The 128,050-nt window shown below is 52.1% G+C and overlaps 14 protein-coding genes across 14 annotated transcripts; 4 read left to right on the top strand and 10 right to left on the bottom strand.

Annotated features, from left to right (window-relative positions):
• Positions 1 to 26,295: 26,295 nt before the first annotated feature.
• MIND_00982500 (uncharacterized protein) lies at positions 26,296 to 27,244 on the bottom strand (the record flags this gene model as incomplete). Its single annotated transcript, XM_037366434.1, has 4 exons — positions 26,296 to 26,329; positions 26,375 to 26,985; positions 27,034 to 27,138; positions 27,197 to 27,244. The coding sequence occupies 4 exons, from the start codon at positions 27,242 to 27,244 to the stop codon at positions 26,296 to 26,298; spliced, it is 798 nt and encodes a 265-aa protein (XP_037217846.1).
• A 4,325-nt stretch (positions 27,245 to 31,569) lies between these two features.
• Positions 31,570 to 35,046, bottom strand: MIND_00982400 (CxC2 domain-containing protein; the record flags this gene model as incomplete). The annotated part of the gene is made up of 6 exons (XM_037366433.1): positions 31,570 to 31,901; positions 31,947 to 31,988; positions 32,403 to 32,774; positions 33,853 to 34,189; positions 34,239 to 34,471; positions 34,518 to 35,046. 6 exons carry the CDS (start codon positions 35,044 to 35,046, stop codon positions 31,570 to 31,572), a joined length of 1,845 nt encoding a protein of 614 aa, XP_037217845.1.
• A 9,097-nt stretch (positions 35,047 to 44,143) lies between these two features.
• MIND_00982300 (uncharacterized protein) lies at positions 44,144 to 45,202 on the bottom strand (the record flags this gene model as incomplete). The annotated part of the gene is made up of 1 exon (XM_037366432.1): positions 44,144 to 45,202. One exon carries the CDS (start codon positions 45,200 to 45,202, stop codon positions 44,144 to 44,146), a length of 1,059 nt encoding a protein of 352 aa, XP_037217844.1.
• Positions 45,203 to 48,818: 3,616 nt separating this feature from the next.
• MIND_00982200 (uncharacterized protein) lies at positions 48,819 to 50,510 on the bottom strand (the record flags this gene model as incomplete). Its single annotated transcript, XM_037366431.1, has 7 exons — positions 49,941 to 50,510; positions 49,733 to 49,888; positions 49,611 to 49,686; positions 49,470 to 49,560; positions 49,396 to 49,415; positions 49,231 to 49,342; positions 48,819 to 49,170 (listed from the first exon to the last, which is right to left on the bottom strand). Exons 1-7 carry the CDS (start codon positions 50,163 to 50,165, stop codon positions 48,819 to 48,821), a joined length of 1,032 nt encoding a protein of 343 aa, XP_037217843.1. The 5' UTR covers positions 50,166 to 50,510.
• Positions 50,511 to 56,073: 5,563 nt separating this feature from the next.
• MIND_00982100 (MFS domain-containing protein) lies at positions 56,074 to 59,216 on the bottom strand (the record flags this gene model as incomplete). The annotated part of the gene is made up of 8 exons (XM_037366430.1): positions 56,074 to 56,209; positions 56,270 to 56,680; positions 56,724 to 56,829; positions 56,879 to 57,147; positions 57,623 to 58,440; positions 58,490 to 58,810; positions 58,858 to 58,998; positions 59,043 to 59,216. The coding sequence occupies 8 exons, from the start codon at positions 59,214 to 59,216 to the stop codon at positions 56,074 to 56,076; spliced, it is 2,376 nt and encodes a 791-aa protein (XP_037217842.1).
• A 10,839-nt stretch (positions 59,217 to 70,055) lies between these two features.
• MIND_00982000 (uncharacterized protein) lies at positions 70,056 to 71,786 on the bottom strand (the record flags this gene model as incomplete). The annotated part of the gene is made up of 4 exons (XM_037366429.1): positions 70,056 to 70,409; positions 70,469 to 70,713; positions 70,764 to 71,077; positions 71,125 to 71,786. 4 exons carry the CDS (start codon positions 71,784 to 71,786, stop codon positions 70,056 to 70,058), a joined length of 1,575 nt encoding a protein of 524 aa, XP_037217841.1.
• Positions 71,787 to 73,505: 1,719 nt separating this feature from the next.
• Positions 73,506 to 74,683, top strand: MIND_00981900 (uncharacterized protein; the record flags this gene model as incomplete). Its single annotated transcript, XM_037366428.1, has 7 exons — positions 73,506 to 73,516; positions 73,580 to 73,617; positions 73,675 to 73,697; positions 73,744 to 73,831; positions 73,881 to 74,089; positions 74,136 to 74,231; positions 74,276 to 74,683. The coding sequence occupies 7 exons, from the start codon at positions 73,506 to 73,508 to the stop codon at positions 74,681 to 74,683; spliced, it is 873 nt and encodes a 290-aa protein (XP_037217840.1).
• Positions 74,684 to 75,125: 442 nt separating this feature from the next.
• On the top strand, positions 75,126 to 75,525 carry MIND_00981800 (Profilin; the record flags this gene model as incomplete). Its single annotated transcript, XM_037366427.1, has 3 exons — positions 75,126 to 75,156; positions 75,210 to 75,307; positions 75,355 to 75,525. 3 exons carry the CDS (start codon positions 75,126 to 75,128, stop codon positions 75,523 to 75,525), a joined length of 300 nt encoding a protein of 99 aa, XP_037217839.1.
• A 241-nt stretch (positions 75,526 to 75,766) lies between these two features.
• MIND_00981700 (FAD-binding domain-containing protein) lies at positions 75,767 to 77,681 on the bottom strand (the record flags this gene model as incomplete). Its single annotated transcript, XM_037366426.1, has 8 exons — positions 75,767 to 75,806; positions 75,857 to 75,950; positions 76,001 to 76,029; positions 76,081 to 76,606; positions 76,663 to 76,738; positions 76,789 to 77,053; positions 77,116 to 77,271; positions 77,326 to 77,681. 8 exons carry the CDS (start codon positions 77,679 to 77,681, stop codon positions 75,767 to 75,769), a joined length of 1,542 nt encoding a protein of 513 aa, XP_037217838.1.
• Positions 77,682 to 82,897: 5,216 nt separating this feature from the next.
• On the bottom strand, positions 82,898 to 84,879 carry MIND_00981600 (C2H2-type domain-containing protein; the record flags this gene model as incomplete). The annotated part of the gene is made up of 11 exons (XM_037366425.1): positions 84,734 to 84,879; positions 84,519 to 84,684; positions 84,425 to 84,473; positions 84,267 to 84,375; positions 84,064 to 84,223; positions 83,958 to 84,009; positions 83,697 to 83,910; positions 83,489 to 83,645; positions 83,382 to 83,433; positions 83,116 to 83,327; positions 82,898 to 83,068 (listed from the first exon to the last, which is right to left on the bottom strand). The coding sequence occupies exons 1-11, from the start codon at positions 84,868 to 84,870 to the stop codon at positions 82,898 to 82,900; spliced, it is 1,479 nt and encodes a 492-aa protein (XP_037217837.1). The 5' UTR covers positions 84,871 to 84,879.
• A 12,098-nt stretch (positions 84,880 to 96,977) lies between these two features.
• On the top strand, positions 96,978 to 99,139 carry MIND_00981500 (uncharacterized protein; the record flags this gene model as incomplete). Its single annotated transcript, XM_037366424.1, has 2 exons — positions 96,978 to 99,047; positions 99,125 to 99,139. The coding sequence occupies 2 exons, from the start codon at positions 96,978 to 96,980 to the stop codon at positions 99,137 to 99,139; spliced, it is 2,085 nt and encodes a 694-aa protein (XP_037217836.1).
• An 8,001-nt stretch (positions 99,140 to 107,140) lies between these two features.
• Positions 107,141 to 107,433, bottom strand: MIND_00981400 (SH3 domain-containing protein; the record flags this gene model as incomplete). The annotated part of the gene is made up of 2 exons (XM_037366423.1): positions 107,141 to 107,319; positions 107,370 to 107,433. 2 exons carry the CDS (start codon positions 107,431 to 107,433, stop codon positions 107,141 to 107,143), a joined length of 243 nt encoding a protein of 80 aa, XP_037217835.1.
• A 115-nt stretch (positions 107,434 to 107,548) lies between these two features.
• MIND_00981300 (SH3-domain-containing protein) lies at positions 107,549 to 108,938 on the bottom strand (the record flags this gene model as incomplete). The annotated part of the gene is made up of 3 exons (XM_037366422.1): positions 107,549 to 107,947; positions 107,991 to 108,510; positions 108,562 to 108,938. 3 exons carry the CDS (start codon positions 108,936 to 108,938, stop codon positions 107,549 to 107,551), a joined length of 1,296 nt encoding a protein of 431 aa, XP_037217834.1.
• Positions 108,939 to 118,522: 9,584 nt separating this feature from the next.
• MIND_00981100 (Zn(2)-C6 fungal-type domain-containing protein) lies at positions 118,523 to 121,321 on the top strand (the record flags this gene model as incomplete). Its single annotated transcript, XM_037366421.1, has 10 exons — positions 118,523 to 118,587; positions 118,634 to 118,700; positions 118,746 to 119,006; positions 119,055 to 119,284; positions 119,338 to 119,684; positions 119,731 to 120,085; positions 120,135 to 120,188; positions 120,235 to 120,424; positions 120,481 to 120,567; positions 120,617 to 121,321. 10 exons carry the CDS (start codon positions 118,523 to 118,525, stop codon positions 121,319 to 121,321), a joined length of 2,361 nt encoding a protein of 786 aa, XP_037217833.1.
• Between the last annotated feature and the right edge of the window lie 6,729 nt (positions 121,322 to 128,050).

Genomic DNA, 128,050 nt, shown 5'->3' with positions numbered 1-128,050 from the left:
ATCTCTTGCCATTGCTCCAGATGATGAGGGTGGATGACGGGTGGGGAGACCGGAGATGAGACCGACACTACACAACTAAAACCCAACAACAAAACAACAAATAGTCGTTCTGTCTGAGCGATAACCGTATAACACCGTTCCAAACATCCAACGACCACCAATAACCGTCTCCTAATACGAGTGCAGAACCCTGGGAACAGAGCCTGTACACGGGTGTGCAAGGTTGTAGGGTAGATCAAATGAAATCTTGTTAAAGATTTGTTTTGTGGTTGTCCTTAAGCGTACTATCGACGAAATCCAGCAATAGGAAAGCGCCAATACAATGCCCAGAACCGTTTATACTCGTTTGGATCAGGAACTAACTGCCTTAAACCCAAGGAGTCGTCTCAAGTCAGGAACTAACTGCCTTAAACTCTCGACCGCCAACCGAAAGCAACCGGAACCCTCAACTCTTCGATCACAACACCTTTTTACTTGAATGAAAGAGCTAGCAGGATGATATTGACAAGCTAGATCCCCAGATGCACCTAGTAACGCGGGGCAATCCGTGAATCGCTCAAATACAGGACAGAGATATAAATACTAAAACAGAAAATGATAAGATCAGGTAAATCGCCACAACAGAATGATGGTCTATGTGCATAATTTGTAAGGTATCGTTTCGCCATAAGGCCCAGAGTCGAAAATCCAGGTCTAGATGACCGGTAGCGGTGTTTGGTGTCAATGACCTTTGTAAATCCTCCTTTATTGCGACCGTCTATGCGTTTTTGTGAACGGTCCGCTAACCGTTGTTGTTATCGTTGTGTTGCTCCACTTCCTAGCTTTCCATCGATACCCATAACCTGAGGCTAACCGCCAGACACCGTTAGGCAGTTCTCTTAACGAGATAATCGCAATCTATTGTCGAGTTGTTCAGTTGGACGGTTGCGGGTTAAGGTCGCCGCGATTTGCAGCCAAGCCCTCGTTTCCACTGAGTCATGCTTCCCGTTTAACCGCACCTCCACATGTCCTTGTCCTTGCGTAAGTTCCGAAACCGCGTTCCAATGCTGTCAGGGACTGATCCGTTCGAAGCCTGCTTGAACCTTCGTCGGAGCGTTCTGAGTTCGAGTCCCAGCGCGTGCCAGACCGAATATGCCTTTTAGTTTACACTCCCTTTTGGTATATATATGGATCCTCTATGTTGGTTGGGCTCTGCTGTTGTTTTGGTTGTTGTAAGAGTCGTTCTGAACGGCCAGTTGCTATCAACAACGGTCGAGTCGAAACGCCTCCTTGCAGATATCTCCCTAACTGGCCATTCGGGACTCATGCCAGTTCCTAGACGTGCGCTGTACCCATGAAACGAACAAAAACAGTGGTTTTCTATGTGTGTTCCAAAATGCGGCTTATTATCTCCCCCATTTTTAAATCCTGACTGTCCCCAGTCGCTTTGGCCATACTCGTGTTCGGCTACATCGCTTGTTCCCTCTAGCCCATCACTCTCCTCTGTTCTGTTGTTCGGAACGGGAACTGTTTCGTTCTCGTAACGGAACCAAATTTCGCTTCTCACGTCACAACCTCATGCCTGCCAAGCAAAGGCGTTTCCGCAGATCCTTGATCCTCGCTCGAACAATGAATTGCTTCCGTTTAGTCTCACAGTAGCTCAACCCTGCGTGTCCGGGCAACCATCATTTTCCAATCGTCTTTTCCAAACAACGTCGACACGACTGAATAGAGCTCGTGTTTTTCCGCGGCAGTGTCCTTGAGCTAATTTTCCCCAGGTCCGGTTCGGCATTCAAAATTCTGGTCCCTCCAAGTGAGGTTCCACTCTGGTCTGAAGTCCACATTCCCTTCAAAACTCGTCTTCCGGTGGCTTGCGCGGGGTGTCCACAGTCTACGGACTTTAAAAACTTTTGTATATCGAACAGTGCGCGGGTCGGCGTAGTAGTATTTTGCTTGTACTACTGCGTCGACAAAAATACAACAATAATAAATGTTTACCTTTCTTTTCTTGTGTGATTAAGTCCGAATTAACAGATCTAAACAATCGAGAAAAGTCCAGAAAACGCAGACGTTATCGTTCGTTTGTCCGTTTCTTCGTTCTTTGTTCTGTTAACGCGACATCCCGTCAATCTGTGATGAGGATTCCCTGATCCCACCTCGATTCTCTCAGTCCTTCATCTGTTCATTTCATCATCTTGACCATATTCGTGATCGGTCGCCCACACACTCGTTCTGATGTATCCACAACGAATTTGCAACTCTCGAAAACGCATATAAGCCGTTCCATCCTTCGTTATCCAACGTTCCCTAGTCGTTCGACATGGCTGACAACGGCATCCCCAAGTATGTCAACGAGCCTATGGTTCCAATCCTCTACGCTGGTCTCTTCTCAAACGATCCCTATCATGCAATCTTCAAAATGTGTGCAAGCCTCGATGTCCGTCTTATCGTTTTACTCCGTTTTTCGTGCGTTCTGCTGATGTAAACACCACAGATTCTCAACCCTTGCAACTCTTGCAAAGTTCTCAACCGTGATTGCGTTCATATCATGGCCGGACTTTCATGCATCCCTTGCGGTATGTCGCGTGATGACACCTGCGACTATTCTACCCTCGAAGGCTTTTCTGTCCTCTACACTTTCAACCGTGATTCGCATTTGGCATTCCTCGGTTCGTTTTAATCCTCGTTTTTCTGCTCCAATTGACCGTTCTCCAGATCATAGCAAAACCAAAAACGAAGAGGAAGAGATTGCCAAGACCGTCGCTCTACTCCGAAAATGGGAAGAGCTTCGTTCCAACGGTCATCTCAAAACTTTCCTGGATTCTATGCGTGTCAAGGTCCAGAAGACGCTCGAATCCGGCATCCAAAGCGTTTTCAGCACTCTTGATAGCGATTCTCTTCAAGCACTCGAATCCTGTTTCGAGGGAAGCCCCAGCACTCAACGGTTTTCCAAGCTTGCCCACTATTCTCGCATTCTTCTTGAAGACAAGGCCGAGATCCATCGTGAACAAATCCGCAAGAAGGTCGAATCCCTGAAAACAGAGTACAAGGCGGCGTGCGAGCTGCTCGCTCGGCTTGATTCCGCTCATTCCCGGGTTATTCCTCCTCGTTCGCTCGTTCCTATCGTTTCTCATCTCGTTTTTCCAGGCCTCCCTTTTCGGTTTCGTACAAGATAATGACTTCGATACTGAATACGGACACACAACGATCATGAATGTCGCTGATATCGCGTCTTCCAGCAGCTCGTCGCTTACTAGTCTGCCTGATCTCGAGGAGGTTTCCCCTGTTGTTCACCAGACCGTTACCCATAAGATTCCAATGGGTTACACCGATGCTCCCTGCGTTTCCTGCACTCCTGGTAGCTCACACTCCTTTGATTCGTGCCCCACCGAACGTCTCCCTTGATCATCCTCAGCTAAGATTCCCCTAGTCCAACTCGTAGTCTGTCGTTACCGTCGAAAAACCAGTATTCCTGTCGTTACAGTAGCGTTTTGAAATGCCAAGGACCTGTTGTGCCTTGATTTCCTTTGTTCTGGCCCAACAAATCTCGTTGATAAGGTACTTTTTGAAGATCTTGGTTTCCAGATATTACGATCGAACTCCTTTCAGCGATAGAGCATACGGTCGAGCTCCGGATATATCGTTCTCCACGTTATTTCACACAATAGTTGGTCCCTTCACCGGTAGTAAGACGTTTTGAGGGTGGAAACATGATGTTAGTCGTTTTAAGAGCATCGCCGTTGGTGCGATTAATTCAATTGCGACCCACAACCATGCTTTCCTCGTCAAACGGCCACGCTGCGCTCCATCCGGACCACGTTGTGCCCATCTCCCCCATTTTTAACATCTTGCTGTCCCAGCAATCTAGCCCACCTATTTAGGATGCCGTGGTTAGACAACCCATTCCAGTTCCTCTCCGCTCTCTACCCCAGAACATTTGCTCCATATCTCTCCCGAAAAGTACGGTTCATCGATCTAGCGAACAGAATCCTTATGTTAACGAGCTTCCAGTCGTCCTCTAGCAACGAATCCATGGCTGACTCCGAACACACGCCTCGAGAACCCTCTGAGGGTGTCTCAGAAGAGCTCGAAACCGACGTTCACGAGTTCATTACAACCATCCAGGACCTGCGTATTCGGACCAACAATGAAAACGTTCGTAAGATCCACCAGCTGTACCGTTATCTGGTACGTGCCTGCGGCCATCGACCGTTTCACAACCATCTGAGACTTTCACAACCATCTGAGACTTTCACAACCATCTGAGACCGTTTACAGTTGCCCCAACTCAAAGACGAAGCTGTTCGCGAACGCCTCGCGGCCAGCCCGCTCATTTACAAGGACATTCCTCACTGCCTCCAAAAGCTCCACGCTATCCAGAACAACATTCGCAACGAATCAACCTGGGCTGCTAAACAGGACCAGCATCTCCGCGACACAAACGCCTGTATTGCCCACTTCAACCATATCGATGCATCCGCTCGTGCGTACGCAGCACAATGCAAGGCCGCTGAAGAAGCGAAGAAAAAGGCCCCTGAGACCAAAAAGGCAAGAACAATTCCTGATTCGGAATACTGCTTATCTTATCGGTGACAGGCCACTTCCACCAAGTCTACTCCGCTTCCTCTCGTTACCATTGACAGTTTCCTTCGCAACTCAAGTTCGTTACAGAACACCCGTTCGACCAGCGCAGCGCAATCCAACAAGGTAAGTGTCCGTTGTGTCCCATCGTCGAACGTTTATCAACTGTAGCGCCAGCGTTCCACTGAACCGGAGGACGAAGAAGAGGAGGTCCGTCATCTGTTTTTCGACTCTGAAGTCCCCATCCCCATCGTTAACCTTCCCAATTCGCGCCGTCCACAGGCGACATCGGGCGATAGCCACAAAAGCCCTTCCAAAAAGAAGCGCACCAAAGCGACTTCTCCCGAGTTGATCGATGAATCTCGTGCCAAATCCGCAGCGTATCCTTCGTTTTCCAAGAAGAAGGATTCCAAAGAAGTTCCTGTGGTACGTTCCTCTATCGTTATCCAGAGACCCATTGTTGATATGTTGTTCATCAGATTCCTGCTTCTACAGTAGCTGGAATTGTAGGGCTTGCTACGCGTACTATCCTTCGATCCTCATATTTTCCTCCAGATTTTGACCAATCCCTACACCGTTGATGATTCTGCACCCGCCGATCTCGAGTTTAAGACCGTTCAAGAGCTCCTTGACCAATTCGCGCAGGGAGGGGAAGTCCGCGTTACGAACAAGCAGATATTTGCTTGCCTCGAACTCGCTCAGCAACAAGTTCTTCTCGCAGTCCAGCAAATGGCTTATTCCCGCGACACCTATGAGGTTGTTGCTCGTCGTTACCAAACACTCTTCGACCTTGCAAAGGACCGTGGAATGAAAGTCGAAAGTAAACTTCCGTTCGTATCCAGTGATCCATCGCAGTATCTGGCCGTTATTCGAGGAAACGCTCGACTCGCAACTCCCAATGGTCCGTCCCACAACCGCAAGTAAACACTTTCTAGCGTTTTCCCCTTCTCCCACAATACTATATACCCCCACACTCGTTTACCAGGCTACTCTCCTCAGCCGTTCCCATCATTACTCAGACTGTATTGTGTACTCGCGCCTCGAGGCGTTTGTATCTTGATGCCGCGATTCTCCTCTAACTTAGTTCGTTTCCTAAGAACCTTTCAGTCCTCGTCGGACGATCCCTCATTATCGGTCGTTTCTTCGTCATCCAGATCCAAATTCCCAAACTGCAAGTCTGTCCCTTCATCATCCTCTCGACTCAAGGCCAACGAATCCAGTTCCTCTTTTGACATATCAATGAGTTTCTCAATGTCTTTCGAGAACGAGACGCGTTTCCTTGCTTCGTAAGGGATAACTCTGAAAGCGCCAACTTTTCCTGGAACCATTGCTCCGTTCAGTTCGCAAACGAGGTATGATCCGCCAGTCGTTCATCTAACGACGACCATTGGGCCCAGATACCTCAGTTTCGCTTTCTTATTGAGACTCTTCTCAATCCTTGTGTTTCGAACGAGGACTATATCCCCCGGCTTGAAATCGTAATCCTTTATCGTTGCCGCGTGTATCCGCTCGTATCTCCTAACAGCCTCCAATTTCTCCTTAGTTACCCGTTCTCGCATCTCCTTTATGTGGTTCCTATGTTTCACCAAGGTGCGTGCTCGATAACCGATCAGTTCCGTGGTACTAATGATCTGCCCCGGGTATTCCACTAGCCAAGTCGCTTCCACGATGTCAAACGGCAACATCGGATGACAGCCTGTCGCCGCATAATATGGAGAACAGCCTAATCCCCGTCGGATCGTTATCCTATCTGACCAAACGACTTGTGGTAAGAAGTAAAACCACTTGTTAGGGTTCCCTGCACAGGCTTTAACTATAGACTGCCTCACATCCCGATGTCCACTCTCTACTGGTCCGTTCGCTTTCGAGTTATAGGGCGATATCCAAATGCCTTTGATTCCATACTTGTTTTCCAACCAATCCAACGCTGCGATGAACTGAGGAGCGTTATCTGTAACTATTTCCGCAGGACATCCCCAACGACAGATAATGTTTTCCAACAAAAACATGCCAATCGCGGCTGCCGTATCAGACCTAAGTCCCTTCGCTTCCAACCATCTGCTCAACGAATCCCTTGCTGCGATAACGAGCTTGTGTCCGTTCGAAGCAGCTCCCATCACCATAACGTCCGTGTGGATCTTCTGGAACAGACTTGATGTTTTCGTCGGTACTGGAGGTATACGCAACAGTGTACTCTGCCGAACCTGACACATGTGGCACGTTTTAACGTACCAAGACACGTCTCGGTCCATTTGGGGCCACCACAGCCTGACTTCTATCAAGGATTTCGTAGCATAAGCGCCGCGATGTCCCAGACTGTCATGTGCTGAACGCATTGCATACATCCGGTGCTCCTTCTTAACCACCACTTTGTGCATTCCATCGTTATCTCGTCTGAAGAGTCGACCCTTCTTACTCAGAAAGAACTTCCGAGCATATTGCATTAATGCGTCGAACGCTCCATCCGTAAAACCACTCGGTCTCTCCTTTGGATTCCTCAACCATTTCTCCACCAACTCCAGTTTTTCATCAGCCCGGATCGCTTCCACGTTCCGATCGTCTTCAGGGTATAGCTCGCGCTTGCGTGCGTCCCCATTTGAAAGCCGAATTAGGCAGTAACTTCTCAGGTTCTCAAACGAAACTCGAAATGTACTGAGGTAACTCCGTTCCTTCGCGTTGATAAGCGTTTCGAATGACTTCCGCTTCGTCGATAGACTCCAGATAAGTGTCGAGACACAGCTGGCCATGTTTTCTCCACGTTTCGCTTTCCATCTCGTCATCATTGTCAAGATCTAGCGCTCCGAAGTAATATCCACCCCGAGTATCGATTTCGGATTTGAAATCTTCAAACTCCCTCGGTTGAGGGATCGAATAATCCCAGTCCTCATGAACCCCAGGCTTGTTTATCTCCGGTCCGTCGTCAACATAGTCGTATTCTTCATCTCCTGGAACCTTGTCTCGTCGAGACAGTCCGTCTGGCGTGAAGGTCTTGCCCACAACATGCTTCAATTCGAAATGGAACATCAAGATCTGTTCTATCCAACGGTTAATCGTAGCATTCGGGCCCATGCCAGGGTTATCCAGCATTCCCTTTATATACGACGCATCCGTTTCCAGAACTAGATTTTGACATCCCAATATCCAATATTGCATATGCTCAAGTCCCCTTTTTATTCCAAACAACTCTCTATTTGCTTGCGAAAATCTTGCTTGCCGCTCATCCAACGGAATGGACGAAAACCGCGAATAGTATCGTTTCTTCGAATTCCCCTCTTGATATTGATAGATCACAATGCCGATCCCTTTGTAGGAGCTGTCGATCTGAATGACCGTTGTCCAGTCCTCCGAATAATTCAAAGGACGGATCGCAGGACACTCAGCAACTGCCTTCTTTATGATCGCCATGGATGCCTCTTGCAGCTCGCCCCATTCGAATTCCATCCCCTTCTTCAACAGATCCGTGAGCGGTTTGCTCATTATGTGGAAGTCTTGAATGAAATGCTTGATATAGGTGAGGACTCCTAGGAACTGTCGAATTTCTGACACGTTTTTGAGGGGAGGCCATCTGGTAATGACCCCTACTCGATCCGTCGACGGCCTTCTGCCTTCATACGAACAAGTATGTCCAACCACTACGAACTCATCGGCACACAACACGGCCTTCATCCCAGAAACCGTTAGACCAGAGTATTTCAATCTTTGAACGACTCGGTTTACGTTCTGCATGTGTTCCCAGAAGAATCTCCTGATTCCCTTGTTCTCTGGAATCGTTTCCGCCACCCCATTCTCATCTTCATATCGAGTCGCAGGTCCGCGAATAGGTACGTCGTCGATATATGGCATCGAAACGTGCGGTACTTCTTCCCTCAGAACGTAATTCACATCGTCATGAAAGATTGGAACCGAGTTCGTCCATCCCTGAGGTAATTTTACCAGTCTCAACGCACCGAAAGGCGATTGGAACATAGTATAATCCCTCGAAGTCTCCGCTAAATCCCTATGGTCGTACCCAGAATAGAGATCCAACACTCCTCCACAGGCTCTTCCCGAGAAATGGTCCGCAAGTTCTTCCGTTGCTGGGGGTATGCCCGAATGTGCGATCGTTACCACGTTTAACGGTTCCAAAGCGTGTACCAATCGAATACTCTTCCCATCTTTCTTGAGGACTCCAAAGAATTTGGAGCGATATGAGGCGTTCGACGGTTCGTATACACCCGCGTCCAGCTTTTTCTTGATCACTTTACAGAACTCTTCCAGTTGTCCCCTCGGAATCGGGATACTCTTCTCAATCCACACCTTATGCTCCACAGTCGGTATCTCAACAGGCGGGAAGAAATCATGTCTCAAGGTCCCTCGTTCCTCGTCGTTCCAGGCGAACGCAGGCCATTGAAGCATCATGAAATTATGAATAACTTTCAACTCCTCGTCCCACAGGAATCCAGTATTATGAACCTTATCAATGAATTCCATCCTCTCTTGCGTGTACCGTCCCGTAGGAACGAAATCCACCGGTTTAACTGATAACGAGGGCAGTTCCGCGAGTGGGTTCCCGATTATCTCACGCTTGATACGATAACGCTCTGGCAATTCGCCATAAACCGGCCTGGTTTTCAGAGCTACTGGTTTATACTTCTTGCCCGCGAACGTCTCAACAATTTCGACTCCTGGTTCCACTGCAGTCCCGTTCTTTTCCCTGTCGAAAGCTAAATCCGCACATCTAAGACACGGTATCAACGGATCGTGTCTATGGACATGTCCCAGATAAGCTGCTTCTAATCCCGCTCTACGTTCTTCGTCTTGGCCCTTGTTCTCCCTATACTCCTCTGTCTCCACTCTGGTTTCCAACACATGTCTCTCCGTTTTTGAATCTGAAGACCGCTCTCGAACGAATTCTTGCAACAGCTCCTTTACGTTCTGGTCTCTCCGTATCGCTTTGGAGTCCATACTTGCAGTTAAGTACGCCATCCGTAATTCATCGTTTGAGAAACAACGTCCATCCTCAGGTTCTATATATCCTTCCACTCTCAACTCTCCAGACTCTTCCACTCCAACCCTAATACACAGTTCCTTGCCTCCCCAGTCCTCCACTAGTTCCTGGACGAGCTCTGAAAATCCGACTCCACTTCGACTTTAGCTCGATGGTCTCGGTTCTCCTTTTGCCCTGGCGATTCCTTCCGTGCATTCTCAATCCTCTTCGAATTGGTTGTTAATGAAAACATTCCCCGCGCTTGGGTTGGAATGACACATCGTTATTCCTTGTTAGGATCACGAATGGTGAGCATTTGGTTCCCATTTCCAAAGTTTTCCAATTTTGACTCGGTAACGATGTCGAATGGTCTTCCCAACAATACCTCATACGCTACTTGGTCGATAACGTGGACTTGCAGATATACAGGTATGTCTCCAAACAAGAAACAAACGTTTCGTGCTAATCCAACTGACTTCTTCAGTTGTCCTCCGTTCGCGCTCTGCATGTAGATTTGCAGATCTGGATCCCAAGGAATTCCCAACCGCTCAGCTACCGATAACGCCATCAAGACTATCTGAGAGCCACTATCTATAACGCATTCCACGTGTTCCCTTGCTGCGATTAACGGCCATACAACTCGTAACGATGCAGAGTCCTTTCCCGAAAACACTTGCTTAGGCGGTTCTCCCGGGGATAATGAAGCGACATACTGCAGATAAGGGTCGGTGCTAACATAACACCCTTCCTTTATCCCGTATTGACGATCTTCCTCAGTCGAGATATAGAACGAATCAACCATTGGTAGTTCGTCTATATCCACAGCATCATTTTGGAGTCGAGCTTCGACGCCCTCGTCTTCCATGAATGGATATTCCGACCCCTCGTCAAGTTTCCCGTTAAGTAACACTGGCTTTATTGGTTGTCTAGTTCGATTCGTTGATTTCCTCATAGCTTTAGCGTATTCTGGTGAAAGGGAGATCAAATCGCCCACGGTAATATCGTGTACGACTGTACTCTCCGTTTTCTCCACGATACGCTTAATGATATTCAGGTCATCGAACTTGGTGGCCAATTTATACGCCCGTTCCTCGCTGTTCTTGCGTTTTCCCGTTTCTCGCCCTGGGGATTCCGAATGAGGCGCCATTCTTGCTGCATACTCCACTTGTTCGTCTTCCGAATCCTCTCCTCTGAAACGCGCCTTCCGTTTCTTTTTCGGCACATCTTCTTTTTCCAACACTTCGGGTTCTGTTTCTCCTCCACTATCCGAATTCGACTCTTCCTCAAGTTCTCTTCGGTCCTGCCTCCGTTTCGACGTTTCCTTTGCAACTTTAGATCGGTTCTCAAGAGACTTTGTTGCCTCGGAAGCCTTCTTTCGTTTGCTTCCGGTCTCCATCCTCGAACTATCTAAAAATTTTGGTTTCCCCCAGCCGAATTGTCCTTCTGTAAACGTGTATTCGCATATTGCGACTCCATCGACTGTCCACCTGATTGCAAACTCGACCCAGACGAATTCTGCATTGTCTGGACCATATTATACATTGTCAAGAACTGTTGAAAGTTCGGGTCCACTACCGGCAAACCCGGTTGAACGGGCGCTTGAAGGAAGGAAGGATAGGCTTCGTTCCCAACTCCATTCTCCCCCATTCGCTGCTGCGTTCTTCCACCACTCCCGTTCTGTACCATGGTTTCCCGTTGAAGGATCTGTGGATAGGTTTGCACTGGCGCCTGAGGACTTGAAAAACGCTGCTGTTGGCTACCAGTCGACATGCTATTGGCTTGCATCTGTTTTGCCATAACCGCCATCTGTGCCCGCAACGAACGAATTTCGTCTTCGCTTGTGTCATACAAGAGATTGTATTGCTCGTTTGGAGTATACTCGTTGAAGAACGATGATTGATAGTTCGCTTGCGCATTCCCATTCGTTCCAGCTCCTCCTCCCTTGCTATACCAATCCAACACTCGCTGATAACGCGACACGTTCTCAGGATACTTGGGGATATAGTATCCACCAGGTAATCGCAAACCCCCATTCTCCATAACGATCTTTCCTTGGTCCAATAACACCCTCTTTTTCGGACAATCCTGCACCATATGCCCATTCTCTTCACAGAAATGACACTGTTCATTTCCCTGCATTCCACCATAGTTTCGCTCTCCACCCTGGCGATATTCCCGTTGAGGCTGTCCTTGGTGCTGGTGAGTTACGGTTTCTTTCGATCTAGATTCAGTTGCTACATGCATCTGCTTCATAGTCTCAATTAACTGTTTATCCCGCACGGCCATGACGTCCTTTAACGGTTTATTTCCAGCGCAAAACTCTCCATTTGGTCTCTGAACTCCGACTTGACCCTCGCATCCGAGGATAATGATCCTCCACTGAGATTCGACACCGAAATCGATGGTTTAGCATCGTCCCTCGATACCGCATCCGCTTCTCTGCCCGACCAGTTGTTCGCAAGCCATTCCACCACCTTGAGAACTTCCTTGTAGCTCCAACGATCTCCTCTACGAGTGTTCGCTGCGTTCTGATTTGCATTTGCGTTTGGGCCCAGAATATTCGCGATATTTGGCTGGTTCAGCGCCGCTTCGACTGCTGACGCAAAATCGCCACGCAACGTATTCAGGATCGAGGACACTAACTCTTTGTTCGTGACCAACGAAGGAGGCAGGAGTAGTTTTTCTGCTTCTGGTACGAAGAACGCACAAAAACGAATAACCAACCCCAAATCCTCTCGACTCGCCCCTTTGGCTTCTGCGCAAATCTCTCTCAAACGCCTCCTCGAACCTTCGTTCACCTCATCCAACTCTGGATACATCGACTTTATCGCCGTTTTCCACTCTTCGTACGTTCCCCCTCCATATGGCGTCAAGTTCTTCCACGCTTCCTTCACATGCCGCGTATCCAAATACCTTAACACCGTCTCCTTCCTTTCCGCCGCTTCAGTAATACCCGCCTGATTGATAATGCGATCGCACTCGTCTAAGAATTTCTCTAAATTGCCAGGAGTCTTCCCATCGAAGCTCGGACGACCCGAATCCCAGGTTTCCGGTATTTTAAAACGCGCAGCTGCACCCCCAAGTCCTCCGTTATTCACGTTTCCGTTATCCCCCATGTTGTTATTTTGTTCAATCGGTTGTTCGTTAATCCGATTTGTGTTGAATTCACCTTCAGATAGATCTGTTAAAGGCGAAGATGGCGTCGATAATTGTTGTTCTTCTTCGACTGTAGTGTTCCTTTCGTTTGTTTTGCGCTTTGTGGCTGGTTTTGTTGGTAAGCGCTTTTTGTTCGATGCTTGAATCGGTTTCCGCGATGAAGATGCTTGAGGTTTCGTCGATTTTTGTGGTGCTTCTCTGTTTCGAGCTCCTTGTGAGTTGAGCGTGGTTCTCGGTGTTGGTTTCTTCGTTAATTTGGGAACGAAAAGTGGTGTTGGTCGTAGTTCTCCAACGCCTCTTAACAATCCAGGGAAGTCGTTTGGTTGGGAATCAGTGAGATCTTTCTGTTTCCCTTTTGGTGGAATTTTGTACTTTGATCCAAGCGTGTGGGCGCTTACTTGTCTTCTTTCTTGTCACAGCTGTTTTGCACGAAACAGAGTTCTTTGCAATATAACACTCGATCACCCCTCGGGTGGGCTCCAGATGATGAGGGTGGATGACGGGTGGGGAGACCGGAGATGAGACCGACACTACACAACTAAAACCCAACAACAAAACAACAAATAGTCGTTCTGTCTGAGCGATAACCGTATAACACCGTTCCAAACATCCAACGACCACCAATAACCGTCTCCTAATACGAGTGCAGAACCCTGGGAACAGAGCCTGTACACGGGTGTGCAAGGTTGTAGGGTAGATCGAATGAAATCTTGTTAAAGATTTGTTTTGTGGTTGTCCTTAAGCGTACTATCGATGAAATCCAGCAATAGGAAAGCGCCAATACGATGCCCAGAACCGTTTATACTCGTTTGGATCAGGAACTAACTGCCTTAAACCCAAGGAGTCGTCTCAAGTCAGGAACTAACTGCCTTAAACTCTCGACCGCCAACCGAAAGCAACCGGAACCCTCAACTCTTCGATCACAACACCTTTTTACTTGAATGAAAGAGCTAGCAGGATGATATTGACAAGCTAGATCCCCAGATGCACCTAGTAACGCAGGGCAATCCGTGAATCGCTCAAATACAGGACAGAGATATAAATACTAAAACAGAAAATGATAAGATCAGGTAAATCGCCACAACAGAATGATGGTCCATGTGCATAATTTGTAAGGTATCGTTTCGCCATAAGGCCCAGAGTCGAAAATCCAGGTCTAGATGACCGGTAGCGCGTGTTTGGTGTCAATGACCTTTGTAAATCCTCCTTTATTGCGACCGTCTATGCGTTTTTGTGAACGGTCCGCTAACCGTTGTTGTTATCGTTGTGTTGCTCCACTTCCTAGCTTTCCATCGATACCCATAACCTGAGGCTAACCGCCAGACACCGTTAGGCAGTTCTCTTAACGAGATAATCGCAATCTATTGTCGAGTTGTTCAGTTGGACGGTTGCGGGTTAAGGTCGCCGCGATTTGCAGCCAAGCCCTCGTTTCCACTGAGTCATGCTTCCCGTTTAACTGCACCTCCACATGTCCTTGTCCTTGCGTAAGTTCCGAAACCGCGTTCCAATGCTGTCAGGGACTGATCCGTTCAAGCCTGCTTGAACCTTCGTCGGAGCGTTCTGAGTTCGAGTCCCAGCGCGTGCCAGACCGAATATGCCTTTTAGTTTACACTCCCTTTTGGTATATATATGGATCCTCTATGTTGGTTGGGCTCTGCTGTTGTTTTGGTTGTTGTAAGAGTCGTTCTGAACTGCAGATAAGGGTCGGTGCTAACATAACACCCTTCCTTTATCCCGTATTGACGATCTTCCTCAGTCGAGATATAGAACGAATCAACCATTGGTAGTTCGTCTATATCCACAGCATCATTTTGGAGTCGAGCTTCGACGCCCTCGTCTTCCATGAATGGATATTCCGACCCCTCGTCAAGTTTCCCGTTAAGTAACACTGGCTTTATTGGTTGTCTAGTTCGATTCGTTGATTTCCTCATAGCTTTAGCGTATTCTGGTGAAAGGGAGATCAAATCGCCCACGGTAATATCGTGTACGACTGTACTCTCCGTTTTCTCCACGATACGCTTAATGATATTCAGGTCATCGAACTTGGTGGCCAATTTATACGCCCGTTCCTCGCTGTTCTTGCGTTTTCCCGTTTCTCGCCCTGGGGATTCCGAATGAGGCGCCATTCTTGCTGCATACTCCACTTGTTCGTCTTCCGAATCCTCTCCTCTGAAACGCGCCTTCCGTTTCTTTTTCGGCACATCTTCTTTTTCCAACACTTCGGGTTCTGTTTCTCCTCCACTATCCGAATTCGACTCTTCCTCAAGTTCTCTTCGGTCCTGCCTCCGTTTCGACGTTTCCTTTGCAACTTTAGATCGGTTCTCAAGAGACTTCGTTGCCTCGGAAGCCTTCTTTCGTTTGCTTCCGGTCTCCATCCTCGAACTATCTAAAAATTTTGGTTTCCCCCCAGCCGAATTGTCCTTCTGTAAACGTGTATTCGCATATTGCGACTCCATCGACTGTCCACCTGATTGCAAACTCGACCCAGACGAATTCTGCATTGTCTGGACCATATTATACATTGTCAAGAACTGTTGAAAGTTCGGGTCCACTACCGGCAAACCCGGTTGAACGGGCGCTTGAAGGAAGGAAGGATAGGCTTCGTTCCCAACTCCATTCTCCCCCATTCGCTGCTGCGTTCTTCCACCACTCCCGTTCTGTACCATGGTTTCCCGTTGAAGGATCTGTGGATAGGTTTGCACTGGCGCCTGAGGACTTGAAAAACGCTGCTGTTGGCTACCAGTCGACATGCTATTGGCTTGCATCTGTTTTGCCATAACCGCCATCTGTGCCCGCAACGAACGAATTTCGTCTTCGCTTGTGTCATACAAGAGATTGTATTGCTCGTTTGGAGTATACTCGTTGAAGAACGATGATTGATAGTTCGCTTGCGCATTCCCATTCGTTCCAGCTCCTCCTCCCTTGCTATACCAATCCAACACTCGCTGATAACGCGACACGTTCTCAGGATACTTGGGGATATAGTATCCACCAGGTAATCGCAAACCCCCATTCTCCATAACGATCTTTCCTTGGTCCAATAACACCCTCTTTTTCGGACAATCCTGCACCATATGCCCATTCTCTTCACAGAAATGACACTGTTCATTTCCCTGCATTCCACCATAGTTTCGCTCTCCACCCTGGCGATATTCCCGTTGAGGCTGTCCTTGGTGCTGGTGAGTTACGGTTTCTTTCGATCTAGATTCAGTTGCTACATGCATCTGCTTCATAGTCTCAATTAACTGTTTATCCCGCACGGCCATGACGTCCTTTAACGCGTTTATTTCCAGCGCAAAACTCTCCATTTGGTCTCTGAACTCCGACTTGACCCTCGCATCCGAGGATAATGATCCTCCACTGAGATTCGACACCGAAATCGATGGTTTAGCATCGTCCCTCGATACCGCATCCGCTTCTCTGCCCGACCAGTTGTTCGCAAGCCATTCCACCACCTTGAGAACTTCCTTGTAGCTCCAACGATCTCCTCTACGAGTGTTCGCTGCGTTCTGATTTGCATTTGCGTTTGGGCCCAGAATATTCGCGATATTTGGCTGGTTCAGCGCCGCTTCGACTGCTGACGCAAAATCGCCACGCAACGTATTCAGGATCGAGGACACTAACTCTTTGTTCGTGACCAACGAAGGAGGCAGGAGTAGTTTTTCTGCTTCTGGTACGAAGAACGCACAAAAACGAATAACCAACCCCAAATCCTCTCGACTCGCCCCTTTGGCTTCTGCGCAAATCTCTCTCAAACGCCTCCTCGAACCTTCGTTCACCTCATCCAACTCTGGATACATCGACTTTATCGCCGTTTTCCACTCTTCGTACGTTCCCCCTCCATATGGCGTCAAGTTCTTCCACGCTTCCTTCACATGCCGCGTATCCAAATACCTTAACACCGTCTCCTTCCTTTCCGCCGCTTCAGTAATACCCGCCTGATTGATAATGCGATCGCACTCGTCTAAGAATTTCTCTAAATTGCCAGGAGTCTTCCCATCGAAGCTCGGACGACCCGAATCCCAGGTTTCCGGTATTTTAAAACGGCAGCTGCACCCCCAAGTCCTCCGTTATTCACGTTTCCGTTATCCCCCATGTTGTTATTTTGTTCAATCGGTTGTTCGTTAATCCGATTTGTGTTGAATTCACCTTCAGATAGATCTGTTAAAGGCGAAGATGGCGTCGATAATTGTTGTTCTTCTTCGACTGTAGTGTTCCTTTCGTTTGTTTTGCGCTTTGTGGCTGGTTTTGTTGGTAAGCGCTTTTTGTTCGATGCTTGAATCGGTTTCCGCTGATGAAGATGCTTGAGGTTTCGTCGATTTTTGTGGTGCTTCTCTGTTTCGAGCTCCTTGTGAGTTGAGCGTGGTTCTCGGTGTTGGTTTCTTCGTTAATTTGGGAACGAAAAGTGGTGTTGGTCGTAGTTCTCCAACGCCTCTTAACAATCCAGGGAAGTCGTTTGGTTGGGAATCAGTGAGATCTTTCTGTTTCCCTTTTGGTGGAATTTTGTACTTTGATCCAAGCGTGTGGGCGCTTACTTGTCTTCTTTCTTGTCACAGCTGTTTTGCACGAAACAGAGTTCTTTGCAATATAACACTCGATCACCCCTCGCGGTGGGCTCCAGATGATGAGGGTGGATGACGGGTGGGGAGACCGGAGATGAGACCGACACTACACAACTAAAACCCAACAACAAAACAACAAATAGTCGTTCTGTCTGAGCGATAACCGTATAACACCGTTCCAAACATCCAACGACCACCAATAACCGTCTCCTAATACGAGTGCAGAACCCTGGGAACAGAGCCTGTACACGGGTGTGCAAGGTTGTAGGGTAGATCGAATGAAATCTTGTTAAAGATTTGTTTTGTGGTTGTCCTTAAGCGTACTATCGATGAAATCCAGCAATAGGAAAGCGCCAATACGATGCCCAGAACCGTTTATACTCGTTTGGATCAGGAACTAACTGCCTTAAACCCAAGGAGTCGTCTCAAGTCAGGAACTAACTGCCTTAAACTCTCGACCGCCAACCGAAAGCAACCGGAACCCTCAACTCTTCGATCACAACACCTTTTTACTTGAATGAAAGAGCTAGCAGGATGATATTGACAAGCTAGATCCCCAGATGCACCTAGTAACGCAGGGCAATCCGTGAATCGCTCAAATACAGGACAGAGATATAAATACTAAAACAGAAAATGATAAGATCAGGTAAATCGCCACAACAGAATGATGGTCCATGTGCATAATTTGTAAGGTATCGTTTCGCCATAAGGCCCAGAGTCGAAAATCCAGGTCTAGATGACCGGTAGCGGTGTTTGGTGTCAATGACCTTTGTAAATCCTCCTTTATTGCGACCGTCTATGCGTTTTTGTGAACGGTCCGCTAACCGTTGTTGTTATCGTTGTGTTGCTCCACTTCCTAGCTTTCCATCGATACCCATAACCTGAGGCTAACCGCCAGACACCGTTAGGCAGTTCTCTTAACGAGATAATCGCAATCTATTGTCGAGTTGTTCAGTTGGACGGTTGCGGGTTAAGGTCGCCGCGATTTGCAGCCAAGCCCTCGTTTCCACTGAGTCATGCTTCCCGTTTAACCGCACCTCCACATGTCCTTGTCCTTGCGTAAGTTCCGAAACCGCGTTCCAATGCTGTCAGGGACTGATCCGTTCGAAGCCTGCTTGAACCTTCGTCGGAGCGTTCTGAGTTCGAGTCCCAGCGCGTGCCAGACCGAATATGCCTTTTAGTTTACACTCCCTTTTGGTATATATATGGATCCTCTATGTTGGTTGGGCTCTGCTGTTGTTTTGGTTGTTGTAAGAGTCGTTCTGAACGGCCAGTTGCTATCAACAACGGTCGAGTTGAAACGCCTCCTTGCAGATATCTCCCTAACTGGCCATTCGGGACTCATGCCAGTTCCTAGACGTGCGCTGTATCCATGAAACGAACAAAAACAGTGGTTTTCTATGTGTGTGTTCCAAAATGTGGCTTATCACCGGTTCAAAGATTGATGTGGAGGGTGTCGTAGAGGGCGGGGATACAGACAACGAGGTAGAGACTGCAGAAGAAGCTCTTGCCCGTCAGACAGAGGCTCGGATTCGTATGGTGTGTGCAGATATCTTCCTCTCTATTCGTTGGTCTCATTGCTGGTTCAGAAACAGGTAGTATGCCTCAGTATCATTGTCAACAACCGCAATGCGTGCTGCAACAAGCTTCAGTCTCTCATTAGCATATTCTTGCATGCGTGCAATGCGCCAGAGAGCGTTGTCAAGTTCCTATCACACATTGGTGTCTCGAATTCACCCAGCACAACAAACACCTCCATCTCCAGCCTCTCCATTAACTCTGGTGTTGTAGCTCGCCGAGTAACAGCAACGCTTGACTATGGATATGCATTCGATAATGTAGACATCTCATTTGACCATTCCTCGTCCACCCCGGACCAAGCTGTGTCGAATCTTGTACATATGGCATCCCGAATGGCATTTCGTTTGAAGCATCTTGATCCTGGAGCACTCGACTGCACTGATGAGCTATGGCGGACATCTCCAATGAATCCACAAAATCGCGCTCAAGATCGACATGTCTTTCATGAATCAGACTTTGCGAACTTGCACCCTGATGCATTTGACGAACATGGCCTTCCTCGCCGAGGCCAATTCAATGCCTGGATTTTTGTTCGAGATCTCATTCAACATAGCCCAGTGTATTTCTGTCGCTTTGAACGTCATCTTCAGTCTCTGAAACCAGTCGACCTAATTCCTGTTGATCATGATAATATAAAACAGAGATTGTCATAATTGATAGACAGAATGACATTGGATACCATTTGCAAATCTATCAATACTAATCAATACACATTGATTGAAAATAGATTATATTGACAAGCTTTCTCACTGGTGTGAGAAAGAACAAGAAAAGCAAGAGCCCTTCAAACTGCTCTAACTGCAACCAAAGGCTACAGCACAACCAGAGAGGGAGAAGAAGAAGAGGAAGACTTTGGACTCTGAGGGAAACTCTGCTGGGGGAAACTATGATATGATGAACTAACTAGAGACAGGCTTATATACCCTAATAACTAGGAGCTAGGAGAAAGGAACAGGAACTACAGAAGGAACCATATAGGAACTAAGGAACACATAAAGGGAGAGATCAGGAACAACTACCAAATATGAGCAAACAAGCACAAACAAGCAACAACAAGCTGAAGGCTTGTCATCCCCTCCCAACTGAAAATGTGACTGTCCCCAGTCACTGACAAGGAGGTGGAGAAGAGAGGAAGGCTTGGTGAAGGTTTATGAAGGATATGTGAATTGTTGAAGGCATTAAGTCAATGAGAGATGCTGGTCAGGTGATCTGCCTGTCACACGCAGCACGAGACAAGTGTCGGAAGTGAGGTTCGAAACGTTGAAGCGCTGAGCGCGGCCAGTTGATCAGCATCAAACACACAAGCATCTTGTTGATTTGATTGGGGAGTGACCGGAAGCACCAGCAAGCGAAGGGGAAAGGTCGTTGAAGAGGCGGCAGCGGTAGTTAGGGCCAACGTTGCTCGTCGATCAACTGTGATCGTGTCAGCATTCGGAGATGTTGAACGGCCCAGGTCCGTTTGCACGTAAGCGGCATCACACGCCGCGGCTAAAAGAAGCACGGGGGGGGGCGAAAAGGAGGCTGGGGGAGACCGGCTGGTGTTGTGAACCGGTTCCGGGTTTGTGGTCGCTAGGGACAGCTTGTCGCTCGCCGTTGGCGCGAAATCTTGGAGCAGGAAGGTAACCGGACGCTCGGAGGAGTTGTCCGAGGATGTCGAGGCGAAATTAGCAGGAAGATCGGCCTTCGGGCGGTGATCGCTGATCGCCGGCGGGGCTGTGCACTCTTTTGCTTCCGCCCTCATCTCCTCTCCTGCTCGTTTCGCCGCCATACGGGCCTGCAGCACGCGCTGCTCGATGGCAATCGCTTCCAGACGCTGTTCGTCGCTCAATACGAAAGGCTGGGAGCCAGAAAGTATTGGGAGAAGATGTCGCCAACGAGTTGTGGGGCGGTTGTGGCTTCCGCGTGCCATTTCCGGACGCGTTGGCGCAGGTAGGGGAGTCGTGGGTCGCGAGGAGGGTACCGTCCGTTTGGCAAGGTTACTTTGCCTTCAGCATTGTGACTGACAAGTCCATTTTTCAGATCTTCGAGGATCTGGGGGCAGGCACAAATGAAATGCGCCGCGTTGCTGCAATACGAGCAGCCGGGCGGGCGCTGGGCGAGTTTGGGGGTGGGGAGAACGTGGAGGAATGTTGGGACGGGAGGCAGGGCCGCAGACTCGCGTGTCTGGCGGTCGAGGAGGGCGACGAGTTGGTTGACTGAGGTGAGCAGCAATTTCATGTCAGTTTCGAGTTGGCTGGCGGATTGCAGCTGCTCAGAGCTTGGCGGGCACTCTGTAGCAAGCCGTGGAGGCAGCGGGGGCTCCGAACGTGAAGACGAACCCGCGAGCACGAATCTTGCCGCGTCGTAGACGTCCTTCAAGTCGTATGGGTCGTCTGGGTGGATATTGGGACGCCAGATTTGAAGCCGTTGCTTCACGAAGGCCTGGAACGTAGCCGGTTGGAGTGCGCGAAGGAAAGCATGACTCCGTTCGGTCTCGGAGAGGCGGTTTTTCGCTATCAAGAACTGGGCGATGCGCATGAACGTTCGATAGAACGTGGCGAGGTCGTTTTCGCAGGAGATTCCGGCTTGGGCAGTCGAACGCAGGTGAGTCTCCCAGTCTTTCAATGTGTAAAGACTGTTCTCATCGTTGCCCGCGTAGAGTGTTCGGACCGCGTTCTTGAAGTCGTCGTAAGTGGCTGCCGTGTCGGCAAACTCGTCGATTCCTTCGACAAGCTCTTGGTCGTCGACTGACAGGTACCGTGCGCAAGCTCTCTTCCGCTGTTGTTCATCACTAATTTGCGCCAGATCGAGCAAGTATTCGACATCAGCGAAGTAACGTCGTAGCTCCGAAGGCTTCGACGGGTCGAATGTCGGCGCAGTCAAAGCGCCTCGGGCAGGCATTGGGACGACAGCAGGAGCGGAGGTTGTTGGCATGCTGGGAAGTGGAGCGAGGCGATGAGCGAGGGGCGAAACACGAGGCGGGGTTGGAGAGGAGGTCGGAGGGGTGTGCTGAAGGAGGGATGTCGGAGCGGAGAGAGAGAGTCGGTTGCGTGAGGGAGCGTAGATCAGAACGGCTGTAGTAGAGGGAGCAATAGATCGATTTTGGGAGACTGTTACGTAGCTGTGCTGTGAACCAAGAGGTGCGTTGGATGCAATTTTGAAGTACCCTCGCGGTGGGCTCCAAAATGACAAGCTTTCTCACTGGTGTGAGAAAGAACAAGAAAAGCAAGAGCCCTTCAAACTGCTCTAACTGCAACCAAAGGCTACAGCACAACCAGAGAGGGAGAAGAAGAAGAGGAAGACTTTGGACTCTGAGGGAAACTCTGCTGGGGGAAACTATGATATGATGAACTAACTAGAGACAGGCTTATATACCCTAATAACTAGGAGCTAGGAGAAAGGAACAGGAACTACAGAAGGAACCATATAGGAACTAAGGAACACATAAAGGGAGAGATCAGGAACAACTACCAAATATGAGCAAACAAGCACAAACAAGCAACAACAAGCTGAAGGCTTGTCAATATTTGATTCAAACTATGACCCTAATCTAGGGGTTCAGTTAGCAGATTTGTTATTCTTTTAACCTCTTTGAACTGGGATGATCTGGCAAATAGCTCTGCTGCCTCCTTCAGAAGCAATTTTCTGTCCCTAGAGCCTGTTAGACTAGATATCCTGATTAGGCATTCTGCATGCCACTGATGAACACCCATTCTGGCAAACTCATCCCGAGTCATATCATAGATAAGCATTGCACTCTGTGGGTCTTGTTGATCATAAATATATATATCACCAAAGGCACGAAGGGCTTTCATAATAGCAAGCCGGTTATTGGTTTTGACTGAAGATGCCAAGAATATCCCGCTCCAATGCAGCAATTCAGTAGAAGAGAGGAACATGTTGTGGTCCCTATTTGTCAGGCGTTCTAAACAGTATGTTGCACCTTCATTCAACTTTGAGTGCAGCTCTTGGAAACACTGTTCAAATAGTAATCTGGCTTTCAATGGATTCTTCTCTAGTAGACAAGCCTCTGCTTCAATCATCAAAGAAAGAGAAATGCCAAATGGAAATTTAAGCATTTCAAAGGCTTGTCTAGCACTAGACAGACTTTGCCTGACTATGGTAGGATCTGCATGCATACTGGCATCACACATCCCAATGTTGACATATGCATAGGCTGTCATGAATGTTGGAGTATGTCCTGCTGGTATAAATTCTTCTTTGACTATCTCATTATTTCTCTTGGCCTCAGCATACTCTGTTCTTAGAAGATGGACTTCTCCTTGAAGATTGTGGGCCACCCTGTCCATTGTGCCCCCTGTCAGATCATAGAGAGCATATAACTTCCGGGCTTGGGGAAGGAGTTCTGTGGCTTTGTGAAGATTGCCAGTATTACTGTGGATAAGTGCAAGATGGCAAAGCTCAAAGGCTTCTCCATATAAGTCTCCTAGTGCTTGGGCAGTGGTGAGTGCAGACTCTGAGTTTTTTAAAGCAGCAGAGAAATCTCCTCTACAGATCAAGACTTGAGCAAGACCATGAAATGCATGCCTAGCTGGCATTGATGGTCCCCTATTTGAAGTTGCATACTCAAGTGCCAGCTTTCTATGTTTAAATGCATCATCAAGATTGCTTCTTGTAATGTAAAATTGTCCCAGGGAATTATGCCACCGTGCTGAATAATTTTATCAGGGATATGTTGTGGAACCCTACATATACTTACCTAACTCCAACATATTTTCACATTTTTGAAAATATTCATGCCCAATTCCAAGATAGAATGTTGGATCCATGTTCTTATTGAACTCTGCAGAGTGCAGTATCTCAATCAAAAACATACCAAAACCCATAGTGTACTTCAAAGCTGTCCAATCTAATGTTGAGAAATGGGCAATGAGCATGGGAAACACAGGTGTGACTGTGCGGTATGTCTGGCGGTAGAAAGCATTTAAGATAGCTGCACTCTGAGCCACCCTGTCAAGCTCATAGTAGTCCTGCTCTTGCAAGGAGTCTATGAACACACTGTTGAGATTGGCCAAATTTGTAGATATGGGGGTAACTGTATTCATTGTGCTGGGAAGTGGGTTCTTGGAAGTGTCCCATATGCTGACAATGTTATGAAAGTATGTCCTGACCACTTTCTTGAGCTGTACAGAGGGAGGATGGGACACTGCAATGTATTCTCTGATAGGAGCAAGTGTTTTCAAATGAGACTGCTCCACATATGCCAGGGCAGTCTGGATTAGTGTAACTTTTGCACTGAGGATGCTCCTGATTGGCAGTTGACTTTGGAGCATATCTGTGTCTGTGAGGCCATCAGGGATGATAGATAAGACACTGAGCAGTTCCAAAGCTTCAGCAGTCATTCGTGGGCTGTTTAAAGAGACCAAGATTGACAGTTCAAGGCTGGATGTCTTGTCATAGCCATCAGAGAGAAGCTGGATACCCTGTTGGTTATCTTTCCATCTTGACAGTGTCCTCTCATAGCCTTCAAATGCTGCGACATGGGCAACTAGAGTGATTGCCAGTGGCAGGTTCCCAGTGAATGAGAGCAATTCAGTTATCATATGGTCTGCATTGTTTTCTATAACTGGATTAGGCTCTTCATCTGCAATATCAAGGAAGGTGGCCCAAGCAGCATCATTGGAGATGGGCATGAGGGGAGTCAGATGGGGTCTTGTCCAATGCACTTTGCCTGGCCGCTCTGCACCACGGAGTGTAATCTGATCATCAGATTAGTATAAAAATCAAAATAACATATTGTGCACACTAGTAATGCAACTTTATCAATGTCTGCTATCTGAGCCAGGAACTCCTCCACCTCTGGCTGCTCCCCTACAGATTCCCAGCAGGTCTCAAGGTTGTCCAGCACTATGAGGACAGATGTGCCCTGGGCAGCCAATCTGAGCTGTTTAAGGACCCGGGTCACTAGATTTGGCCCTTGGGTCACATGGAGGCTGTATGCCACCAGTGTGACCAGCTCTGTGCATGTTGGTGCTGCATGACAGGCAATGAAGTGACGCTGTGCAAAGGCAGAGATAATTTCAGGGTGGTGGAGCACTGAGAGGGCCAGAGCGGTCTTGCCAATGCCCCCAGTGCCAAGGATGGCAACATGTGCAGAGTCCACTGTAGTGATCATGTGAACAATAGTGTGGAGCTCAGAGGTACGGCCATGGAAGATCTTAGGAATAGGCGGAATGAGAGTGGTCAGTGAGTCTGTGCTCTGAAATTGAGACCTGAGCCCAGTCTAGAGTTGTTGAATTCAATCCTGATGTTTTTATGAAGACGTCGACAACATACTGATGTGGCATCTGAAGTTGTGCTATAGGAATGTGCTGTGATGGCCTCAAGCAGCTCTTTATGCTGGGCTTCTATTTCAGAGACATCATTGGATAGGGCCAGCAGGTTCTGCCCAGAGAGATGGACCTATCCAAATTAAATATGAATATGTATCAGCAATTACTTTTACTTGGAAAATGTTGACTGATTTTTGCATTGCATTCTGGCACTCCTCCAGCTGGCTTGCCAAGTTGACTTGCTTGAACAGTCTCTTGAGCTTGCTGCCATGCTGCTGCTCCTGAAGATGTGTGTAGACCTTCTGCAGGGCACTGGGGAAATTGTGTCAGTGGTAGCAGGATTGGGAGGGCGGCAGTAATACTCTGCGAATATGCCCAGATCTTGGACAATTGAGGGCGGGAGGAACCCGTCGATGGACTGTGTGGTGTAGAGTGTGATTATGGCAGAGGAGATGTGGTGCATCTGCTCCAGCAACACTTGCATGTGGGTTTGTGTTGTCTTGGAGGTCTGTTGTGTGGTTGAAACTTGAGAGAACTGGGATAACGTGGCATTACCTGGACGAATTGAACAATCATGTCGCTAACAGCCGAGATAGAGACAAGGAAGGGGACATGGCCCTGCGCAAGGCTGGTCACCTCCTTCAGGGCGGAGATGGTGAGTGTGAGGCATGAGAGGATGTGCGGGAGGGTAGAATTTGGGGTCATCAGCAACTTGAACAGGGCGGACTTTCAAACCAGCACTGTTTCTTATATTGGGAGCTCGCAGTGTATTGTATCAGCGGGTATGAATCACAGCGGTTATCATGGCAGGGAAGCTAGAAGAAAGATTGAAGTGGACTCTGTTGTGATGGAATGATGTCTGTCAGACGGACTCCTCGGCGCTGTGGGAGCGCGGCGAATCCTAGGACGCCTGCGTGCCGGGGCACGACGATTGGCTCTGGCTCCGGCTGGCGTTGGGAGGGTGAGGTGCGTCGATGGGATGTAGAACAGGTTGCGACGATCAGATGTGCAGGAGTTCTTAGGCCAGAGCATTGCTGCACCACAAAAGCTCTATCTACATCATGGATCCATCTTCTCTGTATTCGAAATATGTTTTATCCCGTGTCCACTCATCCGGAAATAGCAACAATAAATATCAGCTCCAGTAACAGGATTAGTTACATGGATATAAGTAAAAGAGCCAGTCATTGATACAGTCTCAATAGGTGGCCGATTGGGTCCCGTTCCCCTGCCTGCATCCATTAGTCCAAGTCAACGAGTCGATAGCCAACACGTACCACACCAAGCGCAGCCGCCGTAGCATCGCCTTCACCCGTCGCTTTATCTCGCGGCGCCATTTCTTTGCAAGTCCGATCCTACCACTCCCCCGCTCGCCGGGCCCGAAATCGAGCACAACCGCGTTCCTCTTCGCGCCGTCCCGTGTCGGCGGTCTCCGGGAAGGCCGCAGCGGGCTTGCCGCGCCGCTCTTGAGATATATGGGTACCGGCGCGGGGGCCACGGCGCCGAGCTTCGGCGTGCCCGAGATGACCGAGTCCTCGTCGAACCAGAGGTCCGCTTCCGTCACCGTGTCGTCCGGCTCCTCGTGCTTGCGCTGTTTGGCGGGCGCGTCTACTTCAGACGGGTGGCCATGGCCATATGGGTGGGCGAAGACCGTTGCGAGCGTCGGCGGCGTAGGTAGCAGGCGCCGCTGTGACTCCGTTCTTATACGGGAGCTGTTGGTGGTCGTGAGCCCGAACGGCGCGGTGCGGAAGCGTGGGTGCGAGTAGGACGGGCCGGCGGAGGAAACGGTTGACTCCGGGTCGTCTTCAGAGAGGGACGTCAGGTGCGTGTCGCTGCCGATCATGGACGGCGCGGACCATATTGTGGCGGCAGGGCTGAAGGAGTGGATCTAAGTCACCATTAGGACGGCAGATGCAGAGAAAAAACGGCCACGCACGGGCTGATAGTACCGCTCGACGCCGTAGGGGTCTATTTCGCTCTCCACGTCAGCTGTAACGTGGTTGTCGATGCTGTGGTGCGTTGTTACCGGCGTGTATGGATACTGCCCAGGAATAGAACAGGTCAGCGAGCATGGCTGGCTGGGGAACCTGATAACACACCTCGTTCGCATGGATGTAGCCAGCAGCGCCGCTATACGGATGCGCCATTGCCCTTGCCCTGTCTGTTTCGGCCCTCGGTATAAGAGGCTTCGGCCTCTGCCCTACGTGGCGGGGAGAAGCAAGATAGCGGGGGCGGCATCACGCGATGCACCTTCGCTCGTCTAACGGGTGCCACGCCATCTGCACTTGTCTATCCGCCATCGCGGCCTTCCATCGCCCCATCCTATCTCGCTTCGAATTCCCAGCCCTGTCCCCGAGTCTAGGGGCCAAGTGCGTGGGGCTGGTACGTAGCTTGAGAACCAGGCGGCCCAGGCCGCTTCACGCGTGTGCTGGGTCGCATGGCCTGTGCGGACTGGGAGAGCGCGTGGTCCCCGTCGCCGTGGCGGGCTTTGCTAAGGGTCCCGAGGTAGGCATCGTATCACGTATGCATTTGATTGATGGCGGGAATTTCGTCTCGTTGATCCGAACAAGATTGGGACCAGCCATCAGCAATGTGATGCCACTCACGATACGGCTTGTGCAGTAGGGTACGATTTTACTGGACCATATTGGGCAAATTTTCCAATTTTTGTTCTTTTGTACTATGCAATAGCTTGCAGATGGTGTCAGGACCTTTGATATGAGGTGTTTGATTGATTCAAACTGCTATTACTTCCTTTACACAAAAGGAGCTGATTTTGATGCCTGTCATATCCCTTGTAGTACTCAGTAATATCATAGGTTCTGAGTACTAGTAATATCATAGTTTGCATTTAGCAGAAAATGGGACTGGTGCATATAAGTAAGTGGGAGTCCTGTAGAATAAACAAAGCTTCTCATTGGTGAGAATGGTGACCTTGATAATTACATTCAGAAGGGCACATCAGGAAAAAAACTAACCACTACATCTTACTACATGTGCAATGTAGCTAATATATCCCTGTTGTAAGGTCCCCTATATATTGTAGCCTGACCAACTCTGTAGCACTTTGTAGTCAATAGGCCAGAAGTTGTAGCACAATATAGCAGTCTGTACCTTGTCCTGACTACACTATAGCTACACATATCCAGGTCTAGATTGCTATATTCCCTCATATACAATACTGAACACAACATGGGGTTAAACAGAAAGCATAATATATTTGGTCTAAACAAACAAAAACTATCTAAGAAGTATTCGGCTGGTCGAGCTGCATGGCTTGCAGGTCCCGAAGCGCTTGAGCACGACGCGCCTCAGAGAGGCCTGGGGTAACCATAGGTTCAACGACAGGTGCCCCAGCTTTCTTTCTGTTAAGTATATCAGAGACAAGATGCGGACAGATTAGATATTACTTACCGACAGTTGTCGTGAAGCCGTTGCCTGAAAGCAGTCGTGAGCTCAGGAGCGAGCTTGGCCCATTCAGTGACTGTCGCGAGATGGGTCTGGTAGCGAGCCTTGTTGTGAATCTCATCGAAAGTGTCCTCGGTGTCGAACTCGCCGCTAGAATATCGGTCAATACAATATTCAATCTGAAGAGGCATTAGCATTGAGTCAAAGGGAGAACAGAACATACCGCAGTCAACACCAGTGCAAGAGTCGCCACGGGAATTGGATTAAATGCGCTCGAATGCTTGATGCCGCGGGCACGCTTGTTTGCGAACCAAATTTTTTGGATGGCCAATTTGATGACCGGGTGTTGGAGGTAACCCTCGAGCTTGACGGTGTCCTGAGAACAATATTGGATATAGAATCCCTGATATTTTAGTGATGGACACTGTATTTGTTGGGAGCAGAAGAAAGGGCAATACTAGTATCTATGTCCAGAGTCCCCTCATGTCAGGCTTCGGGTCGGGCCTAGTGCTCTGCCGGGCCGGGCTGCCCGAGCCCAGCCCGATTTCGGGCCTGGCTTTGTCGGGCCTGGGCTGTGGAATTCCCAAGCCCGACCCGAGCCCTCGGGCTTTAAGCCCGGGCCCGGCATGGGTACAACAGAAGCCCAGGGTCGGGCCTTGGGATTTCCCAGGCCCGCCTAAGCCCGAGCCCTGATCCGGGCCGGGCTTCGGGCTCCAAGCCCGGCCCGGCAGAGCACTAGTCGGGCTGTGCAAGGCACGCACTGGGAACAGAACAGATGGATGGTCGGACCCGCAAGCATAGCAAGTGGGGTAGAATCAAACCGAAAGGGCCCATTAAGAGCCTGCCCAGGACGACCTCTTTAATGGATGACCAGCTGTCATAGCTACTTCTATGCAAAAGATATACGCAACTGCCCATGAGTATAATGCAAAAGATGTGGGCAATAGCTCTAAAATCACAAATGTCACAAGTGTTAAAAGAATAATCAATTACTTTAGGGCTCTATTGCAGCATCTAGGAGATGAGATCAATGCCTCTTACATAACTTTCCTGCTCCTCCTTGCCCCCGGTCCTGGACGCAGAGGGGACGATCGTACATCCCTTGCAAGCCAGGTGCTACTCCTAACCTCCTAGCAATCCTCCCTAGTCCCCTTATATCGATTTGGGCTCGGCAATGGCCCATAAGCTTCAGCCGCATGTTTTAATCTTCTGTGGCTTCTGATGCCTTGTGGCATCTACAGATCCGGTCTTGCTGTCCATCAAACGTTTCACTGTGATCATGTGCATGGGCTTGCGTCCATGTCCAATACATTTCCACATCCTTTGTCTCTGTTTTGCTTTTTGGGCGCCCTTGGCACCTCAGTCTACCCTGAACCTAGACCTCTTAGGGTTATCAACCCCCCTCAAACCCTCCACCTAAGAGGCCCCAGAAAGTGGAGCCCTTCCACTGGTTGGGATTTTGCCACTGGGGGTGGAGGGTTCCCCACCTGTCACGTCACAATACTGTGGAGGTTACCACCCTAGCTGCCCCTTTCAGGCCTTTGGTTTTGCCTGCTTTATAGCCTCTATAGTGGTAATGAGCCAGTCTAGCTAAGTGATAGACCTTATATGATCTAGTAGCTACCTAGGGCAATGAACCTGACCCTGTGCACTGCCAGTAAGAGAGCCTGATGATAGCCCCAGTATCAGCTGGTATGAGCTGATTGAATGAATAGCTTCTTCAGAAAATTAAATGCTACTATTAATAAACTTAACTGAAGCCTTACTTATAAGTAAGCAGTCTCATTACATGTGGACCTGACTCTATTCACTACCCTAGCCAGCAACAGAGCCTAATGATAGTCCTAGTATCAGCTTATTAAATACATTCGTTATTTGAAAAAAAAATTAAATTCTGTATAAAAGAAAAGACTACTAATAGTCTCATTACATAATCATATACCATTATACACATGTGATTAATAACTTATATTTTATAGCATTAATATTGGATGGTCTTGCTTGTGAACTCTGTATTGTGGCTTTCATTTAGATTATTGATTGCTGACCATCAGACTGGTGTTGTTTAGAATGAACAGAAAAGAAACCAGTAGCAAAAGGAAAAAAAGTGCACCAAGTAAGAATTGAACCTAAAGCTATCAAATTGATGCCTAAAGCTTCCATGAGCTACAGCCTGACACAGCAAGATGCTTTGACAAACCGGGTTCCTATCATCATCTGCCCTCCTGCCATAACAGGAAATTGAACACCTCACATGATCATTGTTGATCAGTGGAGGGTTCCATTATGCTGGCAGGAGGGCTGGTGGACAGTTCCATCACCAGGGGTGGAGGGCTGGTGGAGGTTTCCATGGTGGAGCCAGCAGGGCTGGTGGAGGCATCTCCAGAGGCATGATGGATAGTCCCACTTAGCTGAGGGAAGGGTAATGGATAGTACCACAGGGAGGAAGGCCAAGCTATGGTTTGTGCCTCCCTTCCCTTGACTTCATCCACACCCCATGGCATTCTCCACAGGTGCCCTCCCCCAGACATGGCATTCTCCACCCTGGACAGGCACACCCTGGGGTTCTATCCACCCAGCTTCCCTCAGGCCTGTGGAACAATCCTCTCCCTCCTGGCTGGGACAGTGGCTCCCTCCATGTCGCATCGCGTCGCGTCACGGTCACAAGCTGTTTAGGTAAGACAATACATCTATGAACAGATAAGACTGTCTACTTATGGTTGGCTTAATTCCTTTTTCCAACATAATCTGCAGGCATAAACTAATCATACACAGGACAGCCATCCAGGTGGCCCAGAATCGTGTTGCGGTCACGGGACATGTCGCGTCGCGTCGCAGTCATGGGTCCCAGCAAGCAAACTTCTTCTTATCTAGACAACCCACGATCCTGTCGCGGTCACGGGATATGTCGCGTCGCGTCGCGGTCATGGGCGCAAACTTCTTTTCCTCCAGGGGGCCCACGATCATCGTATCGCGGTCACGGGACGTGTCGCGTCGCGTCGCGGTCATGGGACCTCAGTCACTCTGAACGAACACGCTTTTAGCATAGCTTATGGGAATACATTCAGGTAATAAAAAAGTCATTGTCATCTTCTTCTCCTCCAGCTTCCCCATCTTCTTCTACAACTCCCCGATCCAACAGGCTCAGAACTGGAATGAGTGCTGGATCATCTTCCGCATCTTCCTCCAAGACTCCTTCACTCCCTGAATCTGAACCTCCATCCTCGGTTTCTGCTGGAGGGAGCCTTGCTAATCGCGCTCTCAAGATCGCATCACTTGATGGACCCCAGTCTGGGACACCAGGTGGCACGACCAACGAGTCGAGTGAGCGCTTCCACTTCAATAATAGATCGAGGAGGAATTCACGCCGACAGAGAAGCTGATAACCCAAGGGCTCTAAGGATAATAAGGACTTGATAAAAACAAAGTTAAGTAACATACCTTCGTTACAATTAGCCAAAGCCTCTCCAAGAGCTGCCCACTCTGTAGAAAACCACACCCTCAGGTGTCCATGCTCGCGTCTCAACCGCTCTGACTCTTCTATCGCCCGTTGCTTGCGATGGAGCGCGAATCCACCCCCTCAGCTCAGCGTTAATTAACGCCTCAGGAAGTTCGCCGTCCTCTGGTAAGCCACCAAGTCCAACCTCCAGCCACAATGCATCGCTGGCGTCGAGGGAGAACACGTCCGATTCGTCTAACTCAAGTGGAGCAAGGGCTTTGGGCGGTGCCTTGCCACTTTTGATGAGTCTTTCTATCTTCTTGACCGAAGTGTTGTAAGTTTTCACTAGTTTTTTCAAACCAGGCTCGCGTTTCTTAATCGCAGCAGCAGCATGCTCGTTCTTCTTTTTCTCTAATTATTGTCAACTTTTGAAGATCATCCAGGAAGAAACCTCGTACCGCTGCTGGAGCGTCGCACTGAACGCTCAATGGGGTCGAACTCCATCTTGCGAGCGCGAAACTTCTGGAGAATCCGCTCATGCCCAGTAGAGGCATTCACGACCTCGGAGAAGTACTCCTTGTAGCGAAGCAGCTTCAGTGTTGCCGTGTCGCCAGTCCCTAGCTTGTTCTCGTTCTTCCGCTTGTTCTTCTTGACCTTGCGGAGGGCGCTCTCGAGCTCGGCAAGACGCTCCTGCTGTGCTAGAGCTTGGTCCCCCGTCAATTCGGCCAGAGAGAGCTCCAGCTTTCTAATCTTGCTGCTCAGCGTTTCGATACTGCGTTCTGCGGCAAAGACAGCATTGATTGTTTGCTGCCCTTGGTTTTTGGACCGACCTGGGGATCAATGAGTACGATTGAAGCTTCATGAGCTCGGAAGACAAATGTGAAATGGGCTGGGTTTGAAATGCCACCTGTTCCTGCCATTTGGCCAGAAGCTCTGCCTCCGATAGCGGGCAGGCCTCCAGCGCCTTCTCCGCCTCTCGAAGGCTTGCCTCGCAATGAAGGGTTCGGCGTTGAAGCCAGGAGCCCAGAGATTGCAATGTTCTCTGGGTATTGTGTGCAAGTTGGAGATCCAGCACGAAGACACGTTGATTTTCCTGTAAACAGTTAGTTGATGTAATCGACCCAACAAACAAGACAGACTTACCCCACAAACGCGGAGATGAGCGATTAGGTGGCAGATCGAATTCCAGACTCGCTCGGCACATTCTCCGTTTTCCTCCCCAAACCCCACACACTTTTGGGGATGGTATATGAGCTGACATGCCCAGATGTGGGTAAACGCGTGGAAAACCGAGACGGCCCAGGCGATTCGGTCCTTGTAGCGATCCAGGAAGCCCCATTTCTCGCAAGACCGCTCGGTTAGGCAGGAGATATCGTACAGCAATCCCAGTTTGATGCTCAGCGGCAGATGTTGCATTAGCTGTTCGATGAGGAGGAAGACGTAGTATTGCTTCTCCCCAGCGCTATGCATATTGACGAGAAATAAAGGGACATCGTGGCGGCAGACGAGAGCCATAAGGCCCGTTTCAGTGAAGAAACGAGTGCTCGCCTTCTCGCGACTCATCAGCGGCTTTGAATGACTTTTCGCAGGCGTTGAGTGCTGACCGCGGCACCTTTAAGTTGCCTTCGTAACCATCTTCTTCATCCTCCATGCGATCGTCCATTGGTTTAGCCCGTTTCCTTTGGCTTCGGCCAGACGGCGCTCTCACTCCTTCGACATACGCTTCCATTGCATTAGCTGTTGCCCTGTCAATAAAGACACTATCTGGATGCCTTCTCGGGGGATCGGGACCGCTTCCGCGGGCTTGTTTGCGCCGTTTCTGGGTGAAGTTTCCGTCTATGCAGACAGCCACATCATACACTTGAGTGGCATCGCGTTTAAGTCCAGCGAAACACGCTGGACATTTACTGATTAGGTAGTCGCTAGGTCTGGAGCGTGGAGGAGGGTCGGGGAATGGATTGGATGGTGGCTTTCGAGCTTCGTCCTCAGAGTCTTCTGCGTCGCGATCAAGTTCATGCCGACTACGCTTTTGGCCACAAGACGAGAATGCTACTTGTGGGTGGGGCATCTCTGGGGCCATTTCCTCTCGCTCGTCACTTGTTTGGACCAGCGCCTCCGTGTCTGCATCGTGTGCATCTCGGGCGAGTGTACGAGCAGCAACAAGAGCATTGTCGATGTGTTTCTGCGCCATTACTACGACCTGAGTATACCATTGTAGGGCGTTGTTGAATCGAAGGCGAAGTTCCTGTGCCAGTATTAGCGTGCTCAAATCGCCAACCGAGAAGGAAACATACACCGCTAAAGAGCCTTAGCCCTCGTTCAGCCAGTGTCCCTTCAAGCGCACGGCAAAAGGCTGTGTTGTTGGGAGAAATGTGCAGAAACAGGTTTCGCACAAAGTCAAGCAGAGTGATGTCGACGGCGAGTGTTGGATTACACGGACTGCAAGCAAAGAATCCAGCTCGAAGTAGTTGCCTCGGGGCAGCCGCGTTGCTGCAGGTGCAGAGCTGGAGCGTGGTTTCGCTGATGACTACATTGGAATTAACAATGGGTAAGGAATGTCGCAAAAGTCTCACCGTTAAATTGTATCAGAGTCACCTTCAACACTCTCTTATTGCAGGGGCAGTGACGAACGGGAGCGGAAAGCCGTTCAATATAGCGTAGGGATTCAGTCTTGTGTTGAATCTCCAGCAAATCTTGCACCAACTTGGGCATCATTTGCGACCAATTATAGAATTGAGCAGCACGTTTTTGAGACGCAACTCCAGGTATATCGGGTTCGGGTTCATAGGTTAGAAAATCTGGCTGTGGCAGGGCTTCAGGTGTTGCTGGTCGTGGCAGTCTTGGTCGGCGAGCGTAGAGGTTTGTGAGCACGGTGCAAGACCGCAGTCCGGTCGCGGCTGCCGATGGCCATGATGCCAGATTTCTTAGGGGACTGGTTGTTGCGATGGCGAAGTGGCGAGAGCTGCTCGTGCCCGCCACCTCCGAGTTCTTCTCCTCGTTGAAGCTTTTGAACGTGGCTAGTGGGTAATCGCATGATGAGAGGAGGTGTTGCGACCGTTCGGTGGCATTCGGTCCGAGCTGGCCATCACGTGTGATCAACATCGGCCTTGAGGCCCAGCCGTGGCAATCAACCGCATCAATGCGCCCACCGCATTGTCCTCCTACTGTGGTGAGGGTATATAAGTGCAGCAGGGCTAGCCTGTTCACGACTTACCCATCGACCAACTCCTCACCATGTCGCACGCGTTCCCTCGCCATGATATTCGCCACTATTTCATCCCCGCTCACCAGCCGCGTCGGGCACGTCGCTATGGAGGCTTCCGACGCCCAAGTGATGGCAGCTATTGCGCATCTCGACCTCGGCCCGACTGCCGCTGCTTGGTGTCTGTCCTCTGCGTTTCCTCGTTGTTCTGCGCTTACCTTCTCCACAGTAATCAATGCCAGTCGTAACGGCGAGCTGCGATATGTTTGCGACAACGATAACACTATCACAAGCAGTGTGTTATTATCATTATCGTTGTTTCAATATTCCTAACCAATTGCTTACCAGTTCTTCCTAAACCCAATTATGAAGCGTCTTACTACGCATTCGAGCTCGCCCAAGACTTCGACGCTGTCCAAGCCGCGCAAACCGAAGCACAGACCCGCCTCGACTCCGCCTCCAATGAGAATCCATATTCGGACGAGCACTTGGATGCCTTGCTCCTTTGGTTCCATGCTTCCCCGACGAAGTTTCGAGTAGCGTTTCTTGCCCAACGCCATGACGCCCTTTGCCAACGCATCGAAGCCGATTTGGGTTATCTGGAGATTTAGTGGAATATAATGTACATTTTGTAGTCGTCTGTACAAGTGTTTATAACTTCTAATGTATCGGTTACATGATGCTAGTTAAAGTTGGTTGCTAAGATATCGCCAATGTCTTCATTCTCAGCTCGGCACAAACACACAAGATGAAAGAGTTCTTGTGGCCGATTCATGGCACCAAATGGGCCCGTCGGCTCTACGGGAAACTGCACCTTAACCACCCGCTCCCAATGTAGTGTTTCCCTCGGTAAGACAAGCGCATACTGGCCAAGACGTTGCGTGGATCCCGAAATATCCGGGCCGATAATAATGACCCGTCCCGGGCTAGCGCTAATAGATGCGCCTGATTCGGTCGTTCGACACGGGACGAGAGCGGGCGCGGGCATAGCTATCTTCTTGTTGGTAGGCTCCTTGATGAATGCAATGAGATTCCGTTCCATCGATTCTTGTGTCAAGGGCCTATCGAGAGGATAGAGGTGCCCCACGCTATTGGCGGCCGCGTCTTGTGGGTTTCGCATAAGACTATTGAGGCGGGAGAAGCGTCGGGCAACATATTGAAGGCCTGCATCATCTACGACCCGAACGTCTACTCGTTTTTCAACGAGTTGCGGCAGCAGCAACCAACCCCCGTTTAGCTCATCGATGAGAGGCGGGGCGCCATACATCTGGAGGAACGGGTCAGGCGGTGGGGGCGGGGTAGGCGTTCTTGGCACATCGACAAGCTCGAGATCGGGGTCATTCGTGGGGGTGGGCGCGGATGGTGGAATGGGCCGGACGCGGACATTAATCAACTCACAGGCGTCCCCGAGAAACTTGGCGACATGTAGAAGTTGCCACGTCTCTTCCTCTACGACGTAGTTGTAGGGCAGCAGGACTTCTTGTTGACCAGCTTCCAGAACAAGCAGTAGCATCAGCTGAGAGTAGTCTGGCCCGTACAAATGAGGGTCAGGTCGCGTTGTTTTCCACATGTAGTCAAGCACAGTGCCATATCGCCCCTTGAGATAGTGGGGGCCAGAGACCATGATCCGCGAGTTTCTCAACCAATTCTCGTTGTCCCGCAGAGATTGACGCCGATATCGCTTTTGACGTTCCACTCGCTGCCAGTACTCAGGCGGCTCTGTTGAAAGCTTCGACTGTGGAGTCGCGCCAGTCTTCGAACTCGATCGAGTGAGTGGGAATACGGATGCCCGACACGCGATGATTGTCCTGCCGCACGCGTTGTGGTTGGTCGAGCGCCAATGCCTCGTTCCACTCAAGAAGCAACTCGTCGATGAAGTCGGGATCCGGGGCGGGGTACAATGGCGGCTCCGCTTTCCACGTCCAACGGATTCGATATCTCGAAAGAGTGGCCTTTGACTTGGCCCTGGTCTAGGTTAATTAAAATAAAAGGCGCAGACAAACAACTAACCCCATAGAATGTTATCCAGCCACCGATGTGAACCTCGACCACCAGCCCCATGCGCCCTTTATACGGGCCGCGAATAACACGAACCAAATCGCCACATTGGAAGTCGTGGGCCACAAAACGCAGGGGCAGCTCGACTTCGAAGTTCTCGAGCTCTGGCGGGGGGCGACTTGTTCTCTTGAATGGGCTTCGATTGTAACTGGGCATCTTGCACTACCGGTTCAGTGGCCAGTTCCGTCGCATCTGCTTTGACTATCTCAGGCGCGGGCTTCTCTTCGACGAGGACGACGATGGTGACACTGTCTCCATTGACTTGGGTTATCCGTCCTGTTTGCCCTCGATAACTTGGACCTCCAACAATCTTGACTCGGTCTCCAAAGTGAACCCATCTTTGGTGAGCGAGTAAATGGAGTCGTAGTTCGGAGAGGGGATAAACTAGTGCCGTTGCGAGAAGGGGAGACTGTGGAGATAGCAAAGTCGTGCCGTCGTATTCCTTTGAAATAATACCCAGCCTTCGCTTTCGATTGTCGATAATCTCACTAGTAATGCGAATCAGTGTTCCAGCGACGTGAGGCCGTGGTCGAATTGCAACAACACGGTCCCCTTCCTGCAACGCGCAGGTGGACCCTATGAAGGGAACGTCGAGCTCTGGAGCTGCAGACAATCGAAAGAAGTCGACTTCTTCTTCTGTTGGTCGAGCGTCTCGAGTATACGCGGGGTTAGCTACCCGGTAATGCCATCTTTTGAGCTGGATTCTCTCTAGCCCAGGGAAAGCCACGGTTCCAGCTCGTCCAAACATACGGCCCCTCCAGATGCAAACAAGGTTTTGACGCAAGAGTAATTGTTGAGGAAGGTGTCGCTCAAACATTTCCTCGTTGAACAAGCGGGGCAATGGGCGCGTCCGCTGGTGATCATCGAATGTAAAGGCGATCCGTGGTATAACCAGCGCCGAAAGCTCAGACTCGTCCAAGCCCGCTTCTGATTGCTCCTCGAGGAAAGCGAGATCGCCTTTGTAAAGAGTGTTATGGGTTATTCGAATCCAGCGGCGACCAATGGCGAACGGGTCGTAGTAGGATGGATCGCTGGGTAGACGAAGCAGAAGATGTTGCTCTGCTGGTGCAACTGCTCGGGGTACCAACAAAGTGGTTCTTTTGTACTTGCGACGTTTCGGCCAAGAACGGAGCGCGTCTGAAAGCACCTCCAGCGCATTTTTATAGCCTGGCTGTCCTGGTCGAGCAAAGTCGCGTGTCTCCGCGAAGACAATGCCACTGCCAATACTCCAGGTGCCCACGCTGATAATTCCTGGTTGGAACATCGTGTACACGACGAGCGCCCACTCGTCTCCCGGTCGCACTCGAATAGCGAACATGGGGGGGTCAGACGGTGAGGGGATTGGGTGTGGTCGTTCAACGCGATGTTTGGCGTTCTTGTCTTCTGGGGATGTCGATGTAGACGACGATGTTGATGAAGCCGAATCCATAACGGAGTCTCCGTCCTCATCGCGTTCTCGTTCTCGTCAAAGTTGTTGTGCATAAGATGGCGCTCTGGCCATAATTTCCTGAATAGCAGCCCCAATGTCGATGTTGTTGTCGAGTCCGAAGTTAGCGCTGCGCGGCTGGCGCATCGCTGACATGTCCGCCTCATCGATAAAGCGGTCGTCGATCCAGCCTTCTTCCTCAGATTCTTCGCTTTCGCCTTCAGCAATACCAGAGTCCCCAGCTTCGAGATCAAGAAATGTACTAACAGGCCTCCGCGGTTTGGGAGACGGCGGTGGACTTAGCATCACATCGTCAGGGTCAGGTAGGAAAAGTGGCTCCATTGCAAATCAGGGTAAGGCAGTAGCTATGTGTGATACGGTCCACAACACACTCCAGCAGCAGTCCAAATAGCCCAGTTTTGTGGACTGAAACGAAGTTAGTGCAAGAATGATGAAGATGAGGTCGCGCACCTAGCGGCCGACGCCGAAGGGGCGCGTCAGTATTGGCGCGCGTGCCGAGAAAAGACCGACGCGTGTCGAAAGAGAGACAGAGAGCTTGCTGCTCGCATACGGCGATGAGACCTCGTCGGGGCAGCGAAAACTTAACTCACCGGTGTCTTCGTCGGCGTCGTCGAAGTATCGATGACGTGGCTTGCCAGCGAGGACGTACACGCGCCCCTGTGGTTACGCGAGGTGAGCAGGGAGGACCAGCGGGCAGGGGAGGCACTTACCAGAGGTCGCGGCCGAGTGGGAAGGGAACGGGCGGGGCGGGAGATTGTGGGGAAGCAAAAGAAGGAGGTGGAAAAAGTTCCCACGCTCGGCCAGCAAGGTCAGTCGGAGCGTTCGGAGATAACTCCAAATTTGGACGACCCGAATGGACCCGAATAGAACCCGGCTGGACCCCGTCCCGGTCTGGAACCCGAGTGGACCCGCATGGACCCGCATGGACCCGCGTCCAAATTTGGACTTATCTCCGAACGCTCCGACTGACCCCGCTGGCCGAGCGTGGGAACTTTTTCCACCTCCTTCTTTCGCTTTCCCACCTTCCCCGCCACGTCATCCCCGTATCCCGCCCACCGCCTCCGCCCACATTGCAAGGCGCGGCCGCTGTACCTTCCGCCCGCGGCCACGCTAGAGCGCCCTAAATGGAGGCGAGATAGACAGAGAGACGCGTCGCGGCGAGCACGTTGCGTGAAGGGAAGGAACGGTAAGTGCTTGGACTTATTTCTTTTCTTGTTCAAAGTACTAACGCTAGCTAGAGACCTCCCACGAGATACCTTACATGTAGTTGATAGCGAACCTTCTGGAATATACGAATGTTATTCGACAAGCTTTGTATGGTGGAAGTTTCATGCATTGACTGCGCATTGTCGACGCGCAAAATCGAGTATAAGTTCGCTGCGCTGGCACGATGGTGGCATTTTCCCCCTTCACCATGGCTCGTACTCGCCTCAGAGGCCCGCCGTCGCCAACGCCTCCGCCCCCACCACCTAAGAAAAAGGCCGCTCGCCGAGCTAAAAAAGTGTGTGGGTCCCAAGCATCGGCGATCACCTGCTGACCTATCTATAGAACGTTGTCGAGGAGGATGTTGCCACGGCCTCGGACCTCGAGATAGCCCCTCCGCCGAAGAGAAAACGGGGGAAGAAGGTGCGTCGACCCCGACTCCAGACCGCCAACACGCTGACGATCTTCATAGAATCGTGCACAGCGCCCTCAGCGCTACCTAGCCGTCATCGACGCCGACGATCCTGACGATCCCCGCTTCGCAGACGGCGACCCCGCTGTAGATCCCGCTGAAGATGCCGCTGCAGACCCCTCGATTGCCCAAACTGGCAACGTTGAGGATGCAGACGAGCAAAACCTAGACTTTGATCTCGAACCGCTTGGAGAAACAATCCACGATGAAGACGCCTTGCTCCGCGACCTCGAGGAAGAGCCGGACGCTGAGGCCGTACCGCCAGTGACGACCACTGAAGATGAAACGGACGCCCAGTCTCCAACCCCTCGCCCAGTAGTGAGGTACTTTGGCGGCGATGACCGCACTCCCCCACCACCAGCCGTTGTCAGCAAACCAGCCGTCGTCATCAAACGTTCAGAATCTCTAACGATCCCCACTGACTGGGCGGTTCCACCTCCACCTCCGCCTCAGCTTTTCCGAGATGTGCTCTTACCGCCACCACCTCCCCCTCGGCTTATCCCAGAAGTGTCCATACCGCGTCGACCCACCAAGCCGTTTTGGTCAACGGATTCAGGCTTTCGCTTCGTTCCGACATCTCCTCGTTTGCGTCCAACTCGTCCAACTTCTGCCCTCACTGCTAGCCCGCGTTCTCCCCCCGTTGCTGGCCCGAGTGGCACCCAAAATCTCCGTTTGCCTCCAACGTCTGCCCCCACTGCTGGCCCGAGTTCTCCCCCTGTTGCTGGCCCGAGTGGCACCCAAAATCGCGAAGAAGCTACCGTGTCTCCCAAGCCACGTTCCCTCTTAGATCGCGCCCGGCACGACTTCTCCTCAGTCTCCCGAGTCCCCTGTTACTCGGCCTCGCTTGCATGACAATCATGACGACGGCGACGATTCGGACCGCGATCCCGACTTCATTACAGTGCGGGCGCAGGAGCATCTCAAGCTGGTGGAAGCAAATCGTCTGGCGAAAGCACTTGGGAAGCCTCGCATCGCGCAGACCGACGAAGAAATCGAGAAGGACGATCTACGCGAGTATTACCAAGACACCCGTGCGAGTCCTCCACCGCGCGACTCCCCTTCAAAAGCCAAGGGCAAGGCCAAGGGCAAGGCTAAGGCAAGGCCGTCACGTGCCCTCGACGATGTCATCGATTCTGGAGACGAGTCTCCCTCTGAAGAGGAAGGAGATGGCGAAACGTGGACCATTGTTCCAGGCCCTCTCTCTGCCGCTGCGACTAAGATCGCTCAGACGGCGGTGGCCCAGATGTACGCGGACTTGGAAGATATCGCGCGCGAAAAACAACAAGAGCGTGGCGACTGTAGCAAGGGCGGGCGGCGTGGACAACCACTGGGCTCGTGGCATTAACCCCTGGGCCGCATTTCAGGCCTGGGCAAGGGTTAAAATGCCCAAAAACGACGGAGGTTTGTCGCTATTGCCAGTATCTCTTGCTCTGTCTCATTCTCCTTCTAGAATCAAATGCTCAATATCGCGCTCGCGTACGCGGCTGCGTACTATGCGATCTTCGACAAGCTTCCCGAAGACCAACGAAATGACAAACAAGCCCGCGCAGAGGCAATGAAAGAATATGTGGAGTTCTTTTTGGACTCAAATCTCAGCAGCGCCACCGAGATCAAAAAAAACACGGCGCCATGACTATGATGAAACACGACCTCAAACCTCTAATTAGCCAGGTAATGCTTCCGTCTCCGCTGTCCCGCCATTTATTGACGCTGGTACAGAGTCAACAACTCAGCTTGCGACGGGGCTGGGAGGTCCTCGGCCTATGCGTCGACCTGGCTTCAGTCAACAATCGCGGGCTGATGTTCGGCGGAAGTCCCCTCTACGATGAAATGAAGCAGCGACATCCGCAAGAATTGGAAAAACATACGGTCGCGCTGATGGATCTCTTCGCGTTTGTCCATTTCCACTGCTCTGGATTTTATTGATTCCTTACCAGTGCTACTCGTCGCGAAGTCAACCTCGAAGTTAGTGGAGAAAAGACGCGCACTAACCCAGTGATCCTCCCGACCATGAAGCCCGGGCAGAAGGCTCGCGATTTTCGTCGAAAGCTGTTTGTCGCACTGGCTCTAAATTGCGCTCGTGCGTGTCTCGCTTAATCCCCACCTCTTCTCTAACGCTTCAATAGGTCTCGTTCTAATGGAACTTCTCGATATCACCAGCACCGAAGCCGCGGAACTCTTAAGTCAAATGGGATGGCAGAGTTGGGCTGAAATTGCAACCCTCCTCCATTTGCGATGGGTTTTCTGGCCTAAAGCCCTTAAACGGACTGGGTGTTTCCCTGGTCCCAACTTCCGGTTGGAGAACATCAAGAATCAGGCCCCTGCCGACGGAGAGGACACGACCGAAACAAAGGCGTTCGCGCAAATGGTCGACGATATGCTGACTGCCTACAATGCGGGTGGAGTTTTGGACGACGAGTTTGCAGATATTCCTCGCATCGAGGCGTGGACGCAAGGTAAGCGCTTATTGTTCTCGATTTCAGGAAACTAATCTACTTATCAGATGAAATCGACATGACCGACCCCAGCAACGTCCCCGTTGTCGTTGCCGACGATAACTCCGTCCTTTTGCAAGCAAGCGCCTCCAAGACCATGCTCGTAACTCTGCGTGCGAAAGTGAAGGAGCAGGAGAAAGCGGCTATTGTCAGCAAGAAGCGCGCTCGTCCAACCGATGTCAGCAACATGGACGAGGACGAGGATGACGACGAACCACCTCAGGCCAAGCGTCCCCGAACCGCTATTGTGGCCAACGCGGGGAAGTCCGCAACCTCCGCTCCTGTCGCCAAGTCCCAGGCGAAGCCCAGCCCCGCTGTTGTCGTCGCGAAGCCCAGCCCCGTTGTTGTCGTCAACGCCATCGAATCTTCCTCCTCCATGCAGCCCGAATCTACCCAAGAAGTCGAAGCCACCCCTTGGCCGGGCCGCCGGAGCGTTCAGTGCCGCTTCTTCCGGGACATAGGCAGCAAGCACATCGTGTCTGGCGAGTTCAAGTCCTTCGGGTTCTTTGAGGTCCCCGGAGAGCAACTGACTGAGGCGGATCGTCACACTGAGGTTTGCTGGGGCATAGATGATTGGAGAACTTTCCAGGACTGTCGGGTCGCGTTGTCGTCTTTGCAGAAGGAGATTCGATTGGGTGTGCTTCGTGATATTCCGGGTTTTGAATAATGCTCATGTATTCTTTGCTGTGTATTTGCTGCTGTGTATTCGCCCCCTGCTTTGTATTCGATATCAGTACCAACTTGAAATCATCACTTGCCTTGGATAATCTAGTCTTGAAGACAACTAAACATCTTCCCGAGTACTCGTGACCGCGACGCGATGTGGAAGTACTGGCTTGTGCAGTGTTCGCCAGAAGAACGGTCGATATGTCCGGGATTGGGGTAGCACGAATGAAAGGAATTCGGAGGGAAAAGAGTGGAAGAATTTGTGTAAGAGTGAAAGCGAAAGTGAAGGTAAAATCACAGAAACCCGTTCCAGTCGTGAAGCTCGGCTCGGGGGCTCGGGGACTCGAAAGGCGCAAGAATCTGGTGGTCGGGGGCTCGATGTTCACTAGCAACTTGCCCTCGGTGGAGCAATCTCGGCACTGGTTGCGAACTCGGTGGTGGTTGGGGTGTGAGGAGTTCTATTAAATGATGATGTAGACTACAAACAAATAGCCACATCAAATATTGATGATGGGCATCCTAAAGCGGAAACAGCCTCATAAGGAAAAGCTACGTAAGGGACATTCCACACTTCCACAGTGGGAGGAACTCGAATCTCGACCTCGAGATCACCGGAATGGAAGTGGGAATGGATCGGAAGCCAACAACGAAAGTACTCAGCCAAATGGACACACGGTTGGTTGCGAGAGATGAGCATGGATGAAACACGGCGGGAGTGTGTGAGTTGCCATCATTTTGTCAGAAAGCGCCGCCAGAGTGTCAGGATCAAGCTTATTCAAGGTGGTGATCATCTCTGTGAAGTGGGCTCGAAGGGCGTTGTCGAACAGCATTGTCTGAATGGACTGCATCCATTTGGTGCGTTGACACTGGACGCACGGCATTAGCATGCGCGGCTGGTTGGTTCGATGCGCGTGACGTCGGCGAGGGGCGTGGGAAACAGGCGGAGCGATCTCGGGATGGGAGGAACTCGGATTGAGCGGGCCGGTGTGCTCAGCAGCGCGAATCGGCTCAGTTGGTGGCAGAACTTGAGAAGGAGTCGGCTCAGATGGTGTTGGAAGGCGTGTTGGACGTCGAGCAAGCGGTTGTGGTGGTTCGGGACGCTCAGAAACGCGAAGCGCAGCGTTATGCGCGGAAATGAGGTGTCCAGCGACTCCACCGGCGTGTCGCGTCATCGGCAGCGCGGATCCATCAGGCATCACAAGCTTGCCTCGTTCATCGAGTCGGGCGAGCGCTCGGCGCAAGAGCGTGCGCGTGCGCGGGCAGAAACGGAAGCTGAGTGGGTGGTTGTTGCTCCGGCCGCAAACGAAGCAGCGGCGCGATCGTGGCTTGCTCGGGGTGGCAGAACGCGGCGATTTGGGCGTGGGAACGACGCTCGGCGCTCGGGCCTCGCTCGCGGAAGCGCCGTGGATAGTTTTCGGCGAGTTTGGTGAAGCAGAAGGCGCAAAACGCGTGGAATTGACCGTGGGAATCGCTCCGGGAGCTCCGGCCGTGATCGGGCTCGCTCCTCGGACCGTATTTTGGCGTGCGTGAGCGATTTCGGGCACGTTGTTGATCGGAACGGCCATATAGAGATGGCCGACGCCACTGGTGAGAATTCTGCTGTTGTTCGCGAGAGATCTCCGTGCCGCGTGTGTGATGGGGCTCGTTGCAACGTGGAAGTGGGCAGGGAAACGCGTGGTGGGCTCGAGAGTGAGGGATTCGTCGTCGGAGGGCATGAATGTGAAGGAAAGAGCTCGAAAGTGGGGAAAGGGAGTGTAGAAGATGTAAAAGACACACGGACAATGCTTGTCTCGACCAAGGAAAGCCCGGATAGAAGAGCTTTCCCCCTGCGGTGGTCACCACTGTGGAAGTACTGGCTTGTGCAGTGTTCGCCAGAAGAACGGTCGATATGTCCGGGATTGGGGGAGCACGAATGAAAGGATTTCGGAGGGAAAAGAGTGGAAGAATTCGTGTAAGAGTGAAAGCAAAAGTGAAGGTAAAATCACAGAAACTCGTTCCAGTCGTGAAGCTCGGCTCGGGGGCTCGGGGACTCGAAAAGCGCAAGAATCTGGTGGTCGGGGGCTCGATGTTCACTAGCAACCTGCCCTCGGTGGAGCAATCTCAGCACTGGTTGCGAACTCGGTGGTGGTTGGGGTGTGAGGAGTTCTATTAAATGATGATGTAGACTACAAACAAATAGCCACATCAAATATTGATGATGGGCATCCTAAAGCGGAAACAGCCTCATAAGGAAAAGCTACGTAAGGGACATTCCACACTTCCACAGCGACGCGATGCGAAAGGTCCCGTGACCGCTACGCAACGCGACATGGATGGAGTCATCGTTGCGTCTGATACTTAGTTTGTCTACATATAATAACACAGCATCAAGACTGATCGAACAAAGACTCTTGAAATGCATGAGGGAGAAGACACATCCAGAGTGGATAAGGTGCAGATATTCCTGAATCCCCATGACCGCGACGCGACAGGTCCCGTGACCGCGACGACGTGGGTGGCTCCTTGCATCTGCTCTTATTATAGTCTTTCTCTGCCAGATAAAACAACACAATATCTAACAGACACTCTTCAGATAAATGAAATGAGATGACGAGAAGATATGTTGGGAGTTAGTGAACATATTCTTGAGCTCCCATGACCGCGACGTACCCTCCACCCCCAGTGGCAAAATCCCAGCCAGTGGAAGAGCTCCACTTTCTGGGGCCTCTTAGGTGGAGGGTTTGAGGGGGGTTGATAACCCTAAGAGGTCTAGGTTCAGGGTAGACTGAGGTGCCCTTGGGGTGTCTCACTTCTACCTCCTTTTTGGTGTCTTTCCACATAGTAACATAGAACGCTCCGCCGGCGGCCTGAGTCCTCACCCCTTCCCAGTGTTGTTCGTTCAAGTTCCCTCTCCATGCCCCCTGTCAGACTGCGGGCCGGGCTGTGCAAGGTCCTCTCCTAAGAACGCGCGCCCGGAACAGAACAGACGGATAGTCGGACCTGTGAGTACGGCGAGCGGGGTAAATCGAAACTGAAAGGGCCCGTTAACTTGGTCCCTTGTCGTTGGCGATGGTCGAAGGTTCGAATCGGGTCGTGGCGGGCCCGATAAGTCGATGGCACCTAGGGATGAGCACGGGTCCGGCTGACCCGCGCGGGTTGGCGGGTTTGACCCGTACGGGTACGGGTATGGGTCAGCTTACACTTGACCCGTGCCTATTCAGTCTAGCTGGTTTATGCCTGATTTCCGCTGCCGTGCTGGTCTGCACTTTGTCAAGAGGTCCACCAAGGTGCCCCTGAAATGCTATTCCCAGAGTTGTCGTTTGTAGAAAAGTTGGTACCCCGGACATAGGGGTGGCACCCCCCAGCCCTGGGGTTATTTGGCATATGGCCCTGGCCGACCTCCCGGAGTTCGGCGAATGGGCCCCTATCCTTTCCTCCCAGCGTCCTTGGATGCCCATTTGCCTGTTTGCCCCTTCCTCCCATTCCGGACATCATCATGATACACACCGATGTTTCAGACAATGTGTCCATGGGTTCATTCCCGGACTTTGAGATGTTAGCTGGTCTGCTCATTTTGGCCCGTGCCACGTCCGTAATTGAGGTTTCAAACGAGAATACTCTGTTCGAGGTTGTTGCCCCGGCTCAGCCCTCAGTATCCCCTCATCGTGCAAGCCCTTCTCATTCTCCATCAGTTCCCATGCTGGCCCTCACCGAGGGGACAGAATGCCCCGTGATAGGGTCCAGCTCCAGTCGGGCTGGCCTTCCGGTGGCTAGTGCTGGCCAAATATGATTATATTATTTTATGGGCATAATATATTATAATCATATCATATTCAGAGCTCCAACCCAATAATATATTCGTAGTATAATATAATCATATTCAGCTGCAAAATATGAATATGTTATGAATATATTCAACTATAATCTAGTATGTCTATCTCTTGATATGTTTGACATATTTGCTGCTAGAAAAAGGAATCAAAAACATAAAATATATGCTGGATTGTCAGTGCAACTTCCTTTTGGGCCTCCCTGGGTTACATAGGACTCTCAAAATACAATCAGGGGTATTGTCACTAGTCTTAGGTTAGCCAGTAGACACTTGATCAGAGGTCCTACACTATGTTTAATAGGTCAACCCAAAGTGATCACTCCTGACATTTGTTCCTACTAAGGGTAATGTATGAATCACCATATATAATAGATAATATGTGACATTTATCAGAAGTAGGGCTAACTTAGACTAAGATTAGTACTATGACTGAGTACATAGACTGAGAAAATAGCTGTAATCATCCACCTTACTATAGTTGAATATTCTGCGATAGCATAGTCATAATATAATATAATATATTCAAACATAATCATATTCAAGTGATCCACGAAGTGCATAATATATTCATAATATTCTGAATATATTCAATATTTAATCAAGCATAATATAATTCTGGCCAGCACTACCGGTGGCAGAGAATGCACAGTTTCGGCTGGAGAAGTACCCTGGTTTGGGAAGCCCTCGTCAGTTCAGGCAGTCGCGGAGGCGCACTGCTTGCTGAACAATCCAGCATCAGCTGTTGACCAACCCGGCTGCAGGATGCTCCCCTTTCAATCGGCACGTTGCGCTCTCTTCAGTCTGCAACACAAATGCTGATGCAGCCGGCAGATTTTGAGTTGATGCATTATTTGTGCCACCGGTTGTCGGCCACCCAAATGGTTCAGTTCTACTAGTACACCTGCATGACCGATGCATTCGGGGCTGTGCAGCCTGTGGACAACTTGGGGTTTGCACAGCTGGAGTTGTGGGAGTAGAGGGCCACCGCAGATTGCCGCCAGGCCAGTTGCTCAAGCCCTGTTCATGTTCCTCTCCATCGGGGGTTTGTTTCTCCTTTTTGTACTTTTTATTATTTTTATTTGGGACTTTTTTTGGGGGGCAATTGAGTCGTTTTTTGTGCTTTTCCGTCATGTGTTCTGTGTGTGGGCATAAGTGGTCATAGTGGGCATATGAATATCAAGTTTCAGCTAATTTATAAGTCGCTAAAAATTATAACAATATATTTGAATATATTCATATCATATTCAGTATTTATAGCTGAGTATAAATATAATATACTACCAATATATCAGGTATCTCCCTCAATATGTAGGTGAATATGATATAAGTATACTATAATATCTGGAATGCATAATTATATTCATATTTGACGGTTTTCAGCGGAATATAATTATTACTTAGTAGGCAGCCTGGAAGGGAAAATTTCCCCTGGATGTGGGAAGACGGATGTATTGAAAGAAATCACACTCGACTCCTGGGGACGCTAGTCAGCCACGATTTCGCCCCTAAGTAGCTCTGCATCAAAAGGCCTCCGGCTTGGAAACACTCCCATCATCCTCCCGGACCGTGCCCTCTCCCACCACCGTATGTGTCTTCACAGTCATATTCCGCGTCCCCGCCGTGCCGGCCGGGTCGCTGACCTGCACCTGCCGCCCGAAACGAATGCTCAGCGGAATTCCACCTTTCGCGGAGGCGCTGCCCGCGCCGCTGGTGGTGTATGCCCCGTCGCGCAGCTCGATGGCCCGTCCCAGCGCTACGCGGGCGTTGATGAGCGCGTTCGCGGCGCCGAGCATCGCGGGGAGCGTGTTCTGGATCGCGAACTGCAGGTTGCGGTCGAGCTGGTGGAGGATCGTGTAAAGCAGCGCCCAGGAGCTGCCAGACGGTCAGTGGCATGATCATGGGGCCAGGTGGCGCAGATATAAGCAAACTGACGTGTAGCCTGCGGCACTTTCAACAAAGATGGCGAGGAAGTGTGTCAGCTTGCGGTTCCCGACGTGACCTGTGGTCGCCACGGCGACTGCGAAGATCTTGTATCCGATGCAAGCTATGCCAAGTCTCGTAAGTATAGGCAGGAGCACATGTCACCCGTAGTCTTACCGGTGCAGTAGACGTTGGTGCTGAACATTTTCCGTCAGTGAAGTTGAGTCATGCAGAAATGCCAGTGAACTCACACAAGGATGAAGACTGTCGTGGGGGTGATCCAAGTGTCCAGCGCGATCAAGCTAAGGCGAGTCGTTTCCACAATTGTTATGATTAAAGAAACTGCGTGGTTGATGATTAGCTTGACTCCGAAAATCAAGGGGAATACTTGCTGAACAAGCCGAGCACGCAGAGGACAGGCAGCGCGATGATGTATGGGTTTCGCCATACAACCCAGAGGCGATATATCTGCGATCTGAGAGACGTCTTGTCAAACAGAGTGGAAACAACCCACGATCATTGAGTCGCCAATCGTGAGCGAAAGCGCGAGAAAAACGTCTTGCACGGTCTCCGAGATGTCCGCATTCGTGTTGAAGAAGACGTTCGGCGCCGCGCCGCCTTCAAAGAAGATCCAGCCGCGGAAGTTGCGGTAGACCGTCATCACCCACGTCTACTTTTCCTCAGCCAATGGAGACGAGAGGTAGAAGACAGGTCGGACTTACGATGGTGGATGTCAGAAACAGCGCAATGCTGGCGATGACGATCGGCGACCTGAGCGCCTTGGCGAAGCGGCGCGAGAGAGAGGCGCGGGGCCCGTATTCGGTGTACCCATTGACGAAAAGGTAGATCGACGAGAGAAAGAGGATAAGATAGGCGCCGTAGATCATCCCGCCGAGCGTCAGCCCCAGCAGGTTGGCGAACGGGACGGAGACGTTCTGAAGAGGCATAGTGTCAACTTGAAGGGAAGAACGCCGTGCCCTCCTTATAACCACCAGTTTTCCCCGGGGCCGGGCCACGAATAGCACGCGGGCTTGGCGCCTGGTTACGTTGCGAAGTGCGGGGTATGTGGAGCATTGAGAATGCGGGAGGCTATCGCCGAGAACAGTCGTCGCAGAACAGCCAACAGCCCGCGAGATCGCCGGCCATTCAGACCCATCAGTCAAGGTGGATGGGGAAGGGGTGGCGTGCGAGCGGGGACGGCCGACAAGTGCCCGACGGGCCCCCGATAGGCGCCTGTGGCGAGAGAACGTCCATTGGCGGACTGGCACCAGCGAGGTCGTGCATGGGTGTTCGGGACAAGACGCGGTTGATAGGACACGTCACGGACTCGAAATGATCCGATGATCGGTTGACATCAATCTTTCAGCTTTTTGAGCCCCACCACGACCAAGAGCGGCCGGAGGACGGTCCTGGAAGGAGAGAACGGGCCGCCCCTTCCACCGCGTCCCTCACGCGTCCTTCCAATGGCTTCCATGCACGCAAGCCGCATAGGGCCGCCGTGCCCCAAGCTGGAGACAGTGCAAACGGTTGTCCTGCTTGTATCCTGCGGTCCAGGATTTCGCTGGCGCTTTCGCCCAGGCAATCTAGCAGCCGACGGACTATGGATGACTGCTCCTGAGGCGTGGAGCGGGGAGGATGATGGCTGGTGCTAATGCTGCTGGCTTTGGCACTACGTTGTACCACTGCGCCACTGGCACATGGCACTACATGGCTTTATCAGAAGAAATACATTAGGAGGGTGGCACTACATTGTTGCGCCATCAGCCGAACCGAGCCCGGGAACAGTGTGAAAAACTGAAATCAAAGCCCAATAGACCAACAAAGCAACAGTTTGTCTCTTAATATATAAACATATATTAGCTACTGTTCTACTTTCCATAATCAACCGACTTAACATTGCCCCCACTATGCCCCGAAAACTTCATCCATTCTACGAGACACACTGGACATTGAATGCCCCGATGCATATGGGCAATCAGTCCCGTCGCAACACTACGTAGAACGATATCCATGCCGCTCCATGTACTGAATTTTTGTCGTCCAGAGATGGTCCAGTGTCTAGACGGACAAGTTGCGTCAACGTTGAGCACTTCAAGTTGATTCTTGCTTACTCCACCTCGAGGAATATCGTTCAAGAGCGATCGGGTACAATGGATATAACGGCCAAAGGAAGTTGCCCTGACAATCCAGCATGTTTCTTATGTTTTTATTATTTATTTCTAGCAGTAAATATGTCAAGTATATCAAGAGATATACATACTAGATTATAGTTGAATATATTCATAACTTCATATTCATATTCTGCAGCTGAATATGATATGATTATAATATATTATGCCCATAAATCAATATAATTATATTTGGCCAGCACTAGCACTGTCTTGAGTCCTGACCTGCTAATTGAACAGAAGGAGTAAATATATCGTCTTTGGACTCTAAGTAATCTCCTAACTTAGGAAGCTTCTCCCGAGTTTCTGTGTGTGTTGTTGACTCTCAGTGAACTCTGAGCTTACTGTCAAAATGGACATAAAAGCAGCAGTATCAACAAGAGTTTGACGCAACAAGGGTAAGTTTACCGAGTGCTTTGCAGCAGCATTTTACGCACTCCATCACACGACCCATAATATCCAATTTTTCTTCTCACGTCACCGACCCAAACGAATCGGCCCGTCCCAACGCTAAGTCGCGCTCCGCTCGCCAAGTCTCGCGTCCAGGTAGTTATTAAATACTTATTTTTTGTGGCTGTGTTTAGAATCAAAAAAAACTTTTTCACTAGCTACCGGGAAGAAAAAATCGGATCTGGACTTGTTAATTTGTTAAAATTCACGGGTGTAAGTCTATGATCGTTGCATCAATGGATCTGCAGGTACTGATGTTCCGTCTCTGCATCTAATAGTCTGTTCCTCAGACTGCCTGCCTATTACTACTTACTCCTACTTAAAAAATCTTGTAGAGTGAGACAGAGACTTGGCATTAACACAAGATTTTTCTTTATGGTGCAGTTGCTTGTTGCCATCTGCGCAGAACTTCTATGATCTGCATGGTTCCTTCCCGGAATGGTGGGAATTCACTTGATATCCATAATCCCGACGTCCTGGGGCATGTGCTTTTGTTCCTGAGCGGTGGGAATCAACTGCGGCCGGCCCAAGCTTGATCCAAGCCGGCCCTAAAGTCACTAATCAGCGTTCGGGAAGCATGGGAGTCAACTGCGGCCTTCCCCATAAGCCGGCCCTGAAGTGGCACATGAGAATCAACTGCGGCCAACACAAGGTCGATGGCGACTGGCCCTAAAGTGACTGTAAGCCAGTCCCGCCATCATGATCCTGTCTGCAGGCTTTCATCATGCTTGCCCTGAAGTCCTTGGGTGCCAAATAACCAAATAGAATGATCAGATCAAAGCCGGCCCTAAAGTGATTAGATAATGACAGCCCTGAAGTCAACCAGAGGGTCAACCTATATGTCCAGGTCCTGGTTGCACCAATGATAAGATGGCCAAATTTCCAAATCTGGGACAATCTGGCATTTCAGAGATAATAATAGGAATATTACCAGATTTAGAACTTGAATGATAAGAAAACAAAAATGATATGAATTCAAGTTTTCACCCAAACCAATCAACTTGGGTGTTAGTATTGGGCACATGGGATTGGGTCAGTAGGACTAAGGCTGACTTTAAAGTGAAACCAAGGAATCAAATAAAGGAGGTCAAGCATTGATCATCAAATGATGCTCAGCTGAAATACTGTCATATTTTAATCAATTCGACATGCCCCAACTGCTGTGACATGTCTGATGAACTTCCCCATTAGGAAACTTTGGAAAAAATTACCATTTTGGGATGAATTCGGGCGAACATGACTGTCAAAGAGCGAACATGACTGTCGAATCAATTAAAATAGGTCAGTATGCCCTTCTAGCCCAGATTTATGATCGACAAATCACAATGGTCTCTTCATTCTAAAAGGCTAAGCAATACACTTAAGTCACTTATTATCCCAATAAAAATTTTGAGTATAATATCAAGAAAATTCATTCTGATAGTTAGAGAATGGTACAAATTTGGAAATAGTGTAATAAAAATAGCAAAAAATTCGCAAATAAAGGCTTAACTGTCTGTGAAGGATAATAATATATTCCTATATTCCCAACACTCATTACCCAATAGGTTGAGCTAATAAACTCAATTTTTTGACATATTAGAGAAATATAAACAGATCATAAAGTGTAATAAAAATAGTAGAAATTTGATTTTTCAATTAATTTGAGAAAAAAAAAAATGATGCGGAAAAATGCTCTGATTAGATGAAATGGTGCTTATGTAAGCAATTTCCACAGGGGGGTTTGGTTCAAAAGTTCAATTTTCTTGGAATATTGCAAGAATGGTGGTATGACAAGATGAGAGATAGGTCAGGATACTACAAGAAATTAGGGCAAAAATATGTCTTGATTTAATGCGTATGTAAGTAATTAGTCGAGTTGATCTTGTTCAACTCTATTCCGAATGAAAGAAATTCACAATTTAAATTGTGATCTATCACAAGATGGTCAAGGTTATGATGTCTGGATATACCTTGTGATACAAAAAATCAAGATGGGTGAAACATGAGCTTAAGAGGTGATTGCTTATGTAATCATCTAGTTCCTTGGAGGACAATACCATAGTCCAGAATCTCACTCTGTCAGGTCTAGTAGGCAGTGATTTTACAGAAATGTTGACTTGATACAGTAAAATCATTGCATGGGCTAATATGCTTACGTAATCAATGCTCCAGGCTGGCCCATCACACCCTGTCAACAGATGTTAGGTAGTCAACATATCATGCAAACATGGACAAAATTAACAGTCATGACCTATTTGGGCCATATATGTAAGTCAGACAAATGCTTACATACCCAACAGTTGTGACCTATTCGGGCCTTGGGCCAGACAACGCTCCAGGCCCAGACTGATGCCATATCACATTTTAATTGCTTTCATGCGGCCATGCCACAAGGATCAGTTACAAATGATTGATGTCCATGCATCCCGGCTTACCCGAATCATAGTCAAAAATTCAAAATGCACAATAGCTGGACCCTTCATCGGAAGTACTAGTGTTGCCATCCGAAGCTCAGAGCCGGGTGGAGGGGCTGTCGATTGCAAATGTTGATATGCATGTGATCTTGTGTTGGATGCGCTGATGTTCGCTTCATCGGAAGCGTCGCCTCACAAATCAATGAGCAGCACATGGCCACATCGGGTAACCCCTGACACGTCGCAACCGGTGTGATTAGACTACGCATGTGTTTACCAATGTTCAGTTGGTCGGGAAAGGGTAGTAAATTGCGGTCCACCACATGTGCCCCCTCCCGTTGGGCAGCACCAGTTGTATTCGCTTAGCTGTTGCTCCCCTTTCCTTCCTTCTCCTCCCTTCTCTTCTGATTTCTCTCCTCTTGACTCTGATCTCCCTTTGGTTTTTTGGTCGCTGACTTCCATTTTTTTTTAAAAAAATCACTTGTTCCCGACTCTCCCCGCGTGCATCCCAGCTCGTTGCCAGAAAAGCTGCGCTGCATGTGATCGGGCACCCAGGTTGGCAAGCAAGGAGGCCATCAACAATGGCCTGGCCTCCGGGCCCCCGAGGCTAAGCGGTGTCATTTGTTGTGAGCCACCGGTTGCCGCCGCGTCCTCCCGGATGAGCAGGCAGGCACGGACAGTCACGGATCCGGCTGTGCCATGTGCTTGCACACAACTCCGACGATCGGCGTTGGCACATATGATGCAGGCCATCATGGCCACCGTTTCCTCCCGGACGCGCAGGCAGGCACGGACTGCCAAGGATCACGCCATGCCATGTGTTTCCTCACAACCGGCGTGATTAGACCGCCTTCTGCGCTGATGTTCAGTTCGTCGGGACATCGGCAACAATGATCCCATGCGGTGGGCCGCAGTCGACCACATGTCTCCCCTCCCGACCTCGCTAACTATGCCTTCTTGCCTCACTTGCTCGTGTTTCTCCCAGTTTTCTACCCCTGACGCTTCCATTTTTTGCTGATGGTCCCTTTTGCCTCGCAACGGCTGGCAGTTACCGGTTCGCACTGCCCCCGGGATACGTATAAGAACCTTGACGACAGCTTGTCAACTTCCTTTCGTTTCGCCCCCATGTCGTTGTTGGCGGGTGTCTCTCCCCGTCGTTCGCGCCTGGTTCCCTCTGCTCGTCAGCCTAGCTGTACCTCCTTTCGTTGCAGAATGCTTACCCTTGCAACAGGATCACGCCCGTGCAAAGCCCGTGCTGCCGTTTTCGCGGACACGATCTGAACAACGAGGTGCGTGGTTGTTGTGCGTGGGACCATGTCCGCTGACCCATTTGCTTTCCAGGGTCGGCCTGGCGCGTCGCTGATGTGTGCGCTCAGCCGTCGCCGCGGCCTCCAGAAATGGCGGCTCGTTGCTTCGTTGTTCGGCAACTGGACAAAAGGTGGGCGCGCCGGTATGTGTTTGGCTGACTTGTTCCCTAGGCTTTCAGCGCCATTCTGTCCGCGCGCGCTCACGAGCGACCCGGCCCTGTGCTGATGAGCGGCAAGGTCAGTAGCGGTCATTGTGCATGCTCGGGGGATGCTCACTGTCCGGTAGGCGTATCAAGACTGGCGGGGCCATCGCCTTGCCGTCTGGACGACAACTGTACAACGCATGGGCCTTTGCCGCTGCCCGTTTCCGCGCGGATCGCCGGTCTGTGTTTGCGCGCTTGCGCGAAACGCCCTCCGTTGTTGCCACAGACGTTGCGGGTGCGCGGCCGGCAAGGTTTGTCATTGCTGCCCTGCTGCGCTCGTTGTGTAACTGATTCGTTTTTGCAGCTAGCTGGCTTGGCTTGGTAGGCGAAATTACTCCGCGTCGCCGACGACGATGCAAGCTGCTTGGACCGCAAACGCCGGGCCAGTGGCTGACAAGGACGCCGCGAGATTCGCGGCCGACCGGCTCGTTTGTGTTGTTCCGCAAAGTAAGTCGGCCGTCGTAAGCCTTCGCGAACGGTGAGTCGGCGGCGCTTACCCCCGTTATCTTATCCCAGCGGTCGCCCACATCATCATCCCCCAGGTCTTGCGCTCGCTATGGCCGCGCGGCTGTTGGTAGCTTTCGCTAACTTTGGCGAATCGCCCCTTGTCAGCCGCGCGCGTTGGCCCCGCCCTTGCCGGTGTCGAGGCAGATGGGCTACGAAGAGCACGCTCTTCAGACTTCGGGCTTGTCGTGTGTGATAATACATCCTGCTCCTCATTTGGCGCCTGATTCGTGCGTTGCAGCTTGTAGCGAATGGCTGGAGATGTCGCGGGGTGGACTGGGTGAAGACGGCCCGGGTGGGTTGTGCAGAGTGAGACTTGCCGTCCAGGCATGGCCCTTCGCTGCCGCCGACTCGCGCGCGCGTTCGGCGGGCCGGGGTTGGGGCTCGTTATGGCCGGTTCTGTCCGAGTCTCCCGCAAGGTGCGTTCTGTCCTGCTGTCTCCGCCCAGAGCAACTCACGTGTTTCCTTGTAGCTCACTCCCGCCGACCGCAAACACTCCCGCCCATTGGCTGCCGCGGGTTCACGGCCGACCGGCTCGCTCTTGTTTCGCAAACTCCCGCACAGTCAGTCGCCCGTTGTAAGCCTTCGCGAAAAGGTCATTCGGCACCACACTCCTCATTTGCTCCACTTACCGGAAGGAGAGCGCGTTGAGACGCGGGACGGTCGGTTTTCGAGATCGTCGTGACCGATTTGTTGGTGACAGCGTGAAGCGGACGTCGCGGGGTGTGGACTGGGTGAAGACGGCCCGGGTGGGTTGCGCAGGGTGAAGCTGGGCGACGGTCGCCGTTCAAGAATGGCTGCAGTGCCCGCGGAATCGGCCGCGGATGTAGCCATTCGGCGGGTCGTGTCAGCCGAGGCGTGCACGGGGCCGGGTGTGGCCGCGAAATGCGCAATAGCCACGCTGCAAGTCTTGGGTTGTAGCCGTAGTTAAGTAGTACTACTTGGAGGCTTGCCGTTGAGTGAGCGGGAGCGGCTGCCGGGCACGCCATCGTCACTGGCGCCATGCCCCGCTGTGCCCCCGCTGTAGCTCGGGAGCGGGGTGGGCTGAGGCCGGGCGGGCTGTGAGAAGTGGGAGAAGAAGCGGTGGTTGATACGCGGCACGTGTTGCGGGCTGTGCGCCGCTTCTTCTCACACGATGTCCTCTTTGCCTTTTCCCGCCATGTCTGTTCGCAGGTGCGAGCACGCGTCTTTCTCGCGGGACGGCTGCGTGTGCGGTGCGCGATGGTCATTTAGTCCAGTCCAGTATAAAGTCAATATATATCCGCTTCTACCTAGTGCTTTGCAGCAGCATTTCACTCACGACATCACACCACCCAAACGAATCGAAACGATAGCAAAAAGCAAAGGCCCAAGACGTTCACAAACTGTACACGAACCACGCACTCCGATCGCCCAACGCCGCGTCCTCCTCCTCCCTCGCGACCGTCTTCCTCAGCGCGCGCTTCTTCGCATTCTCACGCCGCAAATACGCGATCGCCGCAAGCGTGACCACAAGCAGGCCGACGCTGAACGCGAGCAGCAGCCGCGTGCCCTTGGTGTACCGCGGGCCCGGGGAGATGCTTCCCAGCAGCCACGTGCTCAGGATCCCGCCCGTGTTCGCCATGCTGAAGCCGATCGCGATCGCCGTCGCGCGGCGCGTGTGCGGCGCGCTGTTGTTGGCATTCCACGTCGCCAGCGCCGGGGCGACGACATAGGCGCCGGTAAGCGACAGGAACAGCGAGCCGTACTGCACGCGCGTGTCCCCCGAGCCGAGAAACATCGCAAAGCCAACAATGCCGAGCACTGCGCCAAATACGGTGGCCAAGCCGCGGCAGCGATACTTGTCTGACACCCACGCAGTGGTCATCGAGACGACGAACGCGACAGAGTACGGCGGGACGCTCATCAGCTGTGCCTTGGCCGCGGTGTACCCGAGTCCTTGGAGAATCGACGGCGTGAAGTAGGCGAAGGAGAAGAGCGTCGTGCCGTGTAGGAAGAACGCGATCCCGAGAAGGATCACGTGGATCGACATGAAGGCCTTGGGGACATCCTGCCAGCTGAACGCGTCGGCCGCCTCGTCGCGGTGGATCGCCCCGTCAGCGCGCAGTCGGCCGTTGACGTAAGCCTTTTCCTCCTGGGTCAGGAAGCGTGTCTTCTCAACAGACGGGGGCCAGAGGAAGAACGAGACAATCCCGACGAAGACCGTGATCGCGCCCTGAGAATGAGCCTGAGTACAACACAACAGCGAATGGACAACAGCCCACCTCGATTATGAATATCCACTGCCAGCCCTTGTGGCCATGCGTATGGGCCAAGTTGTTGACAATTCCGTAGGCGATGATCCCGCCGAATGCGCCAGAGAAGGCCGCCATCGAAAAGAAGGTCGTGATGCGCAATTGGAGCTTTGCGCGCGGGTAGAAGTACGACAGATAGAGCGCGAGGCCGGGGAATAGCCCGCCTTCGAATAGCCCGAGGAAGAATCGACATGCGAGCAAGCCCGCGTATGACGATATGGTGCCCTCACACACCGTGACGATGCCCCAGAGAGTAAGCAGCGTCGGCAGCAAACGATGTGGCCCCACTTTCTAGACTTGGGGTGAGCAATGGGCCTGCAAACAGCAGCCCGACGCACTTTGAGGACCAAGCTCGCGGGGAGCTCCGCCGCGATGTACGGAACGTAAGTCACCGTCAGCGCAATCGAGTACTCTCTGTTCGTCAGCTGCAAATCCTTCATCAGCCCGGCGACCTTGGCGTTGCCGATATTCGTCCGGTCCTAGCCATGTGAGCAGACCGCAGATAACAGGACAGATAACGCACCAGAAAAGAGAGCAGCCAGAACAGTGTAACGAGGGGCAGCACCCAGCGGTCCAGCTTCGCCCACACATGCTCCAGACGCGGATCCTCTGCCACCTCATCGCGCTCGCTCCCAGGAGATTCCACGGCGTCCACCGCGAGTTTCTCGCCCAGCACCGTTGTCGTCGACGCTGCCATCGGCTGTTCCAGGGGGCTTGCGGGGGATATGGCCGGGAGCGCTGGGCTGGGGCACCGAGCAACGCGCCTACTTATATAAAGCTTCGCGGACTCTGATAGAAGTCTGTTTGGCGTGCCAGCGATCTGTCCGTCGGGTAAGCCACACATTGAATCGCCAGCCGCGCCAAGCCCAAGCGTCACGACGCGTGCCTTTTCGCGGTCGCCAAGACGTCCTCGCGCTCTGTTTCACGCGCGCGGAGTCGTCTCGTCGGTTGCGTCCAATGAGTTCTTGAAGATGATTGCAGCAGCGCGCGGCTGACCGGTCGGGAAAGAGCAGGAAAAGATGGAGGTGACGGTGCGAAGACAAGGGACAAGCGATTACTCATCCGCCGCCCGCGTGACACACCTCACTCACACCGGGGTTTCTGCCAAAAAATAGGCCATGAAGTAGGATTCATTTATGGTAGATAGTGGACAAAAAAAAAGTGTATATTTTCTCAACTGAGAACAATAATAAATAAAACTCCAGGAAAATAGGCTTGATTTGTAAAGAGTTGGGGCATATATTAAGTCATCAGATTGCACTGAACTCAGAGCCAATATCAGCTGACAATTTTATGGCCATGATTTACAATAAATAAATGCAACAAATATGTTACAAGATATAAAACCATATATATCAAAAATCCAGGCCAGCACCAAAGTGTACCTAATATATCGGATATAAGTGACAAATTGCCATTATATATGACAAATCACTGTTATATATATGACAAATCGGGGTAATAATAATAATGTGACACTATTTCTTTGACAAATATTTGGCCTTAAATAATGTGCACTTGTTGTTTACAAAACATGGTCTGGAATGAGGTAGTCATTATGTATGTGATATTTGATACCATGATATAGAACTTGATTTCTTGTAAATCAGATACAATTTTTGGCATATCAATCAAAATGGCAAAGAAGGTCATTGTTTTGGACCATTATTTCTTATATATAAATCCTGCTTAGGGGACCATTTGTCGGCTGAAACCCTGGTGTGACCTGCCTGTTTCTGCAATTTTTCATATGAAAAGTGAGATAAAAAAAATTTGCCCAAAAACTGCTAGGAAGAAAGTTTTTTGTACCTGATGATTATATTTGAACCATTGATGCCAGTTGTAGGCCTGTCTAGTTGTCAGCTGACCAGGATACTGTACTATTTTAATCAGTTTGTCAGCCGGCTGTGTGACCGATGAAAATTTTTGTCACACAGAGCTCACGGCCCTGCTCCTGCCGGTGATGGCATCAGCCAAGCCATTTCATCAGTCCTGTCCGCACCCTGTGATCGACAAAAACAATCATCTGATCAGCCAGGGTGTGATGCATGACCAACAAAATGAATAAGATAGTACAGTAGCTGTTGACCTGTCCATTTTAATACCAGTTGGCACTCTCGGTATTTCCTGGATATCAGAGACATACAACCACCTCCTCTATAGCTAAGAACAAAAATTGGGGAATATTTCTGTTTAGGTCTTGGCATGTAGCAAGGCACAGGCCTGATGGGGGCCTAGTGATGCACCAAAGGCCTCAATTTCAGCCTTTCTCACAAGCTAAGACCTTAGCCCTTAGTCTAAACCTTAGGCCTCACCTAGTCTAAGGGCTGGCAAAGGGCTTGGTATCCCAAAAAGGAAATTTTTCTGGGCACATTTATAGAGCTGTATTTAACTACTCTAGCCTTTATATAGTAATATACATTAATTTCTACTGCCCCATGGTCTCCAACACATCATCCTCTGCATCCAACTCTGCCATGTGCTGCATGTACTGCGTCTCCTCTGCATGTGCCTGACACAAGATGCATGTTTGGAGTGACTCCTTCATGATCACAAGCGAGTCCCAGAAGTTGTAAGGGCAACCCCGGAGGCCTGAGATCAAGGTCCTAGCAGGGGAGGATCCAAAGAGTGAATAGAAGTAAGCAAATACAAGTGAGGCTGACCTAGCAGGGGAGGATCCAAAGAGAAGAAACTCTAAGGGTCCGCCTGCTAGGTAGCGGAACTATATACTGCGCTCTTGACGCGCCAAGGTTGATCGTTGCTCCGTGCAGTATGCCTGCGCCATGTCGCAGGCCAGGTCCCAGGGGGATCGCCAGGCGGGGGCGGCGATGCGCCTGACGGAGGCGGTGATGCGATCACCGGAGTCGGAGCCGGAGTCGGACCGGAATCGGAATCGTCTCCGAGGGGGCGAAAGGGAGGTTCCCCTGACATCACCCCCCCCTTTGAATGCGGCGTCCCGACGCATAGACCGGAATGGAATCGAGTCGAAGGTTGCAGAGGCGATGTGCCGTGGTTTGCCAGGGTACTTACGATAGAACTCCGCGATTTTCTCCGGGCGAAGACGCGGTCGAAGCGGACCCACTGGTCATGCGACGCGTCGTAGCCTTTCCATCTGACGGTAATTCAGCCGTTTATACCTCACCCTTGCGTCCAGGATTTCCTCTACTTCCCACTCCGGGACTCCGTCCTCGAGGTCCGGAGGGGGCTGGTCGTAGCCGGGGCGTCCGTCGAAGGGGTCGTCTTGGGCGAGCTCGAGCTTGACGACGGGGAAGACCGGGTGGAGCTTCGAGTAGCGGGAGGGGAGGTCGAGCTTGTAGGCACCTTTGCTGATCTCCGCGACTATCTTGAATGGTCCGAGGCGGCGGTGGGAGAACTTCTCCGAGGGGCGAGTCGTCCTGATGTCAGAGGCATCCAGCCAAACACGGTCGCCAACTTTAAACTCCGGAGACGGAGTGCGTCTCCGGTCGTAGTAGCGCTTGTACTCCTCTTTGGCCTTAGTGAGCGCGGCCTTGGCTTCGGCAACACCAGTGGCAATCCGGTCGCGGAACTCGTTCACGGACTCCATAGCGGAACGGACTCCGGGTTCGAAGCCCATGCGCGGGAGTTGTCCCGTGTCCGTCATGAAGGGGACTTGTTGCGTGGAGGAGTGAACGTGGTTGTTGTAGGCGAACTCCGCGGCCGGAATCAGCTCATCCCAGTCGTCCTGCTGATAGTTGGTAAAGATCCGCAGGTACTGCTCCAGCTCCTGGTTGACGCGCTCTGTTTGACCATCTGTCTGCGGGGTGGTACGCGGTGGACGTGGCAGGCTTGATGCCGATTAGACGCCAGAGTTCTCGGGTGAAGTCTGTGATGAACTGCGAGCCGCGGTCGGAGACGTACTTCTCCGGAGTCCCGTGATGGCGCCAGACATTCCGGTAGTAGAGGCGAGCCGCCCCTACTGCGTCGACCGTGGTGTGACACTCCGAGAAGTGGGCACGCTTCCCAAGGGTGTCGACGACGACCATGATCGCGTCGTACCCCATGGGCCTCCGGAAGCTCGACGATGAAGTCGACGGAGACGGTATGCCAACGCTCTGGGGGCGTTTCCGTCGGGTGCAGCTCTCCGTGGGGCAGTCTCCGGAGTGCTTTGGTGCGACAGCACAAGTCACAGGTCGCGACGTACCGGCCAATATGGCGAGACATCTGAGGCCACCAGTAGTTCCGGGAGACCAACTCCAAGGTCTTAAAGCGACCCGCGTGTCCGGCAACTCGAGTGTCGTGGCAGAGCTCGATGATGCGTCTCCGGAGGTCCTTATCCTTAGGTACGACAATCTTCCCACGAAAGTGAAGAAGACCACCGGAGACAGCCCACTCGTCGGGCCGAGGAGCGAGGGCCTCGAGCTTGACCTTGGACCTTTAGGAGTTGCCGGGCCGCTAGTGCGACGGGCTCCTCCAGGTCAGGCTCACCGGAGAGGGCATCGCGGATGTCGCGAAGGAGTTCAGAACCAGGGCCGGAAACGGAAACGCCTTCGAGAGCGCGACATGGAAGAGTTCGGGCCGCAGAAGGACGACGTCGGAGTTGTCGGAATCGATTCCGTGGTCTGGTCTCCGAGAGAGGGCGTCAGGTCGGCCCATGTCGCGGCCGGGCTTGTGGTGCAGCGTGAAGTCGAACCGGGAGAGGTAGAGGGACCAGCGGGCCTGTCTCCGGTTGAGGTGCTGCGTCTTCCTGAAGTACTCCAGATTCTTATGGTCAGTCCAAATCTCGACGGGATGTGCGGCGCCCTCGAGGAAGTGTCTATACTCCTCGAGTGCGCGGATGATCGCGAGCATCTCCTTGTCGTGGATTTCGTAGTTGCGCTGAACATCATTTAAGCTTTTGGAATAGAATGCTACAGGGTGCCACTTCCCGTCCGGGGCGGATTGTGAAAGAACCGCCCCGTCGCATAATCAGAGCTGTCCGCCTCAAGTCGGAAAGGCCGTGCGTCGTCCGGAATCGCCAGGACCGGTTCCGAGGTGACTGCGTCCTTGATCGCTTGGAACGCGGAGGCCTCCGTGTCGCCCCAAGTCCACTGCTGGTCCTTCTTGGTGAGCACGAAGAGAGGGCGCGCCAGGGTCGAGAAGTCCCGAATGAACCTGCGGTAGAAATTAGCGAACCCAAGGAACTGCTGAATGTCCTTCTTGTTTTCCGGAGTCGGCCAAGCGGAGACGCCTGCGACCTTGACGGGGTCCATTTTGACGTGGTTATGGGAGATGATGACTCCGAGGTACTCGATTGACAATTTTTCAAAGTCGCACTTCTCCACTCGGAGGTACAACTTGTGCTCTCAGAGTCGCCGCAAGACCTCCTGAACAATCTGCCGGTGTTTCTGGAGGTCGGAATGGGCGATCAGGATGTCGTCAAGGTAGATCATGACGTCTCCGGAGAGGATGAGGTCCTGGAAAATGTCATTCATCATCGCTTTGGAACGTCGCGGGAGAGTTTGTCAGGCCGAAATACATCACCAAGGGCTCAAACAGGCCTCGGTTAGTCCGGAAAGCCGCTTTCCACTCGTCACCTTCCTTGATCCGGACGTTGTTGAAGCCCCAACGGACGTCGAGTTTGGTGAAGTAACGAGCGCCTTTGAGCCGGTTGATGAGGTCGTTGATCAGCGGAAGGGGGTACCGGTTTTTGACAGTCATCGCATTGAGAGCACGGTAGTCCTGGACGAAGCGGAGTCCGCCGTCCTTCTTCTTGACGAAGAAGACCGGAGACGCCATCGGAGACTTGGAGGGGCGAATCCGGCCCGTCGAAAGCCCTTCCTCGATGAACGCGTCGAGCTCGCGTTGCTCGAGGGGCGAGATGGGGTACACCTTGCAGTTGGTGGGCTTAGCGTCGGGGACGAGTTCAATGGCGTGGTCCCAGGCTCTCCGCTCCGGTAGCGTGTCGAAGGACTCCTTGTTGAAGACGTCCTGGAACTCCTTAGCCCAGTCCGGGATCTCGGAGGGCGCAGGGGCGGAGTTCCTGGCGAAGGCTTCGGCCAGGCGCTGTGAGACAGTACTGCCAGCGCGTATCTCCTCCGAGGGGCGGAACGAGGTGTAGAAGATGCGGTCACCATCTTCAAGCTGACCATCGTCTTCATCATCGCCGGAGTCCGGCATCAGATCAGGCAGGGCGGAGTCGTCACCGGAGATGGAATCGTCTCCGTCGTCAGGCCCAGAGAGGTCCATGGTGCAGACCGAGGGGAACGGGCCGGAGCGGAGTCGCTTCTGGAGCAGCCGGAGTCGCCGTAGCTCAGTCCGTTCAACGCGTTCTTCCTCGCGGCAAGTGGAGCAACCGGGGGGCACCGTGTCATCTTGACCTCCTTGGTTTCCCAATTGATTTCCGGGTTATGCTTCCGCAGCCAGGAGTACCCCAGAATAAGGTCTTGTTTACCAAGATGAGTGACGGCGAAGTTGAACACGCTCGGAATGGCCTTTGTAGCGTAAGACCAAGTCCGCGATCTGGTTGATGGAGCCGGCGTCGTTCGGAGTGCCATCAACGTTAAAGACCGGAATCGGTTGCGCCAGGGTGCGGACCGGAATGCCATTCCGAGCGACATAGTTCGTGTCGATAAAGTCGGAGGTGGCACCACAGTCAACCAGGCCGGAGAGCGAGAGCTTAAGCGCGCTGGTAGTGGACTCTAGCTCCAACGGGAGGTGGAGGGAGTTCACTCCAGGGGAAGCAGCGACAGTGTACTGCTTGGGCAGTTTCTTTTCCCAGGCAGTGAGGCGGCGAAGGACGATGACCGGAGTCGCGGGCGAAGTCGGAGACGGAGTCGAAACGGGCGGGGGGAGGGTATGTCTTTCGTTTCAGGCTCGTTGTAGGGCAAAGGAATTGATTCGTCATACAAACAAGCGAAACGATTTACGGACGCGAACGAGGGCACACCAGTCACTCGTCGCGGGGGACAAAATCCTCTCCGGCCATCGACTCCGCGACTGTTTCCGGCAGCGCAGCTGTGTCCGAGTAGCGGGCGATCAACTCCGCTAACATCTTGTCACCGAGTTGTTGGATCACCTCGTCGAGGATGTCCATTGAGCGGACGTCCGCGGGGAGGGGGCAATCCCGGGCGAGATGGTTTGGGTCGCCGCACCTGAAGCAGGCGCGACGAGGGGCACCCCGAGCCCTGGTGCGATCCAACTCCATGGGGACGGGAGCTGGAGGCGCCGGAGCGGGGGCGCGGGCCACGGGTGGCACGACCGGAGCCACCGGGCGGAAAGGGGCCGGAGCCGGGATACGGTTGACCGGAAACGGAGTCCGAATCAAACCGCCAGGCGTCTTGGGGGCGGCTGACTTGATCAGCTTGGCCCGGACCAGGGCCTCGTATTGACGGAAGGCCCGGGTGCGCCAGCTAAGGTAGTCCCGGAGGCCCGGGGGTCGTTCGAGGACGTGATTCCGTTGTTGATCAGGGGGTCAAGTCCGTGGCGGAACTTGGTCACCTTGACCAACGCGTCTTCGAATCCGGCGAGGTCCATCAGGTCCTCGAAGTCGCCGGTGTACTGGTAGACATCCTTTGTGCCCATGTGATAGGCGGAAGTCTCCAGTTTGGAGAGAGCATGATCTTGCTCATTCTCCTCGACGAACCGGAGTCGGAACTCGGAACGAACGAGCCCCAGGGACGGAAACGGAAACGGGGCTTTGCTTCCGTGGCGCTCCGCCCATTGCTGAGCGGGTCCTTCTGCCATAAACGACATGGCATAGCGGACGGCCTTTTCCTCGCTCGCCTCTCCGTTGACCACGAAGGCCTCAGGGGCAAGGCGGGCGTAGGTGCGGACCGCATAGAGAAACGCGCGGCCGCGTTTCCGATCGCCGTTGAAGGTGAACGGAGGGTTTGGTCGCAAGACCAATTTTGAGGCGAGGTTGATGTCGCCAAAGAGGGCCTCGGAATCGCCCTGAACCGGAGTCGGGGTCGGAATCGACGTCTCCGGGGGTGGTGTTGTTTGGGGTCCGCCAGCAGTATTAGCGGCGGCAGCGGCAGCGGAAGCCTGGGTGGTGAGAAGAGTAAGGGCCTCAGTTAGGCGGTCGATTTTCGCCTCGAGTGCATCCAGCCGAGTGTCAGCGTCAGGAGTAGCTCCGGAAGGCATGACAGGTGCGGGGATGACAGGAGTGACAGAGGAGGAGGGGACAAGTGGTAGGGGGGGTGACGAGGGGCGGAACGGACTCGTATTCCGAGCCTGAGTCAGCGCCCAAACCTAGCAATCTTGTCCGGTTGATCCCGTAGAGAGTTTCTTCTGCTGTAAGGGCAACCCCGGAGGCCTGAGATCAAGGTCCTAGCAGGGGAGGATCCAAAGAGTGAATAGAAGTAAGCAAATACAAGTGAGGCTGACCTAGCAGGGGAGGATCCAAAGAGAAGAAACTCTAAGGGTCCGCCTGCTAGGTAGCGGAACTATATACTGCGCTCTTGACGCGCCAAGGTTGATCGTTGCTCCGTGCAGTATGCCTGCGCCATGTCGCAGGCCAGGTCCCAGGGGGATCGCCAGGCAGGGGCGGCGATGCGCCTGACGGAGGCGGTGATGCGATCACCGGAGTCGGAGCCGGAGTCGGACCGGAATCGGAATCGTCTCCGAGGGGGCGAAAGGGAGGTTCCCCTGACAGAAGTAACTCCATCCTGTTGATCATTGTGGGATGCAAGCAGTGATGTTCATAAGGCTTAAGGCCTTAAGTCATAAGCCCTGACATAAGGGCTTCCATTAAGGCTTAATTGGTGCCCGTCAGAAGCCTTAAGGGCTTAATGTCACATGTCACATCATACAAACTATTTTAAAACAACTGAGATGCCTCATCTTACTAGTGAAACTTGATATACAAGGGAAAAGCAGTTTATTCCAGAGTTTTTTCACAAAATTTTAAAGCATAACTTGATATATGGGCCAGGCTTGTGGCTGCAACACATACTACAACTGACCTACAGAGGGGGTAGAGCTGCTACCAGTAATTCCAGCTAGTATGTGGGTAGGAATGTCAGCCTAATTGTGGTGGATCATTAGCTGTAGCTGCACAGAGGGCTTTCTGAAAATTTTCTTTTTAGGTAATTAAGTGCTTAAGCCCTATGGCTTATTTAAGGGCTTAAGGCTTACTTAAGGCTTAATCCATTTTGGAGCCCCAAATTAAGGGCTTATGAACATCACTGGATGCAAGAAGCAAAAATTCAATGAGATCTGAATATGGCTGTACACAACACGTGACTAATAAGGCATCAGAGCTAAAATTTGCACTCAAACTAAGCCTTAGACTAAGGCTTAGGCTTAGGGCCTTAGGATAGAGTCACCTAAGGTTTAGGGCTTCAGTGCAACATTGTGGAGGCCTAATGGATTGGCGCCGGGATGTCTAACCAGTCACCAAGGTAGTGATTGTCATGGGTGTGGTGGCCCACTGCAGATATGGGCCTGCCCCCCGTATCACTGTTTGGATCGGGCCAACAAGTCTGCCCGCCATTACAGGGGCTGTTCGGGCCTGACGTCCCCCACAATTCCTCTACTCCCCATTCTTCTAACCCCTTGCTTTCACCCCTATGAGCCCTACACAATGCCTATCCGATCTGCCCTAGGACCTGGCGCTCATCCGATCTTATGTCTAATATTCCAGCATACTATAAGTACCTACAAGCTGTAGTCGCCAGGCTAATATCATCTATTCTCTGGGCTAAAAACCCATCCTTTTGTGCTCCTCAGACCCCTTCGAAGTCGCATGGCCCAATGACCCAATACGACCCAAGCCCAACGCTGACAGCCCAGAAGTTTCAGGCCTGGTCTTGAGCCCGCGGGCCTCGGCAGCACAGGGGCTGGAGCCGCCCGGCTTGCTGACACTGGTGCCAGGGTAGAGCATGGTGATCTCCCAAGTCTACATAGCAACACCATCCCTGATCTGCAGGAGGTGTTCAACATGACATTCTGCGACTAGGTTGCCACAGCTTCCCGCTACCTGAGGCCTGTGTCTAACTGGCAGCCTGGTGGCGTCACAGCCCAAAGGGTCTGACGAATTGATTAAAATGTGTCAGTATTTTCCTAGTCTAGCCATATTATCTACTATATATTGGTGATTCCATAAAACAATACATTACTCTGAATTGGAACAAGTTTCAATAGTGATAACTTTGGGAACACTCTATTCAATATAGTATACTAGTGGTAGTGCCTCTGATTATATTTTGAGGATCCTATAGGTCCAAGGCTGGAGTTAGAGAGGCCTGAAGGGAAGTTTCCCTAACAGTCTAGCATATATCTTATGCTTTGTATTGTTTCTCACAGCAAATATGTCCAATAAATCCAAAGATATACATACTAGATGATGGTTGGATATATTACTGACCCATTTCATTCAATTCTACTGGTCATGGTCACATCAGATTTTTTTGATCCCAAAGTGTCCCAATTAAACGATCACGGCTCACATCAATCAATTAGGCAGTAGTTATGATTCAATAAGATATATTTTGCAGCTGGATATAATTTTACTAAACCACAATAATTATTGGGTTGGAGTTCTGAATATAATATGATTATAAAATATAATATGATTGTAATACCATATGATTATAATATATTATGTCCCCAGAATAAGTAACTTACATTGCTGTAGGCAATGCCACACTGAAGCTGAGGCAGAAGATGACTCGGAGCCCCATAAATCTCTTGTTTAAGTATATACACAATGCCTGAGTACAGCCCGGTGCCACCTTCGCACTGTGAGTCGCACAGTGCATGAAATTCACAGACCCAGCGCCTGAAATTCACGTTTCATATATTTCTTACATGAATTTATTTTCATGTTGTCCAGATTTCATGTACTGGTTTCATGTACTTCCAAACCAAGCTTGTTGGCCACTGCCAAAATCTTATGTGACGACTTTCCATTGACAGTGAATTTTGACAGTCACTAACTCCGTGGTCCTCGACGTCATCGACTCCACTCATGCATCAACCACCACGACCACTACTGCGCCGTTCCTCATCCACCATAACACACGTGTCCGACTCAGAGCCGGAGAGGGAGAGGGCGAGACAGAGAGAAGAACAAGAGCTGAAAGCTGCTCATGACATGGACACATCGACTCGCGCACCATTCACACCGATCGAAAACAAGGCTGAACGTCGAAAGGGGAACCACCACCACTATCAGGAGCGCCTTTCTGCTGTAGAACATCGAGTCAAGGTCATGGAGAAGGAGTTAGTTGTGTTGAAAAGAAGGGAAAATGGTGCGTAAATCATCTCATTGCTGCAGACATCCGCTAAGCACTCTGTGAAGCACATTCTTCCCAATCAACCCATGCCTCTGCACCTCCCACTGCTCAACCCATTGAAAATGACCCTCTTCTGGCACCTCTCCTCGACCGGACCTTTCGCGAAATGAAAGCAAAAGACCCCACACTGTATGTACTGCCAAGCCCCATTCGTCAACGGCGCGGCAATTGCATAGTCACCCAGCGTCTCGGACACCATTATTGAATGTAGTCTTACCATCACTCTCAATATCATTGCTTCCGATATCCTTTCGCAGTAAAACAAGTCAAATTGCAACGTAAAATACACATTTCCCCCTTTATTCTTCTTCTGGTGAGGCCCCCATGGCATCTGGGCGTTCGATGAGCGCATAAAAACGAGGTCCTCTTCTGCTGGCTATAACTCTTGCCACTAAACAGCTCACATCATCAGCATCGACCACCTCCACAGACCCAAACTTGCCATCCTGGTAGACGGGGAAAGGATATGGATTGTCCTTCGGAGGTTTGACCGGTCGTACCACAGCGAGTAGAAGTGGGTGATCAACTTGACACTCCTTGGGCAAGTCAACAGAGAACTCGATTAGACGCAGGAGTTGACCATAGGCCACCTGTCTTTCGTCGACGCGTGGTTGCCGTGAGTTTCGTGCATTAGTATCAACCAGGTGCGAGAACTGGATGACCAATCATACTTAAGACAAGCTATTTTCATCGAAAGCAAACACGGACACACCTTTACAAATGACGCATCCCGTGTCATGTACCCACCAGATTGTTGCGTCAAATCAGCACCACGCATTTTATCGCCACCGCCGAGGAAAGAAACTCGCCCCCAATGAGTCGCTTCTTCTGGAACCAAGGCCTTCGCCATTGCAGGCGGAATCCGATAAGTATTTTGGAGATAATGGTTAATTGCCTTCGCGACACCAGTCGAGAGAGGCCCTACGGCACGAGGGTACAGAACTCGGATATCAGAGTCTTTCAATAAATTAGAAATCAGGTTCTAGCCAATAGAATTACTTACTCACATCGTTGCCCGTCGACTCGGTGGCCCTTCAACTCCTCCTCTCGCTTTGGTGACAGATCAAGCTCTCGAGAAAGATGATATCGGACCTTTATTGCGCTGTTCTGTGCGATTTCACGTAGGCGTCGTGCAAAGCTTGCATACGGGTTACGCCGACTCTTGCTTGAGCGGACGATAAAACCGACGTAGCGTTCAGTGACGTAGTTCCAGTAAGTCCACATCGGACCACCATTTAGAATATCGTCAGGGATATGAAGTAATGCGTGTATCGTTAGAGGGCATGCCGACAGCCGCGAGTCCTCGTACTGATAGTAGTAACTGAAGGAAAACATCAGCAAGCGACGAGAGGAAAAAAAAAATCTGACCGCTCGTACTCGAAAACCCAGGTTGCAATCTTGTCGCGTAGATCAACGTCGATATATTCTCGTGAGATTTTCATGGAGAGGCAATCATTGAAGATCTCAACAAGGTCCCGGAAATGTCGATAATATTTGTCCTGCCGAAAGCGATTTCGCAAGAGAACTGGGGCTAAGAGAGTGGTCCAAAGAGTGTACGACTCTGCCGTGAAGTAAAACCGTTGAGTATCGATGTTAGGGACACGAGCCCCAAATGCTGCCGGTGTTGTATCTCCTGCAGCTACACATTCTCGTCCGATCTCTTCAATGACTGCTGGCGCAAGCTCGTACTCCTCGTCGCCTTCATCAAGCTTCTTGTATTCGCCAATCCAATGCAGGAGAAGGTTTTTAATAACGTTTTCGGGGATGAGATGCATCAAATCATGGCCAAAGGAATGGGGGAATTCGAGACTGGAAAGTGTTGCCAGAATAGGCAGACCGTTAATTCCGGTCTCCTTTGCTTGTCGTTCAGCCTCTGCATTCGTTGGAGCAGACTCAACAGCGACGGCATCATCAATAAACTCGTCATGGGTACGAAGGGGAAGGTCGTAAGGGCTGTAAGATTGACCATTGTGCCGGAAACAAGGGACATAGTGAGTGTTGTTGCCAGCGTCATCTGCTCGAATGCCCATTATCTTGCAGGAGCGACACGGATATAGACCATTGGGACCCTTCATCCGCATGAGTTTCGCCATCGCAGGCATGTCGCCAAAAATGCGAATGAGGTAGGCCCGCAGTAAGAATTGAGCGTCGCGTGCTGCGTGGTAAGCAGCCACACCTCGTGCGAGGTCCCAAAATTCGTCCCGAAGAGGAACGAGGAACGAGTCGATGTCTTTTGGTGCAAAGGGCCCAGGAATAACGCCAAGGGGAAAGACCTCGTCGTTGAGGAACCTCAGACTGGGAGGTAAGTTGTAGAGAACACCGATGAGTGGCCAGCATGTCTCCTTCCGATTTTTGAAGGGACAGACACCATCTGCGCTGAGACCGAATGCAAGATCGGTGTCTTGATCAAAGAAACAGTGCTCGAAGACTCTGTCGTCGACTCGAACGTGTCGTTGACGAAGACGGCGGTAATGGAGTGAATCAAAGATGTCTCGAATGTATTTGTTGTTGGGTTTGTAGTTGGATCGATATCGCAACTGTTCGCACCTCTCTGCATCTGCAAAGAGGGCTTTGAGACGAGGTATCAGCGGGAGGTAGTGGAAAGTAGCCCGTGGTCGATGACGACTGTCATAGCGTGGCTCATTGCAGTACGGACATTCGTCCAAGTCGATGTAGGAACCGACAAAACAACAGCACGACTTGACGCAGCAGTCGTATTTGACGGGTTGAACCCCAGATAGCGTGGCGATTTCGCTCTGAAGCTGGCGGAGTGAAGGGAGGTCTTTGAGCTGGGGGAAAGCACGCTTCATCTTCTCGTACGTTTGCGTGCCCATGTCAACGTTAACCTTGAAATTATGAGCATGGACGGCGTCCAACTCTTCAGCCGTAAGTGGCCCCACTATCCACCAGCTTCAGTCTTGACGGAACGAAGAGTAAAAACGAGTCACCTCGATGTGCATCCTCCGAAATGAATTCCCGCTCCAGCTGCTCGTTCGCGGTCAACTCTACTCGCTCGAGAAGATCCTCGTCCAGTACTGGCTCTCCCCCTTCCTCGTCGGAGTCAAAAGACAAGTCCGGTTGCAAGCCATCGGCGGCCAGCGCCTCGTCGTCTCCATCTGAGCTGAAATCGACAGGTTCGGGGTCAAAAACGCGTGGTCGTGTGGTAAGAAGTGAAGGCGAGAGATGCCTGGGAGAAGGAGAGGAAGGGGGCGAGTAGTCTGCAGTTGGAGGATCGTTGATAGGGCTTGGAGTGCGTCGATGGTCTGCCTCTGTATGTAAAGTCAGTCATTGCTTGCAATTGAATGCAGCAAGATTGACGCACCGAGTCGAGCTGCCTTCCGTGCAGCACCATCCCCGGTGTCACCGTGCTCTCCAGCTCGCTTTCGGCCACAAAATTTGTCAAGTAGTTTGGAGGTAAGCCGCTCGGCAGCAGCGACTTTTGTGCGCAAAGTCCCAGCACCGCGCAAGTGACGTTTGCGAGTTTGATATGATACCTGCTCCTGGCAGCCACAGGTGCAAAGGACCTTGGGTTGCTGCTGGTTCTTCTTTGGCGGCATGGCTTGGTGGGGAGAGACTTGTCGCGTTTAGGGAGAAATCGTGCCGTCACGGGATGGCGAAAGTGGGGCCCGTGAGACGCTACGTCACACCTTCCTTCCTTCCCTTCTCCCGTGACTTCTCTGTCCACGCACAGCTTCCACAGGTCTCCGACACCATTTTTCTTCGTCTTCGGGCTGCAACCAACGACAACGATGGGTCGCTGGTGTCGCGGGAGGGTTGGGGCGGGATAGGCACGCGTTGGAGCTGATGACGATGAGCTCCACAGCTCCACTCACTCCATTCGCCTACGACGAGCGTTAAAAGGTGTGTGTGTGGCCTCGTTTAACAACATATCACCCACTGACCATAACCATGGCCCAGCCCCGAAACAAGAAGTCGAAGAAGTCGACCCGAGCCAGTGACGAAAACCAGCCTACGGGTGTCTCGCAGCCCAGTCGGCCTCGACGCGGTCGTAAACAACAGGAAGGAGATGGAGTGGAGCAGGGCAGTCCAGGGCCCAGTGTCGCACAACTCCAAGGTGAGTGCTCGTTGGTTTGGTTACTTCTTTGTCTTGACCCATTTGCTAGCTGAAATTAAGCGCAAGAACGAAGAGCTTGCCGCTCAGCAGGAACACATTCACGATATTGAAGAGCATCTGCGAGACGTTACGAACGAGTCAGCCCCAGCCGAGGCGACCCAAGACACCATTCCCGTCCCGCCGAACCCTTCGAAGGCCAAGATGGATGATATTCGGCGGCAGCTGGGAGTCACTAAACGTGAATGGAACAACATTAGAGTGCGTCATTACATTTTTTTCAGGTGACTTCGCCTTATACATGCAGACTATGTGTCGGCACAACTTGGCCAGTGCACGTCTCGACCTTGATGTACCCTGGAAGCTTCAAGATAAGCGCAAGATTGGAATGGCCATCAGAGCGGTGCGTCATCTTCCATTGTTCAATCTACCACTCATGTGTTCCAGACGGAAGACAGCTTTCCCAACCTCAAGAAGGGCTCGCGACACTGGATGACGTACCGTGTCATGAAGCAATGCTGGGACAACATCAAGAGCTACCAGAGCTGTGTCGACAACGCCGACACTTATCGTGGCCGCCAAGCAGCTGCTCGTCGGGCTGGCATCAGCACTAACGCCAACGACGAGGCCACACCTTCTCCTACTCCCACTCCCACTCATTCCCCCACCCCATCGCGTCAACCTCGCCCTCGACCTTTGGCCACTTCGGATGATGACGATGACGATGACAACAACGAAGACGACTTATTCAATTTCGAGCAAGATGAGACACCACGGCCATCGGAGAAGGCTCTGGGAAAGCGTGTGCATCCGGATGAGCGTGGGGGAGCACCTAAGCGGGCGCGCCATAGCTAATTACTCCACACCCATGAAGTCAGATAGTGAATTCCAATGTGTTTAATTGTCAATTGTCCGATTCATTGACTGGTCAGTAATCATACTGATAGTGGGTGATGTTCACACAAGAAGTACATGGATTAGAGGGATGAAATCTTCCATATTGTACATGAATTCTAGATATATGATTTTCATTCAAAGTCAGTGAAAGTCATATTGAAGGGCAGTGAAATCTAGGGGGAAATCGCATGAAATCTCTTGTGAATTTCATGCCATTATCGGACCACAGTGTTCAACACTGAGTCGCAGTTTCAATCAGCCAATGGAGGCAGCATAGCCCGGCCCACAGCCTCTGCCTGAGTTAGACATCAGCATTACACATGCAATGGCAGTGTGCAGCGCTTCCTACCGACCTCGCCATTCTTTGCTTTTACCACCAGCTACGAGTCACCACATCCACATGATCTCCTATGTCCTGGACTCCTGGCAAGGTCTGGAGACAATCTGCTCATTGAAATTCAAATGGGTGTCAAACTTCCAACAGCATATGTGAACAATATGCTTTCGAGCGGAAAGATCACGCATAGCGCAATATTTGGGCTCGACGGAAGCGGGACGTGGGCCAGCAGTTGGGGATACGACGTTAGTCTAAACTCAGAATTTTTTTTTCCATGTTGATTAAATTCTAGATTTATTCACGAGAGCAGACTGCCATCATCGCGGCATTTAATGACCCTGCCGCTGCGCGTGCGCACGGACTAGCGTTGTGCGGAAACAGGTTCATGGTGTACTCTGTGGACGGGGGGATGATTTATGGGAGGGGTGCGATATCATATATCATCAGGCACCATTGGCTTTGAAAATTGATCTACTCGCAGGCCGTGGGCTGTGTGATGGGCAAGACCAAGCAATGTGTGCTTGTTGCAGAGTACACGGACCCCATCGTTGCTGTGGAAGTCGCGGGAGTGGTGGAATATTATTAAGAGTATCTGGTCAGCTTCGGATACTAGGCGTCAAACAATTTGTGGACAGAACTAATTAATATTGGTTATTACTTATGGTGTTACACTAAGATTTTGTTATTCGGAGATGAGCTACGGCTCACAGGCCCATAGGTCCCTGGGTGTACTGCATGTTGAACCTGGGCATGCTCAATTAACGCACAACGGCATAAAATACCGAAACACGCACCTCGTCGGATCGTATTTTTTGTACGTCGCCTTGAGCGCGTCGAAGTTTCCGTATGTTTCATAGACGTTTTGACCTTGGTCGCATTCGTTCATGACTACCACGCACAGTTCAGCAACACTCATGCTGATGCAGCTAGGAACTTACACAGAGGGAGGCCAGGCGACCGCGGGACTCTTGCGGAAAGATGTTAGGTTCGCCATATAAATGCAAACAACGTCACGCACTGCTTGATGTAGAGATTCATTCCGTCCTGGACGAACGCCGGGATGTCGGGTACCCCGGCATCGAACTGCTCGCTGCGCTGGACATTGAGGTACGGCCCCTTGAGGCCCGGTGCGATCATCGAGTTCCCGCCCTTGGCTTTGCCCGCCGCGATCTGCGACGCCAGTATCGGCGTCAAGATGAACGAGGTGGTGTTCATCCCCGACGTCGTGCCATTGTGCAGGAATGCACTGCTGAAGTTCTGGAAGTGGTTCAGCGCGGAGAGGACGAGGCGGTCTTCAGGTACGACAGCAGAAGCGCTGAAATGCTGAACGAAGCCGCGGTTGGAGGAGACGAAGTTGGGTGGGTCACGCGCAGGGAGGATTTGCGTCCAACTGAGGGGAGAAAGTACTGTGTCGACGGCGGGGATCGCGAGGAAGTCGCCGTAGATCGATTGAGGGAGGGAGGAGCCGCGGTAGAAGAGAAAGAGCACGCAGACTTGCTCGGCGACGCCGTCAATCAGGGTCGTGGTGATGGTAAAGAGGAGGGCTGATAAGCAAAGATGAATAGAAGCATTCAAATTTGGGAGAGTGACAGTTGCTTACCAGCCTTGGGGTCGGTCGTTTCGCGAGTATACTTTGCTGTCGCCTTGGACAACGCAGCGGCATAGGAGGAATTGTACTGCAACATCATGAGCAACAAGCCCAGGGAATAAGTGTGAGAAGCCCGACCAAAATATGTCCACCATAGAAGGGCGTGTCATCCGGAGTGCCAACATCGACAGCGCGAACGGTGTACTTCGTGACGATGCCGAAGCGGTTAGCACCGCCCTTGAGCGCCGTGAACAAGTCCGAGTACCTGTTGGTCGCCGTCGCGGTCACGACCGTCCCGTCCACCAGCACGACATCGAGGGAGAGGAAGTTATCCGCAGCGAAACCTTGTGAGGGGCTCAAGAAAGAGATACCGCCGCCCAAAAGCAGCCCCGTCCCGACATCACTGCGCGGGAATCGATTGAGTACCCATCTACATGAACGGGAGAGTGAGAAAATGAAGCGTACCCGACGCGTCCTCCGACAACAGCAACACCATACTGTGACAGCTGGGATGTAGCATTGCCCCAGTGGATCCCAGGCTCGAATGTCACGGAATGCGATGGCTTGTCGTAGACGACACTCTGCATGTGCGAAAATAGAATCAGCACACCGTCCTGCACGCTACACGCGGACCAGAATCAGCTCAATCGAACGACAGTGGGAGAGAGGACACACTTGTTCCAGCCCTTCATCGCGCTATGCGACCCCGCCTGTACAGCATAGTGCGCCTTTGCCTTGAAAATCGCCTTCATTGCGGTTTGGACATGGGAGGTCTGACGGGGGAAAACGATGCAGGTCGGGTTAAAGAGGGTGTTTTGGAAGTTCCATGCGTTATGGACGGAAAAGTCGTATTCAGGGCCGCTGGAGGTTTGGACAAGGGTCGAGCCCAGCGACTTGTTGAGCGCTGCACACGCTGCGAGGGCGTTCGCGCGCTGGCCTGAGGCTGCGCTCGACTCTACATCCGACGCCTGGGCAAAAACGAGCGTAGAAAGCGCAACAAGGGCAAGGGAGCGGAAGGACATGGGAGCCATGGCCGTGAACTGCATCGGTGGCGCAGGTCTGGTTAAAAGAGCGGAGGTAGCGGGCCAAATAAACACTAAATTTAGCCCCGTTTAGTCGGGAATCACAATTGATTCAGGTACACACCTGATTCGCGGCCCAAAACATTCAGTCTGTATTGCAACAGAAACCATTCAGTCACACTTTTGACGTGTGGCGACGATTGCCGACTGCCAAGCAGGGACCCCAGGCCACCGTGGTACCTTCGGCGTCCGTGCCGACAGCACGTGACACTACACGTCACCGATCCTGCCAGCGCACACCTTCTCTCAGCACCACGTTCCGGCCCGCAACTGGGCTCCCGGCATCAACGATACAAGAGCGGCCTGTGCTGCGAGTGCGCCGCCTTGACGGTGTTCTATCCTTACTCACCAACCCGCCGGCAAACTTTGCTCGCCGCTCATGTCTCGCCTTCTCTTGATGCCGCGATGTTTGGCCCGCCCGTCAACGAGCTTCGGAAGTAGTCTTGGATGCTCCCGAAAACGCGATGTAAGATGGACTCCGACCTCTGGCTCAATCTCGCGCGTTCGATTGTAGCGCTACTGGTCACTGCCAGGTGAGAACTTGACGTCAAGAGTCCACTGGCACTCAGGCTCTTCGCTCGTTTGCCGCCGATGATTTTACAATAGTCAAGGCACTTGGCTTTTCTGGTGCTGCGATCTCTGGCGACCCTAACAAAGACACTACATGCAATGACTCGGACAAACTGGAACCCTCTGTGCGCTCTACAATCATATCTCTCCATGGCCCCAATTGACGCTGTATGGAGAGTCAGACAAAGTATCGAGTCACTAATACTATTGACGATAGGTGAGCATGCAAATCTTACTTTTTTTTACCGTTTCATCTGAGTAAAGCTGACTGGTGTGGTCCAACACGGCCTTTACGCCTCTCTGGTGTCTCCGTGTCCCGCCCTGCTAACGATCGCCGCCGCTTGCTCCTAACTCGGATCGGTCATAACCTGGACGATGACCGCCGCTTCAATCTTAGGTTTATAGCACTGCCCGTTTGGCGACTTTACCGCGGCCCACGCGCTGTCTCAGCTTAAGTAGCAGCAGCAAGTGGGCCGACCTTCTGGCAGTGCGGGAACTGGCACCCAGGCCAGCAGATGTGAGCGCTCACGAAAGTCGGACGGTTTACCGGGCGTGATGGCTCCGCTGCGAGCGGCGCAGGGAACACATTATCAAGTTTGGAGAACAGGTAAGGATTTTGATGCGCACCCATTTCAATACTACTAATCATTGTCTCTAGTCACCGACACACTCACGAGTCACTATTGGCGTTGAGATCGTGAGCCGGTACCATGGTCAGCTGGACAGCGCAGACGAGCGGGCTGTAACCTCTGGTGCATTCCCCTGAATATCTCACATATCTCAACAAGATTCAAGAACGGTAAACCAGTGAGTGTATTCAGTTTATGTTTTTCCGTTGAGCGACTCGGACATGCGCAGGTAGTCGGAAGCACTGCCGCGCTTGCCAGTTGACCTCACCCTCTGTCTGGCCCAATTTCATCAGTTGACCTCACCCTCTGTCTGGCCCAATTTCATACCGGCACGGCACCAGGTTTCGCGCCTTGTGTTATCGGGGCTTGTGCTTGGCGCGTGTCCTGGCCTGTTCAGCCTGAGTACCCTGGGACATGTTTCTCGGGTGAAGAACGACGAGCGGCTCTATTAGTCCGGCGGTCCGCGAACACGTATATATGTTGCCAATGCCAGTGGTGAGTGTGCCGAATTGCCAAAACTGTTTCAGCTCATTGAATTGCTCGGAATTCGGCTCCAGCCTGAGCGAAGCTGTTCTATGGGACCTGAAAACGTCTCGGGCTTCCCCAGGTGCGTCAGCTATATCTGCTGGCAGACTGCTGCTTCGCTTCATTGATTCCCAAGCCAGGATTACGACACGCGCAACCAGTAGGTGGCACTTGCGGACCCAGCGCGGAATCGCCACGTTTTGGGCTCGGCAACGGGGAGCTGCTGAGCACTTCAAGTTGTGTGCTGTAGTTTTTGTCAGCGCATCCGCCGCGGCCGCATTGTTCCAAGCATTGCCGGCGTGGGCTTTCATCTTAGGCCCTTGGCGACAGCGGTGAGTTCCGCAAATAGCTGCGCGCGGACCGGCGCGGTTGTTCGTTTGCTGGCCTAGCACCCGGGCAGGCTCTCAGTTGATTGCGGCCATGAGAAGTCGCAGTGCCCAAAAACTTGTGAGTTCCGCTGGCGGGTGGGGCAACTCAAACTTGTCAATGCAGTAGTCTGCTGACCCTTCCCGCACCGCCCACGGGTGCTCGGCCAGCGGCTCGAAAATCATTCGGGCCAGCGGCGGTGAGCCGGCCGACTTGTAGGCGCGCGCAGGGGGGAGGAGGGTCCGAGCAGCGCCGACGCCAGGTTGTCGCTTATAGTGGATATCAGGATTAGTACCTACATAAGTATACTCTATGGTTGCAAGTGCTACATACCAGTGGTCTCAAGCATCCGTGTGAACCGGCCCTAAAGACTGTCTGATTCCTATCTTTGGGGGCCTGATGGCTTGGCTTATTATCACACATCATCGCCTAACACTCGGCAACGCTCGACACACGTCAAAAATGTGACTGAATGGTTTCTGTTGCAATAAGTCTGCGTCGAGTTTTGGCTCCCATCGTGTCCCACGGTTTGAATTGCGCTCGCCGTTGAGAGGTGGCAGCTATAATTTCGCCGCTATGAAAGGGCTAGCGATGTCGCCAAATGACTCGTTGACGGACTGCCGTTGGGCTCGGGGAGTGGTATGCATAGTCTCCAAACGGACGGACGATTGCTGCAGCCGAAGTGCCCCTGGAGTCTCAAATGTGTAGCGCCGGTGGACCAAGCCACTGTACTCTGCGCACCGTTTGGAATCACGCTACAGACGGAGAGGCGGATAAGGCAGCCGGCATGCTAAGCGCGAATGCCAACAGATGAAACGTCTCTACCCGCCGTCGCCGGGCTATGTGTGCAGATTGCAGTCAATACGTGGGAGTTAATTTTAGACGTTACTCGACACACCATTCAAGTTGGTGGGTGCTCAGGTAACCAGTTAACCACATCGCGCAATTCCCGTCGACTCACAGTTACAGCAACGAATGCATCGCGCAGCTGCGCGGCCAGCGCCGCCTAGAATTGCTGGTCAACTTGGTGACATGAGTGTGGCAGGTGTCGCCCCTTCTTTCGGTGCCCACCAAATCAATGGGGTCGGAATTCAATGGGATCTACTCGGTGAAACCGTTTCCGCATTGCCGAGTTATCCAAACTGGATCGCGGAGCTTATAAGATCGAGAGGAACTCATGAACAAGTCGGATTGGGAGTCTGGTGACTCTCTGGTCGGGTTCCACGAAGTGCCGAAAAGAGGTGAGGTGTAGTTAACCGGGAAAGCGATGAGCAGAAGGCCAGCAAGGCGGAGAAGGACGAATACCTGGACACCCTGGACACCCTTTACGCCATTGCGGCGCTCATTGTACTATTGCAACGCTCACTGTACATGTCCCGGCTGTCCATGTTAAAGCTATCCTCGGATTAACCAAAAGTCAGATCACGAAAGACGGAATCGCTTTGTGCCTACCTTCCCTCCTAACACTGCGCCGACTTCCCCGCGCCATGGTAACCAAGTTGTAGCCAAGACCATATTCCTGTCCCAGCTAGCAGCGGCTACGGATAGATGGGCACGGCGGCATAATAGAGCGCGTACAAAGATATCGACAGAGATGACTGTCGGAAGAGAGGTGCAAAGCTGCGGCAGCAACCATCATCGCTGCTTGGCAACCGTGATGCAATGACATCAGAGTGGGACGTAATACTGCAGCAAAGGGAACGGACGGGGAATTCATTACTAAAAGAGGGGGTTAAGTTGCTTGAGACCCCCTTTGTAAATAAGTCAAGTATGCCTCATCATCACACATTGTCAACGTTATAAGTATATCATTGTAAGCACTAGATAGCACTGACTCGAAACTACTTCAATCCAATACATGTCAAGCATTTCGGCTGCATCATCAATCAGGGATAGTACCTATTGCAGTGGACGAAAAGGACTCACAATAGCTGCTGCAGCCGCGGCGTAGTCCAAAATACAGCTGATGTCGGCAAGAACATCTAACGCGACGTCAACAGGAGTGCCCACAGGCAAGAGAAAAGAAGAACACACTCGCTCCGCATTCGGTAAGCGCAGCGGCGCACGCGACGCCCTCCCCCGCCAGCGCGAGGAGACATTCTACAAGGGGGGTGCGATCAATCAGATCGCGTGAGTGATCAACGGCAAGCGTGTTTACCACAGCATGCGCCGGCGCTATCGCTGCCGGTCGGCTTTGATGTCGGGGCCGATGACGTTTTGCTTGTCGCGGTGCCGGTTGTGCCGGTGGGCGTCCCAGTCGCCTTGGAGGTCGACGTTGCGCGGGCCCAGAGCAACGGGTCCGGCGTGCGTGCGAGGTGGGCCTTCAGCTCGGCGTTAACGGCGCTTCCGGCGACGGACCCGGCAGCCGCGGCGACGATGAGGGTGAGAATCCCAGGGACCTTCATGAGCTCCTAGTCAAGTAGCGAGGTTTGATGGGGCGGGGGATGGAGAACAGAGGTATTCCGCACAGGGCTTTTATACAGCCCCAGTCTCAATACCCACCCAGTCCCGGACAGTGGGCTACGAGTTGCATCACAAACCTGCCCCGGCAAGAAACCTCGCGAGCGCATGGGACTGCCAGCAGCCTGAGACCTGAACATTAACATTAGCAAGCATTTCGCAAGTGATTGTTCGACAACGATGGTTTGTTTGGCATTGCGACAGCATCGTGACAGAGTGCCGCCCCGGGTGCCTGAAAATCTCGTCCACCGGCATCACAGGGCAGCGCTGGGCACAGTGCGCAGGGATTCTCGGGTTTGGTCCGGTAAGTGCTACACCATCCCCTGCAATATCAAAAACGTTCAGGAAGATGGAGCTCTGAAATAGAACATACATTGCCAATTGGCACCACGCCGATGAACCACATCGATCCATGATCTTATCATTGGACAGCAGTGTCAGCTGTCGTTCAAGTTGCTCTGGTTCAAGCCGCATCGACCTCGGCGGCCATAGTCAGTCCAGGGGAAACCCTGCCCGAGGTTCCCGAATTGGTCGGGGAGATATGGAATAAATCGGCGGACCAAGCTGCATCGCTTCAAATTAATCGGTGAGATCAAGGCACAGTCTGTTCTATAATCAGTGTCCCATTCTCTCCCGATGTACCTGTAGCGCCTCCTCTAGCTTATAACTGATACCACAACCGTCGTGTGGGCACTCAAAGCGCACCCGTTCCTCCCGAGGCTCAAGCTCAAACTCGAAGTCGGGCTCACCCGCGACGTCCGATTGACTGCCAGACTCGGCAGCATCCTGGGGAGATACACATCAGAAGACAAACCAGATGAGAAAGAACGTACATTTGCGTCCGGCTCGATGAGCCTGCCTTTGCCTTTCTCATCGAAGCTCAACAACGTCGACAAGTCCAGCTCGACCTCTTGCTCCGACTCGAGCTCCTGTCCTTCAAGTTCCTCGGCGCCAACGCTGCTGGGTTGTGGTTGTTTTGAACGCTGCTTCCGGGGCGTCGCGTGGAACTCTGCCCGTGTCGAGCCTGAATTTAACGTCGGATGGACTGCACATAGTGCTGATCAGTCTCTCGCTAACCAGCCAGAGTCAAACAACGCACCGAAAATCATCCGCTTTCCCCCTCCATTGTCCCGGCGTACGAATCCGTACATCTGGTCAGTTTGAAAACCCGCAAGATATGACGTTGAGACAAATCCAGGGACTCACCCGCAAGCTAGAGAGAAACGACCGAACTTTGCTCTGTCGCGGAAAGAACGTTGGCAAGCATTTCAACATCTTGTCTGGATCGAAGATCACAATCTCGGTCCCGTCCTTCGACCAGCCAACCGCGCGCTTCACAGTCCTGTCAGGCGAGGACAACATACTATACAGATCAGCCACTCTATTCCTGGACAGACAAAAATACAGGACATACTCATGGACGCGGCCAATAAACACCTTCGATGGCGCTTGTTTGGGCTCGGTGCTGGCTGCAGCGGCATTGGAATGCTGAGACAGACCATGACGCAACGGACTCCGCTCGAAAGGGCTTATGATGGTGAGGCATTCGATCGCAGTCGTGTTGTATAGGACGTGTGGTACGGCGAGAAAGTCTTCCCGGGACGATGCTTGGGTGAGTGTCGGATGTGCTGCAGCCTCCCCATGAGAGCGATTGAACCAGTTAAGGAACACATACTCAACATGAGTCGGCCAGAGGGATACTCGGTCCGTTGGTTGAACCCATAAAACTACAGAATATTTCAATTAGCGAACTGAACGCCGAGATGCTGAATAGAACACACATGTAATGATCGCGCAAAGGTCTGTACCCGGCGCTGCGTCGGAAGACAAACGGGCAGGACCGTCCTTTCGAACGCCTTCGCGTTGTCGACGACGATCTGGGTGCCGTCAGAAGACCAGCGAATGATGTTAGTGGTGAGCTCTGGGTGCGCAACCATCATGCTGCCGGAGTTTAGCCAGCGAAAGCAGTGTAAAGGCAACTCGCTCGTAGACGCGACCAAGAAAGGTCTCGTGTGTGACCCGCCGAGCCAGCGTCTTTCTGGGAATGGCTGTAAATTCCTCTCTGGTCGAGGTGATATTGAGTGCAGGATGTTCTTTAACACGCTTAGCCCCAAATGTTGAGCATGTCATTGGAAAACGCACTAATAAAAATGTGTCCCCCTTTCTGCGTCTTGTGTCTGAAGTCGTAATCCTAATGAGGGTAAATAGAGATGGTGTGGAACGATGTATGACGCGCCTGAAGTGATCTTAAAAACACCTTTGCGTCTTTCTGGCCCGGAAAGGCGGACGGCAACAAGGTTTCTGCGAACAACGTAGGGTCCCTAATGATCATGCTCGTGCCGTTGGACCGCCACGACAGCGACCCGGGATTGTGATCGCTCACATACGCAGGCGTTAGCATGCTACCATTGTACCAAATCAGTGCCGCATTCCTAGGAATTGCGGACTCACTCGAAGACTCTCCCTAGAAACGTAGCACGAGTGACGGGATCCGGTGCCGGCGCAGGATAGTAAAGGTACGGAAGCAATGGCCGTGTGACGTCAGGCGATACTGACCGCCTGCGTTTCAGCGGAGTAGCCACCGACATAGACACGTCGTGGCAAGAAGCAAGGAGGAAAGTGTGACGTCGCGTTGGCGTGGTTATCGGTCACGGGTACGGCAGCGTTGCCATAAGCCATGATCCGCCGAATATCATATCTCATGACATCACACCTGATGCTTGACACCATCTCGCTTCCTTCCCTCATGAATAAGCCTTCACACAAAAATTCATTGGACAGTCCAAAGTTTACAAATTATCAATTTATCATTTTACTTTGACCAAGGTTAAGTATTGCTGTAAATAGTTCTTAATACAATATGAGGTTAAAATGTATTGTAAGATGAAAATTGGATGAAAACTATTAGAAGAAGCTTTTCAAAGTAGAAATAGTTTAGCTTATTAGTCAGTTTGTGATGAGCCACCGGAGGCCACACACTGGGCGTTGCACAGGATTTTAGCCACTGGGTGACCTCTGGTGGCTGATTGCAAACTGTCTATTGACTAATTGTTAGACCTGACAGAGGCCATAAAAGACTTTGAGTTCTCTGATGCAGAAATTGTCTCTTTTTACAGACCTTATGAGGGCAGCCCAGAGTCCTCCAAGGTTGCCCTGAGATCAAGGACCTGTTAAGGGAACCTCCCTTTTGGCCCCTTTTATGGACAGGTTTGGGGCAAAATCACCTGTCATGCCCACCATCCTCTAACACCTCCTGCCCACTGTCCTGATCTGATGGTGTATCAAAATATCACACTTTTGCATTTTGCCTAGATAATCTCAAATGTACAAGCAAAAAATTGAAAATATATAATATTAAGGAAGATATGATATTTTTGATCTAATGATCTGGGATCAAAAGATTTAACTTATAGAGAGAACCATTCTAGTCCATATTGTAAAGAATGAAATGCATAGCGATACTCCTTAATAAGATATAGGCTAATGATATGATTATTAGCATTGATATATAATATTGCTGTCTACCAGCTTGCCTATATTTAAACTTAGCAAATGTTCTTATTAATATACAAAACCATATATAAGGTATGTATAAGATACTAGGAGGATTATATGATCTCTATCAACTTTCCTAGGTCCAAAGCTAGTAGACATCATCACAGTGAATGGCCTCTATATATACACTAATGTAGAGTCTGTATAGCCCTATCTATCTATCTAGAGTAGTTATGGTTATTAATATTTATATATTATCTGACTAGCACTATGTCCACTAACTTTGCTAGGTTTAAAGTTAGTGGACATCTTACCTATATCAACTAGTGGAACTGAGAGTATGTATCCACCCAGAGGGTACATATCAGTGTTCGCCTAAGGCCTTGAGCCCCTTCACTAAGGCCCTTGCAAGGGTGACCTACGTATGTACACACATGAAATTCAAAAATTTCTTTTCCCCTTTAAACATGTATTGAATGTACATATTTAGATACCTGTTTTCTCAAACAAGAAATATGATATATTAATTGTTTCATAAATGACTATTCTTTATCAAGCTTTCTGTAAGAACAAAAAGAATGTCTTTGACAGGGATGGAAAAGTTATTGAAAAGCTAACCTTTCCACATGGCTTTGAATACCCCTTTCTGTGTACTATAAAGCATATATTTTCACTCATTTCAGAAATATGTGATTTATATTCCTCTTTATTTGTCGTATAAAAGACAATATTTCTGCCATTTTCAGAAAGGTCTTCTTTATATGCACCTCTGTAAGAAGAGAAAGGTGTGCTTTTTTAATCACATGAAAGGGGTAAGGAAACATCATCGTTCTGACTTTTTCACAAAGATGCTCTTTGTTCTTGTATGAAAGGGGAAACAAATGATGTCCATTCTGCAAAAAACATAAAGATGTTATTTTCACTGACATGAAAGCATAAATATAAATATCTTCTTTGTGAAAAAAATAAAATATTTCCTTTCTGCTACAAAGAAATAGGTATACAAATCTGTATTGAAAAGATGAACTTTCAATTGACATTTCAGTTTTTCCTGATGTTAAAGCAGATGCGCGATGGCTGACGGATGCGCGCGCGGATGGGCAGCGCAAAGCTAATGGATGATTAGCTTCGTTCTGTCAGGGGAACCCCCCCTTTCGGCCCGGAGACGCGCCCGATTCTGGTCCGATTCCAGTTCCGACTCCGGTCCAGCCCTCCATCTCGCCCGCAAAATCACCAATCCGTCAACGCCCTCCCGACGGTCGCCCTGGGACCTCGCCTGCGACGCCGCCCAAGCCTCCTGTGCCCGACAGCGGCAGCTACGGACAAGCAGTATATAGTCAGCTACCTAGCAGGTGGACCCTCAGAGTTTCTTCTCTTTGGATCCCCCCCTGCTAGGTCAGCTTCATTTGTATTCGCTTACCAATGTTCACGCTTTGGATCCTCCCCTGCTAGGACCTTGATCTCAGGCCTCCGGGGTTGCCCTTACAGCAGAAGAAACTCTCTACGGGATCAACCGGACAAGATTGCCAGGTTCGGCGCTGACTCAGGCTCGGAGTACGAGTCCGTTCCGCTCTCGTCACCGCCCCTGCCACTTGTCCCCTCCTCCTCTACTCCTGTGGTCCCTGCACCCGTCATGCCATCCGGAGTCACTCCTACCGCAGACGCCTGGCTGGACTCACTCGAGGCGAAAATCGATAGCCTCACTGAGGCTCTTGCTTTGCTTACCAACCAGGCTTCCGCTGCCGCTGCCGCCGCTAATAATGCTGGCGGACCCCAAACACCTTTGCCGGAGACGTCGATTCCAACTCCGACTCCGGTTCAGGGCGACTCCGAAGCCCTTTTCGGCGACAACAACCTCGCCTCAAAATTGGTCTTGTGACCAAACCCCCCGTTCCCCTTCAACGGCGATCGGAAACGTGGCCGCGTGTTCCTCTACGCGGTCCGCACCTACGCCCGCCTTGCCCCTGAGGCCTTCGTGGTCAACGGAGAGGCGAGCGAGGAAAAGGCCGTCCACTATGCCATGTCGTTTATGGCAGAAGGACCCGCTCAGCAATGGGCGGAGCGCCACGGAAGCAAAGCCCCGTTTCCGTTTCCGTCCTGGGGCTCGTTCGTTTCCGAGTTTCGACTCTGGTTCGTCGAGAAGAACGAGCAAGATCACGCTCTCTCCAAGCTGGAGACTTCCGCCTATCACATGGGCACAAAGGATGTCTACCAGTACACTGACGACTTTGAGGACCTGATGGACCTCGCCGGATTCAAAGACGCGTTGGTCAAGGTGACCAAGTTCCGCCATGGACTTGATCCCTTGATCAACAATGGAATCACGTCCTCGAACGACCCCCCGGACCTCCGGGACTACCTTAGCTGGCGCACCCGGGCCTTCCGTCAATACGAGGCCCTGGTCCGGGCCAAGCTGATCAAGTCAGCCGCCCCCAAGACGCCTGGCGGTTTGATTCGGACTCCGTTTCCGGTCAACCGCATCCCGGCTCCGGCCCCCTTCCGCCCGGTGGCTCCGGTCGTGCCACCCGCAGCCCGCGCCCCCCCCCGGCGCCTCCAGCTCCCGTCCCTATGGAGTTGGATCGCACCAGGGCTCGGGGTGCCCCTCGTCGCGCCTGCTTCAGGTGCGGCGACCCAAACCATCTTGCCTGGGATTGCCCCCTCCCCGCCGATGTCCGCTCGATGGACATCCTCGACGAGGTGATCCAACAACTCGGTGACGAGATGTTAGCGGAGTTGATCGCCCGCTACACGGACACAGCTGCCCTGCCGGAGACAGCAGCGGAGTCGATGGCCGGAGAGGATTTTGTCCCCCGCGACGAGTGACTGGTGTGCCCTCGTTCGCGTCTATAAATCGTTTTGCCTCCTTGTATGATGAATGCAGTTCCTTGCCCTACAATGAGCCCGAAACAAAAGACACACCCTCTCCTGCCCCCACCTCGACTCCGTCTCCGACTCCGCCCGCGACTCCGGTCATCGTCCTTCGCCACCTCACTGCCTGGGAAAAGAAACTACCCAAGCAGTACACTGTTGCCGCTGCCCCTGGGGCGAACTCCCTCCACCTCCCGTTGGAGCTAGAGTCCACCACCAGCGCGCTGAAGCTCTCGCTCTCTGGGCTTGTCGACTGTGGTGCCACCTCCGACTTTCTTGACACGAACTATGTTGCTCGGAATGGCATTCCGGTCCGCACTCTTGATCAGCCGATCCGGGTCTTCAATGTCGACGGCACCCCTAATGATGCCGGCTCCATCAAACAGATCGCGGACTTGGTCCTGCGCTACAGAGGCCATGCCGAACGAGTTCAACTGGCCGTCACCCATCTTGGCAAGCAAGACCTCATCCTGGGGTACTCCTGGTTGCGGAAACACAACCCAGAGATCAATTGGGAAACCAAGGAGGTCAAGATGACACGGTGCCCCCCGCAATTGCTCGACCTGCCGTGAGGAGGAGCGTGTCGAACGGACCGAGTTGCGGCGACTCCGGTCGCTTCAGAAACGTCTCCGCTCCGGCCCATTCCCCTCGGTTTGCACTATGGACCTCTCTGGCCCTGAGGACGGAGACGATTCCGACTCCGGTCTCGACTCCAACCTGCCTGATCTGACACCGGACTCGGACTCGGACGACGAGGATGACCAGCTCGAAGATGGTGACCGCATCTTTTACACCTCGTTTCGTCCCTCGGAGGAGATACGCGCAGGTAGCACTGTCTCACAGCGCCTGGCCGAAGCCTTTGCCAGGAACTCCGCCCCACCACCCTCCGAGATCCCGGACTGGGCTAAGGAGTTCCAGGACATCTTCAACAAGGAGTCCTTCGACACGCTACCGGAGCGGAGAGCCTGGGACCACGCCATTGAGCTTGTCCCCGACGCTAAGCCCACCAACTGCAAGGTGTATCCCATCTCGCCCCTCGAGCAACGCAAGCTCGACGCGTTCATCGAGGAAGGGCTTTCGACGGGCCGGATTCGCCCCTCCAAGTCTCCGATGGTGTCTCCGGTCTTCTTCGTCAAAAAGAAGGATGGCGGACTCCGCTTCGTCCAGGACTACCGTGCTCTCAACGCGATGACCGTCAAAAACCAGTACCCCCTTCCGCTGATCAACGACCTCATCAACCGGCTCAAAGGCGCTCGTTACTTCACCAAACTCGACGTCTGTTGGGGCTTCAACAACGTCCGGATCAAGGAAGGTGACGAGTGGAAAGCGGCTTTCCGGACTAACCGAGGCCTGTTTGAGCCCTTGGTGATGTATTTCGGCCTGACAAACTCTCCCGCGACGTTCCAAACGATGATGAATGACATTTTCCAGGACCTCATCCTCTCCGGAGACGTCATGATCTACCTTGACGACATCCTGATCGCCCATTCCGACCTCCGGAAACACCGGCAGATTGTTCAGGAGGTCTTGCGGCGACTCCGAGAGCACAAGTTGTACCTCCGAGTGGAGAAGTGCGACTTTGAAAAATTGTCAATCGAGTACCTCGGAGTCATCATGTCCCATAACCACGTCGAAATGGACCCCGTCAAGGTCGCAGGCGTCTCCGCTTGGCCGACTCCGGAAAACAAGAAGGACATTCAGCAGTTCCTTGGGTTCGCTAATTTCTACCGCAGGTTCATTCGGGACTTCTCGACCCTGGCGCGCCCTCTTTTTGTGCTCACCAAGAAGGACCAGCAATGGACTTGGGGCAATGCGGAGGCCTCCGCGTTCCAAGCGATCAAGGACGTGGTCACCTCGGAACCGGTCCTGGCGATTCCGGACGACGCACGGCCTTTCCGACTCGAGGCGGACAGCTCTGATTATGCGACGGGGGCGGTTCTTTCACAATCCGCCCCGGACGGGAAGTGGCACCCTGTAGCATTCTATTCCAAAAGCTTAAATGATGTTCAGCGCAACTACGAAATCCACGACAAGGAGATGCTCGCGATCATCCGTGCACTCGAGGAGTATAGACACTTCCTCGAGGGCGCCGCGCACCCTGTCAAGATTTGGACTGACCATAAGAATTTGGAGTACTTCAGGAAGACGCAGCACCTCAACCGGAGACAGGCCCGGTGGTCCCTGTACCTCTCCCGGTTTGACTTCACGCTGCACCACAAGCCCGGCCGCGATATGGGTCGACCTGACGCCCTCTCCCGAAGACCCGACCACGGAGTCGATTCCGACAACTCCAACAACTCCGATGTCGTCCTTCTGCGGCCTGAACTCTTCCACGTCCGCGCACTCGAGGGTGTTTCCGTTTCCGGTCCCGGCTCTGAACTCCTCCGCGACATCCGTGATGCCCTCTCCGGTGAGCCTGACCTGGAGGAGCCCGTCGCACTAGCGGCCCGGCAACTTCTTAAGGTTCAAGGTCAAGCTCGAGGCCCCCCCTCCTCATGGTCTGACGAGTGGGCCGTCTCCGGCGGTCTTCTCCATTTCCGAGGGAAGATCGTTGTACCAAAGGACAGGGACCTCCGGAGACGCATCATCGAGCTTTGCCATGACACCCGAGTCGCCGGACACGCAGGTCGTTTCAAGACCTTGAAGTTGGTCTCCCGGAACTACTGGTGGCCTCAGATGTCTCACCATATCGGCCGGTATGTTGCGACCTGTGACTTGTGCTGTCGCACCAAGGCACTCCGGAGACTGCCCCACGGAGAGCTGCACCCCACGAAAACGCCCCCGGAACGCTGGCATACTGTCTCCGTCGACTTCATCGTAGAGCTTCCCGAAGCCCACGGGTACGACGCGATCATGGTCGTCATCGACACCCTCAGAAAGCGCGCCCACTTCTCGGAGTGTCATACGACGGTCGATGCAGTAGGGGCAGCCCGCCTCTACTACCGGAACGTCTGGCGGCACCATGGGACTCCGGAAAAGTACGTCTCCGACCGCGGCTCGCAGTTCATCGCGGACTTCACCCGAGAACTATGGCGTCTAATCGGCATCAAGCCTGGCACGTCCACCGCGTACCACCCGCAGACAGACGGTCAGACAGAGCGCGTCAACCAGGAGTTGGAGCAGTACTTGCGGATCTTCACCAACTATCAGCAGGACGACTGGGATGAGCTGATTCCGGCCGCGGAGTTCGCCTACAACAACCATGTTCACTCCTCCACGCAGCAGGTCCCCTTCATGACGGACACAGGACGGCTCCCGCGCATGGGCTTCGAACCCGGAGTCCGTTCCACCATGGAGTCGGTGAACAAGTTCCGCGACCGGATCGCCACTGGTGTCGCCGAAGCCAAGGCCGCGCTCACTAAGGCCAAAGAGGAGTACAAGCGCTACTACGACCGGAGACGCACTCCGTCTCCGGAGTTTAAGGTTGGCGACCGTGTTTGGCTGGATGCCTCTGACATCAGGACGACTCGCCCCTCGGAAAAGTTCTCCCATCGCCGCCTCGGACCGTTCAAGATAGTCGCGGAGATCAGCAAAGGTGCCTACAAGCTCGACCTCCCTCCGCTACTCGAAGCTCCACCCGGTCTTCCCCGTTGTCAAGCTCGAGCTCGCCCAGGACGACCCCTTCGGCGGACGCCCCGGCTACGACCAGCCCCCTCCGGACCTCGAGGACGGAGTCCCGGAGTGGGAAGTAGAGGAAATCTTGGACGCAAGGGTGAGGTATAAACGGCTGAACTACTTCGTCAGATGGAAAGGCTATGACGCATCGCACGACCAGTGGGTCCGCTTCGACCGCGTCTTTGCCCCAGAGAAAATTGCGGAGTTCTATCGTAAGTACCCTGGCAAGCCACGACACATCGCCTCCGTGACCTTCGACTCGATTCCGTTCCGGTCTATGCGTCGAGACACCGCATTCAAAGGGGGGGTGATGTCAGGGGAACCCCCCCTTTCGGCCCGGAGACGCGCCCGATTCCGGTCCGATTCCGGTTCCGACTCCGGTCCGGCCCTCCATCTCGCCCGCACAATCACCGATCCGTCAACTGTCAGGGGAACCTCCCTTTCGGCCCCTCGGAGACGATCCCGATTCCGGTCCGACTCCGGTTCCGACTCCGGTGATCGCATCACCGCCTCCGTCAGGCGCATCGCCGCCCCCGCCTGGCGATCCCCCTGGGACCTGGCCTGCGACATGGCGCAGGCATACTGCACGGAGCAACGATCAACCTTGGCGCGTCAAGAGCGCAGTATATAGTTCCGCTACCTAGCAGGCGGACCCTTAGAGTTTCTTCTCTTTGGATCCTCCCCTGCTAGGTCAGCCTCACTTGTATTTGCTTACTTCTATTCACTCTTTGGATCCTCCCCTGCTAGGACCTTGATCTCAGGCCTCCGGGGTTGCCCTTACAGCAGAAGAAACTCTCTACGGGATCAACCGGACAAGATTGCTAGGTTCGGGCGCTGACTCAGGCTCGAGTACGAGTCCGTTCCGCCCTCGTCACCGCCCCTACCACTTGTCCCCTCCTCCTCTGTCACTCCTGTCGTCCCCCACCTGTCATGCCTTCCGGAGCTACTCCTGACGCTGACACTCGGCTGGATGCACTCGAGGCGAAAATCGACCGCCTAACTGAGGCCCTTACTCTTCTCACCACCCAGGCTTCCGCTGCCGCTGCCGCCGCTAATACTGCTGGCGGACCCCAAACAACACCACCCCCGGAGACGTCGATTCCGACTCCGACTCCGGTTCAGGGCGATTCCGAAGCCCTCTTTGGCGACATCAACCTCGCCTCAAAATTGGTCTTGCGACCAAACCCTCCGTTCACCTTCAACGGCGATCGGAAACGCGGCCGCGCGTTCCTTTACGCGGTCCGCACCTACGCCCGCCTTGCCCCTGAGGCCTTTGTGGTCAACGGAGAGGCGAGTGAGGAAAAGGCCGTCCGCTATGCCATGTCGTTTATGGCAGAAGGACCCGCTCAGCAATGGGCGGAGCGCCACGGAAGCAAAGCCCCGTTTCCGTTTCCGTCCTGGGGCTCGTTCGTTTCCGAGTTTCGACTCCGGTTCGTTGAGGAGAACGAGCAAGATCATGCTCTCTCCAAACTGGAGACTTCCGCCTATCACATGGGCACAAAGGATGTCTACCAGTACACCGACGACTTCGAGGACCTGATGGACCTCGCCGGATTCGAAGACGCGTTGGTCAAGGTGACCAAGTTCCGCCACGGACTTGACCCCTTGATCAACAACGGAATCACGTCCTCGAACGCCCCCGGACCTCCGGGACTACCTTAGCTGGCGCACCCGGGCCTTCCGTCAATACGAGGCCCTGGTCCGGGCCAAGCTGATCAAGTCAGCCGCCCCCAAGACGCCTGGCGGTTTGATTCGGACTCCGTTTCCGGTCAACCGCATCCCGGCTCCGGCCCCTTTCCGCCCGGTGGCTCCGGTCGTGCCACCCGCGGCCCGCGCCCCGCTCCGGCGCCTCCAGCTCCCGTCCCCATGGAGTTGGATCGCACTAGGGCTCGGGGTGCCCCTCGTCGCGCCTGCTTCAGGTGCGGCGACCCAAACCATCTCGCCCGGGATTGCCCCTCCCCGCGGACGTCCGCTCAATGGACATCCTCGACGAGGTGATCCAACAACTCGGTGACGAGATGTTAGCGGAGTTGATCGCCCGCTACTCGGACACAGCTGCGCTGCCGGAGACAGCTGCGGAGTCGATGGCCGGAGAGGATTTTGTCCCCGCGACGAGTGACTGGTGTGCCCTCGTTCGCGTCCATAAATCGTTTCGCTTGTTTGTATGACGAATCAATTCCTTTGCCCTACAACGAGCCTGAAACGAAAGACATACCCTCCCCTGCCCCCATTTCGACTCCGTCTCCGACTCCGCCCGCGACTCCGGTTGTCGTCCTTCGCCGCCTCACTGCCTGGGAAAAGAAATTGCCCAAGCAGTACACTGTCGCTGCCTCCCCTGGAGTAAACTCCCTCCACCTCCCGTTGGAGCTAGAGTCCACCACCAGTGCGTTGAAGCTCTCCCTTTCTGGGCTTGTTGACTGTGGTGCCACCTCCGACTTCATCGACACGAACTACGTCGCTCGGAATGGCATTCCGGTCCGCACCCTGGCGCAGCCGATTCCGGTCTTCAACGTCGATGGCACTCCGAATGATGCTGGCTCCATCAACCAGATCGCGGACTTGGTCCTACGCTACAAAGGCCATTCCGAGCGTTCAACTCGCCGTCACCCATCTCGGTAAACAAGACCTCATCCTGGGGTACTCTTGGCTGCGGAAGCATAACCCAGAGATCGATTGGGAAACCAAGGAGGTCAAGATGACGCGGTGCCCCCGCGGCTGCTCCACTTGCCGCGAGGAAGAACGCGTTGAACGGACTGAGCTACGGCGACTCCGGCTGCTCCAGAAGCGACTCCGCTCCGGCCCGTTCCCCTCGGTCTGCGCCATGGACCTTTCTGGGTCTGATGACGGAGACGATTCCGTCTCCGGCGACGACTCCGGCCTGCCTGATCTGACGCCGGACTCTGACGACGACGATGACGATGGTCAGCTTGAAGATGGTGACCGCATCTTCTACACCTCGTTCCGTCCCTCGGAGGAGATACGCGCTGGCAGTACTGTCTCGCAGCGCCTGGCTGAAGCCTTCGCCAGGAACTCCGCTCCCCCCCCTCCGAGATCCCGGACTGGGCTAAAGAGTTCCAGGACGTCTTCAACAAGGAGTCTTTCGACACGCTCCCGAACGGAGAACCTGGGACCACGCCATCGAACTCGTCCCCGACGCTAAGCCGGCCAACTGCAAGGTGTACCCCATCTCGCCCCTTGAGCAACGCGAGCTCGACGTTCATCGAGGAAGGGCTGTCGACGGGCCGGATTCGCCCTCCAAGTCTCCGATGGCGTCTCCGGTCTTCTTCGTCAAGAAGAAGGACGGCGGACTCCGCTTTGTCCAGGACTATCGGGCCCTCAACGCGATGACCGTCAAAAACCGGTACCCCCTTCCGCTGATCAACGACCTCATCAACCGGCTCAAAGGCGCTCGTTACTTCACCAAACTCGACGTTCGTTGGGGCTTCAACAACGTCCGGATCAAAGAAGGTGATGAGTGGAAGGCAGCTTTCCGGACTAACCGAGGCCTGTTCGAGCCCTTGGTGATGTACCTGGCCTGACAAACTCTCCTGCGACGTTCCAAACGATGATGAATGACATTTTCCAGGACCTCATCCTTTCCGGAGACGTCATGATCTACCTGGATGACATCCTGATCGCCCATTCCGACCTCCGGAAACACCGACAGATCGTCCAGGAGGTCTTGCGCCGACTCCGAGAGCATAAGTTGTACCTCCGAGGCGGAGAAGTGCGACTTCAAAAATCGTCAATCGAATACCTCGGAGTCATCATCTCCCACAACCACGTCGAAATGGACCCCGTCAAGGTCGCAGGCGTCTCCGCCTGGCCGACTCCGGAAAACAAGAAGGATGTTCAGCAGTTCCTTGGGTTCGCTAATTTCTACCGCAGGTTCATTCGCGACTTCTCGGCCCTCGCACGTCCTCTCTTTGCGCTCACCAAGAAGGACCAGCAATGGACTTGGGGCGACGCGGAGGCCTCCGGCGTTCCAAGCGATCAAGGACGCGGTGTTGAGCCTCTGGCTCCGCTGAGCGCCAAAACCGCCATTCCGCGGCGGATCAAATGATCGACAAATGCGACCTACGTCAGCCTCCCGGCCCATCACCGCATCAAACGCGTCTAGACGCTTTACGGCGACGCGACGCCGCCTCCCGGACTCGTCGGGGGCGGTCCTGGAACAGTCTCCGACTGCGGGATTTGTGCCTCTACTGTAGTATATAAACCTGTAGCTATTCCTTACAATTCAGATCATTCTCCCCGCAGTTTCTATCTAGTTTCTGTGTGCTCTCGAGCCCGTATCTACTTCGTCTTTGCCCGCGCTTAGTCAGCCTCCGTCCCCGCCCTCACCGCGTGCCGGTCCGAACCTTAGTCGGAACCCTCGCACTTTCTTTTGTTTGTGTCAGCTGCCAAGCCCGACGCAAGCACATCATATTTTGGAGCCCACCGCGAGGGTCTCCTTAGCACCATTGATTCGTACTTGGCACGCAACCTTCGCGACAACGAGCTCCGAACTCTCCGACTTGAGTTGATTCGCGCTGGTCAAAATCCAAACAACCTTACCGACACCTCGACACATAGTCAAAACTCGAGTCCCGACGAGTTTTTGGTCCCTGTCCCCGTCTCCATCGCCCAGCACTCATACCTCCCCCCACTTTCACCCTCTGATCCTTACTTCGCCTATTTTTTGCCGCTCCCGCCCTCGCGCCCGACATCTCCGACCATGGCAACAATTCCCATGCCCGCCCGAGGCGACCGAAATGCCCCCCGCTTTGACTCCGCCAAACCGCGTGAGTTGCTCCGCTACTTCTCGGATCTCGAGTTCCACTTCGCGCGCGCTGCTGTGACTGACCGCGCCGAGAAGAAACAGCATGCAACACGTTTCTTGAGTGTCGACGACCAGGATCTATGGGAGTCACTAGCCGAGTTCAACGACGCAACTAAGACCTATGAGGACTTTAAGGCTGCAGTTGTGAAGCTATATCCAGGAAGTGACACTGACCGCAAGTTTGCGATGAGTGATCTCGATGCGCTCATTGGCGAAACCGGCCGTATGGGCATCCTATCGCGCGCAGATTATGGAGAGTTCTATCGCAAATTCGTGCTGATCACCGCCCACCTTATCACCAAGAACCGCCTCTCGTCTGCTGAGCAGAGCCGAGCGTTCCGTCGGGCGATATCGCCTGCCTCGCTTTGGGAGCTAGCACACCGCCGGCTTCAAATCAAGAAGCCAGACGTCCACCCCGACGATCCGTACGACCTAGCCGACATGAACGAAGCCATGGAGTTTGTGCTCGCTGGCTCTAATGCCGATCTTAGCACCTCCGCGTTGCGTTCCCCGTCAGCCGAGTCACCATCATCTACCACTGCCATTGTTAAGCAAGAGCCTGGAGTCGCGGCCATCTTGGACAGCATCAACGGCTTGATTAAGGTGCTTACCACGCAACAGCAACTCGCCGCGGCCCCGCCACCACGTCCGAATCCCGTCCCTCGCTCATCACCCGGTTTGTGCAACATGTGCGGAGAAGGTGGTCATTATATTGGCACCTGCCCCACGGTTGAAGAGTACACAAAGCAAGGCAAATGCAAGCGCGACGTTAACGGCCGCGTCACACTGCCTAGCGGTGCCTTTGTTCCGTCCCGCATCCTCGGCGCCAACCTCCGTGACCGCATCGATGAATACCATCGACAGAACCCAGGTCAACTCGCGGCCGGGCAGCTCATGCTCGATTTGGCACCGAGAACCGCTCCTGCTGTCGCTCCTGCCCAACCCGTCGCCCCGGCCTTTGCGCTGTCCGAAGCCGACCGGATCGAGAGTCTCGAACGAGAGCTATTTGCGCTAAAGACTCGTGCGCAGGCTCGCGCCGCCATCGCCGCTGGAGAGCCAGTCGAAAGGCCTGAACAGCCGATTCGGGCTCAGTCCGTGCCAAGCCAGCCACCCGTTCCTCCGCCGGCCGAGAACCAGCCAGTCCCGCGCATTTTGACTCGCCCAGCCGTTGCCCCAGTCATCGCTCAGCCCGAGCATCCGTTTGCCAAGGCCCGTGATGCAGCATATGCCCCTCCGCGTGACCGTAATGTAGGTGCTCGCGCTCCCGTTTTACCCGCTGCAAAGAAGCCCGAGGTCGCGTATCGAACGACGGCACCTGTCTATGATGATAAGATTGCAAGTCAAGTATTCGGGCGTTCTATGGACGCACCTATTACCTTGACGCAGCGCGAACTGCTTTCGCTTTCGCCTGAAGTCCGTGCCCAAGTACGTGATGCAACAACGAGCCGCCGCGTGGCTCCCAACGCCAACGAGAAGGCTGCCGCAGCCGCCAAACCAGTGCAGCAGCTATTTGCGGATGAGCTACCTGCAAGCGATGCATTAGTTGACACGTTGGAAGAACAGAGAGAAAAGGATTCACGGAGTGCTGCCTTTTTCGACTCCATGCCCGCCACATTTGTCCAATCGGCTCAGCGTGAGCTTCCACCTAACGCCTTCATTGTTCCGGACCCCTTCGAAACGTTCTACGCCGCTGGCGAGATGCCCAAAGATCTTGTCGTCTCCCTCGAGTCGTCCGCAATCCGCTCCATACTCCCTATCATCGACAATCGCCTTCGCATAGAGTCCATCTTGGATGGCGGCTCGCAGATCATCGCCATGTCTGACGCGGTTTGTCACGAGCTTGGCCTCGTTTACGACCCCACCATTGTATTGCAGATGCAGTCTGCTAATGGCTCAGTTAATCCATCACTCGGCCTTGCGCGCAACGTACCCTTTGGGATCGGCGACATCACCCTATACCTCCAGGTCCATATTGTCAATAATCCGCCCTACGACATCCTTCTCGGTCGTCCCTTCGACGTTCTGACTGAAAGCGTCATCAGAAACTTCTCAGATGAGAAGCAGACCGTCACCATCTGCGATCCGAACACCAGCAAAGTCGCAACCGTTCCGACTATTCCGCGTGGTCGCCCTCGCTCGCGCCCTCAAAATTTTTAGATCTCGATGATTTGATTCAAGATCAAGGAGACATCGCACTTACCATCGTTCCCGACCCCTCCAATCCCGACTCATTCATTATCGAATCCTACGCGCCGCTTCCTTCACAGTATTCCCTCTCGGACCTTCAACACACCTATTTAGCCGCCTGTACTAACTTAGAATCAGATTCTGACACCGTGCTATTTGCACATACCGTCGTTCAACCGGCGTACAACGCAACTCCAATGCGGGATTCAACTCCCGCCAATATACCACTTCCCGCCTTTTATTCTGCCTCGTCCCCATCGCCCCACGTCGCCAAATCGTCCCACGTCGAAACCTACGCTGCGAAGAAAAAGTATAAACCAGTCGCTCAAAAGGTTAAGCCTGTTTTGGGCACATTACCTGATAAATTCCGAATCATTCGCCATATTGATGGCGACCCGCTCGCCGACATGCCTCGCCTGAACCCGAACCCGCCCCCTTTTGTTCCAACTAGTCGATATACCGCCGAGCGTCGCGACATTATCGATAACGCGCATCCCGGGAACTTCATGCGCCCAGCCGAGCGCGACTTGATGCACCACTTCATGACCGAGCAGTGCGATGCTTTCGCTTGGAATGACAGCGAGCGCGGTAAGTTTCGACCCGAGTTCTTTCCCCCCATCGACATGCCCGTCATCCCGCATACGCCATGGGTACAACGGAACATCCCAATTCCGCCTGGCATCTACGAAGAGGTCTGCCAAGTTATCAAAACCAAAATCAAAGCTGGCGTTTACGAGCCGTCAAACTCGTCTTACCGGTCGCGCTGGTTCTGTGTCGTCAAGAAAGACGGCACAAGTCTCCGCCTCGTTCACAGCCTCGAGCCTCTCAACGCAGTCACCATCGCCCATTCAGGAGTCCCGCCCTTCACCGAGCAAATAGCCGAACACTTTGCAGGTCGTGCTTGCGGCGGAATGCTCGATTTGTACGTCGGTTATGACGAGCGCTTGCTTGCAGAGTCGTCTCGCGACTACACCACGTTCCAAACTCCGTTTGGCGCGCTCCGGCTCGTTACGCTGCCCATGGGTTGGACAAACTCGGTGCCAATATTCCACGATGACGTTACCTTCATTCTTCAGCCCGAAATCCCCAAATACACCATCCCCTACATCGACGACGTCCCCGCTCGCGGTCCCGCTTCGCGCTATGAATTGCCAGGCGGCGGCTTCGAGACGATTCCCGAGAACCCGGGCATTCGACGTTTTGTCTGGGAGCACTTCGAAGGGTTGAACAGGATCGTACAGCGAATGAAATATGCTGGTGGTACCTTTTCGGGACACAAGACCATTCTTTGCGCTGAACGCATTACTGTCCTCGGCCACGTCTGCACCTACGAAGGCCGAATTCCCGACGAGTCCCGCGTCGCCAAAATAGCCAACTGGGGCCCGTGTCGCGACCTCTCCGATGTGCGAGCCTTCCTCGGCACCATTGGCGTTGTACGAATGTTTATCCGAAACTTCTCCCAACGTGCGAGCGCACTGATTGCTCTCACAAAGAAGGACGTGCCGTTCGTCTTCGGGGAAGATCAGATCAGAGCTCAAGATGATTTGAAGCACGCACTTATTAATTGCCCCGCACTACGCCCCATCGACTACACCAGTGACTCGCCCGTTATCCTTTCTGTCGACACATCATATATTGCCGTCGGTTTCTTGCTGTCTCAATGCGACCCCGCCAACCTCGCGCGTCGATTCTATGCACGCTTCGGCTCCATCACACTCAATGAACGTGAGTCACGCTTCTCGCAGCCGAAACTCGAGTTGTACGGCCTTTTCCGGGCTCTTCGCGCCTGGAAGGTCCATCTAATCGGTCTGCGAAATGTTGTTGTGGAAGTAGACGCACGATATATAAAGGGCATGCTTGCGAACCCTGATTTGGCCCCCAGCGCCAGCATTAACCGTTGGATCCTCGCTATACTCACATTCCAATTTACTCTCGTCCACGTTCCCGGTGTTTCACATCGACCCGATGGCCTCTCACGACGACCTGCGCAACCCGGCGACAAACCTGAGCCTGACGATGACTTCGACGACTGGATTGATCAGTTACACGGATTCATGCACATGATCAACGACTCACCATTTGTTCGCCGTCCTCAGTACACCATCTCCGTCTACTCCGAAGAGCTTGTACCTGCCGATCAACCGCCTCCTGAGTCCCTCTCATACAACCTTGTTCCCCGCTCTGACCCCGCTCGACGCGCTGACTTGCGCGTCGAACTCGTGCGCATCTGGCATGACAAGCTAGAGCGTCCTCGTGAAATGTCTGATAAGGAGTATGAGTCTTTTGTTCGATACGCGTTGGAGTTTTACCTTGAAGGCGGTAAGTTATGGCGTAAGAACGACCATAATCGACCCCAGCTCGTCGTGCTCCCCCACCGGCGGCTCTTCGTTCTACGCTCCGCACACGACGACCTCGGCCATAAAGGCTTTTACGCGACCCGCGCACTCATTTCCGAGCGCTTCTGGTGGCCCAAGATGGCCGATGACATCCAATGGTTCTTGAAGACCTGCGTGCTCTGTCAACAACGCCAACTCCGCAAGATTTCGATCCCACCCGTCGTCGCCGTCCCTGCACCCGTCTTTGCTAAGATGTATATGGACACAATGCACTTACCCACGAGCGGTGGTTTCAAATATATCGTTCAGGGTCGCTGTTCTCTCATCCACTACCCCGAATTCCGCCGTTTGCGCCGCGAGACCGGCAAGACACTCGGAGACTGGATCTTTGAAGATATTCTTTGCCGATGGGGTACCCTGTGCGAAATCGTCACCGACAACGGCACCCCGTTCTTGAAGGCATTGGCTTACCTCGAAAAACGATACCACATCCGCCACATCCGCATCTCCGGTTACAATTCTCGCGCCAACCTCGCGGAGCGACCACATTTTGATGTCCGACAAGCGTTATATAAGGCAGCCGATGGAGACCAGTCGAAATGGGCAGGTGTCGCGTTCAGCGTCTTTTGGGCGGAGAGAGTCACTGTAAGGAAGATTATGGGCTGCTCGCCGTACTTTGCGGCAACTGGTACTCACCCGTTGTTGCCTCTCGACATTTCTGAGGCCACCTACCTCCTCCCACCGCCCGAGTCGGTCTTATCCACCACAGATCTCATCGCTCGACGCGCCATATCCCTCCAAAAACGCCGCGACCACCTCTCCCAACTCCACTCCGACGTTTACGCTGCTCGCCTCCGTGCTGCTCGCCATTTCGAGTTGGAACACGCGGCAATTATACGCAATTTTGACTTCCAGCGTGGAGCGTTAGTCCTAATGCGAAATACGGCCATTGAGAAGTCGTTGAATCGGAAAATGCGCGCACGGTACCTTGGCCCACTTATCGTCATCTCCCGCAATCGCGGTGGCGCCTACATCCTCGCCGAGCTCGACGGCTCTGTCCTCGGCCGTCCCATAGCCGCCTTTCGCGTCATCCCCTACTTTGCCCGCGAATCCATCCCCCTTCCACCACTCGACGAGCTTATCGATATCTCCACCGCGCGCCTTCGGGAATTAGAGGATTCGGTACTGGCGGACCCAGAAGAGGCTGAAGGAGACGAAGATGGGGGTGTCGAGATGGATGCGGAGGCAGAAGATGAGGAGTAAACGCGTTTTGTTGACGCGGCGGCGCGTGCATGACATGGACGTCAAGAGCAAGCGAGTAACGCGTGAGGTAACGCGTGGCGACAGATCCAGCACCACGGCTAGCGGCATCAACCAAGGCCGCGCACGCATTGTATCGACCTCCGAGTGACTGAGGACAGTCACAATTTCACTTGGGAGGGGATGTTGAGCCTCTGGCTCCGCTGAGCGCCAAAACCGCCATTCCGCGGCGGATCAAATGATCGACAAATGCGACCTACGTCAGCCTCCCGGCCCATCACCGCATCAAACGCGTCTAGACGCTTTACGGCGACGCGACGCCGCCTCCCGGACTCGTCGGGGGCGGTCCTGGAACAGTCTCCGACTGCGGGATTTGTGCCTCTACTGTAGTATATAAACCTGTAGCTATTCCTTACAATTCAGATCATTCTCCCCCGCAGTTTCTATCTAGTTTCTGTGTGCTCTCGAGCCCGTATCTACTTCGTCTTTGCCCGCGCTTAGTCAGCCTCCGTCCCCGCCCTCACCGCGTGCCGGTCCGAACCTTAGTCGGAACCCTCGCACTTTCTTTTGTTTGTGTCAGCTGCCAAGCCCGACGCAAGCACATCAGCGGTCACCTCGGAACCGGTCCTGGCGATTCCGGACGACGCACGGCCTTTCCGACTCGAGGCGGACAGCTCTGATTATGCGACGGGGGCGGTTCTTTCACAATCCGCCCCGGACGGGAAGTGGCACCCTGTAGCATTCTATTCCAAAAGCTTAAATGATGTCCAGCGCAACTACGAAATCCACGACAAGGAGATGCTCGCGATCATCCGCGCACTCGAGGAGTATAGACACTTCCTCGAGGGTGCCGCGCATCCCGTCGAGATTTGGACTGACCATAAGAATTTGGAGTACTTCAGGAAGACGCAGCACCTCAACCGGAGACAGGCCCGCTGGTCCCTCTATCTCTCCCGGTTCGACTTCACGCTGCACCACAAGCCCGGTCGCGACATGGGCCGACCTGACGCCCTCTCTCGGAGACCCGACCACGGAATCGATTCCGACAACTCCGGCGTCGTCCTTCTGCGGCCCGAACTCTTCCACGTCCGGCGCACTCGAGGGTGTTTCCGTTTCCGGTCCCGGTTCCGAACTTCTTCGCGACATTCGCGATGCCCTCTCCGGTGAGCCTGACCTGGAGGAGCCCGTCGCACTAGCGGCCCGGCAACTCCTAAAGGTCCAAGGTCAAGCTCGAGGCCCCCGCTCCTCACGCTCCGGCGAGTGGGCCGTCTCCGGTGGTCTTCTCCACTTCCGTGGGAAGATTGTCGTGCCCAAGGACAAGGACCTCCGGAGGCGCATCATCGAGCTCTGCCATGACACTCGAGTCGCCGGACATGCCGGTCGCTTCAAGACCTTGGAGTTGGTCTCCCGGAACTACTGGTGGCCTCAGATGTCTCGCCATATCGGCCGGTGCGTCGCGACCTGCGACTTGTGCTGTCGCACCAAGGCGCTCCGGGAGACTGCCCCACGGAGAGCTACACCCGACGGAAACACCCCGGGCGCTGGCATACCGTCTCCGTCGACTTCATTGTCGAGCTCCCGAGGCCCATGGGTACGACGCGATCATGGTCGTCGTGGACACCCTTGGGAAGCGAGCCCACTTCTCCGAGTGCCATACCACGGTCGACGCGGTAGGAGCAGCCCGCCTCTACTACCGGAATGTCTGGCGCCATCACGGGACTCCGGAGAAGTACGTCTCCGACCGTGGCTCACAGTTCATCGCGGACTTCACCCGAGAACTCTGGCGTCTAATCGGCATCAAGCCAGCCACGTCCACCGCGTATCATCCGCAAACGGACGGTCAGACAGAGCGCGTCAACCAGGAGTTGGAGCAGTACCTGCGGATCTTCACCAACTATCAGCAGGACGACTGGGATGAGCTGATTCCGGCCGCGGAGTTCGCTTACAACAACCACGTCCACTCATCCACGCAGCAAGTCCCCTTCATGACGGACACGGGACGGCTTCCGCGCATGGGCTTTGAACCCGGAGCCCGTTCCGCTATGGAGTCTGTGAACGAGTTCCGCGACCGAATTGCCACTGGGGTTGCCGAAGCCAAGGCCGCTCACTAAGGCCAAGGAAGAGTATAAGCGCTACTACGACCGGAGACGCACTCCGTCTCCGGAGTTCAAGGTTGGCGACCGTGTTTGGCTGGATGCCTCTGACATCAGGACGACTCGCCCCTCGGAGAAGTTCTCCCACCGCCGCCTCGGTCCGTTCAAGATAGTCGCGGAGATCAGCAAAGGTGCCTACAAGCTCGACCTCCCTCCACGCTACTCGAAGCTCCACCCGGTCTTCCCCGTCGTCAAGCTTGAGCTCGCCCAAGACGACCCCTTCGACGGACGCCCGGGTACGACCAGCCCCCTCCGGACCTCGAGGACGGAGTCCCGGAGTGGGAAGTAGAGGAGATCTTGGACGCAAGGGTGAGGTATAAACGGCTGAATTACCGTCAGATGGAAAGGCTACGACGCGTCGCACGACCAGTGGGTCCGCTTCGACCGCGTCTTCGCCCCGGACAAAATCGCGGAGTTCTACCGTAAGTACCCTGGCAAACCACGGCACATCGCCTCCGCAACCTTCGACTCGATTCCGTTCCGGTCTATGCGTCGGGACGCCGCATTCAAAGGGGGGGGTGATGTCAGGGGAACCTCCCTTTCGGCCCCTCGGAGACGATCCCGATTCCGGTCCGACTCCGGTTCCGACTCCGGTGATCGCATCACCGCCTCCGTCAGGCGCATCGCCGCCCCCGCCTGGCGATCCCCCTGGGACCTGGCCTGCGACATGGCGCAGGCATACTGCACGGAGCAACGATCAACCTTGGCGCGTCAAGAGCGCAGTATATAGTTCCGCTACCTAGCAGGCGGACCCTTAGAGTTTCTTCTCTTTGGATCCTCCCCTGCTAGGTCAGCCTCACTTGTATTTGCTTACTTCTATTCACTCTTTGGATCCTCCCCTGCTAGGACCTTGATCTCAGGCCTCCGGGGTTGCCCTTACATCAACGCCCTCCCAACGGTCGCCCTGGGACCTCGCCTGCGACGCCGCCCAAGCCTCCTGTGCCCGACAGCGGCAGCTACGGACAAGCAGTATATAGTCAGCTACCTAGCAGGCGGACCCTCAGAGTTTCTTCTCTTTGGATCCTCCCCTGCTAGGTCAGCTTCATTTGTATTCGCTTACCAATGTTCACGCTTTGGATCCTCCCCTGCTAGGACCTTGATCTCAGGCCTCCGGGGTTGCCCTTACACGTTCGACCATCGAGGGCAGAACCAAATGTATATAAGTACCTAATGGATGATTACTGGCATAGAATGAGCATATATAAGTTGCATAGGTAAGTAACTGTACGCACGCTTCGTTCGACCGTCGAGGGCAGAACGAAGCGTTGCGCTGGCAGTGCAGATGTCCATATCCTCAATGTGGGATCAGACATCGTCATTTCTCCATCTCACCATCTCGCCCCTTCGTCCCGACTTGCCCGGCTCAATCACGCGCTAACACCTGAAACAGGTCCTTTCCATATAAGGGAAATATCTTTGAAAAGCAACTATTTATTCTAATTCAGATATATGATCTTTCTTCTCTATAGAAAGAAGTATTAAAATGTTTACATTAAATTCATCTTTTCATGGGAAAAGAAAGTTTTGAATTTTCCCTGTGATGTGCCACTGCGTGGTCTCTGCTGGGAACATAACAACTGACCGTGATCCTTTTAGCACTCCCGTTGTATCTTCTAATCCGTGCTGCATCCAAAGTAGCGAGCGGATAGTAATTGATGAGCACAGCTTAAACTTACAGCCCTGAATATATTCAACATTAAAAATCCATCCCTTGAAATTGTTTGCCACAGCGACATTGCTCCAGGAAAACAACAAGTCGGAGACCATTATCACTTTGAGTCCGAGGTCGTGAAGGTGCAGACAACAACAAAAACCCTGTTTGTCCATGAAAGAAGTTTTATCTACCCCAAATCTAACCCTGACTTCAAGTTGAAGTTGCCATTGGACCAGTTGCCTGAATGGCTACTTATTTTGCTCTGATCCTTTTTTGGTTGCTCGGAAATGTAAAAGAACTCTGAACGGTGAGCTGACAGCTTTTGGACAGCTTTACACAACCGCAGCCATTGGCAACTTGCAAGAAAAATGTTTCTGTTTCTACAATATATATGGCTACCCAAGTCCGTTTGATATTTGCGCTGCAATACAAGAAATATCTGATACATAACCAAAACCACAACAGCCGCTAAAACAGCGTGATGAAATTGCTCGGGAAGATATGTCTCCCCTCCACCCTCCTTTTCTCGTCAAGCAGCTCGCCGCTCCACCACCCGTCGTCGGGCGTAGCCTTCACCGCAATGATGTCGCCCTCCTCAAAGTCGAACTCCTCGTCGATCGTCGCGCGGTAGTCGTACAGCGCTTGGACTGCGATCCCATGTGAGTGTAGTCAGAAGAGTGGAGGAGAGAATACACACCAAAGAACAATATCCGCTCGCCGTCCGCACGCTCGTCGTCGGTGTCTGGCGGGCGCGTGGGCATCGGGGGTATCGGGGCCGGTGTCGCACTCCGGCCCCCGCTCCCGGGCTGCGGCGGGAGAGGTGTTGAGACTCGACGCAGCGAGGCCTGACTCGATTTACGTCGGTCGTGTTTAGTGCTATAAGCCGAGGACGGCGGCGTCTGCGGAATCGGCGGGGGCGGGGGGAATATTTTTGGGTATGCTGTGATTGATGCCGTTCTCTGTGTTTATGGCCATGGCAGGCTTGACGGGGACAACGGGCGGCGAGCTCGAGCTCTCCCTGCTTGTCTCCCGCGAGTTGCGTGTCGTCTTGATGGGTGGCTGCTCGCTCGGCGGGACTGCGGGCCGCGCTGACACCCGTGTAAAAGATGCCGACTGGACTGGAGGAGGCGAAAGTCCATTTGTATTCGAGGGAGAAAAGGTGGCCCAGCTCGGCGGTGCGGGAATGGCAATGCCAGTTCCACATTCCTCGACGAAGGACTCAACGTCTTGGAAGGCGTCTACCTGGTCGAGCGACACTCTAATGCGTTCACACGACTGAGAGAATAAGCGTCGGCATCGAAACAACAGCAACACCCACCTGATCATCCGACACGCACAGCGTCGATACTGCGTTCGCATAGCCCCAGATTACGTCTTTGACGTAATCAAGGCGTTCCTCTTCCATATCCTGGCACAGGTCGCACCACTCTTTCCAATCCTTCTGCCAGCGCACTGTCGCCTCCCGAATCGCCTTTACGGCCGTCTCAAGCTCCTTCTCGTTGCTTGTCACTGTCTGCTGACTCCGCGCTATTTTCATCTGCAGCCGCTCCACATCTTTTCCCGGGTTGACCGCCATTTGCTGTGTATACGATGCTAGGCGCAAGCAGTTTGACTCGTATTTCTCGCGGGCCTTCATTATCGCGGATTCAGCAGTGTGTTTTGTTTTATACCGCGCCTCGAGTGGGGCCTGGACTTGGGCAGCGTCTGCGGCCTGTTTTTCGGCATAGGCCGATATTGACGCCAGCAACTCGCTCTTCACCAGCGCAGCGAATTGGGCATGGGCGGTGGCTTGTGTAGAAGTTTCGGTTGCAAGCGTGTCGAGGGACAATTTGAACTGTCTGTCTTTTGCTCGATAAGAAAGGACAAGAAATGAAAGAACCCAGACGCACCCGGTCTCCTCCTTCCCTAAAACGCGGCTTCCTAACGCCTTTAGCTTCGCGGCGTACTCTTCCTCTATCCGTGCCCGGTCGCGCCAGAAATCCTCTAACTCGGTTATTGTCTGCGTCGCCGTCCGCATGCGGGAGAAAAGCACATTAGCGCCGGCATCGTCGAGCCCCCAAAAACAGTTACAGAAGTCGCGCGTCGGGCCGAGGTCCAGGGGAAGGGGCGGGGTGGCCTTAACGCCGTTAGTGGGTGGTTTTGCGGCGCTCGCAGAGGCGTAGCGCGCGATAGTGGGCGAGGGAGAGCGCGCAGTGCTATGGCTGTTTCCGCTGGTGTTTGTCCCCCGGCTCGACGTCGAGAGTGACGTGATTACCGAGGAGGGCATGGTGTCGCAGACGCAATCGCAGGGCAATCGCAAGGGCGACTGGGTGGTCGGGAAGATGGAGGGCGAGTGGTGGTGGGAAGCAACGAAGGGAGGCTGTCATGATTGATGACGGATTCGTGACACGCGATTGACAGCGCGGATGCGGATGCTGTGTCACACTGTGCCTGATGCGTGATGTGTGAAGATCCGACGGCTGTGTTGCTGCGCACCATGCGCTTCTCTTGAGTGGGCACGCGCTCACCGCTGTCGTGGACCACATCCCTGGCCTACCGGGTAAGATCTTCACTCGGCTGAACATCGGGCTGGGACGGAGAGCATGCATCTACTCGGGCCCAGAACAAGCAGATAATGATGCAGCAGACATCGCGTCGTGATGGTCGTCGAGGCCACCGATCAGCGATGTAAGAAGCGCAGAAGCCACCCAGAATATTATTCAGAATAACGCGCTGGAGTTACATCACGGGCAGGGGGGAATGCGCGATGATGCAATGTTTGGTCGCGTTTCATCGCCGTGTTCGGGATCTGATCGCTTTAGGTATTCGGTCCATCGCGGCCAAGCGTGTAAGGCGATCATCTGCAAGCTAACCCGGAAATCATCCGTCGACGATCGCATTAATCACAACGGTAAGTGACTGTAATGTATTTGAACTCGATTTGAACCATTGCCCTTTCATTCCAATCAACCTAGATGTGCAGGATTCAAAATTTCTTATATGATTCCATGATAAAGAGTGCAATGAGCTGTGCCAAACTGACTACAGAGTATATAGGAAGACAAGCCAGAAGCCAAAGGAAATTTATCACCAATTTTCCTGCCTATTTTTTTTTTTTTTTCTTTTTTTTGAATCCTGTTATTTGGCCTCTACAAGTATATGTACGGTGGCCATTATCATGCACATTGAAATTCTAATTTGTCCATCCTTCCCTTGTTTGTTTTCCTGCGGTATCATATCCTTTCTGGTCTGCTGTAATGCCTAAGCAAACCAGACCATCTAGACTGCCACTTGCCTGAGCAGACCAGACATAACCATACTAGGACGGCCGCACCGGAAAGTGCTAGAGTGGGTAACCCGATAAGGAAGTCAGTCGCAAACAAAGGGGATGGGGGGGGATAGAGGATTATGACCGGTATTTTGCCGCCCTGCAAAACGCCTCAAATAGAAACAGCCCCCCCTTTGAGGCCAGTCGAGAGGCTATCTCTTGATCTGCACATGCCAGCTTGATCGAGACATATGGGACAGCCTCCCGTTCTGCGTCTGCCCGGACCATTGGCAGATGGGTCAGCACCTCACCATCACTATAACCTTGGGAAACCAGCTGTGCGGTCAACCTCAAACCACCAGCATCCAGATCGTCCCAAAATGCTGTGGCTGGTACACCATGTAGCACCATCCATGTCCATGGAGCGTCAGCGTCCAGGATCATGTCCAGCGACCAATTGTTGAATGCCGTGCAAATCACATACTCCACATTTCTGCTCACCCGACTCTGCTGGACAAGCTGTGCAGCCGTATACGGTGCCCGCATATAGACTGCCAGGTTCCCTGCCGGTGTCCACACAACCCCCTGTATCCGTGAGCTCCCTTGATCTCCAGGGCCCGTAGCCCCCTCAAGGGCTGTGACCAGCTGGGTCTTGGTGGGTCGCTCTTCTAGTAGGGGGGTGTAGCCAATCCAGCGGATTATCAGTCGCTGTGGAGACTGATATCCCTTCTTCTTCTTCTTCTTTGATTGCTTGTCTTTCTGTGTCGCCTTTGCTGGTGCTGCTGCCTATTTGTGTCAACAAGGTTGTCATTAACTTGATGGAATATGCATGTGTAAAATCTGAAATTTCTAGAGACTTGAGAGGAGGGAATAGCAAATATGATTGAGGAAGGTACCACCTGTGTGGCCCATATATCACTGTAGACTATCAGGTCCAGCCCAGTGTGTTGGAGCTGTCAGGGGAACCCCCTTTCATTCCGGTCCAATTCCGAGGCGTCTCCAGTGCGGCCCTCCATCTCGCCCGCACAATCACCAATCCGTCAACGCCCTCCCAAAGGTCGCTCTGGGACCTTGCCTGCAACACCGCCCAAGCCATCTGTGCCCGACAGCAGCAGCTACGGACAAGCAGTATATAGTTGGCTACCTAGCAGGCGGACCCTTAGAGTTTCTTCTCTTTGGATCCTCCCCTGCTAGGACCTTGATATCAGGCCTCCGGGGTTGCCCTTACAGCAGAAGAAACTCTCTACGGGATTAACTAGACAAGATTGCCAGGTTTGGCGCTGACTCAGGCTCGGAGTACGAGTCCATTCTGCCCTCGTCACCGCCCCTGCCACTTGTCCCCTCCTCCTCCGCTCCTGTGGTCCCCGCACCCGTCATGCCGTCTGGAGTCATTCCCACCGCAGACACCCGGCTGGACTCACTCAAGGCGAAAATCGACAGCCTGACTGAGGCCCTTGCTTTACTCACCAACCAGGCTTCTGCTGCCGCTTCCGCAGCTAATAATGCTGGCGCGCACCAACCACCATTGCTGGAGATATTGATTTCGACTCCGACGCCAGTCCAGGGCGTCACCTCAAAATTGGTAAGATTGTTGTACCCAAGGACAAGGATCTGCGGAGACGTATCATCGAGCTCTGCCACAACACTCAAGTTGCCGGACATGGCACTCACGGAAACACCCCCAGAACGCTGGCATACCATTTCCGTCGACTTCATCATAGAGCTCCCTGACGCCCACAGGTATGACACGATCATGGTCATCGTTGACACCCTCGGAAAGCATGCCCACTTCTCGGAGTGTCATACAATGGTCGATGCAGTAGGGGCAGCCCGCCTCTACTACCGGAATGTCTGGCAACACTATGGGACTCCGGAGAAGTACATCTCCAATTGTGGCTCACAGTTCATTGCGGACTTCACCTGAGAACTTTGGCGTCTAATTGGCATCAAGCCCGCCACGTCCACCGTGTATCACCCGCAGACGGACAGGCAGACAGAGCACGTCAACCAGGAGTTGGAGCAATACCTGCAGATCTTCACCAACTATCAGCAGGACGACTGGGACGAGCTGATTCCGGCCGTGGAGTTTGCCTACAACAACCACGTTCACTCCTCCACGTTTATGACGGACTCGGGCCGGCTCCCGCACATGGGCTTCGAACCCGGAGTCTGCTCCGCCATGGAGTCAGTGAATGAGTTCCGCGACCGGATCGCCACTGGTGTTGCCGAAGCAAAGGCTGCGCTCACAAAGGCCAAAGAGGAGTACAAACACTACTATGACTGGAGACGCACTCCGTCTCCGGAGTTTAAGGTTGGCGACTGTGTTTGGCTGGATGCCTCTGTAAGGGCAACCTCGCGAGGCTCGAAATCAGAGTCCTGAGCAGAGGGGGAATCCTTAGAGAACAAGCCAAGGAGCCCTCTGCTCAGGTGCACTACTATATACTAGTGACCGGAGTAATGATAGAGTGACTGCATAGCGACGAACGACGCATGGGAGAAGTCAGGTGTCGCTAATGGACCCTAGGTGAGTGTCGAGTAGCCCTCTAAGCTCCGGAGAGGCAGGTTTGGGACCATGATGCCAAGGGAAGAGCCCAGGCATCCTTAGAAGGCCCAGGAAGGGCTTCGGAGGGTCCAGACTGCCTCTGGGCGTCTCCGCTTGTGACCGTGACCGTGACAACCGGAATCAGAATCGGAATCGGAATCGATTCCGGGTGTGTGACCGTGACGTGACGGCCGGAAACGGAGAGGGGGGGCATGGAGCGGAGAGGGAAGGAGTCGGTCTAGCCCAAGGGCCGGGGAGTGTCGGAAAGGACCAATGGAAATGGCGGCCAGCCATGACCACTGGAGGGTAGCGACAGGAGGGTCACTCGGAGACGTCCCTGGACGTCTCCAGAGAGGTGGAGGTGTGAGGGCGTGCAGCCTGGGGCGCTGCAGTAGGCACGAGCCTTAACGGCAGTAGGCCTCACCCAAAGGAAGACCCGATGACGGGGGCCGTGGTGGCGGAGTGGGGGGCGGAGCCATGGCGGGGCTCAGCCATCCGAACGTAAGCCCGAACACTGACATAGGTTGGGGACACCCAAGAGGTCCAACGGGTAGAGGTTGCAGGGAGACCTCGATGAGCGACAGCCCAGAGAGGCTATAAGGCCATAGGCTCAAGGTCTCAGAGGAAAGTGGTGCGTCCACATCTGGAGAGGTCTCCGATGGCATTAGTGATCCCTGATGGTGACTCCGGAGAGACTCCCAGAAAGGGGTGGCCATGGGAGTTGGAGGTTGGGGACCACTGGATGCGGGATGTGGTGGGAGAAGTGGAGGAGGAGCGTCAGGGTGCAGGAATACAGAGACTCGGGTGGAGACACGGAGACGCGAGTGGAGACGCGGAGACGTGAGCGGAGACGCGGCGCTTGATGGGATCAAGTGACGGCATCAGGGTTTCCCCTGACAGCCTCTGACATCAGGACGACTCGCCCCTCAGAAAAGTTCTCCCACCGCCGCTTCGGACCATTCAAAATAGTCGCGGAGATCAGCAAAGGTGCCTACAAGCTTGACCTCCCTCTGCACTACTCAAAGCTCCACCCAGTCTTCCCTGTCGTCAAGCTTGAGCTCGCCCAAGACGACCCCTTCGATAGACGCCCCGGCTACAACCAGCCCCCTCCGGACCTCGAGGACGGAGTCCCGGAGTGGAAAGTAGAGGAAATCTTGGACGCAAGGGTGAGGTATAAACGGCTGAACTACTTCGTCAGATGGAAAGGCTATGACGCATCACACAACCAGTGGGTCCGCTTCGACCGTGTCTTTGCCCCAGAGAAGATCACAGAGTTCTATCGTAAGTACCCTGGCAAACCACGGCACATCGCCTCTGCAACCTTCGACACAATTTCGTTCCGGTCTATGCGTTGGGACGCCGTATTCAAAGAGGGGGGGGGGGTGATGTCAGGGGAATCCCCCCTTTCGGCCCCTCGGAGATGTGTCCGATTCCGATTGGGGGCTCCAGTCTGGCCCTCCATCTTGCCCGTACAATCACCGATCTGTCAACGCCCTCCCAACAACAGTCGTCCTGGGACCTTGCCTGCCAAGCCTTCTGTGCCTGACAGCAGCAGCTACGGACAAGCAGTATATAGTTAGCTACCTAGCAGGCGGACCCTTAGAGTTTCTTCTCTTTGGATCCTCCCCTGCTAGGACCTTGATCTCAGGCCTCCGGGGTTGCCCTTACAGGAGCTGACAAGCCGCATGGAATTGTGCAACTTCTATAAAAATGAATAACCATTCTATAATAGAATGAATAATTTCCATACTTTAGTATCTGTAAGGGCAACCCTGGAGACTCTGATGAAAGCCTAGCAGGGGAGGATCCAAAGAGAAAAAACTCTAAGGGTCCACCTGCCATGGCACCAACTCATCTGTAACTGCCAATGTAGAGCGCAGAAGGCCTGAGCAGGATTGCAGGCTCTGTCCCAAGGTGATTGTTGGGAGGGTCTTGATGGATTGGTGATTGTGCGGGCGACGGAGGCCAAGGATGAGGGTCGGGGTGGGTCAGAGTGTCTGAGTGCGCCTCAGATGCACTTGGAAGGTCCGAAGTGGGCCGAAGTAAAGGTTCCCCTGACAGTATCTAAGTACTTCATGTAAAGGCTTCTGAGTTAAGTCTAGGGTCTAAGTAATTGTATTATTGACTTGGGGTTAAATGGCTGTGTTTTGTATAGCTATAAGCTTATTTAGTAATGACATATGATTTGGAAATGGATACCTTATGGTCTAACAAAATTCCCGTATTAATGATAAGTCTGTGATATTACCATATGTGACATGTGTGACATCCTTCCAAAAAAGAAATTATAAGTCTGACACTTTGCTGACACTACATTCACCAATTAAGCGCCCAACAGGCCTACCACCAAAGGCACCAAACAGTAGTTCCTGGACTCCTTGAATTTATTTGAAGAGGGGTAACATGAGCTGAGCTTCAGGATATACTGTTACACCCTAAGGTGTACCCTAGGGTAGGAAATAAATATACTATTTCTCTTGCTCTTTCTGTTTTTACAAAAAGTTTATCTTTTGCTAAGTTGGAAACGTGCAGCAAAAGCAGCACTTTCCTTTTGGATTTCTTGCAAAAAGAAAAAACATCTTTGTGCAACCGCAAAACACAGAAATAAAGAACATCTTGCTGTGCACCTTTCTGCGTCATTGAAATGAGTTCTTTGTGGGGCCCAAAAGGAAGTTTGAAAGGGGGGGAATTTCCAGGGAGCTAGTAAAGGAGCTATCCATTTGCTCAAAAAGGTCACCTTTTTTAGTAGACAGAAAGACATGCAGAAAGGCCATATTTTAAATGACCTTTCATGAGCAGACTCATTCCAGACCATGTTTTGTAAACAATAAGTGCACATCATCCAAGCCCAAATATTTATCAATAAATAGTGTTACATTATTATTACCCAATTTGTCATATATAATGGCAATTTGTCACTTATTTCTGATATATTAGGTATACTTTGGTGCTGGCCAGGATTTTTGATATATATGGTCTTATATCTTGTAACATATTTGGTACATTTATTTCTTGCAAAACATTGCCACAAAATTGTCAGCTGATATTGGCTCTGAGTTCATTCCAATCTGATCACTTAATATATGCCCCATTCTTTACAAATCACATTTATCTTCCTGGAGATTTATTTATTATTGTTCCAAGTTGTGAAAATATCCATTTTTTTGTCCATTATTTATCATAGATTAATCTTACTTCAGGCCTATTTTGTAGCAGAAACCCCAGTGTGAATTCGCCTTTCTGTTGGGAAAGAAATTTTCGACTTTGCGGTGTAAGAGGAGAGTAGAAGTTTCTCCATCCATTTGCTTAAATTTCAATTCAAAGTAGAAGCTGAGTAAAACTTGTGATCTATCCCTTGATAGATTCTCTTCTGTGCGACCTTTCACTTATACATCTGGTTTCACAAACTGTACCGCGTCCCATCCCACACCACCCTCCTCCATCGCCTTGATCTCTGTCCGACATCCATATCAGCATGATCCCGCGTCAAACACAGAACTTACGCAGGGCGACGTGCTTGGAGTGGAACCGGGACAGCGCCAAGTTGCCTGGGATTGCATCAGCAAAAGCGTCACGACTGCAAGCACGCACCGGTCATATACCAGAGCCCGCGCACGCCCATGTCGCGCCAGACGCCGCTCAGCTCACCCTCGGCATCGAGTCCCCAGATGGGTTTGCACTTGTCCGCGACGGCATCGCCGCAGAGTTTGCGCACGCCATTGCGAGCGTCCCCCAATCTATGTCCCAGTTCAGCGGTCTCGGCGGAAGCGCTGCAAAGCCGACGCACCCTGTAGCGAATACAACCACGTCAGCAGCCAATTCGCTCCCGTCTGCGAATTTAAGCCCGCCCGGCGTGAACGCAGAGATCTCGCCACAATTGCTCTTCAGCTTGATCTTGCCGTCGATGAGGAGCTGGGATGCGCCGACATCTGCGTGTCTTGATCAGTTCAAGGTAACGTAGAAGAGAAGAAAATCCACCGATGTAGTAGCCACCGGCGCGGTTCCACGCCGAAAGCGAGAACCCCGCGTCAAGCACGCCGTTGTTGAGGTTGAACCCGATCTTGCGCAGGCCGTCAAGTGTCTCTCTGCCAATCATGAGATACAGGTGAAAAGGAAACGAGCCAACACACTTGTCGTCCTCCGCAATGACCTTCACCAGACGGCGGTTCAGGTCCACCGCCATCCAATGAGGGAAGCTCGCATTTAGCCGGTCTGCGACATCCGAAGGTGGGCCACCCTCCCAATAGACCGGGCGCATGATGCGGTCCCAGCCGTGTTTAGTTGAAAAGACGTAGGTCGAGGAGCGTTGGTACATGGTAATGTCTGCACAGAATATTCACGAGCCGGCAGAAGGGAATCAGAACGATCGTACCAACGCCGTTGTAGTAATAGTCACTCGCGATATCGTGCGCTGCCACATATTCAGTAACAAAAGGGATTTGTGGAGAGGTGAAATACCTGCAGTACACGCTCCAACGACGACAACTTTCTTCCCTGCATGGTCCAACGCACGTTTGTGTTGCAGAGAATGGAGGATTTGCCCGTTGAAAGTGTCCTTCGAGGTTTTAGTAAGCAAATACTTAATGCGACTCGGAAACGATACACACCATCCCGGGGTATTGAGGCATATTTCCCTCACCCGCACCGAGGCCAGTCGCGAAGACGACATGCTTGACGGTAAACGTGCGGTCGGCTTTATTCGGCCGAGAGACGATCACTTGCCATGATGAGGTAGACTCGTTGGGTCGCGCACTGGCGACGGTCGCAGAGGTCCACACGTCAAGCTCGAGCGATTCGGCGTAGTTCTCGAGCCAGTTTCCCAACTACAAACAGTCAATATAATTATCAAAGCACCAGTCTGTGTACCTTTTTGGCAGGAGAGTAAACTGGCCAGGTAGAAGGGAATCTGAGTATGGTGAGAACTTGAACGGGTGAGGGACATGGAGAGCTAGGCCACGCACGGATGGTAGGGCATATGGTCATACCAGACAGGGTCATGGAGACAGAGAGCTTCATATCGGTTGCGCCAATTATCCCCAATCCTCCCGTTCCGCTCAATGATCAAGGTCCTGACGCCAAGATACTTCAGTCGTGCTGCCAAATCCAGTCCACTATGCCCTCCTCCGATGATGAGCACGACAGGGTCTTGTGTATCGTATGACTTGAGTGCCGCCGCCCGGTCCGAAACCCATTTGCCGTGATTGGGGGATGGATTGCGCAGGGCCCCAATTTGCTCTGGGTGGCCTTTTAGGCCGTCGAGGTTGGTGTACATACAATGTGCGCGCCACTCTCCGCTAGAGGTCGGGACAAGCCGGAATACGCCGGAGCAAAGCCCGGTGGCAGTCTGGAAGGAGAACATAGCGTTGATCCACGCGATGTCGGGATAGGGGCGCAGCAGGGCGGCGCTGCCTGGCGTGAATTTGATGCTCTTCGTATCGATTGCTGCGATGGGGAGTCGGTCGCGGAGGAACGTGCGAATAGAGTCGGCGCCATGGAACGAGCGGAAGTCCCACGTGAGCGCGAGCATGTCGCGCCAGTGCGAGCCCGCGATGAACAGGCTATCGACTACGTGCTCCGGCCCGTAGCCGTCAACTGAAAGCGCGGTGGAGAAGGCCAAGAGCCAGGCGCTGGCGATAGCGTTAGCGTCAGTGGTGTCGAGAATAGATGCGGGGTCCACGTTGAGGGCGTCAAGGGTGGGCAGCGGGTACGCCTTCATGGTGGTGGCGGTCATTGGGAAAGAGCCGGCTGAAAGTAGACCAGTGTGACGTCTTCTCTGGTCAGCTGCTCGGACCGCCTCTATGGAATGTTCTTGTCAGGGGGTGGCTATTAATTGAATAGGAACCGACCATAAGTCCAGTCTAAATGCTTAGGGTGCACCCAACGGCGGTTATGGGCAGAGGAAAGAAAAAAGTGCTTACGTGACGGAAATGACGTGACGGTAATCATGACGTGGCACTGCTTCTTCACCATCACGCGAAAAATGGCTACCCCAAGTAGAACGGCTCCAGCTCTCCACCGCCCATCCGCCGCTCGATAACCGGCTTCCCTCCATCCACCACCCATGCCCAAAGGCACCGGCCTCCGCGCACGCTACGCCCACCAGGCCTGCGACGTGTGTCGCGTAAAGTCAGGTTCGCTGACTTTCGTTGCCTTTGGCTTACACGCGGCCTAGGAAGATCAAATGCGATGGTCTGAAGCCCATCTGTGGACCGTGCATCGCGTCGAGCCGCAAGGCAGAAGTGCGTTATGGTATTGGCATGGACTGCTTAACTGACCTCCCTCAGTGTGCTTGGCTTAAAGAGCCTGTCCGCAAACCGCGGAGCGAAGCCCACTTTGAGGCCTTGCGGAAGCGAGTAGACGCGTTAGAATCCTATTCGCAACTGTTGGAGCAACGGCTGGCGGGCTGTCATTGTCAGAATAACGACGGGGAAAACGCGCAGAACCACATTCAACTCCGGCCACAGGTCGACGATGAGTCTGACGGTGGACAGTCGAGTGATGGGGACATTACACAGGAGCTGTGTATGCCAACTGAGCGACTCAAGGTGTGTCTTCAGCAGCCTGTGGTTATCATACTCAAACCCGCCCCGTAGTTGGATGAACGAGACTTACTATCCCTCGGCAACACCACGCCCTTCCGTTTCTCCCAGCCCCGGGCCGTGCCATCTACAACTTCCCTTGTTACCAGGGATCACTTAAGTTCCGACTCTGGTAGCTATACGCTGCTGCTGGACGGTGTTGCCGAGTCCCAAGCCGATTTGGCGTGCGATTGGACTCGACATCTACCATCCGATATCGTATTCGACAGGCGGGAACATGACCGGTGCGTCCATCTTGCCCATACCATTGTCTTTGTCCCGAAGCCCCCCCGCCTAGAATCCTGGACCATGTCTTCAAATACTTCACCTGCTGGTGCATGAGGGTCGTTCCGGCACTTTTCCTCCGCGATATGCACCGCTATCTCATGCATTCAGGCTCTACACAAGCGAAGACACCGCACTACTCCCCAATGCTGCACAACGCGTTATTAGCGCTAGGTTCCGCGTATTCATCAACACCAGAAGTCAGTAATATCGATGCCCGGCGAACGCTCGCGGCCCATGCGAAGGGCTTTATCGAGGCGGAGGTTATGCGTCCGAATGTTACCGTCGTCAATGCGCTCGCCATCCTCGGCAGTTTCCATTCGGGACATGGGGAGGTTATGCTTGCTTACATGTACTGGGGTGAGTATTTCCATCCCACTCAGCCTTCGTCACTTAGTGTACGCAGGCATGAGCACCCGTATCGCAGAGGCACTGGGACTGAACATCGATGCGTCTTCCGCAGTCCGCTCGGGGCGGATCTCGTCCACTGACCTCTTGGACCGCAACTGGATGTACTGGTCAATGTTCGCACAGGATGTGTGCTGGTCTACATATGTCGGCCGGAGCCTCTCCCTCCCCGCGCCGCCTACCCCTCAACACCTCCGCAAGAGCGTGATTTTCGAGGGATATGATGATATTCCGTGGACTTACGCTCACGCGGAAAGTGGAAATAGAGGAGCGCCACAGCCGAATGCACTTGCGAAGACGCACGCAGCGGCGTGCGATTTGTTGCTCGTCATGGTGAAAGTAATGGATGTGGTGTAAGTCGTGATTATTCTAGGATAAAGGGTAACTGAAAATCAGAGAAAGGAATCATATTGGCCGGGCCTCGCGAGTGGCCGACAAGCAAGTAACTGACATTGAGTATGCATTGCGTTATTATTTACCGGAGTCAGCTCACTCGTGTTAGTATCCAGCTGTACAGCTGGAAGGAGGCACTCCCTCCCTTCCTGCAACTTACATCACGAGAACGACCTACTCCGCACAAGCTCATGGTGCACGCTGCCTACTGGTGGTGCTTCATTCTCCTTCACAGGCCGTTCTTCCACCAGACGGCGAGGTCGGTACACGGTTCCGATCCCGAGGTCGATCATATCAAGGTATCTTCCCTGGTCTTCGTTCAAGTCGAGAACTAAGTCGTATCCTATCCCAAAAGCTTTGTAAACGCGCAGCAGATAACAGCATGGAGCTTTTTAACACATGGCGCGAGCTGCACGGACTGCGGTTCTCCAACATCCCATTGGTTCGTACAAATCCCCTATATCAGTTCTTCTCCTCAATACTCGACGAAGGCGCAAATGGTATTTGCGACGGGAACGATTCACCTACTCCTCGCCGCTGACGCCGCATCGACGTCCCGCGCTCGTGTCGCGCAAGGCGTGCTGAGTGCGGCCCTCGGCGCGGCAGAGCGATGTGTGGGATACTTATTTGAAATGGGGCGAACATTCAACACCGCGAATCTGATGGGCGGCATATTGCAGCATCTGCTCCGCGATCGGGTGAAGCCTCTGGTAGCGCGAAAACAGGGGGACAAGAGCACTGCCAGCCTGGCCCAGCCTTCCTCACGGGACGGTGCGGAAATAGAAACACGGTATACCCAAACTCCAGGAACAGTCGCTCCCCCGATACCAACTCGCGCGGCGCCGAGCGCTAGTGTGACGCTCGATCCTGCATATGGCCATGGAGACCTTGGCTTCGATGTGCAGCAAATGCATGCACCCATACTCCCAGATTTCGACGCCGCGACCATGTTGGACACCACTGCTATTGCGGACCCAAACACGATGTTGTTTGACCTTGACTTGAACTTCGGCCTGGGCTCGGGGATGGCACAGGGCGGAGCAGTCTGGCCCTGGCCGTGGGCCGGATCCAATATGGGGGGCATGCAGCCTGGCATCGACTGGGGTGCTGACCCACACTCGGGGACGCCCAGTCCGCAGAGCGCGATCGCGGCGGCGGGACAATCAATCTGGGAAGATTTCCAGCTCCTCATGTAGTTATGGTGTCTGTCAGATTTTTTGAAGCCATGTACAGCACAGTTGGAATGTGCGAGCTGGAATTAATTATCATCATATGGAATGGGTTTAAGATCATTATGACTGATTCATCTACAAACATATGGAATGGGTTAGGCTCATATCATTCTAGCATTTCCATTATGTTTGATGTCTACATATGATTCAGATCAAGGGCTTCAAGATTCTTATCAGGCACAAGGGTAGGGTCCCCAGGGGGTAATTACAAGAAAAAACTTTTTGTATATGAAAGATTTGAGCCTTTAAAGACACTGAAAATATAGTGTATACACTCTAATTTCTATAGTTCACAACCCCCATACTTTATATATATATATATATATACTTTCAGGCCTATGTGCTTGGATAGCCCACCCTCTCACAGGCCTATCATCAGTTATATATGAGCTAGTGATAGGTTAGTACTCACACATTTATTGAGCTGCCACCATGGGTTACTTAATGAAAGTTGTTTGTATCGTTAAAATACACAACTTTGATTTTCCTGACAAATGGTGAAAATTTCCTTTTTAAGAGATGTGTCACAGTTGTAACCTCATATGACACTGTGTAATGGCATATCATAAAACAAGTATGATCAATATGACATAACATAACAAATATAGTAACATGTTATATAACAGTATCATATCTCCTAGTTACTTACCAAGCATTTCCTTTTTTGGTGACTTTCAATGATGTATACTGTAGCATTTTATTCAATTCGGCGCTCGAAATTGGTGTGACATCGGCGCCGAAATGAAATTTTCGGCGTCCAGCGGCTTCAAGTGTGACCGCCGAAAATTTTGGGCAGATTACGGTGCGGCCCGCAGGGCCGCGCCACCCAAAAAATAGTAAATCAGCCGAGGGAATTCGGCATCTGGGCTGTCGAGTGTGACCGCCGAAAAAATTTCAGCATTTTAAGGCCAGTGTGACGCGTGACCGCCGAATTGAATAAAATGCTACAGTAGTCCTTTCAACTGAAATCACCCTTTTTGGCAAGCATCAATGATCTGTTAGCTTAATATTTATAATGAATATTACAGCATAGGTTGCCAACTTGGCATTCAAGTCTTAAGCCCCAGAATTATTACATTTATTGCAACTTTAAACTCTATTTATTGCAGCATTGGGCCATTTACAGAAACCTTTCTAGTTAGAACTCACAGTGCACTGTAGCGTACATTCTAACTACAAGGGATATGTGGGATTAACAGGTGTAATTTTTGCCCAGTGAGAATACTGAGAATACAATCATTCAAGAATGTTACAGATTGTCACAAATCAAAGTTACATATTTTGACTATATGAACCAGTTGCATTAATAGTGGCAGTTGTGTCAGCACTCACCAATCACTAGTTGATGTATAATTGATAAGCCCTTATCTTCATGACTACTTGATGGAAATACATGATTTAAGTACTGTTGGGAAGGTTCTCAAGATTATTATGAATATAAATTATGGCATTTGATCACCATCATATTATACAATCACCGTAGTTGCTATTTTAGTCGTATAAAAAGCCATATCTGGTAGCTGAAACATATGAGGTAGATGACTTCTATATATCTAGAGACTTCAAACTGAGGCTCTGGCATTTCCATTCCCAATTCCAAATGAATATAATACTGAAAATACCATGAATCCCCTGGGGTTGCCCTTACACTGGGCTGTTTCCACAATTTCTTCCTGTCACAAACTTGAAGTTTTTTCCTTAGAACCATTATTAGGGTTGAGCATGGGTCTGGGTCTGGGTCTCAGAAGGCTGCCCCTGACCCTGATAATCCCTAACACTTCCGGGTATGGGTTCAACCGGGTCTGGGTTGACCTATGGACTGCAGACATGGAAGCAGAATTTAAAACAATAATTTAAACATAATATATGTTTGGCCATATGATATTAGGTCAGGTATAGTATATGTAGCTGATTTCTCAAGATCTTAAGTATATTCAATATGGTCTACTACTATGTCAAGTCACATGTTACATGTGTGACATGTGATTTTTTTTTTTATGTCTGAAAAACTCACAAAAATCATGCTTGGATGGTGAATTGTTGAATTATAATGGCTCATTAGACCCTCTGGGTTGACCCTGAGAGGGTCCGGGTTTGACTGGGTTCAGAAATTGGTGTACCCTGACCCTGACTTTGGCAGATTTTACCCTGCAACCCTGCGGGTTGACCCTGACCTGTGCTCTACCCTGACCATTTTCCATTTTTTGCAAAAGTCTGAAACATTTGACTAGTAAGAAAGTTGAAAAACACCTTGAATCTTTTTTCAACATTTTTTCTTGATAACAAAAACTTATAAATTATTGTTCTAGTTTTTCCATATATACTCAGATATGTTTCTTGGTAATCATTTGGTAACAAACCTTAATTTTCTTTCTCTGATATTTTTCAGTCAACAGTTGCTAAAAAAAGTTCAAATTTCCACTTAGAAAAAACTTGCTGAAAAATTTCCAATTTTTTTTATCTAACTTTTCACAGGGAAAAATTATGGAAACAGCCCAGTGAGTCGGTAATCCATTTGCAACATATTTCTGAGTACCTCTCAGCTCAAGAACTTCTTGATTGGAAAAGAATTAAATTCAAATTTCATGCTAAAGATCACACCAATTTTGATATTTGAATCAAGTAAAATACACCAGTGTAGAATAAGAGTTAACAAGAATGTTCAAGTGGCGATTTTCCTTGCTTTGCTTACAATCACATAGAACATCATAGAAGAGTAGAGCCTTCAAAGGGGACCTAATGGCTGGAAAATATTCATAATCTCTGCCTTTAAAGCCCGAGACCTTGTTGTATATGGCCCAGACCCTGCAATTAGATGGAAATAGTCAAGGGCTTGTAACATCAGGCTCAATGCAGGAAAACTGATATTCTTAAGTGTAGAAACAATCCCTGTAGCATTGGTATCTGGTCCTTGATCTTGCCAGAAAAGGTTGGATGACCATAACTGGGTAGCAAGATGTACTAATGGTGATGAAACCCCACTTTGATCTTGATGTCCCAACAATATTATATGAAAATCCAGTACAGTTTGGAAAAATTTCTGCTCCACCTCTTTTTCCACAGTATACCAGCAGTCATCTGAAAGCCAGAATCGATATTCAAAAACACGGATATGGCACCAAGAGTCCTCTACACAACTTTTAAAATACTCTTGCATAAACTGAAGATATGCATCAAAAATCTCTGCCCTGATTGACAGCCGTACAATGGCAGGATCAAATCCAGCAGGAAGGAAGAGTGGACATCTAGGTTGCAGAACTTCATGTCGACATATTTCTTGTAAGCGTACTCGTGTTGCCCCCAAGGCAGCTGGAATATGAACTTGCATATCACGACACTCCTTTGACAGTATGTTCAACCATCGTAAATATCGAATAGCCTCAATTTCTGCGGGCATGACAATATTTGCTAACCTAAGCCGGGTATGGAGATCTTCAAGGAATAATATAGCTTGAGAATTGAAAATAATTGAATCAGCAATTCTTGTAGCTGCTGTAACAGCTCTCTGAGACTCTAACATATGTATAGACTCTGTATTATGTTTTTGTAGGAATCCATCTAGAAAACTTGCCAAGACTGGAAGGCTACAATGTTCAATTGCATAACGAATAGCTTGAATATTTCCTCGTGCTGCTAGATATACAAGATGAGGTTGATGATCATGTACTTGAAGAAAAGGAAGAAGTTGAAATGCCACACGAGCAAAATCATCAATGGGATGTCTTGGATCCTCTGCAGCTGGAGATGATTTGGAGAAGAGGAATTCAAGATCTATCCAGCAACTGAGTAGCTTTGCATTAGGATCAGGGGCTGGATCACTATAACCTAATATGGTTTCACATGTTGCTAAAATCTCAGAGGGAAGAACAGAGTTGGAGAAATGGAATACAGCTCTTTCTAGGCATTGTCCAACAATATAAGCTCTCTGTAATCTCCATTCACTTGAGCTAAGAAGAGCAGAGATTTCATTGGATACACCATTGATTGTGCTTAGGTCAATTTCAGAAGAATTGATAAGGCTATTACTGAAAGCCTGTAACTGATTCCAGCTATCTAAACTTGCAACCTGTGGTGCAAAGAAGAAATCTGCAGATTCAATATGCCCTAGAATTTGGTATATTTGGCTTAATGAATCTATAGTAGGTCTGCCTCCTGTAGACTTGCACTCAATAATAAACTTTTGCACTTGCTTAAACAGATAGAAGGCCCTCATATGGCTATGCCATCTTAAAGCCAAAGCTAATGCTATCTGGAACCTGGGCTGAACTTCAAGCCTATCAAAAAGCACCATCTCTTCAATTGAAGTCATGTCTAACCGACGGGTCCAGGCATCAGGGATTACACACAGTGTCCACAATGCCTTCATGCTAGCCATGCGACGCTTGATACAGAGAGGGTCATCAACCTGCATTGCCTGTGTCCCAAGTAATAGATTACATAACCGAGTTACCAAAGGACTAGGATTATGAAAGTCACCCAAAACCCTGTTAAACAAATTGATATTTTCCATTCTAGCACCTTGAGACCCCCAAGCCGCTTCACTGACAGCTTCTGCAAATGGAGTAAATTGTTCATCATCTGTAATTGTTTGTAGTGTCCAATATATGGCATCCTGGTCCCTTTTGCCTGTCTGTTCCATTGCCTTTTCCTGGATTGCATCTGTGAAAGTTCTTGGTTGCATAATATTGAAAGCTGATTTTAAAGCTTTTTGACCTATGGACCATAACAAAACAGATATAGGAGTACTGAAGGGACTATCCAAAGAAACCAATGGTAGAACACTCAGCAGTAAATAGATGATAATAAACAGGCCTAGCATTCCTGCAACTAGCCCCATGATAAGTAAGTTGACAGGAAGAAGGAATGCCACTAGTCCTGCAAGAAACAAGAATAGTGCAGCATGTAGTAGCAAGGGAATCATGTCTACAATTGTGTGCATTGAAAATCTTTGCAGCCCAGAGTTGAGGTAGGACAAAATCCTAGCATGCCGAGCAGGTGATGGATGAGAACTGCTCTTGTGGAGAACCTCTCTTGCCCACTGCTCTACCAAGGTTGACAGAAGTGCACAAGTTAGGCTGAGGCAAAGGCTGATGAACCAGAAAGCATTGCAGATGAGGGTGGCATATTTAGGGCCTTGTAATTCTGGAAAAAGCATTTTGTCCTCTATCTGTTTATTCATCTGCAGAGCTAAAATCTGGGAAAGGGTTCTGAGACTTGTCTCAGTGCCACTGGGCTACAGGCTGTGATAGCTCTCAATAATGAAAGCTGTGACACTTGCGGAGAAAAGCCCAGACTATAAAATGTAAGCCAGAGATATCAAGTAAATGACCACAGACAAAAATTAGCATTCCCTCCATATCTGCTCTCCACATCTCCACTAATGCCTTGTCATATCTTTCTGCTGTGCTGATATAGATAGACCATAGATTTGAACAAGCCTCTTCGTTTTCTGACTTGGTGTAGAGGTTTTCCTCAGGTTCTAGCGGATCTAAAAAGCGTAATTTTCCATCAACTTTCTCATCAAATTCAATGTGCATACCCATATTGATTGTAGCAGGAATATTACGGTGAAGGAAGGTGTTGATTTTCCTTTGAAGATGTGCCAAAATTGCCACTATGTGAGGACCGTCAGTTAAGGCTTTGCCTAGCGAGAAAGCATTCACAACGTGCGATGTGGGAGACAACAAGGAGCAATGACTGATCATGCCCTGGATGCTTGGTTTTCTATCCGCCACTAAGCTGTGTTTGTATGCGAGTACTTAGTTTTGGTCCGCCTTCATCGCTGGTTACTAAAGCAAAGTATGACAACTACTTGTGAATGACAGATGGTTTTATTTAGGTTGTCAGTCATTGCGGCGATAGGGTACAGAGTATAGATATAGATACAGATTCAAACAAGGATGATACGAGCAATTCTTTCGCCTAGTTTCCCACCAAACGTCACCCCAGGAGGAGATATATATGATTTCTATGCAATGTGAGCTACATATGCCGATATTTTTATGAACCGTGACCTACCTCACGTAGCACATAAGTATACACAGGGGAACGACTCCCCCACACTTGGGCGTCTGAAGAGCCCGATTAGTAGTTTCAGCAAAGCTTGTTCATGAACGGTTCAGGGTCGGGGAAGGTCTATGTCGTGGCGGCGTCCTCGTCGATATGGTCGAGACTAATATTCGGAATGCGCATGGAAGCTCCTTCGTCATTACCCACGTCACAGTCCAGCTCTTGGACAGAGTTCGATTCTGAGTCCCAGCGGAAGAAGGCTCGACGGCCGGAGATTCGCGGGATGGACGGCGCGTAGTGAGTGTAATAAGGTAGATCGGACTCCAATGATGTAATTCGCGAGCAAAGAAGCGCTTCGGGGCTCAAGGAATCACTGCCGGCCCATCCGGGCCGATCTGGCTTGTCGGCCAACGCGAGGCTGGGATATGGGACCCCGTTTGAATAGCGCGGACGGCTGTAGACTGGCGGTGGGCCGGTGTAGGGCAACGCTGGGGGAGAAGAAGCATATGTCCAGGGCAGAGGGAGGGCAGGCGGGTAAGCATACGGCGTATAGCGATAAGATGGCATCGGAGATGTGTTGGGAGAAGAGCGAGGAGTGAGGTCGCAGTAGATGTTCTTCTTCACGCAACGCGCGCAGCGGGTTGAATATGGGTCGTCTGCCTTGGCACACTGTCGTTTCATTAG

Source organism: Mycena indigotica (genome assembly GCF_014461135.1).
Source record: "Mycena indigotica strain 171206Taipei chromosome Unknown Mind.scaff0008, whole genome shotgun sequence".
Taxonomy (NCBI): domain Eukaryota; kingdom Fungi; phylum Basidiomycota; class Agaricomycetes; order Agaricales; family Mycenaceae; genus Mycena; species Mycena indigotica.
The sequence above is the reverse complement of the archived record's forward strand: the minus strand, read 5'-3'. Positions and strand labels throughout refer to the sequence as shown.